The sequence below is a fragment of the Xenopus laevis genome, chromosome 9_10S (assembly GCF_017654675.1).
Source record: "Xenopus laevis strain J_2021 chromosome 9_10S, Xenopus_laevis_v10.1, whole genome shotgun sequence".
Lineage (NCBI taxonomy): Eukaryota > Metazoa > Chordata > Amphibia > Anura > Pipidae > Xenopus > Xenopus laevis.
The window spans coordinates 72,666,908-72,777,689 of record NC_054388.1 but is presented as its reverse complement, the minus strand read 5'-3'; the positions used below and the strand labels follow the sequence as shown (position 1 = coordinate 72,777,689).

Sequence of the window (110,782 nt, the reverse complement as noted above, 5' to 3'; positions counted from 1 at the left end):
ATCGCCTGACCAAATCTGGGCATTTGTGGACCACTATGTATTAGTAATATCTAGGAGTGTTGGCTCTCCCTGCCAAGTCTGTACTCTATCTGATGCTCCCTGGTCCTGGTTAGTGCATGTGCTGTTGATGAGCATGCAGTGTTAGACTGGGACACCAGGGACCCACCCAAAAACTTTAGACCAGGGTCCCACTCTCAGTACTATTATTCTTCCTCTCCTCACTCAACCTCTATTCTCCTAGTTTATTTTCTTTACATAGTATAATTAATTATTCCATCTATTTAGCTTCTTTGTTCTCATAGAAATGTTTAGCAGCATGAGGGTCCATTGACACCTCGGCCAACTGGGAGTTTTCCTGGTATCCCGGTGGGCCAGACCGACACTGTGAGTGTGCATACAGGCTGTTCAGACAGCTGCTGGCAGCGGGATAAGCATCGGGACTTGGTGCTCTGGTGCAAAAATTTATTTCTTTTTTAAAAAAAAGCTGATTTATGGATGTGGCTGCTGGCAGAGGAGCAAAAAAAATGTATTGCAGCCTGTTAAAGTTCAAGAGGGTATCTGGAGGAGGAAGGGGGTGAGCATTTTTTGAAATCTTGTCTTATGTGACTGAAGCTGAATGGTATGTGTGATGTGAGTGTCTGTGTTGTGGCTGGGGGGCTGCTGTATTGGGAATGTTTGGTAAGGATTTCCTGTGACAATGTGATTGGGGGGCGCTGATTGTGGCACTTGCCTATGGTGCCAAAATAGCTTGGCCCGGCTTCCACCCCTCAGAACTTTTATGCTGCATTTAGTCAGGGAAGAACTAAAGGATTGATACTCACTGTTACATTTTATTAACAGCATAATATTTAGACTTTAAGCCATATGAGGCAAGGACCTCCTTCCTCTTGTCTCTTAGGCTAATGCCACAGGATCTGTGGACTGATCTCAACTGGCAGAAAAAGCAAACACGAGCATTTCCGCACCGAAATATGCCACTTGTGCCTACACTTGGGCCGACGCAGACAAAAAAGAAAGGTAATGCCAGAGTTGAGGCTGAATCTTTGTCTGTGCTTTTCAGCAGGCCGATATAAGCCCCATGTGACATTAGCCTTAATCTTGTGTGATGCTATGTGTAGGCTGACAAACACCATATCAAGCAAAAAAATCCATTTCAAGGAATATTACAGCTTCTTTATGGAGTGAAATTTTTATCAATGTATGGGAATCACACGCTATAGGCAGAGTACCTGCATTAAATATTTATTATATTTCCACACACAACATGTTTCGGGCACCAAGGCCCTTTATCAAGTGTAACAAAATGTGTTAAAACCACAGCTTTATACTACCACACAAAAACACCGCCCACCAATTGAGTTGATTAACCCCTTAGATCCAAGGCCATTGTAGCGGAATTCACTCAAATCCTTTAAAAAGTTCTCTTAAGTGCATCAATCCATGTGTTAAACAGGTGTGTATAATCCAATAATCATGGTGTAGATGAGTGCTTCCTTTAAAATTCACTGAATAAGAAACAGTTTAAAAGAGTACACATAGTTACAAATGTATCAGTCATTATAACAAGTAGCAAAATCATTAAAACCAACAATGTATCCTTATGTAAACCAATAACAGGAACTGCTAAAAGCCTACCTGCAAAGAGAACCTTGGTACAACAGTAAAACATATTAACACCGAGTTCTTACCATTAACTGGTTGCTATGGGGAACCTTGCGTAGCAACCTATCATTCTAAAGTGAGAATTCTTCAATATCTGTAAAAAAACGACAGACATAGGTTGTAAATATAATTACAGAAAGGGAATAAGGCTCCAATGATCATTCATTCCCTTCTGGAGTATTGTATCCAACTTTCTTATCCAATAAGCTTCCCTTTGTGACAGAATTTGACGCATGTCCCCACCCCTTTTGGGCATGTTGATTTTCTCCAGTATCATCCACTTTAGTTGGCTTAAGTTATGTCTCTCATTAAAAAAATGTCTCAAAACTGTAGTGTCAGTAGCAGTTCCCACTTTAAAGTTCCTGATGTTGTTTCTATGCTCCTTTATCCGTTCTTTTGCTGCTTTAGTAGTCTGTCCAATATATGCCAAACCACATGGGCATTTTAGCATATATATCACGAATTTAGTTTCACAGGTAGCATAATCTTTCAATTTTAGTTGGTTCCCTTTAGTAGGGTGGCAGACTATGTTCCCTTTTATTATTGATGAGCAGCAAATACAGTTCAAACACGCAAATAGAGTAGAGGAGGCCTCGCATGTGAACTTAATAGTGGGATGTTGTTGATTAGCTTTATAAATCATGTCATTGAATTCCAATTCATTTCCACCCCCAAACAGAATACTCTGTTTATGGAAGGAGAATATAGAACCCGCATAATTAAATATTGGAGATATGTGGACGACATATTGGTGATATGGGGTGGAAATGAATTGGAATTTAATGACATGATTTATAAAGCTAATCAACAACATCCCACTATTAAGTTCACATGCGAGGCCTCCTCTACATCGATTAATTTTTTGGACATAAATATCAGTATTCAAAATAATCAGCTTGTAACCGCCATGTATTCCAAACCTACAGATCGGAACACCCTCCTCTGCCCAGATAGTTACCATAACCCTAACATAATTAGGGCGATACCTAAGGGCCAATACATAAGAGCCAAACGTATATCCTCAAATTTGGACACGTTCCAGTCTTCAGCAGAAACCCTTACCAATAGATTTGTAAACAGGGGTTACAAGAGGGAGAGTCTATTACCCATTCTTAAAGATGTTAAAGAGATGGATAGACAAGATCTGCTAAAATCTGAGAAAAGTAAAAGTAAAAATGATAGGATACCATTCGTTACAAAATTTGGGAAACAAAGTAAACCTATTGAAAGGATAGTAAGACAGTTTTGGACACACAAAATATGGACATTTGTTTAAAACCCCTCCTCTTTTTTGTTACACCAGGGGTCGTTCTTTAAGGGATATTTTGTGCCCCTCGGATAGTGCAAAAAATAAAGTGGATAATATGTTTCTAGGCCAACCTAAGAAAGGCACATTTGCGTGTTTGAACTGTATTTGCTGCTCATCAATAATAAAAGGGAACATAGTCTGCCACCCTACTAAAGGGAACCAACTAAAATTGAAAGATTATGCTACCTGTGAAACTAAATTCGTGATATATATGCTAAAATGCCCATGTGGTTTGGCATATATTGGACAGACTACTATAGCAGCAAAAGAACGGATAAAGGAGCATAGAAACAACATCAGGAACTTTAAAGTGGGAACTGCTACTGACACTACAGTTTTGAGACATTTTTTTAATGAGAGACATAACTTAAGCCAACTAAAGTGGATGATACTGGAGAAAATCAACATGCCCAAAAGGGGTGGGGACATGCGTCAAATTCTGTCACAAAGGGAAGCTTATTGGATAAGAAAGTTGGATACAATGCTCCCGAAGGGAATGAATGATCATTGGAGCCTTATTCCCTTTCTGTAATTATATTTACAACCTATGTCTGTCGTTTTTTTACAGATATTGAAGAATTCTCACTTTAGAATGATAGGTTGCTACGCAAGGTTCCCCATAGCAACCAGTTAATGGTAAGAACTCGGTGTTAATATGTTTTACTGTTGTACCAAGGTTCTCTTTGCAGGTAGGCTTTTAGCAGTTCCTGTTATTGGTTTACATAAGGATACATTGTTGGTTTTAATGATTTTGCTACTTGTTATAATGACTGATACATTTGTAACTATGTGTACTCTTTTAAACTGTTTCTTATTCAGTGAATTTTAAAGGAAGCACTCATCTACACCATGATTATTGGATTATACACACCTGTTTAACACATGGATTGATGCACTTAAGAGAACTTTTTAAAGGATTTGAGTGAATTCCGCTACAATGGCCTTGGATCTAAGGGGTTAATCAACTCAATTGGTGGGCGGTGTTTTTGTGTGGTAGTATAAAGCTGTGGTTTTAACACATTTTGTTACACTTGATAAAGGGCCTTGGTGCCCGAAACATGTTGTGTGTGGAAATATAATAAATATTTAATGCAGGTACTCTGCCTATAGCGTGTGATTCCCATACATTGATAAAAATTTGACTTATACGAGGAAGCCAGGGACGGAGCTTCCAGGGAAACACTACGTTTTTCTACAGTAAAAGAGCGACTAATGGATGCAAATTCTTTATGGAGTGGTATGGGGCAACGTATGGGCCTCCTCCGGGTGCATTCTGTACCATAAAAATGACATTTCCTCCCAATTACCCATACAGTATATTTTAGTAGAAATAGCCGTTGCTAAGAACTTGGTCAAATACAGAACATTGCTGCAAAAGTTGTGCTTTTACATCTTTCGAGCAAGGAGCTCTTTTTCAAGTGTTTGTATAGTATATTTTAGATGGTAATATGATTTATGGAATTTTCTGGAAGTTCACACCTGAAAAGAAGTAAGCCTAAATACATATCTTTATATAAAAGACTGCATGCTATTGTACATCGTTATAATTTTGCCTTATGTGAATAATTACTGACTTTTAAGTTGTCAGAGCTAACAATGGTTAGTGAGTTGCAATTTAGACAAAGTGGCCCTTTAAGAACCATTCCTGCTTCTGCATTACTTTTCATGTAGGCCACATTTTGAGCCAAATAGAGCAATAGTTATACTGTAGCTGCCAAGTTTTTTTTTTTTCTAAATGCTTTCCAGAGACTTTCTCTAAACTCATATTAGGAGAGATCCAACAAGGGAAATGCAAGACAAAAGCAAGTGGGAGGCTGAGCAGGACAAGCACAGAACTAGCATTGGGGAACTTACAGATAACAATGGCAACTATCATTCTCTATGTGTGTGTAACATGAAACACGTAAAAAACACAATAAATTACCTTATTTCTATTTAATAACCCGGTGGAAGATTGCCTTCATTTGAGTGCCTGCTTCAAAGAATTTTCAAACTATCATTCTCTGCTACACAAGCAGGATAACCAGTAATACCAGTGGCAAGCATCCCACGTGACCAAGGAAAAAAAACATTATTTGAATTTATTTATCTTGGTATTTATTTGAATTTATTTATCAGACCCAGTTGCAGCAGAGGATAGAAGAAAGCTGCAAAACAACTCCGTTATGTTACAGGTATGGGATTTATTATCTGTAATATTTGGGACCTGAAGTTTGCTGGATTAGAAATATTTCCATAATTTATATGACCATACTTAAAACCCTATTAAAAACATGGCACCAACATAGATTTATGAGATCTAGTAAAGTGTACTGTCTTATTATTACAGAGAAATCAAGGAAATCATTAAAAAGAACTGCTCCATGGAAAGGACCATTCTAGATAATGTGTTTCTCCCCATACCTGTACTTGCACAAGTTTAGAGAGTAGTAGTGATTTAAAATTTCCAGAATAGCTTGAGGGTTAAAAAAGAAAAGGAGTGACATCAACCTGTGATGGGAGCCAGATGGGAGCAAGGCTGGGAGGGGAGAAGAAAAGGGCAGGTTTGGAGTGTGAGAGGGAGGGAAGTTCCATGTCTGCTTCCCACTTTGGGTTGGGATTCTGGGGAGCTGGATTTCCCTCTTTCAGTCCTGATCTGCTACCTTCTATTCCAGCTGAGACCCCCTCATCAGAGCCTATAGGAAGCAAGAACACCCCTTCCGTAGAGCACCCAAAGTGTCCTGGGAGAAGACCATGACTGGCATGCATGTGTGAAGCTGATAAGTGACCTACTATCAATTCAGCTCAGGGGTATGAATGGGGGAACAGAAGGGATGGGCAGTATATTAATGCTAAATGGAAAGTAACGTTTTTTACTCGAGACTTAACTGCAGAAATTCCCTTGCACAATACACAGATATTGATTCACACATCATCATTAACCAAACCAGGTAAAAGTTTTTGCATTCTCGTGAACAGAAATGGTACTCATTAAAAAAGGCAGTTAAACAAAGAGAGTGAATACACAATGCAATAGGCAATGCAATAATGCAGAGTAATACATGACTGAAATGCAAGCTAAGCAGTGTATAATTAACACTAGCAGCCAGCACACTACACTTGGTAGAAAAAGGGGAGTAGCTTCATGTAGGGGATGTGCAGTATGTTCAGCTATAGAATGGGGCAAGACTGTGACATGCTATACTCTAAATGCAATTGATAATTATTATTATTATTACTAAAATGCATTATGATGATATAAGTTCTGAAATGGAAAATATTGATTCTGTATTACAATTCATTTGTCTGTGCAGCGAGATACAGTTTTTGTGTTGGACAGGCAGGATGCAGAGTATTCCATTGCTGTGTGCAGATATCACAAAAGTTCAGTATTTATCAGTGATTTAGGCATTTAGGTATTTCCCACAAGGACTAGTAAACAGGGGTTGAGAGTAATGTGAAAGTATGTAATAGCATTCAGGTATGGGATCTGGGCTTTTACAGATAAGGAGTCTTTCTGTAATTTAAGGCTACTAAAACATATGAACATTAAAATACTTTTACCATCAAGAAATAAGAATTGTTTGCTTCAATGGGACTCGACAGGAAATGGCATTCTAGTATTTCTGAGCTTTCTGGATAACCAATTTCCAAATAACAGATTCCATAGCTGTCCCATGGTATGCAGATATCGGTATAATGTAGAGTAATGTATTCATAAGGACAGTTACAGAATGAGAAGCAGAATTTATGGTGATGTGCAGAGCAATTTATTAATATATCACTGTACAGTCATTTGCTATATTCCAGTTTAGCAGAAGAAGAACGTCTTGACCAACATTATTGTATTCTAAATATAATGAGTGATACTGGAGTCTAACTAGCTCCATTGTGGTTTACAGTGAGATGCAGTGTAACATACTGGCATAAAGTTAGAAATGAAGAGTAACGTAATGACTATAGTGTTAATAAAATACAATGTATGTGATTTAGGGAAATCGAATAAGTTATATTAAATGCAGGGTAATACTGAATAAATGTACAGTTGTATCTACAGATGTTTTAAAGTATATTGCTATGAATTATATTATATATATATATATATATATATATATATATATATACAGTATATATATAACTACTACATCAAGGTCCGCACTCTCAGGACTTATAAAAATCATAATATTTATTATAAATGACTAACGTTTCACCAAAACGTTAGTCATTTATAATAAATATTATGATTTTTATAAGTCCTGAGAGTGCGGACCTTCATGTAGTAGTTATGGATAATTTATTGGCACTGCACCCAGGCAAATTCAAATAACTTTATCGAGAGTGCTGGCAACCCTTGGACTTATATGATATATACTATATACCCCTTTCTGCAGACTCCTAGTGCCTGTCTTCTGAATCTGTTGGGACCATGTCCCGTCTCCTTTTTAAGGCTACTAACTATCGGTGCTACCAAAGTGATCACCATCTCTCTCTCTTTTTCCTCTCTACACATTGAAATCATAAACCCTGTAGCAGTTACATGACCTAAAGTACATGACATTAAATTATTTAGCAGCCAAATGCTGTGTGAATAAGCTGGAATAATGGGATTTTTGTACTTACCGTTAAATCCATTTCTCTTGTACTACATTGGGGGACACAGGCACCATGGGGATAAGGATCCTGTTGCTGGAGGATGGACACTAAACAGTTAACGAAGCTCCTCCTCCGGCACTGGGCTTTATCCCCTGCCTACTTCCTGTAACCCTCAGTTTTCTGACCGAAGAAGGAAGGACCACCCGGAGAAGTCAACTTGCAAACAGAGGAGAAACCTCACCCCCTTTAAACTTGAACTAGAACTAGAATGATTAAACTGAAAGACAGGGAGGGAAGGCCTGTGTCCCCCAATGTAGTACAAGAGAAATGGATTTAACGGTAAGTACAAAAATCCCATTTTCTCTTGCCTAGATTGGGGGACACAGGCACCATGGGGACGTCCCAAAGCTACCCATGAGGGCGGGACCTATAATCCCCCGGGCTCAGGAAACAACAGCCTGAAGAACCCGTCTCCCAAAGCCTGCTTCTGCTGAAGCGAAGGAATGTATCTTATAGAATTTGGAGAAAGTGTGAATTGAGGACCACACTGCCGCCCTGCAAACCTGTTCAGCGGAAGCTTGGTGACGAACCGCCCAAGAAGTGCTGAGGGATCTGGTGGAGTGAGCCCGGATTCCTGCCGGCGGAGTTCTACTCTTCGCTGCATAGGCTCTGATGATGGCTGTCCTGATCCATCTTGAGATTGTAGCCTTAGAAGGGCGTAGGCCCTTGCGATGACCCTCAGGAATGACAAAGAGACTATCCACTCTCCTGATACTCTTAGTCGCGGAAATGTAAACTCTCAATGTGCGCACCAAATCAAGCGTGTGAAGCTTCTTCTCAATTGCCGACTTGGGATGTGGACAAAAGGACGGCACCACCATATCCTGATTAATATGAAAATCCGATACCACCTTGGGAAGGAACTCTGGAGTTGGTCGCAGCACCACCTTATCTTCATGAAATACAGTGAAGGGAGGTTTGCATGACAAGGCTGCTAGCTCCGACACCCGTCTGGCCGAGGTGATTGCTAACAGAAACACTGCCTTTAATGTTAAGGTATATAGAGGGATCTCCCGGAGAGGTTCAAATGGAGGATCTTGCATAGCAGACAGCACCAAATTGAGATCCCATGGAGAGACAGGATGACGATATGGAGGTGCCTGCCGAAGAGCGCCTTGAAGGAAGGTCTTAATGTTAGGTCGCAACGCCAACTGATGCTGAAACAAGATGGATAGTGCCGAAACCTGAACCTTCAGAGAACTAAGGGCCAGACCCTTATTCAAGCCTTCTTGCAGAAAACGCAAAATGTTTCCCTCATGCAGGACCTGTGGGTTCTCCGAGTTGTTCTCGCACCAAGTAATGAAGGTCTTCCACACCCTGTGATAGATGCGAGCAGACACCGGTTTCCTGGCCTTCATCAAGGTAGGTATGGCCTCCGTGGGAACCCCTGAGTTGGAAAGGATGAGGGCTTCAAGAGCCACGCCGTTAAATCCAGCCGTGGAGAATTCGGGTGGAACAGCGGTCCCTGTGACAACAGGTCTTCCCTGACTGGGAGGCGGAAGGGAGCCTCTGCTGCTAGAAGCATGAGTTCCGCGAACCAGGGTCTTCGGGGCCAAAAGGGAGCTACCAGGATTGCTTCTACTGCTTGTTCCTTTATCCTTCTGATGACCCTCGGAAGTAGGGCCAGGGGAGGAAACACGTACACCCTTCGAAATGGCCATGGAGCGACGAGCGCGTCCACTGCCATCGCGAACGGGTCCTTGCTTCTTGCCATGTATCGTGGCAGTTTGTTGTTGTAGCGAGAGGCCATCAGGTCCACTTCTGGCGCACCCCATCGTGCCACGATCTCCTGAAACACCTCTGGATGAAGGCTCCACTCTCCTTGGTCCACCGTCTCGCGACTGAGGAAATCCGCTGCCCAGTTCTCCACACCTGGAATGTGTACGGCCGATATCGCTGGTACATTGTCTTCTGCCCAAAGAAGAATCTGTCGAGCCTCTGCTAGGGCAGCCTGGCTTCTTGTGCCTCCTTGATGATTGATGTAGGCTACTGCCGTCATGTTGTCTGATTGTACTCGAATCGGCCGACCCCTCAGGCAGGCTGTCCAATGGGATAGGGAATGCCTTATGGCCCTGAGTTCTAAGATGTTGATGGGAAGGGAGCTTTCCTCTGCGCTCCATCTGCCCTGAACAGTGAGGTTGTCGAGGACCCCTCCCCAGCCCTGGAGACTGGCATCCGTCGTGACTACAGTCCACGAGTGGTTGGGGAAGAGTTTCCCGGACTGTAGCGTCAGGGGTCGAAGCCACCATGACATGGAATCTTGAACTGTGCCCGTCACTGGTATTCTGCGGTCCAGGTTCCCGTGGACCCTCTTCTGGTGCTGCAGTATTAGCCTCTGCAGCGGTCTGGTGTGAAGCTGAGCATAAGGCACTGCTGGAAAGGAGGCTACCATCGTTCCCAGGGCTCTCATGGCGATTCGTAACGGTATGGACGTGTTCTTCTGAATGGCTAAGAGCCGAGAGCGGAAGGAAATTATCTTGTCCGGGGGAAGGAAGGCCCTCCCCCGGGATGTATCCAGCGTTAGACCAAGGTATTCCGTCCGTTGTGAGGGTGTGAATACTGACTTCTGATGGTTGATGAGCCAACCCAGCTGGGATAGAGTTGTCATCACCCTCTGAAGGTGGATTGAGGTTTGGGACAGAGACGGGGTCTTGATGAGAAGATCGTCCAAATATGGAATGACTCCCACTCCCTGGAGTCTCAGCTCTGACAAGGCCGCCGCCATAACCTTTGTGAAGACTCGCGGAGCGGAGGAGAGTCCGAAGGGAAGAGCCACAAATTGCCAATGTTCTCCTGCGGCAAAGAACCGAAGGAATCTGTAATGGTTGGGATGAATTGGTATGTGGAGGTATGCATCCTTGATGTCGAGAACCGCCATGAAATCCCCTTTGTCTAGGGACAGAAGAACTGATTGCACCGACTCCATCTTGAAATGTTGTTTGCGGACGTATCTGTTCACCTTCTTGAGGTCCAATACAGGACGGTAAGAATGGTCTTTTTTGGGTACAATAAAGAGGTTGGAATAGAATCCTCGACCTCTGTCGCAGGGAGGAACGTGTTGTATGACCCCCGAGGTTGCAAGGTCGTGAACGACAGATCGATATGCAGAGCGCTTGGGTTCCCTTGGTGGCAGGCGGGACACAAAGAACCGTGGTGGGGGAATCTGAACAAAGTCTATGAGGTAACCCTGGGCTACAATCTTCTGCACCCAGGGATCCTGTACGTGCTGTTCCCACACCTCCCGAAAGTGTCTTAGGCGGCCGCCTAAGAGGATGCCCTCGGGGGTGGGCACCCCCTCATGCGGAGGAAGACTTGTCTTGAGAGGGCTTGTTGGCATGTCGAGTTGCAGACCAGCTGGAGCTCTGCTTGGACTGAAACCTGGGACGACCCGCCGACTGGTGTTTATCTGTCTGAGACCTCTGTCTCTGCCCCTGTCCCTGACGAAAGGGCCGGAGAAATGGCCTCCTCTTAAAAGTAGGACGCTTGGGTCGGTTCTGTGGAAGGAGGGTGCTCTTACCCCCAGTAGCCTGAGATATTATTTTATCAAGCTCTGCCCCGAAGAGTTGTTTTCCGCCGAAGGGGAGACTTACTAGCGATCTCTTTGACGTAATATCTGCCGACCAAGTCTTCAGCCATAGAAAGCGCCTAGCAGCAATGGACTGAGCCGAGGCTCTGGCAATCAGTTTAGCGGCATCTAGTGCTGCCTCACAGATGTAGGCATTTGCGTCAGCGATCTGGGACAGGATCTGATCAGTAGATGGGTCCTCCGAGCCAATGAGCTGAGCAACCTGCTCGACCCAGACCTCCATCGCTCGTGACACCCATGCAGTTGCGAAGATTGGTTGTAGAGCCGCACCTGCTGCTGAGAAGATGGCCTTGCAGAAACCTTCTAACCGTCGATCAATGGGGTCCTTAAAGGATGCTGCATCCGCCACAGGAATGGTTGTGGTCTTGGACAGCCGAGATACAGGAGGGTCTACAGAAGGAGGAGAGGACCAGAGGTCAATACACTCCTGTGGGAAAGGGTAAGACTGAGTGAAACGCCTGGAGAGTTGAACCTTACGATCTGGCGTCTTCCATTGTGCCTTAATGATCTCTTCCAGTTGTTCGTAGGCTGGAAAGACTGTAGTAGACTTCCTCTGTCTCTTGAAGATATTCCTGCTTGGTTCAGCAGCAGTTACAGAGTCCTCAATATTTAAAGTCTGAAGGACAGACTGGATAAGGTTCTCTACCTCTTTATGGGAACGAGGGGAATCCTGTTCTTGATCAGAATCGTCCCCTGAGAGAATCTGGCCCTCTTCCCCGGAAAAGTCTTCCTGCTCCTCTGGGGAGTCTGGAGGGGAAGGAAGCTGTCGCTTAGAAGTGGCCGCCTGGGCCTGCGCTCCTATCCTGGGTGGCTGTCCAGATAGGTGCTCGAGTACCTTGTCTAAGGTCTCCGGTATCCTGGCGAGGTTCTGAAGTCCTGCCAGCGATAAGGTTAGCGCTCGCACCAGCTCAGAATCCGAGCTACTCTGGCTAGCCGAAGCTGCCGCTGAGCCGGATGGTAGGGTGGCATGTGGTTGGGAAATGGCAGGGGTAGAACCCTCCTGGCAAGATACACACAAAGATTCAGCAGAAGCGCCTGAAAATTTGGCCTTACACCCAGTGCATGCAAAAAAGGAAACAGCCTGTTTGTGCCTAAGAGTGGATCTAGTGTCCACCTTGTCAGCCATGTCTAAGGCTAAGTTCCTGACTATTATGTCCCTAGAAGTAGGCAGGGAATAAGAGGCCTCCCTCAAGCAGTCGTGGCGTTATCTGCAATAGAGAAAAGGGACAGGATAAGCCTCTCACTAGCTAAGAGATTGAAGGGAGTCTTGTAAGAAAAAACTTACAGTTTGAGCGGCTGCAGGCTCTCACACAGAGACAGCAGGAAGGCTCCGATCGAGTGCGCGTGTAAAGGGCGCGCAAGATGGCCGCCGCTGATGTCGGCGGAAACAGGAAGAGGATGCCGCCTGTGTTGCCCACAAGAAAAATGGCGGACGCGCACCGCCTCCTGAGTACACGGCCCAAGACTAAGATGGCGGCCGCACGGGAAAAGCCGCATGGCGGCCGCGCCGCATGGCGGCCGCGCTTACACGGCCCATAACTAAATACCCGGTAAGACTAATTTAGATGGCGGCCGCGTCGCATGGCGGCCGCGTCGCATGGCGGCCGCGTCACTAGAGAGAGTGAGGAGGTAAGGGCGAGGTCACATTCATAACGGTATGGACGCGAAGGGTTGCGCCAAGAAGACCCTATCACTGCCGCAACTGGGAAGCTGCTTAGAGAAGGGAGAGAGAGAGAGGGGGGGGGGGGGAGGGGGAAGAGACAAGGCTACTTACCCCTCCACGCCAGCCGAATAGTGCCCAATGCTGGTGCCTTGACCCTGGACAGACCACTGGGGCGGCCTCCGTAGAGCGGGATCCAGCAGTCACAGGGCAATGAGGGGAGTCTCAGCCTGCAGACCTCCGTGGAGCGGGAAGGCTCTAAAGGGCACAAAATAATTAATCAACCTCAAAATTAGGATGATGTCGGCTGGGGGGGTTCTGGAAAAGGTAACACTGACCCCCATAGCTGGCATGGTACATGAATGCCTCTATACCACTTCTCCCTGCCAAAGTATCCGTCCTCCTTCTGAGGACACTAAAGAAAAACTGAGGGTTACAGGAAGTAGGCAGGGGATAAAGCCCAGTGCCGGAGGAGGAGCTTCGTTAACTGTTTAGTGTCCATCCTCCAGCAACAGGATCCTTATCCCCATGGTGCCTGTGTCCCCCAATCTAGGCAAGAGAAACAATAAATATTTATTTTAAAAAATGTGCAGTAATATAGAAATGTCAACCTATCCATAGTCAACTTTGGGAGGTATTTGGTAGTGATGAGCGAATCTGTCCCGTTTCTCTTAGATCTCGCAATGGTGAAAAATGGGCCTTTTTACGAGAGTCAATTTTTACTTGTGTAACAATTTTTATGGCTCCAAAAGCATTAAAGTAAATGGGCGTTTTTTCTTATGGTGACGTTTTTGTCCTAATGCATTAAAGTCAATGGGCGTTTTTTCTCATTTCAGACTTTTGTCATAATGCCTTAAAGTCAATGGGAGTTTTTCCTTAGGGTGACTTTTTTTGTTCAAAAGCATTAAAGTCCAATGGGCATTATATCTTATATATGTTTGTTTTTCGCAAATTTTTCCACAGCAATTTTTTGACGTAGTTTCGTGGAAAAAATTTGCACAAAGCGAAATGTGAAATTTCATTGCGAATCCATGACTGCCGAATAAATTCGCTCATCACTAGTATTTATTCATGCCTGTGTCACGCCCCGGCTGTTCTTTGTTGTGCAATAGAAAATGTCCTGTTCTATATAGATTATATATAGCTGTATGTGTTTGCATTTGTATGGATTGTTGTTCAGTACCTATAATGCTGACTACTTAAAGTGATACTGACACTAAAAAATGAATTTTAGCATATGAATGTACATATAGGGGCAGATTCACTAAGGGTCGAATTTCGAAGTTAAAAATACTTCGAAATTCGACCCTCGAATTGAAATCCTTCGACTTCGAATATCGAAGTCGAAGGATTTAGCGCTAAACGTTCGTTCGATCGATCGAAGGATTTTTCGTTCGATCGAACGATTAAATCCTTCGAATCGAACGATTCGAAGGATTTTAATCCAACGATCGAAGGAAAATCCTTCGATCAAAAAATGTTTAGCAAGCCTATGGGGACCTTCGCCATAGGCTAACATTGACTTCGGTAGGTTTTATCTGCCGAAGTAGGGGGTCGAAGTTTTTTTTAAAGGGAAAGTACTTCGACTATCGAATGGTCGAATAGTCGAACGATTTTTACTTCGAATCGTTCGATTTCGTTCGAATTCGAACGAATTTAACCAATTCGATGGTCGAAGTACCCAAAAAATACTTCGAAATTCGAATTTTTTTTCATTCGAATCCTTCGCTCGAAGTTAGTGAATCTGCCCCATAATGTTACCTATAGGTCATGTTGATCATTTTTTGCTGAGAGGTTTGTTTTTGTATATAATTGTTAGTTGAAGTTCCTAAGCCTGACTCTCTGACACTCTGACTTTGCCAACCTGACTGTCCCATCTCAGCCTGTTAGTTACAGTTTCTAATGCTAACGGACTCCTGCTGCACAAATATGGCAGCCCCCTCATACAGGAACATGGGGGATCAGACAGGTAATGTAAAAGCATCATGCAAATACTTTATGGCAAAGTTAGAAGTAGCTTGCAAAGCCAATATTATAATAGATGTAAAAAAAAGTTTAATTTCAGGTGTCAGTATCTCTTTAAATTAAATATTGTAGCTATTGGAAAATTCCGGCCAACTTTACCAAGGCTGAGTTAATGTATTTATTTATTTATACAATGTTGCCACAACTCATCTCATAAGAGCAAGGACCACCAAATCTAGGTCTAAGCCAGTTACTTAAAGATTGAGGATGTTCTTTTGCATGTGGCTTAGCATTTTCTTGCCCCAAAAGTGCCCAGAGCAGGGAAAACCCAGTGAGCCATAAATAACAGCACAATTTTTTACTGTGTAGATTTTAACCAGTAGTTGGCTGATTTATTTAGTCTTTATATTTGAGGGCTTGGTTATATTAATGATGAGGTCCTACTAAAAGTCTGCAAGGACTTTGATCAGACTAGGTTAATAAATTATTCCTTCAATGGCCACATCCTTGGGCCTCCAGTTGGCTCAGAATCTTTAGAGCATCCTCAGCAATCCTATAAATGGTTCTGTAAGAGCTGGAGAGCTGGCTATCCCTGACATGGAATTTACAGTCATGCTTTTACTAGCTCCCATAAGCCAAACAAGTGTCTGAGAGTGCAAACCCCTCTGGGCACAGTTTGTGAATTACTCATTTTACAAAGCTGAATGCACACCAGTGCTTAATTCCCTTTTTGCCTGGCCCAAAGCAAAGACCCTTGGATGCCAATTTACCTTGACAAAAGCAAATGAAGCAACCTCACTGACACATTTCAAAGAGAAATGGCAAAAAATTTAAAAATCAATAAACCATTAGGGAGTAAATATTCTAAATCTAAATATTCTAAATATTAAAAAGTCTTAAAAAAGGTGTTATTAATTTATAATATTTTATATATAGAGCTGATATAAAATATAAGCTATGTAATTAGAAAAGTTGGCCATACACAGGCTGATGGGGAACTCTCTCAAACCAGTTGGCCTACAGGCTAAACAGATGGACTTACAAGGTATGGCCTCCTTTTTATGGTTCTTATTGCTCATGCAGAGTATAAATGTTTGGAACATCAAGAACCGATTCTGAAACAACTAATATTTGCAGACCACTATATACATATACGTATCAACATGTTCTATATCATTCAAAGTGATGCTCTTGTTATATTTATGGACAGTCAGGCCCAGATTTGTGGAAAGACCACAAAGGCAGGATTTCAGAGGTGTCATGCTGTCCAGCTGCATTGCAATGGGTTTGGAAGCAGTGGGGACATGTGTGAGATTTGCTAGCTTTTTAAATCACCCACATGCCAATTCCCATGCCATACCTCCCAACTGTACCGTTTGTCACGATTTTGACAGCTCAACCTGCAGTCCCAGATTGTTACTGGAATGTCCCAACTTTCTCTTTGATCTCCTGCACTGAACAGTCAGAAAAAGATACAAAGTTTCTAACTTGATTGGCTTTTGGCAGAGAGCCCAGAATAGATACTTAGGTACTTTTGTAACAATTTACGATAAACAAAGAAACAATTGTAACAATTTAAGATAAGCAAAGAAACAATTGTTACAATTTACTTAAAAGTCCATTTGCCTTCATAAGTACAGCTGTAAACACATAAGAAAACAAAGAAATGTGTTTGGACTTTCATAACCTGCCAAATATTGTAAAATGGACATTGTAATTAGGGTGTGTGGCCACAAAATAGGCTGGTCAAAATAGGCTGGCTGGTTTAACTTTAAATACATGCATGGCGACAATGTTCCCTCTAAGGTCTGCACTTGTGCATGTGACAGAGTTTTGTATGAAAACGTAACATTTTGTATTTATTCTGACTTGAGCACACAGTTTTTAAAAGCTGCGTGTGCAATAATTTTTTGGCGCACATAGCAGAAATCAGAGGCTAAATTGCATGGAGATATAAATTCTCACAACATGGTGATAAAGTCTGCAGATTATGTAGACAAGGGCAGTTGTCAGTGAAGTAAGTAGGAGTGAGTGCACCCAGGGGAGAAGGAATAGTGCAGACAGGCAAGGGATGGCATGCAGCTTGGGGAGGAACTAGGGTACAATCAGGAAAGGTACAAATGAAGTTGTCAGAGGAATATGTGGTGCTGGAGAAATTAGCAGGGGGAGAGGAAGCAGGGAATGGTGCAGATGCCAGGCAGTTAGGGGTGAACTAAATAAGTATTAGTGAAACAAATGAAAAAAGAAGTCAGTACAGCTAGAAGAGGAAGACAGGGGTCTGCGCATCTGCAAAGATGATGGGGGTCTAAATAGGAAGGTGATAATTGCACCCTTAAACATATCACAAAATGAATGGTGTGAAATGTGGTTTGTGTTGGCTAGATGATAAAATACTTGTCTATCTGCATGACAGCAGAGCCTGTTGGGTATTTGGGAGTGCTGAGGAGTTTGCGTCTACAGTACTACTGTGCTAAATTTGATTAGTATACCTGAGCTGCTGCTGCACTGAAATAGCTGTCCAGATGTGGGATGGATCCAGCACGAGCAGCCAGGTCAAATCAGAGCAAATCTGTTTTACAGAAAGCACAGCAGCTGCACTTGGCATACAAATGCTGCAGTACTTGAGCCAGTACTTGAGCCAGTGTATAGCTGCTGCTTCTGCTGTTGGGTCATTTTGTCTGTCACTTTACTGGAAAGGCTGCCTGCTTGTGAGTTAAAGGGATACTGTCATCCCATAATAACTCCTGTACAGAAGCAGCAGTGCATTTAATAGTCATACTGAGAAGTTAAATGTTGTGGTTATGGATGCAATTGGATTGGCTTTCATTGTAAATTATGAAGTGAAAGAGGTCACACATTCATTGTAAGTGTGATAGAGCTGTTCAGTTGGGTCTTCTGTAGTTAAATGGCATACAACTTGATCTGCATTGTATGACCAAATTTAGGCCAGGGCTACATGGGGAAGTAAGCCATTTTTAAAATGTGTTTGGCAGCTTGGAGGCAATGATGTAATTTGACTGGCAGACTCGTACAATCCCTCCAGGACTCAAAAAAGCCAAAAGTTGATAAGGGACATATCACACTAACATATATGAGTGAAAGTTTCAGCTGACATTGTCCATAGGGGACATACCACACAATGTTTAGGACTATGCATTGGTAACTAAACCCAGTGAAAGAATGCACTTCTTTAGATAAAGCCTTAGGGTAAGTGGCCTAATATATTTCGGACACATTCTTGAGGTAGCCACACATGGGCAGACTGCAAGGTATCCAGGTGTCAGAGCTGTCAGGAAGCAAAAAGGAACTAGGGCTTCTCTCACTTTTATACACAATATCCTAACTCAAAATGTGCATCGGTAGATGATATTTACAATCCTGACAGACATAGTACCATCAGATAGATTATCTGTCAACACCTCAGCCCAGGTGGCCAGCGGCGTCCTTACAATATAGCAGACCTTCATGATCACGGGGGGGGGGGGGAGGTGGAACTGTGGGGTCTGCTGTATAGTAGTCCTCCCCCCTAGCCCCTCCCATAACTTAAACTTTGTCACCCATGGGGCATGATAGAGATAGCCCTCAGTAGACCCTGTGCACTCAGGGGCCCCCAGAAGACTTTTTTTGCTGGTGGTCTCCCACTTCTGAGGGCCATACATGCCAAAATGGTCAGGCAGTATAGTTGAGATCTGCTAAATTATTGCATCAAATCTAGACATGTATTGCCAGCTGGCAAAGGTGTTTGCCCTATTCCCCATGGATGCAAAGCCAGATGGTTCACTGATCCTAATTTGTGTGTTTGTTGGTCTACAAAGTGCATCACACTGCAAGGCTCATTTACAAACACAGTGCAAAATCCAGATACAAATTGTAATGTGTTCAAAATTGCCATTCAACGTTTTCTCCAGCATCATTGCAGGCTCCTGCTAAATTGTGTGTGCACCAATATGAATGCAAATTACTGGTCATTTTGGCAAACAACCTGCAATTTACTGCAAATGTTTTTCTTAGAAGGGATAGTGTCACGTTCACACTGATACACGCTAAGTAAATAATGGCTTTACTGTTCAATTCACTTGCCACAACAGTTCGGCTATAGGCACAAGGTGCTAAGGGAAACCTGGAATTACTGGCAGGTCAAACTCCCTTAATTACAGGTTTCCCTTGTATTCATGGGTGTAAATCATTAGCACCTCTTGAACACTAGAAAACAGTGGTGGGTAGCAAAGGGCTTAATGTTTATGTAGTAAGGCCTTTGTGAGTATGGACCATAGTCGCATCTCGATATGCTCTATGATTGGTTCCTTGACTATTTGCGCCTAATGGCACCAACCAATATGTGGACTGGGTCTGAAATGAGCTTGTATGGAACTAATAATGTTCATAGCTATGAAAATTAAGTATATATTGTAGCTGAGATATGTTTTGTAGGATTTGTCTAGGAGGCATCCTTAATATGAATGCCATTGTACTACCTTATGGAATTAATTCATGGAAACATACGTATTGCTTCCTGCAACTACATCAATAGAAGGAATAAATGCATTGGAAGTGCTTTTAGTTTGTGCTAGACTTTCTGTTCACTCAAGAGTAATGTAATAGCAGCTGAATGTGCCCTGAAGCACAGTCTTTAGGTTTGTCCTGATAGAGCATGACCCATACACACTCACAGGTCAGGGCAGGTGAGAGAGCTCCAGGGGACATGTATTTATTATAAGGTCACAGCCCAAGTAGTGGGAAATGGCAAACGAAGGAAGGTCAGATTGGCTAGACCTCCTACAATCCTGAATAGTAATTACAGGGCTGACTAAATGGAATTTTGTGGGATGAAGAAAATTAATATATTCTTTACCACATCTCTAAGCAAAACAAGCTGGAAACTCAGAGCTGTGGGCATGGTTAACAATTTATTGTACAGAGTTTCTCAGTCCATTAAAATCTCCATGTCTTTGTAAAAGTTATTCTGATCCCTAGATCTGTGTATACTGACTGCTGAGCACAATCTATTACTGAGTAATGACTTAAAACGCATATTGGTTGAGTTGAAGTAGGATTTTTCAGTTCTTGTTACTTGTAGAAGAATAGAGCAAGCAGCAGTTATCCAGATGTGCCCTTGTGGGTGTATTTGCAAGAGGGGCCACAGACTGTGATCTCTGTAACATGCCAAGGCTAGATTTGGAGATGTTTAAGGCTCAAAAATTGCAGGAAGGAGGGAGCTCCAGTCTGAAATATTTCTTGTGTATAAGGGCAGCACAGTTGTTGCACAATGTATCTCATGCACCCTTGATAGCTACACCACTAATAGTCTGATTTATCTGTGGTAGCTAGGCATTAGCATAAAATCCTATGACTGTAGCTGGGTTATAGTAGAAGTGCCTGGATTTCCTAAAGCAATATTTTACTGTGGCACTGAATCTGTTGAACTATAGCCTTCAGTATTCAACTCTGTCTTCTTTTCAAATATCAGCATTTCAAAAAGTATAAAAAAAAAGTCTCCAGTAAAGTTCTGTCTCTTTTGGATATGTTATATACTGTACAAAACATACTATGCTTGCTTATACTAAGGCTTATGACACTGAGGAGTGCACAGTGTACCATCAGTTTTAGACTTGCAGTACATGATACCCTTTCTGTTCCTATATCTGAGGGGTTAAATTATCTATGGTGCTTGATGCCTCTCCCCGTGTGGCTTTTGGATGCGCCAGCAGTTACGTCTAAACTGAGAGACGCAGAAGTAACTTTCCTTAAATGGATAGTTTTCAGGAACAGAAAAATACTGGCATTTCCCAGAAACCCCCACATCTCCAAATAGCATGCACTACTTTATATAAATTGTTGATGCGAACTGTTAGAACTTTTGGGCTGGAGTCAGGTCTGAATCTGCTCTGTTAAATAAATATATTTGTACTGTAATATATATATAATATATATACTGTATATATATAATATATATACTGTAATATATATATATATATATATATATATATATATATATATATATATATATATATATATATATATATATATATATATATATATATATATATATGAAAGAGCCACTAGTTACTCCAACAAATATATGAATCATAAAAATAATTTATGGGGGTTTTCATTAACTATGATTTTTTCAGGGAATCTTGTGGTAATGAACTTGAATTTCCATGCGCTGTTTCATATTATACATAGGTATGATGGACTATTACAATATGTGTTCCATTAGAGCACAGTTTCCATTGACTATAATTGAATCAGACAAATCAGCCAGTGTATAGTAAGTACCATTGATGTAAAGCAGAGCATCGCAAACTATGGGAACTGAAAGCAGCTGAGGGGAGGGTGGAACCAGCAGGCCAAACAGGGTGAGATTTGGAAGAATGCTTATTTGCTCTCCTGCATATTCTTTAGTCCAACCTGAGGTGAGCTTAGATGAACACTTATTTTGTCTCTTAGATTTCCATTTATTTATCTGTCATGCTGTTAAAGGAGAAGGAAATGTTAAAACAAAGTAAACTTTATCAGAAAGGTCTATATAAATACACCAGTAAACCCTCAAAGTAATGCTGCTCTGAGTCCTCTGTCAAAAGAAACACAGCATTTCTTTCCTTCTATTGTGTATACATGGGCTTCTGTATCAGACTTCCTGTCTTCAGCTTAAACCTCCAGGACTAGGGCTTGAGCATGCTCAGTTTGCTCCTCTCTAACTCTCCCCCTCTCTCCTCCAATCTGAGCCCAGAGCTATGAGTGAGCAGGGAGGCTCAGGCTGGAAGTCACACTAAGCTAATATGGCAGCTGCTATTCCTAAACAAACAGAGATAGTTTCTAGAGCTGTTTGCACAGGTATGGTAAAGCATTCTACAGAATAAATATAGTGTTATAACTTGCACTATTGTGGCTAATCTATTGGCAATGAACTGCGTTGGTAGCTTTCCTTCTCCTGTAATGGGTCGGGGGAGCCCTGACCAAATATTAGACCACAAAGGTTTTTTGAACAGTGCCAATAAATGACTTACTAATAATGGACAGAACACGTTTTAGAAGGGACACTGCATTGAGGTATCTTGAACCTAGTCATTGATATATTTGTTTTGGGCTTGGCCAGATGTCTCCTCTGGGAGGACCGCATCAGTAAATTGATGTCACACCATTAGGAACATCACACGGGCAGTGTATTATATTATTACCACATATTTATAAATGATTAACATATTCTGCAGCTCTGTCCCCCTAGCAGGGTGTATATATCAAACATACAGATTACAGCTAATAAAGAGGGCCCTGCCCTTTGCAGGTTACACTGTATATATAGAGATATACTAAGTGAAACTGTGAACTGTGGCAAACTCTGGTCACACCCCTTGATAAATATGACCTAAGCTTGATGTGTTGTTAGGGAAGATTAAGGGTCTGCAGCATTTTTGCAAGGTGCAGAGTGCAAAGAGATCCCCTTAATGTTGTTGCACTTCTGCCTGACCCCTCAGGTGTCACTTGTCTTTCAATTCTAGAGAAATTGTAGAACCAATTTAATCCACCAGAGGGCAGCATTCTACTAAATGTTTAAAATGTCCCTCCTTCAGCAGCAAAGCCAAGAAACTATTTAAAGCAAATGTTATGATTGATTAATTACAATTCCATTGATGGCATAACTGCAAGGTGTATCATATTAATTATAGCCCCATTGATGGCATAATTAAATGCCAGGTGTATCTTATATCATCAGAAACGATTGAGCAGTGGTGGTGCTGACTCCAGGGTAACTCAAAGTTTGATGTATCCTGTTACTGCCACTAAGCTGAATAACCTCTTCTCCACTTATGGATTATACTAAGCTCTTGTATCTACTTTCGTTGTATCAACTTATGCAATTTGAATTTTAACTTGCTTTGTCGCGTTGACTATGTGATTCATTCCCTGCATGTCTGACATCATGAAAGATGAAACTGTCAGATTGCAATTGCTTAACATAAGATTGTAATTGCTTTTTTATTCATACATCCTATACGAATTTGACATTTACTTTATGATATGATTCAACTATTTCTTTATTCTGACATTTGGACTATTTTTGATTACTATCTTTCTTGGTATTGTTTTGTTAGTCTTTGTTTTACAGCAAGTTACAATTTATGTTTTTCATGAATGTGATTGGTCCCTGTACAATCCTTTGATTGGGACTATTGATTGCCCCTCCCTCTTTGTTCTGATTGGTACTTGGCTTCTTAAATACTGGTATTGTACTGAACCTGTTTAAGCTTATGATTTAGGGGCAGATTTACTTAGGGTCGAATATCGAGGGTTAATTAACCCTCGATATTCGACTAGGAACTAAAATCGTTCGACTTCGAATATCGAAGTCGAACGATTTAGCGCTAATCCTACGATCGAACGATCGAAGGATTATTCGTTCGATCGAACGATTAAATCCTTTGAATCGAACGATTCGAAGGATTTTAATACAACGATCGAAGGACTATCCTTCGATCAAAAAAACGCTGGCAAGCCTATGGGGACCTTCCCCATAGGCTAACATTGACTTCGGTAGCTTTTAGCTGCCGAAGTAGGGGGTCGAAGTTTTTCTTAAAGAGACAGTACTTCGATTATCGAATGGTCGAATAGTCGAACGATTTTTAGTTCGAATCCTTCGATTCGAAGTCGAAGTAGTAGTCGAAGGTCGAAGTAGCCCATTCGATGGTCGAAGTAGCCAAAAAAACACTTCGAAATTCGAAGTTTTTTTAATTCGAATCCTTCACTCGAGCTTTGTAAATCTGCCCCTTAGTGTCAGATGGACACAAAACGCGTAAAGCTTGAAATGATGGTCTAAAGAAAAGTTTTTACTTTTTATAAAAAACACTGTTTGGTACAATCTGCATGTTGGTTCCAGAGTGTCCTATACCTTCTATTGTTCTATTTGGATTGACTCCAGGGTTTCCCTGCACCAGTAGGCACACCTGTGAGTGATTCATGAGAACAGACTGGGCACCTGAAGCAATTACTGTACAGGAGATCTGTCACTTGTCTTTCAATTTTAGAGAAACTGTAGAACCAATTTAACCCACTAGAGGGCATATATACTAAATTATACTAAATGTCTAAAATGTCAGCAGCAAAGCCGAGGCTATTTAAAGCAATTGTTATTATTGATTAATTACAGTCGCCTTGATGGCATAATTACCTGTATACCTGCTATACATCCAGTAACTGACTGTCAGTACCATAGATTTTGTATGTTAACAGTATTTTATATAATAAACCAATGTCAAAGAGCTGTGTCTGCTATTCTTGCAACATTCGTGTGCACAGCACAGCCCATTAACATCCTATTGCTGGAAAACTTATGTGTTATGAGGTGCAAGGTGTATCTTATATCATCAGAAACTAAGAGAATTTTGTTTCTGCATTTCTTTGCTGGATCTATGGCCAATGCCCATTGATTGTTATGTAAAGTGACCTGAGAAAAGTCTTAGCTTTTTCACCTAATACTTATTCTGGCAGAATATAGAGATAGAGCAGATTGGTGTGGCTATCTGGTACTCTTTTATCTATCATCTATCTATAATATATCATCATCTATCTATCTATCATTATCTATCATTATCTATCTATCTATCTATCTATCATCTATCCATCTATCTATCTGTCTGTCTGTCTGTCCGCCCGTCTGTCTGTCTGTCTATCCATCATTTTCATTGCTCTTATAATTATATTTACACAAGATTGGTTTGGTGCAGGTTTGCAGTGCTTATTAAAGGAACCCTACAGCTTGAAGATACTAGCAGGTCCCAGATCCTCTTGTATCAGTAGGCTCACAAACTTGTGATCTGCACTATTGCATCCAGCACATTAAACATGTATAAGAGCACTTTCAGATTTCCTCGAATTGGATGCAATAGTTTTCAACATTTACAGAGGGTGTAATTACTGTTGATTGGAGTGAAAAAAACGCATGTATACACTTCTACTAAGTAAGTACAGTCCACAGTGGTGGTTTTGACTCCAGGGTTTCCCTGCATCAGTAGTCACACTTGTGACTGGGCAGACACACTGGCACCTGAAGCAAGTACTTTACGTGTAAGAGTGCAACACTTGCATCCATTTTTTTTTTTGCAATTGTGCCCATAAATAACCCTTTGAGGCACTTGTTAGTGTACCACAATTCAGATTTTTAGCTTCAAAGAAACCTGGAACCATTGGCTGCAAAGTTGTAGCTGCTTCTGTCTCCCCCTGCAAGATAGTTATATGAGCAGCTGGCTGCTAGTGATTCAGTTTGCACAAGCCAAGTGCTTTGTGTGTCCCTGGCAACTATGCAGAGGAGATCTGGGCTAGATGGAAATCTGAGGTAGCAAAGCCCACTAGCCTAGAAGACCATTCCCAAATGTGACCATTTCTACCTGTCCTCTGTCTTCTGATGGATGTGGATGCTGAAAAGTTACATGAAGTAGCATAGTCCTGTTGGCAACCAATGGAAAAACCACCCCTGCAGCTATGTCCTATTTGCAACTGTCCATTAAGTGGAATGCATTGATGGACAATTTGGAATTGCTAATAGATATTCTAGTTTTAGAGATCTTAGTTTCAAACATGCTCTACAGTAAGCTGTCCTGAAACTTGCCCTTGTGTAGGATACTGTGGAACCCTGAATAGTGCTTCTTTATAAAAAGTAATGCAATTTGGAGCCATTTTAGAAGATTTTAGATTCCATGAACGTTATGAGGATTTGGCTAGGTTTATGGAGGAGAAGACAATAGGAAACAAATGTATTTTTAGTAGCTTTTCCAATGGCCTGTACTTATTGTATTTTAAATTGAATGGCATGCGGTAATGATGCTTTGAAAAATGGTGCCAGACTTGTAATGGAAAGAAGCAGCCTACATTTACAAGCATTAGAGCTCTATGTCTTCTCAAGTCGAATGCATCTCTTTTCAGGTCTTGGCTTTAAATTGTTGTTAGCATCTGTGAGGGAAATCTGTGGCCTGGGCCAAGAAGATATTTTGCACTTCTGAATGGAAAAGGATTGTTGTTATGCAGTAAGGTCAATATGAGATATGAGAGGCGACTTAGTGCAAGACATGCTAGCTCATCTTACTCTTGGTCTAATGGAGTGAAAGATCACATCAACACATACTGTACAAAGCAACCTTATTTTAATTTAATCATGCTGGTATTCAACTGCTCTGGTTGGCAAAATGGTACTTAATGCCAATTATGTTCATGGGGAAGAAAGATGAGTTAGGAAGTTAAATTTTTTCCCAAAGAAAGTGGCAACCCAAGAATCAGCTTGTATTTATTGTTGTAATTTAGTCTTGAATTCACTCTTCTCAACTCTACTGCTATTATGGGACCTAACCAGCAATAACCAGTGACAAAATGGGTCTTATTTATCAAAAGGCAAATAAAAATGAATTCAACTACTTAACAAACTGTGCAAATGGGGAACAGCTGAAGGTAAGACTTGCTTCATTGCACAGAAGTGGGAGTTTGCTTTGTGCCATAACTTGAATGTTGACCCTGTGGCCTTCAAATTGGTGAATTTACATTATGGGTCATTTAAAACCCACCCATGTGGGTGCTCAGCAGACTTACACCCAGTAATTTGTATGCAGTCACTGCTTTATATGTGTGTTCTGAAAGTGATGCAACCCATACAATACACTGGACATACTGTATGCAACTTTAAATGGGTGCAACTTGGAGCATGTCCGCAATTAAGCTGGAATCATGGCTATCATGGTTAAAAAACATGATGATTTGTGTCCAAAATATCACTTTGCACACTGCATTTCTGTTCAAAAATGAATGTCCCACGGGTGGTTCTTTAAGTTTTTGATTACTATTCCATAGTTTATATTAGAACATAGAACTAGGCTTTTGTTGAATACTTGGAGAACATTACAGTAGAACATTACAGTTTTTATGCTAAATATCTAAGAGATTATTTATTAATGGAAGGGCAAGGTAAAAAGTACAAAAATAGACAAAAACAGCTCAGTTTTCCAAACCTTGCACCTTTCCCTGTCATGAAAGTGTACTCATGATGAATATAGCAATACCTGGGTTCAGTATGAAAGTGCTGTAATCATTAAGGGTGGGCTGGAGGAGGCACGTCGATGCCCCCCCATCCCCTGACATGTGCTTCATTCAGACATGCAAGTTACATACAGATTTCAAATTCTGCAGGAGGTCCAGAATGCATCAATGCCCTAGATGCAATTTCAGGCCATGGCACAAGATTTCTTTTTTAGATACACCACAGGAGAAAATGCAGATCTGCTTCCTTTCACAGAGCACATTTGCACAGTGGTGGTGGAGCGGAAGGAAGCAGATCTGCAGTTTCTCCCCCTAAAGCTGGCCATACACGTATCGATAAAAGCTGCCAACATACCAGGGGCCCATGCTTGGATCAGCCCGATATATCGCCCGATATTGCCCACCTTAAGGTACGATACAGACCTATTCGGTCGAAAACTGACCTATTCGACCAAAAAAAACTGACCTATTCGACCAAAATAAACTTAATTTCGGTTGGTCTTTTTGAATTCAAATTTTGAAGTTTTTCAAATTCGAAATCCGACCCTTGATAAATCTGCCCACAGATGTGTGACAATATTGGTATATCCAATGGTTTTTTGTTGGTTCAGGTGTTCCAAGTGTTCTGAGGATTGCTAATACATCATTTTAATTTTGTTTTCTTGGGTGGACTTAAAAAGATTGTGCTGTTGGACATGGTGACCTCCAGTTTCCCATTGTTCCACAATGAACTCTGTACAATAAGCAATCTTTTGATATTGTATGCCGAAACTATATAAACAGCTAAGTCGGAACCTGCAAATCAAGTACAATGGTTACCTTCAACTGCTGATAAATAGTATTTGTTGTCTTCAGTGACTTAACAGCCCTGGGAAGTGGAAAGACCCCAAATTGCCTTCCCCAATCAAAATGCAATGTGGTTCTTGCTTGAAACATAATAGCCTATATTTCCAAAAGACAATTGTCTGACATGATTTGCCCCTTTTTTATGTCACCATGTTTAAAGTCATCACCCAGAGATGGAGCAGTTACACTAGTAGAGTATGACTTACTCACTCAGCTGGGGAGGCACAGTGTGTGTGAGCAGGGATTATTAAGCAAGCCTATGATTATTCTTAGACAAATGTCTGTAATGATTCACTAATCCCCCCAGCTTCCAAAAATGTAACTTTTATTGCAATATTTTAACAAGCCAAATCCAGCAGGAAAATTAACTCTGCGGGCCCTTAGGGAAAGGTTTATTTGTTCATAAGAACATCAGATCTGCTAACGATAATCAGCTTGTAGCAATATAACTGCCATGAAAGTATAATTTATGATGTTCCCCAGTAAACTAAGTTGGTAGGAGACACTGAAGGTTGTAATTTCCCATCAGCTAGAGTTGGAACCATAGCATCTTTCTGTACTGAATACATCAGACGGCCTGCCCACATAATTGGTTCAGAATTGTCTTTGGATGAAATTACATCCCATAGCGATTCTGTTTGAATCTTTACATGAATTTTATTGCAAATCTGTACTGTACTCATCCCTAATAATATCCCTTTAAATGAATATTAAGTGTAATATTTAAGTAAGGTATACTTATAACTTATACAATGTTCTACAGTGTATTTTTCTGCACAAATATATATTTATACATATATATATATATATATATATATATATATATATATATATATATATATATATATATATATATATATATATATAAAATCTTCTTTTTATATTTCTGTTCCAGGTATAATTAGACACTCATTCTCTATATAGTATTGATAAAGATTGTGTGATTTATGTGCGGCAATGATACTAATTACCACTGCACTTCATATCCCAATTATTCAAGACATCTTGGGGAGATTGATGTAAACATGCTGTTAATAAATCCTGCAGTGACAAACAAGGCTCAGGCTATGGTATTTATTTGTATCTGTGTGTCAGATTGTTTGTCGTTGCTTTTCTCCCAATGATTCTCCTGGCTCTTTTATAGCATACTGGGAATTAATGGCAGGGAACCCAGCTTCAGTCATCAAAGGCATGTGCGGTAAATTTCAGTATAATATAAACCTGCCATTGCCTTAAGTAAACAGTATGTTGCTGTGTGATAATCCACACACTTTTTCCAAGTGAATCTGGACATGACTAGAAAAGGATGTGTTTGGTTCAGATGAAACCCAAATGTTAACATTAATATCAGCCCAGTCTTTGTGTAAAGCTGAAGAGTTAACACTTCATTGAACCCACAGGTCCTAGTTACTTATGTGTAGGGAATGTACATATCTCCCAGGATGCTCTTTAAAGCTTGCCATAGACGAAGATCTGATTGTAGGAAACAAGGATTCATACGATTTTCGGACCGTGTGTGGAGAGTCTCGACATTTTCCGTCCGGCGGAGATCGGTCGATCGGACAGGTTAAAAGAGTTCTGTCGGCTGTCGATAATATCTCTGTGTGTATTCTGCATGGTTAGAGGGATGGAAGATTTAAATTATGAGGGTAGACTGTCAAGGTTGCGGTTGTTTTCTCTGGAAAAAAGGCGCTTGCGAGGGGACATGATTACACTTTACAAGTACATTAGAGGACATTATAGACAAATATCAGGGGACCTTTTTACCCATAAAGTGGATCACCGTACCAGAGGCCACCCCTTTAGACTAGAAGAAAAGAACTTGCATTTGAAGCAACGTAGGTGATTCTTCACAGTCAGGACAGTGAGGTTGTGGAATGCACTGCCGGGTGATGTTGTGATGGCTGATTCAGTTAATGCCTTTAAGAATGGCTTGGATGATTTTTTGGACAGACATAATATCAAAGGCTATCGTGATACTAAACTCTATAGTTAGTATAGATATGGGTATATAGAATTTATGTAAAAGTAGGGAGGGGTGTATGTATGGATGCTGGGTTTTCATTTGGAGGGGTTGAACTTGATGGACTTTGTCTTTTTTTTAACCCAATTTAACAATGTAACTATGTATTGCCGATCGTGTGATTTTCCGAGGGAGACTGTCACTAGCTTTGGTCGGATATAACTTTCGTACGATTGCTGTCAGGGCAGAACATCGGCTGATCTGTTCTTTTGTACATTATTTGATCTGAATAGTTAGTGGCAGGTCGGGAGTTGGGAAAGTCCGATCATACAATGTTTCGTACGATCGGATCTTTGCGTCTATGATCAGCTTAAGACACAGCATACGGGAAGAATACAAGAGGGTGGGTGTTGTGTTGGCTGTTACTGAAGAGTCAGACCCTGGGGGAAGGGAGCTCTCAGCCAAGTAAACCTGGAAGCCTGTGAGAGGCTGGCTGAGGGAGTTTTGGGGAAAAAACCCTGTGAAACAACCTTATATATATATATATATATATATATATATATATATATATATATATATATATAAATAACGAAAGAAAAAAGATGCACACCAGGGTTTGTGTACAAAAGATTAAAAATCCATATTTATTAGATTACATTAAAAAATTCGGCCAACGTTTCGGTCTGCTCCTAAGACCTTTATCAAGACCATATTTTTAGTACATCCACCATGTTTAAATAGCTAAAAACATGTGACTCACCCAATTGTGCACACCCCCGCAATCATGTGACCATAAAGAGTCCAACACCAGATAGGAAACAGGTATATGTGATTACTGCAAAGTATAAAAAACTTTTGTTACTTAAAAGTTAATACAAAGTAAAACAAAACATACAGACTGATCAATGTGGAAACTATTGTCAGAGCTTAATGGCAACTATGTAGCTTATAAATCATATTTAACGCTGATTTAGAAAGCATAGGAAAGAACAATATTCATTCAATCCTGTAGGGCAACAGTGTTTAGTTTGCGGATCCAAAAGGTTTCACGCTGCAATAGCAATCTAGATCTGTCTCCACCTCGCTTCAGGGGTGGGATATGATCGATGGCAATAAATCTAAATGTGGGCAATCAATGACCTTTTTCTAAAAAATGTTTCGCCACAGGTTTGGTAGTATGGCCATCCCTGAAGGCTGTACTGATGGCAGAGCGATGCCCGTCCATCCTTAGCCGCAATGTTTGGTCTGTTTTGCCTACGTAGGATAGCCCGCAGGGACACGTGATCAAATATATCACGTGAGTGGTGGTACATGAAATGTGATGTCTGATATTTAATCGTTTGCCAGTTTGGGGATGAAAAAATGATGTGCCCGGGCTCATATATCTACAGGATGTACAGTTTGGACATCTAAAACAACCGGGTTTCAGTGTACTCAACCAACCCCCTGGTTTTTTTGAATAGCACATTGTCGGATCACTCTTGACCAACAAGTCTCTTAGGTTTGTACCCCGTTTGTAAGACAACATTGGGGGTCCTGTTACCACTTGTCTTAAAGATTTATCAGCCTCAATGATTTTCCACTGATCACGTAAAAAATTACTGGCCACATCGGCACATGTGTTATAAGTGGTAGTAAAGGTAAGTCTAGGTTCCTTTTGTGGTGGCACACCTACATCCGCTATCCTTTGTCTGGCGGTGGAAAGGGCCTGGTGTAGCAACCTATCCGGATAACCACGCTCACTAAAGCGGAGCCACATCTCCCCAAGTTGACATTCAGCAATATGTTTATCAGAATTGTTTCTCAGTACCCTACAAAATTGAGAAATCGGAAGGGATTTTTTCATTGGGGGTGGATGACAACTCTCATAATGAAGGAGTGTATTTTTGTCCGTCGGTTTTCTGAAAAGAGTAAAATCCAATTTATTGTTATACAGTTTCAATTCAATATCCAAAAATTGAATTGTATTGGGGTGTATTGTATAAGTGAATCTTACCGGACTATCCAATGCATTAAGCTCATTAACCATCTCAATGAATTCATCATGGGACCCACGCCAGATGATTAACATATCATCGATGTAGCGTTTAAAGAGAAACATCTTTTTGGCAAATCAGGGGATTTTCTGAAACAAAATTTCCCTAAATGCCCAGTGCTATACACGCTACCCAAGGTACATAAGAGCTTATCCTCGCCCCCTGGCCGCCCGATAGTCTCTGGCCGCGATTCGCTAATACATCCAATAGGGATCTATTTGGATAGTTTATTACAACCGGTTGTCTGTGCTACCCCTACATACTTACGTGATACACCTCACCTTTTGGATTGTATTAAAAATGTATCTTTTACACAGGATGTGCCATACCTGTTGGCAACTATGGATGTGGTAAGCCTGTATACCATCATTCCCCATATGGCAGGTTTAGCTGCTATTGAACAAGCTCTTTCGGAGTCGACAGTATACATTGGTCCACCTATTCCTTTTGTATTAGAACTACTTGAATTGTCATTAACCCTAAATTATTTCCGATTCGAAAATAATTTTTATTTACAAACATCTGGGACAGCGATGGGGGCGGCCATGGCGCCTGCATATGCTAATTTGTTCATGCACCACTATGAGCAATGCCATATAGTTCCACGATTTGCCGAAAAGATGTTTCTCTTTAAACGCTACATCGATGATATGTTAATCATCTGGCGTGGGTCCCATGATGAATTCATTGAGATGGTTAATGAGCTTAATGCATTGGATAGTCCGGTAAGATTCACTTATACAATACACCCCAATACAATTCAATTTTTGGATATTGAATTGAAACTGTATAACAATAAATTGGATTTTACTCTTTTCAGAAAACCGACGGACAAAAATACACTCCTTCATTATGAGAGTTGTCATCCACCCCCAATGAAAAATCCCTTCCGATTTCTCAATTTTGTAGGGTACTGAGAAACAATTCTGATAAACATATTGCTGAATGTCAACTTGGGGAGATGTGGCTCCGCTTTAGTGAGCGTGGTTATCCGGATAGGTTGCTACACCAGGCCCTTTCCACCGCCAGACAAAGGATAGCGGATGTAGGTGTGCCACCACAAAAGGAACCTAGACTTACCTTTACTACCACTTATAACACATGTGCCGATGTGGCCAGTAATTTTTACGTGATCAGTGGAAAATCATTGAGGCTGATAAATCTTTAAGACAAGTGGTAACAGGACCCCCAATGTTGTCTTACAAACGGGGTACAAACCTAAGAGACTTGTTGGTCAAGAGTGATCCGACAATGTGCTATTCAAAAAAACCAGGGGGTTGGTTGAGTACACTGAAACCCGGTTGTTTTAGATGTCCAAACTGTACATCCTGTAGATATATGAGCCCGGGCACATCATTTTTTCATCCCCAAACTGGCAAACGATTAAATATCAGACATCACATTTCATGTACCACCACTCACGTGATATATTTGATCACGTGTCCCTGCGGGCTATCCTACGTAGGCAAAACAGACCAAACATTGCGGCTAAGGATGGACGGGCATCGCTCTGCCATCAGTACAGCCTTCAGGGATGGCCATACTACCAAACCTGTGGCGAAACATTTTTTAGAAAAAGGTCATAGATTGCCCACATTTAGATTTATTGCCATCGATCATATCCCACCCCTGAAGCGAGGTGGAGACAGATCTAGATTGCTATTGCAGCGTGAAACCTTTTGGATCCGCAAACTAAACACTGTTGCCCCTACAGGATTGAATGAATATTGTTCTTTCCTATGCTTTCTAAATCAGCGTTAAATATGATTTATAAGCTACATAGTTGCCATTAAGCTCTGACAATAGTTTCCACATTGATCAGTCTGTATGTTTTGTTTTACTTTGTATTAACTTTTAAGTAACAAAAGTTTTTTATACTTTGCAGTAATCACATATACCTGTTTCCTATCTGGTGTTGGACTCTTTATGGTCACATGATTGCGGGGGTGTGCACAATTGGGTGAGTCACATGTTTTTAGCTATTTAAACATGGTGGATGTACTAAAAATATGGTCTTGATAAAGGTCTTAGGAGCAGACCGAAACGTTGGCCGAATTTTTTAATGTAATCTAATAAATATGGATTTTTAATCTTTTGTACACAAACCCTGGTGTGCATCTTTTTTCTTTCGTTATTTGGATAATTTTGCCCTTGAAGATAGCACCCAGGTATCAACTCAGAAAGAATCATGCATTACGGTGTGCGTTAAGAACTTCTGGATTATATATATATATATATATATATATATATATATGTACAACATTGCCCAAATAGAGAATAAAACACTGATTCAATCTCTTATCATCTCCCGCCTTGATTACTGCAACCTACTCCTCGCAGGTATTCCAACAAGTCACCTTTCACAACTCCAAATCTGTTCTAAATGTGGCTGCTAGACTCATTCATCTATCTCACCGCTCAACATCAGCTGCTCCCATATGCATGTCCCTTCACTGGCTCCCAATCTCTTCTAGAATCAAATTCAAATTACTAACACTCATATTCAAGGCCCTTAATAATGAAGCCCCTCCCTATATTTTATCTCTGATATCCAAATACACTCTTTCATGCAACCTTTGCTCTGCTTCTTATCTTCGCCTCGCTTCTCATCTCATCACTTCTGCCCATTCTCGTCTACAAGACTTCTCTCGGGCTTCTGCTTTTCTCTGGAACTTTCTGCCACAAGCTGTCAGACTTTCTCCTTCTTTCCAAACTTTCAAGCGCTCCTTAAAGACCCACCTGTTTAAAAAAGCTTATTCAATGTACCTTAATTAATCAATCATTGCTGTATCAAAAATCATTAATTATTTCTAAAATCCTAATGTCTTCAATGGTACCCTAACCTTTAGTTTGTAAACTCTAATTTGTAGGGCCCTCTAATCCTATTGTAATCTGTAACCCTTGTTTGTTATCCACCATTGATTCCCTGTTTGTTATAACCAAGGTAAAGCACTGCGTATCTTGTCGGCGCTATATAAATAAATGATGATGATGATAGACTTATCATATATATATATATGATGATTGACTATATATATATATATATATATATATATATACAGTGTATATATATATGATGATTGACTATATATATATATATATATATATATATATATATATATATATATACAGTGTGTATATATATATATATATATATATATATATATATATATATATATATGTATGATAACTGCCCTAAGTGGGTCTAGAACCAGGCTGTTCTGGTTAATAACTATGGGGGGGTTGTGGATGCACACCTGAGGCCAATTTCAAAAAGTATAAAGCCCTGTCTAAGTAATTCAAGTAAATATGCAAGTGCATATAATTTTGAAACAGGGTTTTTTTGTTACAAAGTTATGATCATAATATTGATAAGCCACCATACCACGTCAAGGTAAAACCCCACATGGTGGTCCCTAACTTATTTATCTTTAGTCATAGTAAAAAAGGAATATTACCTCTCTGTAGTAACAATTCTTTATGTAAACATCTCCTGTGCTTTGGTTTCAAACTCTGTGCTAAATATTCTGGTTAATAGACAATAAAAACGTGAGTTGCTGTTACTTTTGTTAAGTACTGCTGCCATTTACTTATCTTATGTTGGTGAGGTTGAGGTGGCACATGGACAGATTTGTTCGATATAATGTTTTTGGATCTACAAGTTCAAAAAGCATTTAAAACAGATGGCATTCTTCCATGATGAACAGTGAATTTGTTTGCCAGTTTTAACATCTTTTGTTGGTTTGGCATCTATGAACAATGATGTGTGAGCGTACTATCACTGGCACAATAACCATAGAAAGAGTACATGGAAAACCATTTTAAAGAAAGCTAATAATGTTTTGTGTTCATATAGTGTAAAATGTGTAATACTCTGCTTTTGCCTGTATGGTCAGATGCTTAATAGTCTAATGTTAAATCATACCAGTGTTTGCCATGATCATATATATAATGACGTAGGGCAGCCTGTACTGCACCTTCAGTTATTGGCCACTGCGGCTATACCTGGGAGCATGTTGTACATCCATTGTGATTTACAGCTGGGCCAGGAAGAACTGGAAGTGCAGCTGCTAGATGTCATTTAGTGGGACAGCAAATATGGTTTTTGTAAAATATCCATGTTCTGTAAATATCCTTCTGTCTCTTCTTGTACACAAATCTGTTCCCACGCCTCTGTTCCACACACTGGGCCTGGGTGGTCTATTTAGAAAATGTAGGAGAGGTTTGCAAATATAGCTGACTTTGTTTTCAAGGGACAAATGATTTAAGTGACCAGAGAACTACAGTACTATAGAAACATCTGCTTTGTTAACACTGAGGCAAAAAAAACAAGAATATTACAATAAACACTGTGTAAATACATCTAAATTTGCCATTCAACTAAGATTACTAAAAACGCATGCAACATATTAAGCACATGTTTTTACAATAATAAATCTAAATATATATATACACACAGCTTGAATGGGAGGCTATTTAAGAACAAATTCGAACATTTAGTATTCGATCAAATAGTCCTGACCCGAAAATTTGAATCGAGTTTTTCCTCTGAAAAAACCTAGAATGTCAGGAAGGCAATTAACATATTCAAATGTTTCAACTCTGCTATTGACTTGTAAATGAACTCGACAGGTTTTAGGGGGCAAATATTCGAATTAGAACTTTTTCTTAGTCAAGATGTGATAAATTTCACATTTAAATTTACATTGGAATTGGGGGATTAAGTTTCAAATGTGTGAATTTTGACACCAAAAAACATTTGAAAATTCAAATTCGAATTTAGTATTCGACCCTTAATAAATCTGCCCCATGGTTTAGGCAGTGGTTGATGAAACTTTGCTTTAATGATTTAGAAACCTTGTTTAGGCTAATTATATGTCTCTGGGGGACATGTATAAAACAGAGAGGGAATGTATGACTCACTGGTGAAGTCATTGGATAGGAAAACTTTAGTTCAGACCCCTGCTACAACTTCATTGTCACATCTTTGTAATTTAATAAATAGGATATGTTTGACTAGTCCAGTAACCCATGACAACCAGTGAGATGTTTATTGTTATTACTATACAAGACTACACATGACAATCATAAGCTAACTGATAATTGGTTATTATATGGGGCAAACTGACCTTATAACAAAGCAATAATTTAATTTTATAGTGCCTTCAGCACAAAAAATAAACTGTAGTCTCAACTGTACTTAAATAGGTCTGTATATTGCAATATATAATTAGTAGTGGAAATGGCAGTGGAAAGGCTTGTTGGCAGTTAATGCTACTTGTTCCCATGTGATCCGTTATCTGGAAAGCTTAGAATTACGGGAACACTATCTCCCATAGATGCAACTTTATCCAAATAACCAAAATTTTCGAAAATTATTTCCTTTTTTCATTAAGAATAAAACAGTACCTTGTTCTTAAACCAAACTAAGATATATTTCATCCTTATTGGAAGCAGCCTATTGGGTTTATTTAATGTTTACATAATTTTCTAGTAGACTTCAACTAGGAAGATCCAAATAATGTAAAGATCCATTATCCAGAAAGCCCCAGGTCCCAAACATTTTGGATAACAGGTCCCATCTCACAAGAGGTTAAAATGCATGACTTTTCTGGCATCACAAATAGAACATGTGCCCAATGTTGAGAGTTGGGAGAGTGCAGATCACAGGGTGGCGGAAATAGAATGCAGCTGTGTAAGAACAGCAGCCGTCCTTTCCGCCCCTGGTGAAGAACTGGTCCCACCCACCGCTTAGACCAAGAGACACATGTGCAATGAATCAGCTGTGCCGGGGAACAGCTGGCCCATTTTAAGTTGTGCCCTACTTTGAATTTGACTTCCCTTTAGATCTGCTCATCTGCTCTGCATATGTCATAACCATCTTCTGCATTGAGCAACAGAGCAAAGGAGGAAAAATACAGGCAAAGTCCTGGATTTAATAAAGGTTAATAAAATAAAATGTGCAGTTTTATCATGCATGTTCATGGGAATCAGCTGATCTCTTCAGTTGACATTGCATGCATAGTCTGCTCATAAAGAACCTCCAACTGATGGGTTAATACATTTTAGATAATTAGTATACTGTATGTGTGTATGTTTCTTGCCTGTTGTTCTCTGCTACAATGAACTTCATAGTTCCTAAATGGAACAACACTGTTGCAAAAAGCTTTAAGCCACTTAAAAGGATCCTGTCATCAGAAAACATGTTTTTTTCAAAACGCATCTGTTAATAGTGCTGCTCCAGCAGACTTCTGCACTGAAGTCCATTTCTCAAAAGAGCAAACAAATTTTTTTATATTCAATTTTGAAATCTGACATGGGGCTAGACATTTTGTCAATTTCCCAGCTGCCCCTGGTCATGTGACTTGTGCCTCCACTTTAGGAGAGAAATGCTTTCTGGCAGGCTGCTGCTTTTCCTTCTCAAGGTAACTGAATGTGTCTCAGTGAGACATGGGTTTTTACTATTGAGTGTTTTTCTTAGATCTACCAGGCAGCTGTTATCTTGTGTTAGGGAGCTGTTATCTGGTTACCTTCCCATTGTTCTTTTGTTTGGCTGCTGGGGGGGGGAAGGGAGGGGGGTGATATCACTCCAACTTGCAGTACAGCAGTAAAGAGTGATTGAAGTTTATCAGAGCACAAGTCACATGACTTGGGGCAAGTGGGAAATTGACAATATGTCTAGCCCCATGTCAGATTTCAAAATTGAATATAAAAAAATCTGTTTGCTCTTTTGAGAAATGGATTGCAGTGCAGAATTCTACTGGAGCAACACTATTAACTGATTCATTTTGAAAAAAATTTTTATTTCCCATGACAGTATCCCTTTAAAGGAACGGTTCAGTGTAAAAATAAAAAATGGCTGTGAAAAATAAAATATTTTTTTCTAATATAGTTAGTTAGCCAAAAAATGTAATGTATAAAGACTGGAGAGACTGGATGTCTAACATAACAGAACAGAACACTATTGGTTCCTGCCTGGTAACCAATTAGTGGAAACCAAGAGAGCTGCAAAGCAGGAAGTAGTGTTCTGGCTATTATGTTACACATCCAGTCATTTCAGCCTTTATATATTACATTTTTGGCTAACTAACTATATTGGAAACTTTCTTTACACACACACAGGTATGGGGGTTGTTATTCAGAATGTTCGGGTTAACGGATCCCATACCTCTATATTCCAAGATAGCCTTCTAAGTTGGATTTACCAACCATAACACCAACAATCTGACATCACAGGTTTGTGGGAGGGTGATCAGTTAAAAATGGCAGATGATAGCATACTCCAGACACAGCTTCAGCATGTACAGCTCCTTAAAGGAGAACTAACCCCCTTAGTAAAAACAGCCCCCCTTAACTACCTTCCATCGCCCCTCACACCACCCCACACTGTATATCAGAGTTCTCCGGCGCCATCCTGGTCATTCACATTTTTTTCGGTCTCTTTGCCGTCACTAAGCTTGCTGGAGCACGCACAGTTGAAGTTGCTTCCTGACTTGGCCCAACTACGCATGCTCCCCCAGGTTTAGTGTTGTCAAAGAGACCAGAATAGAATGCGCTACTCTGCATTTTAGGCTCAGGTTTTTTTTAGGGGCACTTTTCTGTCTAATACACAGGGTGGGGAGGGAGGAAGGGGTTTAGTTCTCCTTTAAGTTGCCCATAGCTTGCCAAAAGTGTTACTATTATACAATGACAGCATAGGTATTGCCCTGTCCTAAGCACAATTCAACAGGAAACATTGGATTATGGTGTTTTAAGCATCATAATTAGGAGAATTCAGTTTCACTTGTCATTTGCTATTAAAATAACAGTAATGTACATAATTGTATTTTCCATACTCAGTAATGGAAGTTCTATAATTAGACATCTATATGGAAAAGATCTCTAATGGCCTCACAGACAGAAGTGTGAAGGGTTTGTGCTGTCTAGATATACACTGAGGTAATGTCACTTACTGGCACAGACACTGGTAGTAAGACGTGGATTAGAACACAAGATCAGATATACTTTTTTTTGTGGGGGTTTGTGCCTTTCTCCCTGCCCCACTTGAAAAAGCAACATTTCATGATCCATTAAATAGAACATTGGGGCCAACAGTTGAACTTTGCTTTTACATAAATACATTAAATGTTGATTATTTGCCTTTGTTTTTCAAATTATTGTAGAACTAGAGTTCCCAACATCTGCTTCTAGCTCAGTGACCTGCAAATAAGCATAATATATTTTAGTTATAGAAAAGTTACATTCCATTTTGGTTTTTGGGAAGAGGTCACACAGTCTAAATCAGTATAATTAACAGAAAGCTCTGTATTTTTGTTTAAACCACTAGTTGCTAATTGTCAAACTCTTGTTAATTAGTGGTTCAGCAGTATTTAATGCCTGTATCTGTGACTCAGCATCTGGTTGAGATTGTGTCCATGTGTACTCAAGAAAAGAAGAGAGGATAGAATACAAATGTGCATCAGGGAAACAATGGATGAACTAGAGCTCTCCAGGCACCATTATAAAAAAAAATCTCAGGGACTCAGGATGCATAACTGCTATTTAGAGAAGCTCCTTTTGACTGTGCTAAACTGTTTCTTTAAAACATAGTAACAAATTAATTGCTTTAAATATACAATTAATTAAAAAATGTCAGTCCCTTAGGACGCTGATCCCTTGTGCATATTTTCCTGGAAGTATACACATTCGTTTGGTTTCATTAAAACATGCAGCCCGGACAGCCCATTAGATAGATGGAGGAGGGCTTCCATCTCATTGGTTGATGTGGAAGACAAGGGGTGGATAAGAATGATGTCTGTGGGTTTTTGTTTTGTTTTTTGGCCAAACATATTGGGTTTTTTATTTACTGGGGGCAGTAGAAATGGTGAAATTCTAGAATTGATTTAAGCATATTTTTGCCATGTACAAGACTATGCATTTTGCCACCAAATGAGTGAAAAAGTTTGCTCATCCCTAGCAATACACCCCACAGTTTATATTGTTATTGCTATGTAATGACTTACATATTAGAACATGATAGAGGCTTGGGATCTATACTGTTGAATGCTTCAAACCGAAGGATAAGGGTTCTAGGAACAAGAAACAACACGCCTTAAAGCTACTAAAACATTTAAGCATTAAAAATAGGATTGTTTAACCACCAATATGGATTTATGCAGCTTAATTACCATAAAGAACAACTTATTGCCTTATTTTTATGGAAAAAAGGAAATTCTGTAATATTGTTGAATTGCTTATTTTAATAGGACTCTACTGGAAAATGGCAGTGCTGTATTTGGAGTTCTCTGATTAATGGGTTTCCAGATAATAGAGCCCATAACTGATATGAAAGACATAGACTGATATGAAAGGCACTACATTTGCTCAGGTACAGTGACCTATACCAACCAATACTGCATTTAAACAGCTGGCTAATTCCTGCTGATCGATTGGTATAGGTGACTTAACTAGTAGCAAATAATTTTGCACCTTTGTTACATTACCCTAATTTCTCCATAGGGCCAAGGTAGAAGTAACACATCAGAAGACAGGCCATAAGTATCAACCTTTCCTCCCCCAAGAACCCTTGTGTATTCCATCACATATACATATCATGCCATATTTACATCCTCTTCTGTCCTTCTCTAATGAAAAGTGGGTGCTAGATCAATGTTGGCTTTTGTTCTTTTGTAAGGACTAAACTGAACAATATAATGATTACTTGACATTATTCTCTCAGCTGTTTGATATTGCTGATCATTGTATGTAAATCTGTACTCTAATTTGCATTAATTAGAACTGGAGAAGGAAGTACTTGATAATTAATTTCAATATAATAGCTATGACATTCAGTATGCTTTTGTTCTCTCTGATGCATTTTGGAATATGTCCAATAAATATGGTTTCTTTTTCTCTGTCTTTTGTCTTAATGACAATACATTTTCTGACCCTAAATACAGGCTTACGAATATTAAAATTCTCAAGCCCTCCAAAATGTGTTCCTAATAATTTCCAGGTGCTGCATGCCTTTTTATAGCTGTGCATGAGTTTATACCAGGTGTAAGATATTAGCAAAATCCCTTAAGAAATACTGTAACTATGATAATGGCTAACAGAAATATTAAAATGGTGTTGCCTTTATCTGGTTGGTGTAGGTGGTTAATCTGTTGGGTAGGAGGTGGATCTGTTATTGTGTTCTTATTGCAAGGTTTCTTATAACATACGTAAAGGTGCTGCTAAATCAGATTTGACCATGACTGAGCCATTGTACTTTTTTTTTGTCTTCCCAAGGAATCTTGAAATTCTTAAATGGGAAGCAAACACACCTGGGGGGGTTAGATGGGCATGCCTTAATTGGCTTTAATAAACTACATGCTTGAAGCTTACCCAGAAATACACAAACATATACCCATTTATAAGTTTGGTTTCATTGCCACTGATTTTCCCATTAATATGGACAGGTCTCATTCATGGATCCATGCTTTTTGAGAGAAATGTTCTGTAGTCTTCATAGAGTTCCTTAGGGTAGAGCAGAAATGCAATTAAATCTCTTTTCATTTCAGTTCAAGCATCTGGTGCTAATTTACCATACTTGGCAAGATGAGGGAACGTGGTGTCCTGTTGGTGGTAGCTGTGTTCTGCCTCATGCTCTCAGGGATTCACCAGGTAGATGCACAGGATGGTAAGTGTCAAACCATAGCCAGAAGGTAGGGGGAGAAAAGTGGTAAAAGTTGTTAAATAATTGAAGTTCTCAACCAAATTATGTGATAGAAAAAAGAAAGAAACGTTCTTGTCTTGAAGGTACAGTTAGTCTTTCTTCTTTAGGAGCTGGCTGGTGCCATATGCATTATGGTGTTTGTTATTGTATCACTATGGGTTTTGATAACTTCTCAAAATTGCTAGTCAATTTTCCACATAGGCCGGTAGCAGCATCCCATGCCTGTCATTTGTACTTTTTCAGAGATCTGGAGTGTGCCATTCAATTTTTTTTCTCACAGCAGTGGGCAAAACCTTGTTCAAATATTTGTTTCCATTGCACCTTCCCTAGATAGTAGGACATCATCTAATATCAAGCTATGAGGATAGAACAAATATTAGCCTGACTTAATGAGTTTGTAATTCCATGATGCCTCTTCTGTCTATAAATGCCATGGACATTATATAATTCATAAGTTTAAAAAACTTTGGGTTTCAGTAAATAAGTTCAGGGCTTAAGGGTACACCTGCTTTGTGCACTCAGTTATGACTGTGTGTCTTGCAGCTTGCAGGCTTACACATGCAGTGCTTGGTAGCTGTATCAGATGCATGTTTCATGTGTATTCACTGTGTCTTAAGCTTGTTCTAGTGGTGTCACTTAGAAAGGTATAAATGTAGATTTTTCAAAACAGTGATGATTCAATTTCCTCAATCCAGTGACCACCCAGAAAATAATTGCTACAAACAATATACTGAGAAACTATTGGAACAATTTAGACTAGACTTGTATTTTTTGAGGCTCTTCATTTTATAGGGGAAATGTTCAACAGACTTTTGGGTTACTGAGCTTCATAGATGCAAATTGAGGTGTTAGATTAAGGCCACCGATTCCCTGAATTACTTGTATGGTAAATAGACTGGCACACATAATTCAAGACAGAAATGCCAATCAGTAGCTTTGTAGTGACAACTCACTGCATCTCACCAACATCTGTAGCCCATCAAGGTGCAGTTCCTGCATTGCATCTGCATTTATCTGTACTGCAAACAATTGACCCACCACCTAGTGCACCGTTTGTACTTAGCTGTTAATATGCTAGTCTACTTATTCTCTACCATAACATTTTAAGAGAGTTATGAGGTTGCAACATTCAGAAATACAAATATTTCTTTCTGGGGCTGGAGTTTGAGTGTTAAGCGTAAGAATACCTTTGACTTTCCACTTGTAATGGAGCCGAAGTCTAGCAACAAATACTGATTTGCCTGACAAAGCTTTGTTATATTACCAAAGGAATAATCAGTGTCATGAGTCTAACAAATGTTAGGGCAACACGATTAGGAAGAATCCCTTAAAAGCCTGTGGTTTAGCTTTGGTTTTCTGCAAAAATCACCTGGCATGATGGCCAAATTCCACTTGCAACTGGGTAATGCCATGCTTCTCTTTGCAATATAATATAAAAAAGAATTACAAAGCTTCCTATGTCCAACAGTTAAACCATTATAGGTCAGAAAATGTTTCTCTGAATATAGTGTCTGGAGTTTCTGCTTGAACACTGGGCCGGTCTTATGGATTGTAGGTCTCTGGTCATCACTGGCATTTTCTATATTTCATTAACATGATTCTGCATTGCTTGGTTGAATAGTCGATTTACCAAATCTGGGTGGCCAGCAAACAAAGTGACCACAATTACTTCTCTATTGTCCACTTTTTGTACCATTACAATAGAGACTTAAATGAATTAATAAGAAACTTAACATGAATTACTACAATGGTTTGCCAACAACATAACATAAAACCCAGATGGGGTTTATTTATGTAAAAGAGGATTATCAAATCTATATTACTTTAGATAACCAAAGAAATACAGAGTTCCCATATAAAACTATTGCTAACACAAAAATAATAACCTGTTTCCTTGATCAGGTCCACTGATGATCTGGTAAATCCTATCCTATCAGAATGCAGAACGCAGGTGTTAAATGTCACTGTAATGTAATGAGAATGCTTATGTAGTGGTTGCTGCAGATAATATCCAGGACAGAAGCATTTATTCCTGCTGCTAGCTACACACCAGTAAAAAAAAATTCCCTAATGGTAATGTGCTCAGTTTTAATAAATATCAGAATACACTTCTTACTCATTAAATGGTTGAGTATTCTGAAAGTAATGTTTTACCTACAGTGGCATCTAAAAGTTATAGAACCCCGCTTCCCCATTCCCAGAGCTTGGTAAAGATAATTTACTTTGTACATATACATTAAACTAAGCATTAGTCAAGATACCACCAGGTTCTCTATACCTGAGGGCCACAACGGGTGCTGAATATGTTTTCTTTTTGTTTTGCCACATCTCTCTGCTAAACATGTCCATTTCAGCAAAGTATGCATTGGAAAACATTGCCAATGCCAAGTGTATCAGTGTGTGCATAGCATTTGTGTAGCTGAACAGGAATTCGCAATGTCCATGGTAAAATCTGCAGCTTACATTGCATCATGTTTCTTTCTGAAGTTTTCAGAGAAACATGTCTCTACTGTGCAACTGCATGCAATCACAGCACATGAATTAAAACTTTCACCTTTGCATTTCTCTCTTTTCTATTTTCCTTTTTTTTTATTTTATCTATAAACTCTAAATCCACCACAAAACCTTACTCCTCCATCACTTAACACCAGATTCAGCTGACCTGGTTTTCCTTATTGATGGCTCAAACAATGTTGGACCCAGTGATTTTCCTTTTATTCGTGATTTCCTGGTGAATTATGTTCAAAGGCATATGGAGGTGGGGAGGAGTCGGATGCAAGTGGGAGTGGTACAGTATAGTGATGATGTCAAAATTGAATTTACCTTGGATGCGTATCCCACTAAAGGCCAACTTATAGAAGCTTTGAAGAATCTTCGCATTTTTGGTGGTGAAGAGGCGAATTTGGGGGCTGCCCTTGATTATGTTGTGGAGAATGTTTTCACAACAGCAGCAGGCAGCCGTAGAGAAGAAGGAGTTCCTCAGTCACTAATTATCATCACTGCTGGACCATCCAGTGATGACTTCAGAGAGGCTACAAATGCTTTGAAACTGAACAGCATAATCACCTTTGGAATTGGGGTGGAAAGGGCTGACATTGCTGAATTACAACAAATTGCAAGCAATGAATCCTTTGTGTTTTCAACTTCCCGAATACAGGCTTTGAATACCTTAGAGAGGGTCATTTTTCCCTATATTAATGGGGTAGCACAAAGGACTATTGTCTTACAGTCCCCAACAACTATTACAGAAGGTAGGTAGGAAGATGCTTGTTGGCATATTGTACCAAATTTTTTAGATACGCTAACCATAAAATAAGCATTCAACTATTGGGACTTATGCAGTTGTCATCAGTTTGGCTATGTTTGATGATACACCAATCAATATATTTTAAACACCAATTATGTTCTCTCTAAATGTCTCCTTAGCTTGGTTTGTAAAAGCCCATTTTAGACATTTTGGATTTTTTTTTTGTGAGATTAGCCTTTGACATCACCACAACTCAATACTCAGGAAAAAAATTGAGAATAAAACACAATCATTTTAACATAAAATCCTACCTCCAACAATCACAGTGAAGCATGTTCTGGATCCTTTTTACTCCAGCCCGTGGACAGAGTGGGGTGGGGATAAATAGGTCCAAACCTATAAATAAATAGGACCTATAAAAAATGAGTTCCTCCAACCCTCTTCCCTAGTCAAACAAAAATCATCATGTTACTTCTGAGAAGGGCCACAAAAACAAAAGCCTTAACAGGTTATGCGCAATAATTAGTTAAACTTAGTTTTTGTTTTCTTTATATTGCTATGAATCTTTTACAACAGAAGGTAAATGGGTTTGTAATTATTGTATATTTTATTATAGCTATTAATATAAAACCATATAAAACCACTAGGGAGTTTGGAAACATATAATTAGTATTAATGTTTGGGGTATACATTTTTTATGGGTTTTATTAATAATAATATTGCTGATCGTTGATTGGATGATTTAATAAAATTTATTTTCTTCTTTAGTTGACAACAAAAGAGACATAGTATTTCTGGTTGATGGGTCCTCTGATCTGGGAAGCGCCAGTTTTAATGCTATCCGTGATTTCATCACAAAAGTAGTCAACAGGCTGGAGATTGGTCCTACGTCCATGCAAGTAGCTCTGGCACAGTATGGTCAAGATGTGAAGCCTGAATTCTACCTGAATACTTACACCACCAAAAAAGATATAATTGCACAGGTGAAGAAATTGAAGTTTTTGAACAGCACACCCCTGAACACAGGTGCAGCCTTAAAATATGTGCAGAGATATTTCTTTGCAAGCTCTACAGGTAGCCGTGTTTTAGACGGTATCCCCCAGTTACTTGTCCTTATTTCTGGTGGGCCGTCAAAAGATGATGTTCGCCAAGTCTCGCTGGAATTAAAACGAGGTAGAATTCTGACCTTCACATTAGGAGCCAAGAGAGCTGTACCATCAGAGCTCCAAGGAATTGCCTTTGATCCAACTTTAGCTTTCCACACTAATGAATTTAAGCCACTTCTTCTGCAAGGTGTTCTTCCTCTGTTGCTGACTCCTCTGAAAACTCTCACAGCAACTGTTGTAGAGGCTCCTGCTCCAGGTAAAACATTAAATACAAAGTTGTAGGAATGTATTAGGTTACAGTAGATAATGTTTTTATCTAATGTATGAAATACATGGATCTATGTCTACTCTTATCAAATGAAATCTTACTGAGAAACTGGTAAAGGTAATATGACTGTTGTGGTGTTCTAGAGTAGGAAGTTTCTTGAGAGAGGCTGATTGAATTATCCTTCTATGAAGTAACATGCACGCCACATTGCCTGTGGAAAAAAAACAACATGCTCCCCCAAAGAAATACAAAATATAAAACCAATGATAAAATTTGGAAGATAGATAAGATATGGAAGTATATCTAAAATGAACAGTTATATTTTAGATGGCAGGGCCTTCTAGCTACAAAGGAGTTACAGAGCACAAGACTTTTGGTGCACAATTCCTTCATCAAATTATGTAATATATATTATCCTGTCTTATCCAGAAAGATTTGGACCTAGAGATTCCCATGCATTACACTAACCAGAAGATATGAATATTGGATATTAAATCTTTTCTGGATATTAGTTCAAAACAACTCATAAGATTTAGAATTGTTTAGTTCTGGTGTATATTGTATATAATAAACCAAACAGGCACAGCTTGCACTTATATTTCAGTAAGATACATACTGTATTAGTTAGGAAAGACCACGGGAAAACAAACCTGAAACATGCAGCATTGTAACTTTTCTACCTCTAAGTATTTCTCTTTCCTCTTAACTTTTCTCAACTTTTCTCATGATTCAATTTGTTGAGAGATTTTACAAGTTTTTATTGAGTAAAGACTGAATTTGCAAATTTACAGTAAGCTTGTAAAAAAAAAACCCTGTTCCTGTGAGGAACAACAAAGCAATGAAAGGTCACTGAGGTGCATACATGATCTAAATAACAATATCCTCTGCACCAACCACCTCTAAGTTTCTTGGTCCTAGATTGGTGTCCCCAAAGAGACACGAAACTTTTATACATAATGTAAAAAAAAAGACTTTTTGTACTATTTAAAAAAAATGGGCTCCGGGATTCTAGTGACTGACTGATTTTGGTGTTCCGGAGTGGTGCCTGCCCGTTATTCAAGTTTTCGATGGAAGTTTTGTAGCAGGAGTGCCACTGAGATCTCTTGCTAAACTGAAACTTCCCTTTAGTGGTGGTGAATAGTCCAATTCTGGAGAAATACTTGGCATTAGAGAGGGTTCTCTCATTAAGCTTCACTCTCTTTCATTCTACCTCATTTCATTTCACTTCTCTGCTGCTACTGTACGATTTATATTTCTGTAATACTTCCATCTGCAAAAATAATTATATCATAGTAATGAATGTTATAACTAACAGCACATGCCCCTTACTTTAGCAACTCCCCTGAAATATCATTATTTACATATCATCTTGGGTCACCAAGAGCCCATATTAACACTGTGTATGAAAATGGAACAGTACTGTATATAAATAGTTTATATTTAGGGGCCGATTCATCAAGGGTCGAATATCGAGGGTTAATTAACCCTCGATATTCGTCTAGGAATTGAAATCCTTCGACTTCGAATATCGAAGTCGAAGGATTTAGCGCAAATACTGCGATCGTACGATCGAAGGATTATTCCTTCGATCGAACGATTAAATCCTTCGAATCCAACGGTTCGAAGGATTTAAATCCAACGATCGAAGGAATATCCTTCGATCAAAAAAACTTAGGAAAGCCTATGGGGACCTTCCCCATAGGCTAACATTGACTTCGGTAGCTTTTAGCTGCCGAACTAGGGGGTCGATTTTTTTTTAAAGAGACAGTACTTCGACTATCGAATGGTCGAATAGTCGAACGATTTTTACTTCGAATCCTTCGATAGTCGTAGTCGAAGGTCGAAGTAGCCCATTCGATGGTCGAAGTAGCCCAAAAAAACTTCGAAATTCGAAGCTTTTTACCTTCGAATCCTTCACTCGAAGTTAATGAATCGGCCCCTTAATGTGTTCTCTAAATTTTCAAGAAATAATCATTTAAGCAGCAGGTGTGCCCACAAGTAGGTCATGTGCCAGCTACCAGTACATCTCATCAATCAAACATAATTCTAGTAGACCACCATTCTGGGTACCACCCATAATTAATTTTTTATGTAAGTATAATGGTTAATCTTGCAGCCCTCCTAATGCTCCAGTTTATATTAAGTTTGGACTGCAAGTCATATAAAAATGTAGTGTTATTCTAATGCAAATATGGCACTATTTTATTGAGGCCAACCTATCTAATCACGAGGGCCAGATCCATTAAAAAAAGCAAACATTGAAAGGATACTTCTGGATAATGGTGACCCATTGATTGTGTATAGAGATTATAGCTGATGGAAGGAACTACCACTAATTATGTTTATCTTTCCTTATTTTCTTTTTACCTTTTCATATATTAAGAGTTATGTGTCTACTTTGTGTAAACACATGCAATCAGCTATCTAGCCTTGTTTTATTTGCTGTGATGTCATGTTCATTGTTTTCTATATTCCCCACTTAACCTCAATTAGTTAATCCAAGAGATATCGTCTTCCTATTGGATGGGTCAGTCAACGTTGGAAGTGCTAATTTTCCACTTGTGAGGGATTTTCTCATCAATGTAATTAACAATCTTGGTGTGAGCATGGAAGGCATTCGAGTTGGCTTAGCCCAGTTTAGTGACACCCCCAGAACTGAATTCAACCTAAATTCCTTTACTTCCAAACCTGAACTTCTAAACCGTATGGCACAATTAAGGCTCCAGGGGGGCAATGCCCTTAACATTGGCTCAGCCATCCAACATGTACTTCAAAATCATTTCACAAGTAGTGCGGGCAGCAGAATCGAAGAGAATATTCCACAGCTGTTGGTGATTCTAGCGGCTGGAAAGTCCACAGACAACATTCAGTCAGCTGCAATCCAGCTCATCAATTCTGGGGTTCTGACATTTTGTATCGGGGTCGGGGGTGCTGACAAGGAAGAGTTGCAGAGAATTGCATTCAATCAACAACTTGTTTTTGAGATGGATGATTTCAGCTCCTTGTCTCAATTAAGTCAAGAAATTCTAACACCTTTAACCACCTATTTTAGAGGGCCAGTTACAGAAGTGACTGTTACTACAGGTAAATCCTTTAACATGTCATAGACACGTGCTTTTGTCTGCTAGGTTTAACCCTTTATTTTCAAACATTAATTAATAAACCAAAACCAAAAAAGTAAGGGTTTATTTATTAGTATGTAAATATTAATAAATGTAAAGGAATAGCTTATTGATTGTGCAAGACATAGCATTACTTTAAAATTGTATTTATGTATTTGGATGGAGCAGTCAACGTGCAGAAGTGTTCTCCATTGAGCACTACAGCAATGTTCTTGTAATAGTGGCAATGGTAATCTCTCTGATGATGATTCTCTTATAGAGAATAAATCATCTATGACAATTATAAGGTTTTACCACTATACATACAGTATATATCATATATACTTATAAAGAACATTGCTATCATAAATAATAATTTCCATCCACCAACAAGGGCAACTCCAGCAGTCTCTGACCTTATAGTATCTGATCTAAACTTACACAGATTGAATAACTTTACATTCCCAGGAACATGTCACTGAGCAGTGGCTAAGCAAATGATTCTTTGGATGAAGTGGTCATGTTAAGCAGCTTATGAGCATTGAACATGGTAAGAAGGACATTTCAGTAAGCTCCTGCATTATGAGTAGTATGATTAAGCCAGTGACAGAGCTGAAACATAGACCAAAAGGGTGCAGCAGTAGGCTGTAATATAAATATTCTTCCAGATGGATGGAAGGAGCGCAATCCATGCACAAATACTAATAAAAAGGCAGGGCATACTACTGGCAGTAATAACCAGAAATAAGGTTGCGGAGCTGTCAAGCTACTGTGGTGTCAGACTGTCACCCAACCATTTTTCGAGTTGGTAAAAATTTGGTGAGTTTTAGACATTTTATTTTTTTTATTAAATAACCCCCCAATCAAATTTGGAGTGTATTCGAATTTAATAGAGTTTTAAAAAACATGAATTTGAAATTTGACCTTCAATAAATGTGCCTCTTAGAAATTCATAGAATTGAAACACAAATCAAGTTTGGATAATACACAATTCGAATTTGAGAGTCTTGACAATAAAAAAAACATTTTGAAAATTCGAATCGGAATTTTTAATTCGACCCTTAATACATCTGCCCCTAAATGTGGGTAGGTTTCTGAGTAGGATTCAGAGGACACACAACCTACCTGTTTTCTTTAAAACACAAAACTGTGTAGACCTTAGTGCCAAAAGGCATTTTGGGGCTTATAGAAATGAGTTGTACTGTAACTGTATGGTGCAGTTACAAATGACCTTTCAGTTTCCTTTGTATATGATTTAACATGGATATTCAGCAATGTAGATAGAAGTACAAAGGTTATAATCTACTAAAACGCAATTGTTAAATTTTTTTATTTCTTTAGTATTCATCAAATCTGCAGTTTGGTCATTTCTGTATGGGTCTGAATTGTAAATGATATCCTTATAAACAGCTTACTACTACGTCATTATAAAAATGCCCTTTATAACTTCTGCTGATCTCTTCTAGAACTCCCTCCCCTTGCACATTGCTTTTCATTTCTCTAAAAGCATAACATAAGCAGTTATTATTTTGTAAAAAAGCATTGAAAAATCATACCCTATGCAACATTTGTACCAGCCATTTTTCTTCAGCAAAGCTCTTGATGTGTTAAACTGTAGATTATAATGAATAACTAAAATGTATAAAGATTAAAAATGTTCTATATGGTCCTTGGTGACTTAAAAATATCTTTATAAATGAAAGTACATTATTATATACTGTATATATATATATATATATATATATATATATATATATATATATATATATATATATATATATATATATATATATATATATATTTATATATATTATATATATATATATATAATATATATTTATATATATAAAATACAGTATAAAAAGTGGGTCAAGCTGTATTGTGGACAAGAACATGGTGCTATGCCCTGTTATTTTCACTTTGCATAATTTCCTATTTAAGTAAAAGAGTAAGTATGTATTTACTGTGTGACCAGAGAACCCTACTAATACATTGCTCTGTTATCTGTAAATAGTTGACGAAAGTGCCAAGCAAGATGTCGTGTTCTTGATCGATGGCTCCGATGATGCTAGATCCATTTTTCCATTAGTCCAGTCATTCCTACAGAGGGTGGTGGAAAGACTTGATGTGGGTCAGGATCGGATACGTATAGCAGTTGTGCAGTACAGTGATACCGCCAGACCTGCATTTCTTCTTAATGCTCATTCAGATCGCCAGGCTGTACTTAATGCCATCCGAAATTTATCGCCCATTGGAGGACCTTTATTAAACACAGGGTCTGCTTTAGACTATGCAACCAGAAGTGTATTCAGCCGATCATCCGGTAGTCGGGCAGAAGAGGGAGTCCCTCAATTCTTGATCCTGCTTACAGCTGGCAAATCTAGAGATGATGTCAGGAAACCTGCTGCAACACTAAAGTCCAGAGGTGTTGTCCCATTCTGCATTGGAACACGGAAAGCTGAACGGTCTGAGCTACGAGCAATATCTTTAACACCTGATTTTGTCATTGTTGTTCCTGATCCCTCTGAACTGGAAAATGTACAGCAAACCATCTCCCAAAGAGTCAGCAAGATGACCAAAGAATCAGTATCTACTCTCATCCAAACAACGTCAGCTGGTGAGGGCTAGCATCATTGTAAACATATTTGGTACCTCTGACCCTGACTTGCACATTTTAATAGCTTATAAATGTGTTTCATGTGTCATTCTCTTTTAAACCATTTCTGAATTATCATCAGGCCATGTCTAATTCTAAATATACAGTAATTCCTCATACATAGCCATATCTTCTAAAGAGCTTAGAAATATTAAAAAAGGAGCATTAAAAACTTAAATGAGATACACAAATTAAGGAAAGTCTTAATGAGAAGTATTGATTTATATTATTATTCAGTTTACTAATCTTTTCCTTGGATGTTCCAAGATTTAAGAGCCAGGCAAAATAGTAGATATGAGGGTTCATTTACAATTGTACATTCAAGTCTGAGTACTCTAAAATAGACACCATTATGGAAGAAAATGAATTGTGATTTACATGTTAAATTGCACTTTGAACACTACACTTTTGCAATGACCTCTAATATGTTTATCTTAAATACATACAATGTAGATAAGTCAGACATACAAACACCAAGCTTTCTGTAAAAGTTCAACTGGCCTTGAGGAACAAAATTGTCTTCCTTTCAATTGCATATATTGCAGTTTGCCTGTTGTTTCTTTGCTAGATGTGCTTGTTCATAAATTCAATTAGCCATAAGGTAGTTTGCTATCTGCCACACTAAAACAACATTCTAATTTATCTTCCTCTTGTGTTGAAGGTGCCAGGAAAGATATTGTGTTCTTGATTGATGGATCAGACAACGTGACACCTAACTTCAGAGCTCTCCAGACATTCCTGCAGAGGGTGGTAGAAAGTCTTGATGTGGGTCAAGACAAGATTCGAATAGCAGTTGTTCAGTACAGTGAATCTCCCAGGCAAGCTTTCCTTCTTAACACCCATCAAGACAGCCAAGGTGTGCTTAATGCCATCCAAAGACTTACTCCAATTGGTGGAACTTCCTTAAATACTGGTAATGCCTTAGACTATGTTACCAGAAATGTCTTCACCAGAACAGCTGGTAGCAGAGCAGCAGAAGGTGTTCCACAGTTCCTAATCCTTCTAACAACAGGCAAGTCCCAAGATGATGTCAGGAGTCCAGCTACATCACTTAAGAGCAGCGGTGTCATTCCATTCGCTATTGGAACAAACCGAGCAGATAAAACGGAACTTCAAACTATCTCATTCATGCCTGATTTTGTTGCGTATGTTCCTGAAATCTCTCAGGTAGAGACTGCATATGAAACAGTCTCAGACCGAGTAGGTCAGCTGTCAAGGGAAGAAATCACCACTCTGACACTGTCTGTTCCAACTGGTAAGATCATAAAACCTGTAAGATTACCCAATCTGCATGAATATTACGTATTTGAGAATCTTTGGGATCTGTTATCCGGAAAGCTCCAAATTACAAAAAGGCTGTCTCCCTTAGACTCCATTGTAATGAAATAATCCAGATTTTTAAAATTGAATTCCTTTTTCTCTGTAATAAAAAAAAACAGTAACTTGTACTTGATCTCAACTAAGATATAATTAATCCTTATTGAAAGCAGAACCAGCCTGTTGGGTTTATTTAATGTTTACATGATTTTCTAGTAAATTTAAGGTATCCGAACAACCCCAGGTGTCTAGCATTTTGGATTAGCCCAGGTCCCAGACCTGTATTGCTTTTACAAACTTCCTTTATACTTGTAAATGTATATCAAGAACGTTTGAAGCTCATGTATACACAGATATGTGCTGTATGTGAACGTAGCTAAACGATGAGTGGTCAAGACTTAGTGCACTAGAGCAAAAACACAAGTGACCAAACCAAATAATTCCATCAAGGAAAATATTCTTATTAAACTTGGATTAAGATCAGTTCAATAGTATATTTTCAGGAAAAATCATGAGAGTCATAATCAATGAAGTGCTAGCAGCCACTAGCCATTCTTTGTGACGGGAATGATGTAGTTTAACAGAAAGTAATGCAAAAGCATACCTCTTTTTTGGTGCTGTTTAGGCAAATTAGGTTTTCCCTAAAACAGGTAGGGTTTTGGGAAGATCAGAGGTTTGTCTAAACATAACAGAACTTGGTCAGGACAGATCAGAGGAGGGGCCTAAGGCCCTAAGGCTTTGTCTGTCACTACCTTCAGGAGGAGGACAGTGGAAGACAAAAAACTAGCATTTTTCAGCTGAAGTCCATCTATGAGTATTCTATTTGATTCAGTTGCATGCTTGTTATTCACTAGAATAACAATCAATAAAGAGAGGTAACAGACAGAGAATTATGTTTGCAAACAAAACATGTATGTGCGGGTTGAACCAAAACCCATGGTGACACACAGGTTAACTGGTTAACTATATTTATCCTATGAAATTAAATCTGGCTACAGTTTGCCATGGGACATTTCTAGTTCTCTGTTCAATTATATAGGTTTTTATAGAGCATATTGATAAAAGTGAAATTGGATCTTTTAACATTACTAAAATTATGAAAGTATAGGTACTCTGCTTAACAGAAATGTGAGAGAAGGCATTGTGTACCTAGTACCAAGTGTTTTTTTCTTTAGTTACCATCAGGGCCACGGCCACCATCAGTAATCATGGGACCATACTAATAAATTAGATGGCCCGTACCTGCAGTACACAATCAGTGTGATAGTCTAATAGGCTGATATGTTTGCTGTGAGAGCAATGGAGAGATGCTCACCTTTTATGGGACTGTATCATTTAAAGGAACCTTACATTTAACTGACATCTGTTTTTCTACCCTTGGTGCAGCTCCTGAGGGCAAGAAGGACATCTTAATCATGTTTGACACTACTAACATTGCTGGCAGATTCTCCCTTGTGCGTGAGTTCCTCACTGGACTTTTTGAAGGCTTAAATATCGGTTTGGATGCCACTCGTGTTTCTGTGGCTCAGATGGGGGGTGACAGCGTGAAAGTTGAATTCAAGTTTGACTCATACCCCACCAAGCAGGAAGTGCTAAATGCTGTGAAAAGGATGAGAGTAAGACAGAGTAGGACCCTTGACATTGGCTCAGCTCTGGACTATGCTCGTGAGAATCTCTTTACAGCAGAGTCTGGAAGTCGCATCAGGGAAGGTGTCCCACAGTACCTGGTTCTTCTGAGTGCTGGAAAATCCTCAACCAGCATGAATGAACCTGCAGCCAGACTAAGACAAGCAGGCATTGCAACATTTGCCATCAAGACATCTGAAGCTGATGCTGATGAACCGGGAAAATTAATTTTTGATTTCACTACCTCTGTACAATCCCTTTCAGATCTGTCCGCGATCCAGTCTCAGTTTGTCAATACCCTGAAGACTGTTAAAGTGGAGACGACCGTAGTAACCTGTGAGTCAAGGCTCAAGACAAATTTGAATATAGAAATGTTTTAATTATAGCAGGTCTTTAAATATTTTTCATTTTCTCAGGCTTCAGTTTTATGGGCTACTTGAAGCTGGCTTCATTGCATTCTGTAGGAAGAATCGCACACAAGGGCTCATTTACCATTGCAAGTGCAGTGAGCAAAGTGCAATATTGGGTATAAGATGCCACATATTTTTGACCATAATGCAGCATTTCCTCCATAATTCCTGTGCAATTGCGGATGCGAAATGGACACAATTGATGATAATATTTAATGTCAGGATGTCATAATCTCCAGTGCTCAACATCAAAGCATTGTCATTATTATCTATACAGACTGGGAAGCCAAAACTTGAAGGGAGCTGCTTTAGATGCAAGTACCTTATTGCAAAGCACTGATTTTCACAACAACTGTGGCTATGTTGCGTATGCACAAATGTGGTTGCATTTTGTAAATGTGTCAGTATTATTTACAAATAGAAACAGGGTCACTACTAACTCCCCCTTACTCAAGATAGCAGGGGAGACAAAAAGGTAATCCCAGCATGGTTTTTATCATCATGGGAATTTTGTCTCTTCTAGTGAAAAAGTGCAATTGGGGGTGGCATCAGCTAAGCCGCCTCATTTCGACCCAAAATGCCAAAATACTTCTTTATAGAAGCACAAGTACAAAATGCAAACTGGTGCAGATTGATTTTATTCAACATACTCCTTTGTAGCTTGCAGCCAGCACCCCTTCAGCTTGCTCTTATAAATGATGCACAATTGCATCAATGACACAAAGAACCAGCAGTAATTCCACAGTTCCCTTTGCAGAGTTGTGATCCAAATGTTTATGAAAATTAAATGACACATTTAAATGAACATAAATGCAGGGGGAACATGTAGTGCAACCACAGTGGTGGGTAAGCTGCTAATTTGAACTGATATTTGTGCATTGCATGCCAGTTGCAGTAGATGCATAGTAGTTGGTGTCTGTATTTATGCTGAAACTATGTGGAGGGGAGATGCATTTTGGAAAGAAAACATACTTATTTCCATTTGAATTTTGATCTTTGCACATTGTACTGAGTTTGTTAATGAGCTCTATGGCCCCCAGGTAATAGAAAATAGTATTTTGGTCCCAAGGAAACAGTGAAACCCATCTGATCCCAACAACACTGAATTTAGTTCAACAGAAGTAGCCTGTTTTATCTAACACGCCTATTACCACACCAGTTAATTCTATAAATAATGGGTTTCTTTAATGAGACAAATATAAAAGTAGAAAATAGCAAAATGTAAAATACATAATTTTCCTGTTGAACAGATAGGAAAGAGGCAGTGGGGTGATTGGAAGTATTTTGAAGTTGCATATTTAGGAGAAAATAAATGCGATGATCTAAGGCTTGTGCTAGAGGTAAATGTAATTTTTGGTCTGAAGGTGGTGGGCAGACAATTATTTGCACTCCCCAGTGGTCTTAGATGAAACTCCTAATATACTGTGAGCAATAGTTTTTCATCCTCCTTGCTGAATATGCACACCTTATCATGGTTTTTCTTGGCCCTAATGCTGGCTGCTTTCGGTGCTTTGATAGTAAGTAATGGGATTAACATATTAACACATTAATCTGCACGGAAGCTAGAACACAGAAAGGGTGTGCATCAGCAACATTGATTAAATAGTATCAGCAATGATAGGAGTTGTTTGAAGTGATTACTTATGTATGCTCATGCCCCAGACCTACAGTTTGAGGTGGAGGTATCCAACCAAAGGAGAAAAACGGCAGGCACTCACAGATCCCACAAACAGGCTTATGAAAGAACTGAGAACTTTATTTAGGCCACAAAAATAAATAATTACATAGCATGCCGCCCCCAAAAATCTTGCCATCTTAAGGTGGCCATACACGGGCTGATAAAAGCTGCCAACAGACCGAGTCGGCAGCTTATTTACCCGTGTATGGGGGCCCCCAACGGGCTTCCTCGATCGAGATCTGGCCGAAAGAAAGGATTTTAGCCCCATCCGATCGTGGCCGCATCTGTTAGTTGATGCAGTCCCACGATCCGACCGCCCATTCCCGTTCGCTAGGATCCGATCGTTGGGCCCTAGGGCCCACGCTCGGATCAGCCCGATATTGCCCACCTCAAGGTGGGCATATCGGAGTGAGATCCGCTCGTTTGGCAACATCGACATGTATGGCCACCTTTAGGCCTGAGCATTTGTGGCCTTGCATTATGAATTACTGCTTAATAAAGAATTGCAACAAAGGGTGAAAGGTGGGAGATGTATACTGGCAATCTAACTATCTATCTCAAAAAAGCCAAACATGGAGTAGCTGGCCCTGTTTGCACTGCTTTACTCAAGAAATACAGGTATGGAATGTGTCTCCCATAGACTCAATAATCATAATAATCCAAATTTTTTAAAATTATTTCCTTTTTCCCTGTAATTATAAAACAATAACTTGCACTTGATCCAAACTAACATATAATTAATCCTTATTAAAGGCAAAACAACAAGCAAACAGTAGATTTAAGGTATTATGGGAAGTAAATTATGGAATCATTCGTTATCCAGAAAACTCCAGGTCCCAAGCATTGTTGATAGCAGGTCCCATACCTGTAACAAAAACCACAGGAGTTTTGTGATTAGAACAATAAACAAAAAATATGTTCAGCACAAGCCCTATTCAATGAACTCAAGTTGAACAAAGGGGTGTACTCCCCCTTTAATATGAACTGACGTCCTTTGGTGGCTGGAGGTAAAACTCACCCTGAGACCAATGGACATACTTAATGGAAACTTTACAAAAGTTTTAGGAACAGTGGACATTTTTAACATGAGTTTTCAAAAGAGACAAATTTTTAGTTTTACATTTGGCTAAAAAAAATGACACAACAGCTTTATAACAATGATGGATTTTTTATAGTAGTGTATATGCTGGCATTATATTGGGTATGTAAATTAGATATATTTTCTGTTTTTTTAAATAATTATTTAGATGATGAAGACAGAAGGAAGGATATTGTTTTCTTGATTGATGGTTCTGATGATGCCAGAAGCCGCTTCCTAGCTCTTCAGTCCTTCATTCAGAGGGTGGTCCAGAATCTGGATGTAGGCCAGGACAAGATACGTATAGCAGTAGCTCAGTACAGTGATTCCACTAGACCAAGCTTCCAACTTAATACCCACCGAGACCAACAAGGAGTATTAGATGCCATCCAACGCTTAACTCCTATTGGAGGCCCTACACTGAACACTGGGGCTGCTTTAGACTATGTCACCAGAAATTTATTTACAAAGTCATCTGGCAGTCGGGCAGATGAGGGCGTTCCACAGTTCCTGATTTTACTGACCACTGGTAAATCAAGAGATGATGTCCGTAGACCAGCCACAGCACTCAAAGGCCAAGGGGTTATTCCATTTGCTATTGGAACCAACAGAGCAGATACCACTGAGCTAGAAACCATCTCTTTTGTTCCTGAGTTTTCCTTTTCTGTTACTGATGCATCCCAGCTGACAAATGTATATGAGTCTTTCACAAACAGAGTGTCTCAGCTTAACAAGGGAGAGGTGGATATTTTGGTCCAGCGTGGTCCATCAGTTACATCAGTTACTACCACAGGTCAGTTTTAAAGTATACACAGAATAAGGTATGGTTCTAATTATGAATGCATATTGGTTTTTATATTCATTGGAATTATCTTGTAGGTGCCAAGAGAGATGTGGTGTTTCTTGTTGATGGGTCAAGGTCAGCTGTGCCTGAGTTCAATAATGTTAAAGAACTTATCGGAAAAATTGTAGAAAGGCTTGATGTCAGTCCTGACAACACACGAGTGTCAGTTGTACAGTATAGTGGTGACTCTAAGGTTGAATTCTTGCTTAATGCTCACTCCACTAAGGATGAAGTTCTTGCTGCAGTAAGGAGGGTAAAACCTAAGGGTGGAAATGTTATCAACACTGGAGGTGCCCTTGAGTATGTTTCCAAAAATATATTCACAAGGCCAGCTGGAAGCAGAATTGAGGAGCAAGTCCCACAAATTCTTATTATAACTTCATCCGGGCCTTCTGCTGATGATGTCGGAGAGGGTGCAAGGCAAGTGAAAGAATCTGCTGTGGTTCCTTTATTGATTGGAAAAAACATAGATGAAGAAGAAAGCAATAAGATTGTTGTGGCTCGGAATTTTTTTACACCAGTCACCAGCTTCCGCGAGTTACCAGCTTTGGAGCAAAACCTTGTCAACTCTTTTACCACCCTGACTACAGAAACAATAACAAGGCTTTATGAAAGTGGCAAAGGAGCAGGTAATAAGGTTCAAATGCAACATATGCAACAAATAATATATAAATGTCATATATAAGTCAAATATAAGTATAGTATCACATTTCTTACACTAATTTCTAGCTTTGAAATGCTGTTTCCATGCAGTCCACTTTATGCAACCAATTTATTTTTACTGTAAATGATTTCCTTACTCTCTTTAGTACTACAGTAAAACAGTACCTTGTAATTGAGGGTAACTTAACCGCATCAATCCATGCTGGACTCACTTATGTTTTTTTTAATGTTAAAATATTTTAACAGATCTAAATTACTTTAGATACTTTTGTTTCCTGTTGACTCTCAGTTTATAAAACAAATGTGTTTAGTGCACCCAGCAGCAATCATATAAAGAACTGATAGTTTTCTCTATCCTCACTGGAAGATCCTACTGCATTATGTTGCAGATTAAAGCTTTTATTAAAGATTTACGTCCTATTTAATACATGTTTTGTGCATCTGGCACATTTTTATTTAGTAGCAATATATTCTGTAGCACAGGTCTACAATTTTCCTATTATGTATAGTGGTTATATATATATATATATATATATATATATATATATATATATATATATATATATATATATATATATAAAACAATCAAGCTGGAGCACTCACATAACAAAAATGGCAACTGCCTGCGTGCTGGTTATATAATGATACAAACAGAAACCAAAAAAACACACTCACAGGACTTGGTTTGTGCAAACAAAGTTTTTTTATTCCGACGTTTCGGCTCTTACAATCGAGCCTTCTTCAGGAAGTAAACACAGTGCATTGTACAACCCAAAGATTTAAACCCCATTTTGGCACCAAAAACTACAAAGTGTGACGTCAGTGTCCTGTATACGTGAACGAGTGACCAGGTGTATACATTCAAATAATATGCCATACTCCCCCTGCGCCTATGTAGCAAGTGTTATGCATTTTCCCAATAAATATTCAGTGAGATATTATATATATAGTGCCAAACGTACAGTCACGGCTGTGTGACAATCAGTGCTGGTAGCGTGAGTATGTGAGTATGTGACAGGTACAAGTTGTTAAAACACTTACCCTGAGGTCTGACTTGCAGCTGTAGGATCATGATCGCCATTATATCGCCCTTCTTTACGGTGACGTTCCCCCATAGATCGCCAACAAGAAAGGGTTTGCCCGCAATCAATGGGGGAACATCACCCCAATTAGTGCGATGGTCTAATAGGCTGATATGTTTGCTGTGAGAGCAATGGAGAGATGCTCACCTGTTATGGGACTGTATAATTTAAAGGAACCTTACATTTAACTGACATCTGTTTCTCTATCCTTGTCTACCCTTGGTGCAGCTCCTGAGGGCAAGAAGGACATCTTAATCATGTTTGACACTACTAACATTGCTGGCAGATTCTCCCTTGTGCGTGACTTCCTCACTGGACTTTTTGAAGGCTTAAATATCGGTTTGGATGCCACTCGTGTTTCTTTGGCTCAGATGGGGGGTGACAGCGTGAAAGTTGAATTCAAGTTTGACTCATACCCCACCAAGCAGGAAGTGCTAAATGCTGTGAAAAGAATGAGAGAAAGACAGAGTCGGACCCTTGACATTGGCTCAGCTCTGGACTATGCTCGTGAAAATCTCTTTACAGCAGAGTCTGGAAGTCGCATCAGGGAAGGTGTCCCACAGTACCTGGTTCTTCTGAGTGCTGGAAAATCCTCAACCAGCATGAATGAACCTGCAGCCAGACTAAGACAAGCAGGCGTTGCAACATTTGCCATCAAGACATCTGAAGCTGATGCTGATGAACCGGGAAAATTAATTTTTGATTTCACTACCTCTGTACAATCCCTTTCAGATCTGTCCGCGATCCAGTCTCAGTTTGTCAATACCCTGAAGACTGTTAAAGTGGAGACGACCGTAGTAACCTGTGAGTCAAGGTTTAACACAAATTTGAATATAGAAATGTATTAATTATAGCAGGTCTTTAAATATTTTTCATTTTCTCAGGCTTCAGTTATATGGACTACTTGAAGCTGGCTTTATTGCATTCTGCAGGAAAAATCGCACAAGGGCTCATTTACCATTGCAAGTGCAGTGAGCAAAGTGCAATATTGGGTATAAGATGCCACATTTTTACCCATAATGCAGAATTTCCTCCATAATTCCTGTGCAATTGCGGATGCGAAATGGACACAATTGATTATAATCTTTAATGTCAGGATGTCATAATCTCCAGTGCTCAACATCAGATACAAAGCATTGTCATTATTATCTTTACAGACTGGGAAGCCAAAACTTGTAGGGAGCTTCTTTAGATGCAAGTACCTTATTGCAAAGCACTGATTTTCACAACAACTGTGGCTATGTTGCGCATGCACAAATGTGGTTGCATTTTGTAAATGTGTCAGTATTATTTACAAATAGAAACAGGGTCACTACTAACTCCCCCTTACTCAAGTTAGCAGGGGAGACAAAAAGGCAATCCCAGCATGATTTTTAAATGGGAAATTTAAATGCCAAAATACTTCTTTATAGAAGCACAAGTACTAAATGCAAACTGGTGAATATTGATTTTATTCAACATACTCCTTTGTAGCTTGCAGCCAGCACCCCTTCAGCTTGCTCTTATAAATGATGCACAATTGCATCAATGACACAAAGAACCAGCAGTAATTCCACAGTTCCCTTTGCAGAGTTGTGATCCAAATGTTTATGAAAATTAAATGACACATTTAAATGAACATAAATGCAGGGGGAACATGTAGTGCAACCACAGTGGTGGGTAAGCTGCTTACCAAGAACGATGCTAATTTGAACCAATATTTGTGCATTGCATGCCAGTTGCAGTAGATGCATAGTAGTTGGTGTCTGTATTTATGCTGAAATTATGTGAAGGGGAGATGCATTTTGGAAAGAAAACATACCTATTTTCATTTGAATTTTGATCTTTGCACATTGCACTGAGTTTGTTAATGAGTTCTATGGCCTCCAGGTAATCGAATATAGTATTTTGGTCCCAAGGAAACAGTAAAACCCATCTAATCCCAACAATACTGAATTTAGTTCAACAAAAGTAGCCTGTTTTATCTCACGCCTATTACCACACCAGTTAATTCTATATATAATGGGTTTCTTTAATGAGACAAATATAAAAGTAGAAATAGCAAAAGGTAAAATATGTAATTTTCCTTTTGAACAGATAGGAAAGTGGCAGTGGGGTGATTGCAAGTATTTTGAAGTTGCATATTTAGGAGAAAATAAATGCGATGATCTAAGGCTTGTGCTAGAGGTCAATGTAATTTTTGGTCTGAAGGTGGTGGGCAGATAATTATTTGTACTCCCCATTGGTCTTAGATGAAACTCCTAATATACTTTGAGTATTTCCCTCCTCCTTGCTGAATATGCACACCTGGTTTTTCTAGGCCCTAATGCTGGCTGCTTTTGGTGCTTTGATAGTAAATTATGGGATTTACATATTAACACATTAATCTGCATGGAAGCTAGGACACAGAAAGGGTGTGCATCAGCAACATTGATTAAATAGTATCAGCCCTTTTCAATGAACTCAAGTTGAACAAAGGGGTGTACTTTCCCTTTAATATGCACTGACGTCCTTTAGTGGCTGGAGGTATAACTCACACTGAGACCAATGGACATATTTAATGGAAACTTTACAAAAGTTTTAGGAACAGTGGACATTTTTAACATGAGTTTTCAAACGAGACAGTTTCTACCAAATTTTTAGTTTTACATTTGGCTAAAAAAATGACACAACAGCTTTATAACAATGTTGGATTTTATATAGTATATGCTGGCATTAAATTGGGTATGTAAATGAGATATATTTTCTGTTTTTTTAAACAATTATTTAGATGATGAAAACAGAAGGAAGGATATTGTTTTCTTGATTGATGGTTCTGATGATGCCGGAAGCCGCTTCCTAGCTCTTCAGTCCTTCATTCAGAGGGTGGTCCAGAATCTGGATGTAGGCCAGGACAAGATACGTATAGCAGTAGCTCAGTACAGTGATTCCACTAGACCAAGCTTCCAACTTAATACCCACCGAGACCAACAAGGAGTATTAGATGCCATCCAACGCTTAACTCCTATTGGAGGCCCTACACTGAACACTGGGGCTGCTTTAGACTATGTCACCAGAAATTTATTTACAAAGTCATCTGGCAGTCGGGCAGATGAGGGCGTTCCACAGTTCCTGATTTTACTGACCACTGGTAAATCAAGAGATGATGTCCGTAGACCAGCCACAGCACTCAAAGGCCAAGGGGTTATTCCATTTGCTATTGGAACCAACAGAGCAGATACCACTGAGCTAGAAACCATCTCTTTTGTTCCTGAGTTTTCCTTTTCTGTTACTGATGCATCCCAGCTGACAAATGTATATGAGTCTTTCACAAACAGAGTGTCTCAGCTTAACAAGGGAGAGGTGGATATTTTGGTCCAGCGTGGTCCATCAGTTACATCAGTTACTACCACAGGTCAGTTTTAAAGTATACACAGAATAAGGTATGGTTCTAATTATGAATGCATATTGGTTTTTATATTCATTGGAATTATCTTGTAGGTGCCAAGAGAGATGTGGTGTTTCTTGTTGATGGGTCAAGGTCAGCTGTGCCTGAGTTCAATAATGTTAAAGAACTTATCGGAAAAATTGTAGAAAGGCTTGATGTCAGTCCTGACAACACACGAGTGTCAGTTGTACAGTATAGTGGTGACTCTAAGGTTGAATTCTTGCTTAATGCTCACTCCACTAAGGATGAAGTTCTTGCTGCAGTAAGGAGGATAAAACCTAAGGGTGGAAATGTTATCAACACTGGAGGTGCCCTTGAGTATGTTTCCAAAAATATATTCACAAGGCCAGCTGGAAGCAGAATTGAGGAGCAAGTCCCACAAATTCTTATTATAACTTCATCCGGGCCTTCTGCTGATGATGTCGGAGAGGGTGCAAGGCAAGTGAAAGAATCTGCTGTGGTTCCTTTATTGATTGGAAAAAACATAGATGAAGAAGAAAGCAATAAGATTGTTGTGGCTCGGAATTTTTTTACACCAGTCACCAGCTTCCGCGAGTTACCAGCTTTGGAGCAAAACCTTGTCAACTCTTTTACCACCCTGACTACAGAAACAATAACAAGGCTTTATGAAAGTGGCAAAGGAGCAGGTAATAAGGTTCAAATGCAACATATGCAACAAATAATATATAAATGTCATATATAAGTCAAATATAAGTATAGTATCACATTTCTTACACTAATTTCTAGCTTTGAAATGCTGTTTCCATGCAGTCCACTTTATGCAACCAATTTATTTTTACTGTAAATGATTTCCTTACTCTCTTTAGTACTACAGTAAAACAGTACCTTGTAATTGAGGGTAACTTAACCGCATCAATCCATGCTGGACTCAATTAGGTTTTTTTAATGTTAAAACATTTTAACAGACTTAATGGGGGGAGGGTGATCTAAATTACTTTTAGATACTTTTGTTTCCTGTTGACTCTCAGTTTAGAAAAAAACTTGTGTTAAGTGCACCCACAGCAATCATATAAAGAACTGATAGTTTTCTCTATCCTCACTGGAAGATCCTACTGCATTATGTTGCAGGTTTAAGCTTTTATTGAAGATTTACATCCTATTTAATACATGTTTTGTGCATCTGGCACATTTTTATTTAGTAGCAATATATTCTGTAGCACAGGTCTACAGTTTTCCTATTATGTATAGTGGTTATATATATATATATAAAATAGAGTACAGGTATGGGACCTGTTATCCAGAATGCTCGGGACCTGGGGTTTTCCGGATAATGGATCTTTCCTTAATTTGGGTCTTCATGCCTTAAGTCTACTAGAAATTAATTTAAACATTAACTAAACCCAATAGGCTGGTTTTGCTTCCAATAAGGATTAATTATATCTTAGTTGGGATCAAGTACAAGCTACTGTTTTATTATTACAGAGAAAAAGGAAATCATTTTTAAAAATTTTGATGATTTGGATAAAATGGAGTCTATGGGAGACAGCCATTCCGTAATTCAGAGCTTTCTGGATATCGGGTTTCCGGATAAGGGATAATATACCTGTACATCTAAACAATGTAAATGGAAATCAGTGCAGTGCCTATTTACTAATGCAGCACATCTGGCTTTGTGTGTGTATAACATCAGTTTAGTGATGCAGAACATTTGGCTTTATGAGTAACCAACGCCATTTTTTGAACCAATGTTGTTAAGTGTGTGCCATGCATGTGGATCGCTGATTTATAATATAATTATATATATATTATATAATAATTTACTTTAATAAGTTGATTCTTGCCACAAATAATAAAATAAGAAGGCACACATTGTGTTAAAAGAAAACTGGGGAGCACAGATCAGATATAAGAAAAGGATAACATTTACTTTTCTTTTGATTTTGAGACTAATTTATTCACATGGGTTCTGAAATGCACCAGTGCAGATTGCTGCTTTCAGTTTCTAATTTGAGTGATGAAAGCCAACTCTTAAATTACAACTACAACTACACTTAACCTGTTACTTTCAAAGTGTGGGAGTAAAACAAGGTACACGGAAAGAACTTATTTAAAGACAGGAAGAGCATAGTCCTTGCAGACAGGCCCTTTTCTAAGTTAAACTATGAGAAAATGGTAAATTAATATCTAGCCCCTTTTATGTAATTGCAGACTTTAAAAAAATTGCAGCATCATTCATCATCATTTCTCCCCATTTTGGTTGGCAAAATTAGTTTAGCCACTTCGGTGTCCATAGTCACTCAGTTTCTAGTCTCATAAGAAATTCTGTCTTTCTGCAGTTGTGGTCAGTGAAAACTTGCGTTAGTCATGTTCTGTTCTTCCTTAGGCTCTTATGTTGTTTCTTCTCAAGCATTTTCCTCTTCTTTTAAGAAGCAGATGAAGATAGGAAAGATGTGATCTTCCTTATTGATGGATCATCAAAAACAGGTCAAGATGGCATAGCTCACATTCGGGACTTTATACTAGAGGTTGTTCAGAACTTCCAGATTGGACCAAATAAAGTGAGGGTGGGGCTGGTGCAATTTAGTAATGAACCTGTATCAGAATTCTTTCTCAAGACCAACTTGCAAAAAAAAGCACTGGTTAATAACATTCGACGCCTGAGACTCAAAGGAGGTGGCCCACTGAACATTGGAAAAGCAGTGGAGTTTGTAGCGAAGAATCACTTTGTGAAGTCTGCTGGAAGCAGGATAGAAGAAGGAGTGCCCCAGTATCTTGTGATACTAACAGGTGGAAAGTCAGAGGATGATGTGTCGGGATCTGCCAGACTACTTCAGAATGCTAAGGTACAATCTGTGGCTGTGGCAAGTGGTACCACAGATCGTAAAGAAATTGAAAACATTGTCAGTGACCCACGACTTATCTTTAACATCAAAGAATTTAGAGAACTTCCAACAATTGAAAGGAAGATATATGGATCTTTTGAAGGCCAAATAGTAGTTTCTCCAACACCAACAATAACCACAATAAGTAAGTATTTTAATATTGCTCTGGCACTCACAATTAAAGTTATACTGTGTCAATTATTTTATAAATAATTAACAAATGCACACACATATATATATATATATATATATATATATATATATATATATATATATATATATATATATACAGTATATATATATATATATAAGAGATATTTTCTGAGGGGAACAAAGAGCAGCGCTTGGCACATTGCTCTTGACCTCAATGTAGGCATGTAGCCCTTTCCTACTCAATGTATATCTATTATCTATTAGACTTAATAACATTGTTTCTTATTTTATGAATAATACAGAAGACAGTACTGAAGATCATTAGTTTGAGGACTTTTTTTGAGATTAGTTCAATCAATACATCTAAATAAGAATAATTCTTACAGTCATTCTATTAGTCTTTAACCAATACTTTGCTTTGTTTCAGATGGCAGGAAAGAAGCAGACATTGTCTTCCTTGTAGATGGATCCATTAATTTAGGAAGAGATAACTTTAAGGAGGTCTTGGGGTTTGTTTCTGGTATAGTGGATGCTGTGTTTGATGAACAAGATGCAATCCAGATTGCTCTGGCACAGTACAACTCTGATGTCACAGATGAGTTTTTCTTGAAGGATTTCACTAACAGAGACGAGATCATGGACGCTGTTACCAAAGCTGAGTATAAAGGAGGGCGTGTAGCAAGTCTAGGTGCTGCTATCCGTCATTTGCAGAATAAGCATTTTGTAAAAGAAGCAGGCAGCAGAATTGGCACTGGAGTCCCTCAGATTGCTTTCATTGTCACGGGAGGAAAATCAGTAGATGATGGCCAGACTGCAGCCCTTGCTTTGTCCAGTAAAGGTGTCAAGGTATTTGCCATTGGTGTGGGAGCCATTGATGGTGATGAGATTGCCAAGATTGCAAGTGATGCACCAAGCGCTTTCAGAGTCCCTAATGTTCAAGAACTGTCGGAACTGAATGAGCAAATCCTCATTACTCTTGACACTGCTCTGACTAAGCAAATGACTTTATGTCCAAGTGTCACAGGCATCACAAAAGGTAGGCAAAAATTAGGTGAATGCAGATTCTTCTATTTAGAAAAAATGAAAAACCAATAATGAATTAAACAGACAATTTGATTAAATAGCTCTTACGACACATACATTAAGAACAAGGCTATTTTTCAAGTGGACAGTTTTAATTTTTTTACTGTTACAGCCTCAACTGTATTGAGTATGGGCAGTGGGGGTGGAATGACATTCCTTCTGAAGAGGGATTCACCGAAAGAGTATTTGGTTTGGGATTTGGCCAAATCCATGCCTTTTTCAAGTGCATGCCCAACCGAATACAACTTTTGGTCACCCACTGAAGAAAATCACAACATTTTTTAAGATATAAGTTTCCATCTTGTTAAGGCCTAAAACTTATTTTTTTTTGTGATTAATTATAATAATGGGCTTTTCATTAAAATTAACCTCACTTTGTTGATAAATTGTGATATTTTAATGTGTTATGAGCAATGTTTAACTTAACCATGTCATTATGAAGTGAAGGATAATTGTTTTACCTAAATATATTGCTTCAGGGTGCCCTGTAGTAAGAAGGGATATGCAGGTAACCAAGTCATGATGTTCACACTGGACCCTTTTAATTAGTGAACACCATCAATAATATGTCTAGAAATATTGAAAACGTATGAACAATATGTGGTTTTATAGACCTCACAATGTATTGATTCCTATAGTAGCTATAGAAAAAAATCAGGGCCGTTAGCTTTTGAGGTCCTTAGTGCTCTTGCACTGGTGTTCCAAGTAAATGACTTCTGCTATGTCTAAAAAATGTGTGCATATTTCTGTATATATTTACTAATTAAAAACAGAAAATTAATAATAAATATGTTTTCTATAGATTGCAAACTGGAGGTGATTTTAGGATTTGATGTATCTAATGCGGGTCCTGGGCAAGATGTCTTCTTGGTTCAGAGAGCACTGGAATCCAAAATGAAAGGAATTCTGTCACGCATCTCCAACATGCGTAACATCAGTTGCACTGGGGGACAGAAGCCCTCTGTAAAAGTTTCTGTCCTTTCACAGGGAAGTAGGGGGGCAGTTGAAGCTTTTGACTTTGCTGAATATCGTGATGAGCTTCTCAACAAGATAATTGCCATGGGAAACCGTGGACCATATGTTCTGACAAGTAAAACTCTCCAGTCATATATGACAAAATTCAAGACGGCAGGGGAAGACAACACTATAAAGGTAGGAACACTATCATTTCATTACCCCCCCCCCCACAAAAAAACTCTGAAGTGTTTGGTGTCATCTATCCATGATATCAGTGCCTGCAGAATATTCTGTAAATATGAAAAATAATAAAGACTATTTCCGTAGTTTCTTTAATTCAGAATACCCCAGTTTCTAGTGTCCAAGTGTCCCTAGGTTCTTTCATTCAAGGCACTTGTAGCAGCTCAATATCTAATAACTGCTGTATATGTACTAGTACCATAAAATGCATGAAGTAACAGCTTCTCGTTGCCTTTCCAGGTAGTAATTCACATGACAGATGGTGCTGATGCAGGGATGGCTGAACTTCAGGCAGCATCAACAGCTCTCAGGAATTCTGGTATGTGCCTACTAGGATAATAGAGTATACGCCACACTCCAGTATACTCCATGAAATCCATAGAGCTAAATGGGAATCAATGTTTGTGATTTGTCGCTGCTCCCTGAGCTACGTAAAAATGCAGATGACAAAGAGGTAGTGAGCTGGTTCTACTTGTCTAAAATTCTTTCAGTTTAGGCCAATAACAGTGCAAGTCTCAAGTGAGTAGGGCCCATAGCTGGGTGAACTTGGTTATAATTGCTGCTTAGTTATAATTATTGTAGTGTATGTAGAAATGGCCAGAATATTCCACAGCGTTGTACAAACTGTTGCAGGCAATAAATGGATAGCTACGGGATTAACATAAGTGACATAAGTATTTTACATGAGATGACTGTAAAAATGAGCTGCAATATATAGTGAATAAAGTACCCCCTTTTGTAAAATATAAGGATATTATAAGTTACCGAGGAGTTTCATGACCATATAAAAACACGAGGCCGAAGGCCGAGTGTTTTTATACAGGTCAGGAAACTCCGAGGTAACTTCTAATATCCTCATATTTTGCAACTGGGGGTACTTTATTTATTATAATACACAAGTTTCGGTGAGTCATGTGACAGAAATGACATCAGAACTCACCGTTTATAACTGATGACATCAGAACTCACCGTTTATTAGGATATAATTTACAGGATATTCATGGCTTTTGTGTATTATATACAGATCACCAGTGCCAACATAATGTTTTCTTAGTTATATTTGCAGGACTACATCTTCATGTGTACCTATAGCTGGTGCTTTTCACAGTTTAATTGTATTGCCATCATCCTGTGAGTCTGACACCACAGATCACCTCCTTGATACTGATATATCTTGTGATAGGGCAGGTTAAAGGGAAAATTCCACATTTAATAACCCAGAACAAGTCAAGATAAACCTCTCAGAACACATTACAGGATTAATATAATACAGAGTATAAATACAATGCCAATTTCAATACAATGCCAACTTCATTTGTAATACCTTTATCCTGCCGGCAGCTTCTGATGAAGTGGCGGTTAGCCACGAAACGCGTCAAGATTGGAGGTGTTGCTGATATAACTGGGTTTTTAATGGCTATTAAATAAAATTTCTACATTTTATTATTTTATAATATTATTATTATTTTTTTCATTTGTTCTCTGGAAATTGCAATAGGTCCTGCAGATATTTGTATCTTAAGGCAGGAAGGAGACAAACCAGCAAATAATAAATAGCTTCCCCAGGGAATCAATTCTGATATTCTTGTAGAAACATTGCAGCTAGTTGTTTATGAAAGTCATCTTATGAATGTTTGGCTCTTTTTATTCTTCCTGACATGTTACTTTATTTATAGGAGTCAATGCTCTACTCTTTGTGGGGCTTGAAAATGTTGCCAAATTTGACCAATTGAGGCATTTGGAGTTTGGCCGTGGATTTACTTATGACATTCCCTTGACATTGAGCCAAGAAACTCTTGATTTTGAGATTGTTGAAGAATTGGTAAGATAATATCCCAGTTCCAAAAAAACAGTGTCCCTTTTATGGTTTGCTTCTATACAGTACTTGAAATACCCTTCAGTGTATATATATATATATATATATATATATATATATATATATATATATATATATATATATATATATATAATGGCTCAAAAGAAGCTAGCACACACAGGACTTATGGAGAAAAAAAGGTTTTTATTTTAACAGAAAAAAACTAACGTTTCAGCTAGGTCCCTAGCCTTTATCAAAGGGACCTAGCCGAAACGTTAGTTTTTTTCTCTTAAAATAAAAACCTTTTTTTCTCCATAAGTCCTGTGTGTGCTAGCTTCTTTTGAGCCATTGGAAATACTAATACATAGCTCTGCACCCAGGCACCTTATACCAGTATACGTGCTGTGCAACCATTATTACGTTACGTTATTCCTTCAACGTTTAGGTTCCTCACTCAAGCCGTCTTCAGGAAGTGGGGCTTGAGTGAGGAGCCGAAACGTTGAAGGAATAAATTGAATATGTTTTTTTTGCACTAATAAGTCCTGTGTAGCGCGTTTTCATGGTTTAATATTTGTGTGTTATATATATAAAGTAACATAGTACAGTACGCAACAGGAATACTTGTGAAATAATCAAGATTTATTGAAAAAAAAAACGACATTTCAAAACCATCTGAGAAAGAGCACAGTCGGTGTTCGAAACGTCTGATTTTTTTCAATAAATCTTGATTTTTTTTCACAATTATTCCCGTTGAGTGCGGTACTATGTTACTTTATTTACCTTATTTTCCAGCACCCAGGCAAGTTGCTAAACAAGTTTTATATATATATATATATACATATATATATACAGGTGTGGGATACGTTATCCAGAAACCCGTTATACAGAAACCCGTTATACATAATGCTCTGAATTACGGAAAGGTCTCCCATAGACCACATTTTATTCATATAATCCAAAGTTTTGAAAATGATTCCCTTTTTCTTTGTAATACTTAAACAGTACCATGTAGTTGAATAATGTATGAAGATCCAAATTATAGAAAGACCCACTATCTGGAAAACCCCAGGTCCCAAGCATTCTGAATAACAGACACATACCTGTATATATATATGAGATCCATATATATATAACATATGGGTCTCTAGAGACATAATAGGGTTAGATATTGTGTATCTCCATGCACCCTGTGGTTACAAGTGGGTGTTTGAAGATCAGACACTCTTCCTCTGGACAATTTTCTTTACTTGCGATGGCTACCTATGTGTTGAGTTTTGCACAAACCAACAAATCTGGACTGATCTGTTGCCTACTGGGAAATGTGGCTACACGCATTCAGTCAATCATATTGTGGTTGCCTTGGGCTGGTACAGAAACACAAAACATAATGTACAACATTTCTAGCCTACTTCTTTAGTTAAGCTTTACTTTTCCTTTAATCCAATGCCTACTAAAGTCTAGTCACATTCCACCATTGCTGATTTTCAGATTATTATTGTTTTCCTTTCAAATTGCACAGCACTGTTATTCTCAAATATTTAGGGGGCTATTTACTTAAGTCTTTTTTTTTGGTTGGCGCTTTAAAGAAGAAAACACCATTTTTTTCATGGAAAAAAAATCTCAAATTTTTTAAGGTTTATTATACCTCAAGGCTGCTAAAAGTCAGAATAAAAAGTCAAATAGAATGCAGATGCAGATGTGCATTTTACAATTGGAAGATATCTGTGCTGGGTTTCAAAATTGTGGTTTTCGGGTGATGAACTGAAAAAGTCTCAGTTTTTAGGTGTCAAATCCAAAAAATCATACAATTTGAAATTCTTCACAATTTTATTGAGAGTTAATAGAGTATTTTCCCGCACCAAATATTTCGAATTGTTTTTTTGACAAATAAGGTAAAATTGTCGATGGGAGTTTGGTCAAAGTTGTTTTACTAAAATAATGAGAAAACTTCAGATTTTAGTAAATTACCCCATGGTGTTTGGAGCAATATACATATATAAACAATAATCTTTCTTTCAGGATAAAATTACAGAGAAGGGTTGCTGTGGGGTACCTTGCAAGTGTACTGGCGAAAAAGGAGATGTGGGACAGCCTGGAGATATTGGACCAAAGGTAATTCAGTGTAATTTGAGACATTAATCCAAAAAGCTCTACTTGAAGAGACATACATTCTTGGGTTTCTTGAATTAAGTGATACAAAAGATATGGCTTTATATAGCAATATTGCTCAGGAGTTGAGAGGAATGCTAGATTCTGGGCACTAAAGTTATATATTTTAAGAGTGTTGCAATAAGTTGGTGGAATTGGGAGTTGCTAGAAAGAACAAGTATAGGCTTTTATGCAAGGTAGTGTAACGCCACTCTGGGCTATCCAGACCACAAGGAGTTAATGTGTCCAGCTATTGGTATGAGCATGGGTTACATTGGACTCACACGTCAGGATCAGGGCCTTCGCTAAGTGGAAGCTGTCCCTTTAAGGTGTAGTGCAGGTGTAGATGCCAGGAGGTTCTTTTGATGAAATAACAGATGGATTTATTGTACAATTGGCCACAGGTTTACTCACCTATGAGGTAGGTGTAACATGTCAGAGAGGAGGGTAGATAGAGGAGGATGATACAGCAATCACAGATGTCACTCCCATAAGTCAAATAGTCAAGCGTACATCAATTCCCTCAGGCATTACACATTTAAGTGGTCCGGATCGCATCCAGTGGAGTGGTTAGGGAGAAGAAGTCTAGCCTAACACCCTATGCTGTGGTCCCTTCACTAAAGGCATACAAGGAAGCCTTGTGGGATGCTACTCACTGCTATTAGCCTTGATGGAGCACACAACTGCTCTTTCTATATAAGCTGTCTATCTTACCCTCCTAGAGAGTCTATCAAAGAGTATAACCTGTGCTTGCTAACCTCATTCACGGGATTTCCTGGTTCCCGACTTAATCTCTAAAGGTACAGGTCCCTTTAGGGCGTTGGCTTTACTGGGCCTTGGTGTTCCCAGGCTCATTGAGCACAACCAGTAAGATAAGACACCAGTAGCCAAAAAGAAAGAAGCCACTCCTTTCCAACACAATATATGTGTGGCAGGAAGTAGTCATTACACCCTTTGGCCAATAACTGATAGTGAAATACTTAAACTAGATACATGGACTTTTGCCTAGTAACTAAGGAATAAGGAAGGGTAGGGATTTAAAGCTATAGGAGCATAGCAGATCCTATAGGTCCCTACAGTAGAGTTTAAAGAAAAGCTTAAATGTGGGGCACTCTGCTATGGTCTTTGAGGATGACACAAAGTAAGTAAACTCTGAGTGGAATATGGGAACAAGAGTGCTTTGCAGGCTAGCAGTATTATTTGATATTTTATTTTGTAACCTGTGGAGAGCTGCAGTTTGAGTAGAGTGGGAAAAGAAGGGTTGTATCTAGTAAGGCTAAAGTGAGTGTGACTAACATAAGAATTGATTATCAATTATAGTGATAACAATAGAGTTGAAGGCCAGAAAAAGTGGTTGCTGTAGATAACAGGTAACTTTATAAGGGGAAAACATGTGGCATTTGCAGGGAGTGAATGTTGCAATGTTTTACAGTATCATGGAGAAATCTACACCTGTCCCAAAAAAAAGGCATGTGTAGCAGGTGCAGTATGCCTATTTTTTACTGCAATAACAATGTGCTCTCCAATTACCTACAGGGGGCATCAGGACTAAAAGGACACAGAGGTTACCCAGGGGATGAAGGAGGACCAGTAAGTAAAGAGGATTTCTAATATCATATTTTCCTGCTTCTAATAAAGTACAGTTAATCTTAATGTTTTACCACCCTTTTTCTTTCCACATGCAAATATTTACATTTCTTTGTAGATTTACTTTCATTTACTTCAAAACACTGACAAAAACTGCATCAGCATTTGATGTAAAGAATTGTTTTATTCTCATAGGGAGAACGTGGTCTTCCTGGTGTCAATGGAACTCAGGGTTTCCAAGGATGTCCAGGTCGAAGGGGACCCAAGGTAAATTACTATTATTATGCATTTAACGGGTAAAATGTAAACATGGGAAGGTTAATAAATAAAAAGAATCATAATTAAATAATTAGCAAATAATTAAAATAACTATTATCTTTATAAGGCAAGGGCAATTGAAGATTTAGGTTTAAAAGTTTTGTAGACCTATGGCAGAATTATATCATTATCATTATCTTCAAAATAACACTGTGTATCACTTTCTCTGTTAGGGCTATCGTGGATTCTCAGGAGAAAAGGTAAGTTACCAAACTGCTTTACATAATAAAGCATTGATTATTTGGAGTGTCTCTCATAAATATGTATTCATACATATGCTAAGATACCTTACTAGGGGCCTTTTCTGGGTCTCCTCTTCTGTCTGGCATGTTTTTGTTTTTGAGATACATAATAAGACACAAAGTTTTCATATGACTCTGTAATGCTACTGTATGTCAAGTATCATTATAGTACATCTACCCATAGTCTGCATTCTAGCTCTTGTTCAATATTTGCCATTCTCTCGTTATAGTATGTTATATCATATATTGTGTTCCGTGTATCAGCAATAAGCTATCTCTATAGTATCTAGGTCCTAGAACCTCCCCTGAATTCTGTAAAGGTGATGTTGTACACTTTATTTTTTCTGACCAGTGCAAATCGCCTATCACCTTATAATGAACTCTTGCCATACTAATGAAAAAATCCAGTTACTTATCAGCCTATTGCCTTTATACATACTACATATATTTAACATACAAGTCTACATAGGGTGGAGTTACATAGGGTTACAAATAGGGTAAATATTTTTCCTTTAATCATGCTTTTTTGATGGTTTTTAGATTTTTTTTTACCTAACCCTCTGTTTGAAACCAAATTATACAGAACCTTTGACATAATACTTATTGAGAATAATAAAAGTGTATCTATTATTTCTTCCACAGGGTGAAATAGGAGAGATTGGCCTGGATGGTATTGATGGGGAAGATGTAAGTTCCACTCAAACCTACTGTCAAATCCACACATACCTACTTAAATGTTTGATAATGGTGAAGCCGTATTTCTTATATACTCATTGTTGCATGTCTTTCCTTAAATCCATTTAGCAGCATAAAGTAACTATTCCACTTTTCCTATTAGTATCCACCTTATCAATAATCATTCCCAAAGCTGGACTTTTTCCAAGCAGATTAGTAATGAGTGACAGATAAGTGGCTTTTTAAAGTTCGCACACATACTTCTTTTCTGCATTCCTATAACCAATTAAATAGAGTTAGATATATTTAGTAAATCAAATGGGATTTAATTATACTGGACAAGCCGAAGCTTTTCATTTGCCAAAACATTGTCAAGGCTAGTCTTTCAAAAAGTAACAGTACTCTAAATACATTAGAAAGGTTTCCAAAATGTTTCAAGAATGAAAGGCATCATCTCAAATTCTTCTACTGCTATGCTAATTATAGTTTTGTATTCATTGAACCTTGCTCTTCTGTCCTATTTTATTTGTTTATGAGATATCTTCTATGGAAAAATTCAGAATTATATTTTCCTTTCATAGGGAAAATCAGGTCTTCCTGGAACTTCTGGAGAGAGAGGCAGCCAAGGAGGGCGGGTGAGTTCCTGTATTGCCAGTTCTATGATTAGTAAATACTATTTAGAAAATGTTTATTCTCATAGTCTACAAATCATCTGCCAAGTTTAGTTAAGAAGATTGAACAATAGAATAGAAACAAAAAAATAGTTCATGAATGTCTCCTGCCTAGACAAACTCATCAGGGTACCAATTCCTTACATAAGAAGGCAACTGTCATTCAGAAGCATGTGAAGAGTCACTTGTTGGTTAGGGTAAATTAGATTTATTGGTATGAACTGTTAAATGTTAATTCTACCCATTTTAAAAAATGTAAATTGCAAAATGAAAAATTTTTTTTTACTGTATACCCTCTGTCTATTACTTGGTGCAAGGACTACATTATAGCTGTGTATTGAATCGTGTAGTGCTTTGTTCAGTCTAACATTTACTCTCACCTAACAGGGCGAGAAAGGGCAGAAAGGGCTGAGAGGAGAGATTGGAGACTCTGGACAGCGAGGGGATCCTGTAAGTATCTTGTTCTTAAATGTTCTGATGGCCTGCTTTAATTTAGTTGTATAAATGAAAAGATAATCTTTACACCCTAAAAAAGGGAATCATTGATACATAATTCATATAATTATTTAGGAATTTTTTTATGAACATTTATGGTTGTTGGAGCTGGAAATTTTGAAGAATATGTAAAAAAGAAAAAGAGTTGCTGCAATCCAGGCAACTGTTTCGTTATAGGAAGTGTGAAGAGAAAGAGTGTCAGAGTTTAAAATGATCCTGCCAGACAGATGATCCCATTAAGGGAACAGAGTGCCCCATTCCAAGGTGAAATATAGTTCTGCCATGCAGCTTGATTCTATTAAATTGAAGTTATCCTTGAAGAGATACTGACACCAGAAATTAAACCATTTTTACATCTATCATAGTATTGGCTTTGTTTGCTACTTATAATTTTGCCGTAAAGTATTTGCTCAAAGCTTTTACATTACCCATCTGACTCCCTGTGGTGGCCTATGAGGGGGCTGCCATATTTGTGCATCAGAAATCCATTAGCATTAGAAACTTTAACTGACAGGCTGTGATGGGACAGTCAGGTTTGCAAAACAGTCAGGTTTAGGAACATCAACTAAAAATTATTTACAAAAACAAACCTGTCAGCAGAAAATGATCAACATGACCTATAGGTAACTTTTACTGTTCATTCATATTTTAAAAAGTAGTTTTTTAGCGTCAGTATCACAAAAACACAAGGCTGATGCTGCCCATTATACAATTCCTTAGACTTCCTGGAAAGGACAGAAAGCATAAATCTCAGGCAGAACAAATAAACACTTCAGGTAGTAACTGGTGATTAGATTGAACATTTTCAAGGCATAGAACAGCCAAAGGGATTGCTTTAAGGTCAATAGTTTTAGGAAAATTTAAAATATTTAGGGAGTTGTTGCAAGAACAATTCAGTACATCAAAGTCAAATATAAAATATAGAATATGACTATGAAGATTTTCATTCATCCAGGTCATGGTATATCTAGTATAGGTAAATCTAAAAACAACTGGACTTGCTGAGTAATCAATGAAGACGTTTCACTACTCATCTGAGCAGCTTCTTCAGTTCAACTGACTGGTGTGGGAAGTTCTCGGCATAAACTGTTCCAGTAATCCAATCACAATGGCACATTGTAACTCTTCAAAGAGGTGACATCTGAAAATTCACAGAGGTTCACAAAATTCACAACCAAAGCAGCCTACCCTCAGAAAAATGTATAAGAATATATATTTAAAGTTTATTGTTGTCATTTAACTAGTATTTCCTATGTGATGCATCTCTGGGTTCTAAACAAGCAACAAAATATGCTGGCCGTTATGCAAATTGCTAAACATACTTGCTTTCACCACAAATATCTAATCCTGCACCAGGCTATGATGCCAGTTATATATGTACACAAAAACTTGCGACTTAACCTGTAACTATAAGCCCATAAGTAATATGAATTGATTAAGTAATCAAAAAGTGTTATTAAAAAGGCACTTTTTTCAAAGTAATTTTTTGAATACTTCGACCATCGAAAAGGATACTACGACTTCGAAGTAAAATAGTTCGAATATTTGACCATTCGATAATCAAAGCACTGTCTCTTTAAAAAAACTTCGACTTCAATACTTCGCCAAATTAAACCTGCTGAAGTGCTATGTTAGCCTATGGGGACCTTCTAGAGCATTTTTCTATGTTTTTGGAAGTCGAAGTAAAATCGTTAGAGGAAATCAAGGATTTCAGCGATTGCTCGAACACACGATTTTACTTCAACCACAGGATACCCAAATTCGATGAAAAAAACTTTGACTTCGATATTTGAAGTCAAAGTATTTTTGAATTCGATAGTCGAATTTCGAAGTATTTTAAACTTTGAAATTCTACCCTTGATAAATCTGCCCCTTAGAGTATATTATCTATCCAGGAGAAAAGGTAACATAAAATAGTGTATTGGCTTTTTTTTACAACAAATAAACGAAAATAAATAATATAGGAATGGTTAAAGGGAAATTAAGATGTTTTTTGTTGTTATTGGAAATTATCAACCATGTCTGCTTTTTTTTAGGGCAATCCTGGAACTGACACAACACAGAGAGGGCCAAAAGGAGCCAAAGGGGAGACTGGATCTGTGGTAATGTGTTGCTAATGAACAGTTTATTTTCAAGGATCTCTTTAGAGCACCATTTGTGGGCCATTTTATATAAAGCAATTGCTATTGCCATATTGCTGTACATGTTATCCCACTTTATTACCATCCACTGTTGGTGCTCTTCTCACTGCATACAGAGCTCCGGGCAGTTGCCTCTATGTATCCCCCCTTAAGCGCACTCTACATTTTTCAATGCAAAAGCAGCAGAGTATTATATTAAGTTGTACCACACACCCCTAGATGCAATAGTACAGTAATGGTTTTCTAGGTTTTTTTGAAAACATTCATATTTCTTGAATATAAGTTGGCTATATCAATTCAATACCCAGGTCTGCAATTAAAACCTTCTCTTAAAGAACCAGTTTGATGGATGATACTACAGTTAATGAGATCAAAAATTATGATTATTATTTTGTTTTTCATTAACAGGGAGAGCCTGGAGGTGATGGTTCGGCAGGAACTCCAGGAGGGCCAGGCAAAGCTGTGAGTGTCACAACAGTTTCCAGTGAATGCAGAGCTGTTTCTTTTGTGCTCATTGTAAAGGAAGTTATGAATATGGTACAAGATATCTTGTTTTATTATGGCCAGACAGTGAGTCAGGTAACACAGGTGCAAGGTGTAGTCAACTGTGGCAGACCCAAATGTAGGCAGTTTTTTCAGACGTTCCTACATATGTACCAGATTACTGTTTTATATCACTGGTATTTGATTCATTTCAGTTTAACTAGGTATTCTTTTTACCTAGTAAAATCTGCTGTACATCTGTATGCAAAGCTGGATGATTATGTATATAGATTTGATTTGATGCATTTTCTGTTCTTCACAGGGTCCAGCAGGTAGAAGAGGTCCTCCAGGCCTCGAGGTAATGTGCAACCATTCTTTATGTGGTGGGTGACACTGTTTCCTACCATTTTCCTCTTTTCCTCAGTTTTACAATCATTATTGGTTAATAAATTAGTAAACTTGCTCATTTCAGGTGTGTCAGTTTTTTGTATTATGTTATTGCACTTTATTGCTCTTCTTTCTCAGGGTGAAAGAGGAAAAGATGGAACTCGAGGTGGGGCAGGGGAACAAGGTGTAAGGGGACCTCAAGTAAGTGAATGTTAGACTATTTCACAAGCTGTCCATCTTTTGACTTCCAGTAAATCTAAAGTCATCTGTTTCTTGAGCACAGGGTCCACCAGGACCACAAGGAACTCCAGGCACTAGAGGAGAGCAAGGACTTCCAGGACCAAGAGTAAGCCTGAAACCATCAAATCATATTTAGACTGGTATTATCAATTAAAGTAAAAAAAAAAAAAAAGTCCAGGAACTGGGGGGTTACAAATTTTTACTTTAAAAGTCTAATGTAGACTGGTACAGGTAAGGGACCTGTTATCTAGAATGCTTTCCGGATAACGGATCTTTCCATAATTTGGATCTTCATACTTTAGGTCTTCTAGAAAATAATTTAAACATGAAATAACCCCAATTGGATTGTTTTGTTTGTGCATTTGTGCACAATTTGCTCCATCCATGGAAGAGAGGGCCCAAGAGTGGAACATAGGTGTGCAAGTGCCTGTTCCCTATTCATAAAGTCCAAAAAAGCAGCAACTTTGGGCACTGTGTTCTGCTCTCCATGGACTCAACAAACTAAGAGACCTGTATTTAAAGTGTAGGACTCTGTTCTGGCTGGAGGCACCTAACCTTGTGCCGGATTCACCCACATGATGGTGACAGAAGTGAGAGTAGATGTAAACATATAGGGAGATATGTAATAAAAGGCACTAAGTTTGCCCAGGAGCAGTAACCCAAAGCAACCATTCAGCAGGTAGCATTTACTGGTCACCTGTTTAAAAGCAAACATCTTATTGGTTACTATGGATTACTGCTACTGGGCAAACTTAGTGCCTTTATTACATATGGGGATAAGTGTTTATTGCTTCAATGGGTGCAATTATGAGCCCAATATCAAGCTTAGTATTTCTTTCTGCCTATAGTATGGAGCACTTACATGTTATATGTCCCTAATTTATACTTTAGAAATTATATGTGTGTAATATAAGGATACAATGAAGCATTTGCAGGCAATTTTTTATTCAAACTGCACCATTTTTCATGTTACTAGGGGCCAGGTGGCACTCCTGGAACAATTGGTGATAGAGGCAGACCTGGACAGCTCGGATTTAAGGTATGTATCACGTACTGTATTCTGTTGTTAATGGTTCCCAGCTGGCCCAAGTCTCTAATTCTTTATTAGACATTATTGTTTTTAATATAGTATGTGTAGACTATCATATATCATATAATTGGCCCAACACTGAAAATAATTAGACAAGTCATTATCTTGTTTGAACCACTAAAAGTCAGCTCCTGATTGGTGATATTTAACTTCTAAATAATTCTTATCTAATGTTCATACAAGGTAAGCCGTGTAAAGCCCCCCACTGTTTATGGGGTTGTCTCTATGTATCTGTATCAGTGCTTGCAATCAGTCATTATTTCATGGCTTTCTCTCACCCCATTTTTGCTTCCTGTCCCCTCCATAAGTCTCTTTATATTGCACTAACTTATTTGTGTAAATGTGTTTATACTGTATATATGCATAACGTATATGTTTACAATGAAGTTTACATATAAAGTGATTCTGTTACAATTTCCTGAAATGCAGATATTGCATAAAATAGAGGGCTTCGGAACTATATTTGATCTATTTCTTTTATTTCTATTTGTGTTATAGCACTGCCAAAATAATTTGGAATGAAATTGTTAGCAAAAAACAGAAAAAAACAATAGCACAGCTCTGATTCCTCAACCATTGATGTTACACTAAACATGTTCCATATGTATGTCAGAGCTGCTTTAAAATACATCCTTAGAGATAATTATGTTTGAGTGCAGATAATAAATGTATTTCTATTAACTGATATTTTTCTCTTTCTTAGGGTGAACCTGGAGATCCTGGAGTCAAGGGAGCTATTGGACCTCCTGGACCACGTGGGCCAACAGTGAGTATTTATCTCCTTTATTGACAACAAAACTTCAGCGAGACCTACATTAATAAACTGATCATGAAGGGACAAAAACAGAATATAGACATTATTTTATGTGAACAACCAGTGTTGCTAAAGGCCAAGGACTTTAGAAACAATGGTTGTTTCAAATAAATTGGTGGCATGTTTAAAAGAAATGTACTGTTAAGAAGACATTGTCACTGAGATCCTTTTTTTTTTACTTCATGTTGATGAAACAATGTAAATATAATTGTGTTTCTAGGGAGAAGATGGACGGGATGGATCTGGAAAACAGGGACTCAAAGGCAGAAGAGTAAGGGACTATTTATTGATTTTGTCTTATGTTCAAAGGTTATAACTATTTACAATTCAATCTAAGGATCTGCACTCTTAGGGGCATATTTATCAAAATTTTCTGGTCGAGTTTTTAAAGGAGGAAAACTCTAATTTGTAAAGGGAAAAAAACTTTAATTTTTCTTGATTTATCCAGGTTTAGGAATTTGGTCAAACTTTTTTTTTAATACAGTGAGAAAAAGTCGAATTTTAGTAAATGCCCCCCTTCATTTTGGTTATTATTTAAGGGGTAAGGGCAGCTGAAAAACAGAAACTACTACTGCATTGGCTGAGGGACTACAACAACCAGGACATCGCCAACATCTAGAACATACTTCCCTTTAGTTTCCCTTTCATCTAATAAGCCAGAAACTGAATAAAATATTTATTTTTAAACAAGTCTCTATGCTTGATACTGTCATCATGTTATGTTTTAATGGACTAATATTTCCTTTTATTCTCATGCTCATATAGGGAGAGACTGGATTCCCAGGATACCCTGGACTAAAGGTTGGAAACCTTTTTACATATACAGACAGATAGACAGAGGACAGTTATGTATATTTAACATAATTCTTAACCCCTACCCCATTCAGGCACCCTACACGGTAGAACATAGACTATACTGCCATTAAAGAAAATACAATTTATTCAGTAGCCCTCGTTCATAAGGTACCTTTCCATGACTCCCAACAAAAGTTTCTTCATACCATAATGTTCAGCCTTTATTGAGGCGTCTTCCTCATGGCCTCTACTGAAGCCTCTTGTCCCAAGATCTCCAAAATCTGACCCTCCATGGAATCAATCTGAAAGAGTAAGAATATTGCTGCTTCTTGCTTTTTATACAAGGATTATTCATTACAACCCTGGGCATAAGTTACATTTTATAAAGTAGAGGAAATTGACTCTTTCGTCCCCTAAAAAATAATGCTAAAAGAAGTATATAACTACATAGTTGAAATGCTGGGTGTCACTACAGAGCAAAACAGAGCATCATTATTTTATTAAGCCATACAAATCAATATCTTATCAATGTTCAGTATCATATATTGTTACAATCGAGTGCACGCCTTAATTCTTCAAAGGGAATAAACTTTGACCCCACTTTTACTCCTCTGTGGAACTATGGGCTGATTAATCCTTACATGTCTCATGCTGTAGTAGTCCCACAAAAACTTTGTTTACAGGATCCCATCCATGTTTGAAACTCTTCTTTGGGTTTACAACTGCCCATGTTCTACATATGCTCCCATCTTCCTCATGAGACTAGGACAGCCATCCCCCATCTAATGTATATATCAGGGGTCATATGATTCTGTCAATAACAAGCATCTCTAGCCCTCTCCCATAAAATAGGAACTATTTGATAGGCAACACTAGTTTTCCAGGTAACCACATCTCTTTTGCCTCATAAAGGGGTGCATAGTTAGTTATAATATCATATTGAAAATACAAAATGGCAGATAAAGATATGTAGAAGAAGAGTGCTGCTGCTACTGATTTGCTTTATTGCATTCGTTTTTAAATCATCATTTTAGTCCTGTGTCAGCTGGACCATTGTACCATTGTGATCATTTGTAAATTCTGGTAAATTATATTAATCAAAACATTTTTATATTTTATCAACAGGGAGATTTTGGAGAGAAGGGATCCAATGGAGGGCCTGGACCTAAGGGAAATAGAGGTGTTAGGGTAAGTCTGTCTGATGTATAATAAAAAAGATTTGGGAGGAGAGAGAAAGACATAAACACACTTGTGCTTCATCAACAAAATTTGCAATTATTTACTATTTTGTTCTGTGCTTTAGCCCCTCCACATTTTGCAATAATACCATTTAGAATATTGCCTCATATTCTAGCCTCTACTTTGGGTTTGAAAATATGCAATTTCTCAGTTTTTATTCTCTTTTAGCCTCACTGACGAGGCCAGATCCAATAAAGTGAGGAAAAGTTATCTAACAATTTACAAGCGAAACAGATGCAGGTTAAGTTGGCCGGGAGCCCTAGGTAAGCTGAGGCCAGCTCTGTGCCCCCCACCTCATGCCCATGTGTGTGAGGATTGCCCGTGCTCAACGCTGCAGAACTGCCCTCCACGCATGCTCGTATGAGCGAGCACACTCACATGACCTAGCGTCGCAGAGGATTTCTCCGAATTCAGTTCCAGTTTTCTCCCATAGGTTCAATTCAGTGAGTAAAGGGTGTATAATGTAAAAACTCCTGGACGAGATTCAATTTAAGATGCAATTCAGTTCAGAAAAACATATCTCACTGTTTATCATGTGAAAACTGTATTGAAGTCTATAGGGAAAAACTGGAACTGAATTTGTAGAAAAGTTTTTTTCTCCTCGAATTGAATCTCGTCTATGAGTTTTCACATAGTAAACCATGAGATACCTAAGCGATGATCTGCTTTAATAGATGATCTATGTTCGAAAATTTGGCCTCAAATTGATTATCTGGTCTCTCCTACATAAAGCAGATTAAATGTGCACCTGAGTGCAGAAACATAATAATCAGTGTCATGCATGCAGTTCCCTTCATTCACATTTAGCCATCTTACTGCTTCAATCTTTTTTCTCTCTTTATACACATACCCAAAATACACTGGTAACCTTTTTTTGTGACATATTAGACCTTGACCCCTATATGTTGGTCCATTGGCAAAATTTTGTGCGAAATATCTGTTGTTATTAGTGTCAGATACACTGCTGGGATTAGTTATGTAAATGTTATGGAGCATTTGTGAAGATCTTTTGATGAATGAAAGGTTTCCAGTATAACATATGTTGGTCTATAAATTATTGTGCTTATTCCCAAACACATGATTATTGCCCTCCTCATATTTCAACAATGCTATTACGACCCTTTCTGATTAGCTCACTTGTCCTAAGCATACTGTGTGCAGTACATGTGTTCTGATGATCAATCACATGTCTTTGGTACTTATATTAGGGTGTGCCCGGACCCAAAGGTACAGATGGAACCAAAGGAGACCCAGGATACCAAGGGCCAAATGTAAGTGATTAAGTTAACATACTGAGTAACGTACTGAGTAGCTAAAAATACTATATATACTTTTCTTCTTCATATTTATAATTTATGTTGGAAAATCTTGGGTGAGAACCATAAATATTACCCCAGGGAGTGGTTCTCCATGGCTCCTTTAATATTTTGAAATTAGCCCTTCAATAGAAAATAGTAATTAAAAAGGTGAATAACTAATTTGTGCTCATCTGTAGAAAAAATGTCTGTGTGTGTGTTACAAAAGAAATTCTTAGGAAAAAAAGGTGTTTAATGATTGAAACTATTTTATTTGTTTTTAGGGGTTGAAGGGAGCAATCGGAAAACCAAGAGAGGTACATTTAACAGTGACCAGTATATTTTTTCTTTATATTTTCCAGTAGTTCTTTCACTGTATGCTTTTCTGTGTTTCAGGCATGTGAACTGGTGAAGTATGTCAAAGATAAATGCCGTAAGTATTGCACACTGTATTATGTATGCATAATCAGGCAATGTCAGACCGAACTAGGAACCAGAACATATCTGATGAGATTTTTTTTCTTAACCAGGATAACACTTAACACTCAAATTTGATTTTGGAATGATTTATGAATAACTCCTTGTGTAAATGGGTGTGTATATGACTTGTGCTCTGAATTATGGAAGGAAGCACAATGATATTTAAATTAATTTTTGTGCTTCTAGTAATTTGACTTTAATAAGTCTATTAAAATGCTACAGCTACAGGTCAGGTCCACACTATACGATTACAATTAGAAAATCAATGAATACACTTTTTGCAATATGTTGGAAAATGTGTACATTATTATTACCTTATACAGCTATACAGCTATGTTTAATAATTTGACTTTTTTTTATTTTCTTTTTTTTCTCCTCTACAGCTTGCTGCTATGGTACGTACCAATTCTGCTTCTAGACAATAAACTGCTCCATTTAAGTGATATGAAAGTAGTGCAGTTTCATTTTTCCTCTTATTATTTCTCCCAAAGGCATGGCTCTTAGTTTGTGAAATGGAAATGTAGGCATGTGAAAATACAGAAAACATGCAGAACATATCAGACCCACAGATAAGTTAAATGTTTCTGCTTCCCACAGGTCCCAAGGAATGCCCTTTGTATCCCACTGATCTTGTATTTGTTGTTGACACCTCATCGGATGTTAATCGTAATGTTTTCGGCAATATGAAGACTGCACTGCAAAATACTATTAGCCAGCTGGTCATTACAGACAGTAATTGCCCCAGAGGAGCCAGAGTAGCCCTTCTCACCTACAATAGTGACGTCACCACTGAAATTCGGTTTTCTGATGGGCTGCGCAAACCTGCCCTACTGCAAGAAATAAAAAACATCCAGTTCAAACAAACAACCAAGCAACGCAACCTAGAAGCAGCCATGTCATTCGTTGCACGAAACACATTTAAGAGGTCACGTGGAGGATTCCTAATTAGAAAGGTGGCCGTGTTTTTCAGCGGTGGGGCAACCAAAGCTTCCCCGCAACTTAATGAAGCCGTCTTAAAACTCTATGATGCTGGAGTGTCCTCTGTCTTCCTCACCAACAGGGAGGACAGGGCACTGACAAATGCTCTTAAAGTAAGTATTATAACTGCATTTCACATACTGTATATTGGACCAGATGGGATAAGAGTTCTAGAGAAGTGCAGTCATTTTAATGTCCTAACTCACTTTTAGGTTGTTGCCAAGGTTAGTGGTATTTATCATGATGTTGGTAATTAGAAGCAGATTTTATTCTATATTCCCTTGCTCTGATTCCTTGGAGGTGGGGTAATTTTATAGATAAAGGTTTCTGGCAATGTCACTTCTTATACATTCTGAATGAAAACATGAACAACGGAACATTTACTGTAAGTCCTAATATTTGGCCTATTCGAGAACTGTTTAAATTGACATATATATATATTTGGGGATGCACTGAATACAGGATTTGGTTTGGGATTTGGCCAAGATTTGGCCTTCTTCATCAGGATTTAGGTGAATCCAAGTGCCTGGCCAAACTGAATCTGAATTAAAAAAAATCATGTGACTTTTTGTCACACAAACAAGGAAGTAAACATTTCTCCCCTGATTTGCATATTCAAATTAGGGTTTAGATTCAGTTTGGGATTGTTATTCAGGATTCGTCCAAATCCTAAAATAGTGGATTTGGTGCATCCCTAATATATATTTTAGTCAATATTGCCGTTTCACCTTTTTTACCTTGAGTCACTGTGGTTCATTTCAACACCTCTCCAATTTGCACTCGGACAGTAACCAATAGCCACCAATCAGAGAATCGTGTTTTTTAGCCAGATGCAGGTAGAAAAATGAAAACAAATACTGTATTGGTTGCCATGGATTGCTGCTATGGGGCATTTTTGCTAAGAGCTGATCCAGTATATGACCCCTCTTGCTTTGAAAATCTGACTAGAACAAATATCGGGTACTAACTATAACATTAACTCATTAGTGGTTTTCTTCTACAAATGTTTAGTTTGACTATTGAAGGGAGGTACATAGGGAGGGAATGAGGGTGTTGCTTTTGTGCCTTTCCTCTTAAAGAGCTCTGTCTTATAAAATGAAAGCTGTGCCCCGTGATTTATTATGTGGCATATTTCTATTTCATTTTTTCACTCTTCAGGTAAACAACACAGTCGTTGGACAGGCCATGGTGCTTGGTGCTGCTCAAGTTAACGCTACTGTAAAATCCCTTCTTAACTGCCACATCTGCCTAGGTTAGTAGAGTATATTATAGATAGAATGTAAGATATTTCAGTTCTAAGAGCTCAGTAGATTAAGTGCAAGAGGGCTGATTTACCAAATTTGTCCAAACAATGATGCTGTTCTTCATATTTCTGACCCACACAGCTGGAACTAGTTATTATACCTAAAGCTATGGTTAGAATTAATAATAATTATATATTTGATTTTTATATATCTTTGCCTCAATATACAACTATTTGGGGACCGTAACACCAAATATTGCATCTATAATGTTGCTAGCAATTCAGACTGCATTATCATTACCAATTTGATCATTCTTCTTAATATGAATTATCTGAATGACACACAATTTATAGGGCAGGAGAGAGAATGCCTATGTGAATCCTCTCTCCCACCCATCATGAACACAGTGTTTTCAGCCAGGTAGTGCTGTATTCATCAGGGAAACACAAGTCCTTTCCCTCTATTTTGGAGCTGCACGTTTGGGCTCTCTTCCATGGACAGGTTGCAAAGTGCAAAAAACATGTTGGCTTGTCCCTGTTTTCTTTTTCATTTTGCATCCTGCTCCATGTGCAATGACCCCTGATTTTTGTTGCTTATCGTTTAACATCATATTTAGCCCCATCAAAATACAATTATTATAAAACTGTTTTTCACAGATGTGTGTGACCCTCAGAGTACATGTCCTGGAAGTTCTGCCGGTAGTGCTTTTAGAGGCCGACGTTCAGCCACCACTGACTTAGACATTGACTTGGCTTTCCTGCTGGACAGTTCAGAATCCACCACACCGGAGCAGTTTGCAGAAATAAAAAGATTTGTTTCCCATGTGGTTGGCCATTTGGAGCTCAGTACAGATCCCAAATCATCTTACCACCATGCAAGAATATCTGTACTGCAGCATGCCCCTTATGAGCACCTGACCAATGCAAGCATTTCCCCTGCTCGGATAGATGTTGGCCTTACTGATTACAACTCAAAGGAGTTGCTTCAGGACTTTATATTGAACAAAATGACCCAGTTGTATGGCACAAGGTCACTTACCAATGCCATCAAGTATGTTCAGCAATATGTGCTTGAAAGTGCACCCAACCCTCGTTCCATAAGGACCATCTTTCTCATTCTCACTGGAGAAGTGAAGAGACATGAATTGAAGCAACTCCGTGAAACAGTTGTTGAGGCTAAGTGCAAGGGTTTCTTCATTGTCATTCTAAGTTTGGGGAAGAAAGTAAATGTTGGACAGCTGAACTCTTTATCAAGTGAACCTCATGATGTCTTCTCCAAAAAGGCAGATAAACCATCTGAATTGCATGAGGATACCCTTTTGAGGTTTGGGCTGCAGCTACCAGGATTCCTTAGCAGTAAGTATTATTTTTCTAACTTTCTTCTGATATATTATTAAATGTGTGAATCATTGTATATCCTTCAAGTTATCAGGATTCATACCCTCCTAGATTATTTTCTCCTTTTTCTAATTATGTTATCTGTGCATACTGTATATGAAGCAATCATCCTGTTTTCCCACTTATTAAAGGGGACCTGTCACCCAGACATAAAAAGCTGTATAATAAAAGTCCATTTCAAATTAAACATGAAATGCAAATTCTTTTTTTTATTAAAGCATTCATATTGTCTGCCCCTCCTCTATGCCTTAGGCATAGAAGCGGGGCAGGCAATTACTTAATTCAGCACTTACTAGATGTCACTTTGCTCCCCACATTCCCACACTCTCTTTACCATTTAATTGTGTAATCAGTGCATAGGGATGGACATCAGGTCCCCCATTCTGGTGCACAAACAAGATTTTGAGATGATGCAAGGCTTGCCTTAATAACAGTATCCACAAAATGGCTCCTGCCTGCTTGCTATAATTTAGAATTGCCAGAACGAAGGAAAGAAACAAGATTCAAATAATTTATATAGTGTAATTAAAGTTCATTTTGGTTGACTAACCTTATAAAATAGGATTTGGAATATTTTGGTAACAGGTCCCCTTTAAGAATTAAATGTTTTAAAATACAGAAAATGTAATTAAAAATAAGAATTAAGCACCACCCGGGTTGCGTGCGGGTACGGGTCGAGCTCTTCTCCTCCTCTCCCCGCCCGCGACCTAGTAATGTCGGCTTCTGGCGCCAGAATTTATAGACTTTAGCCTGCCCTGCCCGTCCCTTTTGTGACATCACTGTGGGGGCGGGCGGGTCTATAAATAAAGTGGAGCAGCGGGCCCAGGTCAGATGCGGGTAGGGATGGGGCGGGTTAGGGTCGGGTGCGGGTCGAGAAATTCTCGACCCACACATCACTAATATAAAACAATGAAGGCAATTATCTCAACAATACCAAGTACCCAGTTTCTTAGACCTTTTTGCTTTTTGTACTGTGCTTCTTCCAGGTGAGAATGCTTTCCATCTGTCTCCTGAAATCCAAAGGCAGTGTGACTGGTTCCAGAATGACCATCCAGTCATAACTATAGAGAATGAGAGGCACAATGAACGGTGAGTGAGAGTATAATGGGCAATGTATACAACATATGACTATAACATAAACGTTAACTGGTATATCTATTTTTTACGAATCAGACAGAGTCTCCCTATCTTTCATCAGCTAGTTAGTCATACTGTTAAGAAGAATACCCTAACTAATTTGTCTTTTGTCATACACAGTAGCTGTGTTTATAACAAATGTAAAAAAAATATTTCAAATACAATTTTGTATGTGATAAAAGGATCTAGGTTGGCCCAGGTACAGTAAGCTATAGCAACCAATCAGCAGGTAGCATTTTCTGGCAACCTGTTTTAAAAGTAAAGTGTTAGTTGGTATGGACTACAGTACCTTTGCAAACTTAGTGCCTTTTCTTTCATATACAGTAGAACAAAGTGACAAAATATATTTACTACAAAGCTCCTGCATTTTCGAATTTGCTCCCACTCCTGCCCATTTTGTGATGGGGCAGGAGCGGGTCCATAAATAGAAGGGGAATGGCGGGACGGGCCAAGTGCAGGTTGGAAGGGGACGGGTTAGGGTCGGGTGTGTGTTGAGAATCTCTCAACCCGCACACCACTAACAGGCATGTTAATTGGCTTCTGATAATACAAATGACCTTAGATTGTAAGCCCCATTGGTCAGTGAATGATGAACGATCTCTGTAAAGTACTGTGTAAATATGTGCTATACAAATAAAGGATGATAATGATTATACATCCGTGTACTTGGTTCTGAGTCACCAGTAGTCAGCAGAATAAATCCTGTACATATAAATGTAAATATAAAAGTGCATGTCAGATATGGGGAGTTAAATTATCTGTGTGCTTTTGGTTCCGGCATGCTTTTTCTTTTTAGCACTTTGAATTTGATGATATTTTTCCTTATTCTGAACAGGCTAGCACACAACCATCTTAGCAAAAGACAGAACCATAGTTTTTCCCTTTTATTTCTCCCTGCAGTACGAACACCACTATAAAACCAGATGAAATGCTTTCTAGTCAACACCCTAAGATTGGGACAATTCTGGCAAGCACAAAAACACCAACAGGTAAGTACCCCCACAAAGTATCTACAGGTACCCTTGTTTGTGTGGTAGGTTCTTTTTTGTACATTTTTACTTTTAAGTCAAAAGCTAAATTTAATTATATTGACCAAGAATATAAAAATAAATACACCAGCATTTGAAACATAGGTGTCCCCCTTCCTACCTCCTTCCCAACCATAAGTTGTATGCCAATCAGACATGCAAGCAGGGAGCATAGGGATTGCTGCCTTGTGTGTACCAGCAATGCAAAGTGCACTTCGTGCTGGAATTCACACCCTTTGCGTCTCTAGCACTTGTATCAGTGGCATTTGTAAATGACTCTTAGGGCTTAACCTAATGATTTTGTCTATTGATGCTTGCAGTGAAATTTTATTCAGACTTTTGAGCCACAAATTGAAACCTTGTTTGCGGCCACAGCAAAACAGGGAATAGTTTAATTTAGAAAAGTGAGTATAATCTCTAAAGCTAAAAACCAAGATAGGTTAGAGCAATGCGGGGAATAGTTTGGGGGTTCGGAGAAGATTGCATGTGTTCAAAACTCAATAAGCCCCATTTACAAATGCAGTGCTGCGTGCTAAGGGAAAATATTGGATGCACAATTTTTTTTACAAACAATTTGGCATCTTCCCTCAGAATTGCAGAATAATTGCAGGTGCAAGTTGTGAGACCATATGGATATTTTTGGGCCACCGGACTTTATGATAAAATTCATTTTTTTCTACCTGTAAAGGTATCAGGCAATGCTTTATTTAAACCATAACCACCATTACAACCACAATTCCCTAGTTATTCACTGTAAATATTGTGCTCTTTTAAGAACCTGCCACTTCACTGCAAGATGTAGAAATGCCAACTGCTGAGCTGAAGGTGTCTGATGTGACAGTAAACAGTGCAACCTTGAACTGGACAAGTCCTATTTCTCAGGAATCTCCCCTTTATGAACCAACTCTCTCAGCACTGGAAGGCCAAGTTGTGACTCTCAAGCAGAATGTTTCTGAAGTAGATAAAATAACTGCAGGACTGGATAATGAAGTGAGATACCAGACAACTGTTACAGAGCATAACAGACATCTTGAGCAGAGTGCCCATCAAGAAACATTCACCACTGCAAGTAAGTCTCACGTACTGTACTGCGCTTATACTGAGCTTTATATTGTAATTATGGCTTTTCAGATTAACACCTTGCTATGTATTTGCATAAAATAATTACCCAGCTTTATAAATACACATGTTTAACATGGACTGTGTAGACTTTAGAACATATAAGTCTATTTCATCTGATAAAAAAACATTATTCTTTCACTGCATCTTTAGGTAAGGCCCAACTCAAGCCAATAGTATCGGCCAGTGCAAAAGTAGTTGTGAGCTCAGAAACAGCCAATGTCCCAGAAACAGCAGGTGAGTTCTGGAGAAAAGTGGTTGGGGGGGAGAGCTGGATTTAATGTGTATTATGTCAAGGGTGCCCTCAATGTGGGCATGATTAGTAGAAATGGTAGTTATCTTTTGATGGGAATCTGAGAAGCAGTGTCTAGAAGTCTGCTGGTCCTTTTGTCGTATCCAGTTGTGGGATCCCTGGAGCTTTTACCAGATCCAGGGTAATGGTAACTCCAAGGTACCCCAGTGTCAGTTGTGCACGACTAATCAAAACAGACAGAATGGACACATTGGGAAACATGAAAACTCAGGAAAGTATTTGGATACAAGTACCTTAATGAATTGTGTCAATATGCACTGCTAATTCATATGGTTTGGGAACACAGTTATGTATCTCAAAACACTAAAGGGGAAATGTAAAAAAAGTTACATATTTTAGCTTTTATTGCATTGCAAATCTTAATTGCGCATTACGAACCTTTAACACTTGCTTGAAGGTGGGGTAAACTTTCGGAGAAAACGTAACAACTTTTTCATTAAGAAGTATTATTACATACTCTGCATCACAAACTATAACATTCTCAATCACTATCCTACTGTTGTGTGAGGGGCAAAGTGTTGGCAAAGGCAAAACTATCCTTTTTACAAACATTTATTTGCATTGTGAATGATATTACATTCCCCCATAACAACCTTAAAGGAACAGTAACATAATTTTTTTGTATAAAAAAATTTGTTTGCCCTTAACGAAAAAAAACAACACCAGCACACATTTAACTTTACATTTGCAAAGACTTTATTAAGAAATATCTTACTGATACTCTGCATGCGCTCCTCTTCTGAAAAGGCGCTCAGTTTCTCCTCCCTGGCTATCTCCTTTAGAAGGCAGGGAGGAGAAATCAAGCGCCGCCAGATGCAAGAAGACTTCGGCAACTCGCCCGAAGATTCCAATAATGAAAGCAAATAACTCACATAGGGAACACAGACCTTATGTGAGTTATTTGCTTTCATGTTTTAGTTAAGATCCACACACAAAACTGAGTACTTGTTGTACATTAGTTCTTTAATGGTAATGTGTAAGATAAAGATCAAATCAGCAACATAATATTAAGTCATTCCCCAAGAAGAAGCCAGATATACAACCTATGCCAACATTTGGAGCCTCCTCCGCCCATTCATTTTGTAACACTCTGCACACTCTTTGAAATCCCACTTTGACAGATCCATGTGAACTAGAAGTGGACATGGGGCACCAGTGCAAAGAGTATGAGGTTAAGTGGTTCTTTGACAAGACAAACAAGATTTGTACCAAATTTTGGTATGGTGGGTGCAGTGGCAATATCAATAGATTTGACACAGAAGCTGAATGCATCAGCAAGTGTCAGCAAATATGTAAGTATCAGTCACAAAGAGGATTTGTCTATGTTGCTTCATGATAAATAACAAATATACACACAAGCTATTTTATTTAAACATAAAAAGTACAATATTAGCTTTCCTATTCTGGGGGGGGGGCAGCATGAGATGATAAAGCATGAAAGAGAAAACTGGAAGGTCAAAGCAATACAGTCACCAGCAGTGCGTCTTTAATGGTGCAGATACATGATTGTGGTGCAGGTGCAAAACAATCCACAATATGTATTACGTTGCTTCCTAATTTGTTCTGGAAACTGCCTAATGTAGGTTTAAAAGATCAAGTTGAAACAGTTGTTCCCAATGACTGAGCACAGCTCTTTTCAGATAACTTGAATCCACATGTTTTAACGCTTTTAAATTCTTGTTGTAATGCAGGATATGAAACTGAAGAATACATTAAATCACAATGCAGACTCTTGCATATCTCGATCTGTGCCACAATCATAATAATTGCCCTCTGTATGACCACTATCAGAATGGGTGTACTGCTTATTTCTGCCTTGAAATTACTGGGGGATGTTTATGATACCAAAGCTCTATATCTGATATAGGACTTTCTGTCCGCAGTATATAGAATTAGCACAATCCACAGGCGCTGATTATGGTTCCAAAGGTGGAAGAAATCTTAGGTCGGGGTACACTTCTTTAACCCCACAGCCAAGGTCCCCCCCCCACACCTTATACAGCTCTTTTGCTTTTTTAGTTCAATGACCCAAATGCTCCCCATGATTTAATTGGAATTATCCTTTATTTGCTGTAATTTCTATAGCAATAGCATCAAATTCAGTTTTTACCAATATCTTAAATTCCTGCAATTATTTGTCACTGATATTAGAAACACCCCCATATTTTCAATGCATCACATTTGTTTTCATCCCTTTCATCCCAAAAGTTGTCCCTTTTGTTGTTCATCTCTCTGTCATATTTGCTTCCTTAACATTTTCATTGCATTACATATATTGATTATTTTATATCAGTCATTTAATGTTCTTACTTGTTGGTTTTATTACTAGTGGTTGAGAAAGCTCTGCCGACACCAGTACTGGAAGTAAAGAAACTATCAGGTAAATACAGTATATACATGTAAATGCAAATAATACCCACATTATTGCATATCAATACTATATAATATAAAAGGAGCAAAATGCCATCAGGTTTTTCACAAATATTGGGTAGTACAAGGGAATACTGCACCTGAAATTATAAACATTACACACTGACAGATAACCCCTCCTTTGTGTCATAAATACACTAACTGCTATGGTCTCTCCACACTTTAACTTGTGACTACAAGTATAGGATCTCTTATCTGGAAATTCAATAACCAGAGTCCGTTTACGCAAATAAGTAGGCAAGATATGGCTTTACAAGTCCCAGTCATTTTCAACAATGGATTTCATTCCTGTACAATCACAAGCCATAAGCCAATAAACCAATAAAAACTTTAACTCTATTTAATACATAAGTCCAACAGAACAATAATTTATATATTTCTCTGCATTTTTGACATGCATTCTTTTTACTATTATCATTATTATTGATTTTATTAAAAGCAGGCTCCTTAGCTCAGTGCAGAAGAGGGAGATACAAAAGAAAAACTTTATCCTAGGGGACATCAATGTGTTTTTAAAAATCTGTATTTGGTGTTTGTTGTCAATAAAATAATATTCTGTGCAGAGAAGAACTGGAAGATAGAACAAAATATATCATATTTTGGGTGCATGAGCATGATTGCACCAATGGGTTTACTTGTAGCCCCCAAGATTGTTCTTTAGCCTCAAACTGGGTTCTCTACCCTACAAATATGTTCTTTTTTTCACAGGAATGTATTTCTAGGTCATGGAAAGTATATGTGCAAGCACACGTGAATTTGCAGCTTGTTTTCATTAATGTTTCATTAAAATGATTCATAGATCTGCTTTTAGTTTGGTCCATGTTAGTCCTATGCAAACTTAATAAGAATATTAATAAGAATATTAAAACAAAGCGCATGCGAGTATAGAGGCTTTGGGGCTTCTATCCACAGTGCAAGAATTCATAGGGTTAAAACACAGTAAAGGATATATAGGATATATATAGTTACCTGCCCCAAATCTACATGAGTGCCATTGCCCTTAATCTTGTACAGATTAAGTCAGGCTACTTCTATCATATAAGAAAAACAAATAAGCATTCACCGCAACTTAAACTTTACTGGCCTTCAGGCTGCGTCTCCTCATGCACTGATTTGGTACACCATATAGGGGTAGTACCACAGTTTTGGTAAACGCTAGTGTCAGTAGTAAGATACATTTTATGTGACCACTATATGTTTCTATAGTTTAATGACTCACATATGGTGTTATTAAACTTTAAGCATTGGCGCATACTTAATGAAAAAACATTGCCTGATTTCTTTGCAGAAAGGCTTTCTCATGACCATATTCATGGGTCATCAACAGGGCAGCCATCAGGGGGGGACAAGGGGGAGAGTTGTAGGGGGCCCGAGGGTAAGGGGGGCCCCGGCCACGCCACACTTACTTGATTAGCCGGACCCCCCATCTTTCTGAGAGGTGCAGACTTGTGGAAGGCATGGACGTTTAAGGGGCCCTGGCCACCAATTTTCTTATAATGTGGGGGGGGCCCTGGCCACCAATTTTTTTTTTTTTCTTATGTGGAGTCCTAGCCACCAATATTTTTTATGGGGGGGCCCTGGCCACAAATGTTTTTTTTATGGGGGGCCCTGACCACCAATATCTTTTTATTTTTTATTAACATGTGGGAACCCTAGCCACCAATTGTTTTTTTATTGTGTGGTGGGGAAGGCGGACCTGTAGGTGGGGCTTGCGGTGGGCGCAGCCCAGGAAATTTTGTCGTATGGGGCCCTGCGATTTCTGATGGCGGTCCTGGACTCATCAATATACCCACAATCCTAGTTTCAATAACTAAACATGCCTTTTCTCTTTGTTAGGACCCCAAGTGTGTAACCTGCATAAAGAAGAGGGAACCTGTAGAGATTTTGTCTTGAAATGGTATTATGACACAGAAACCAAGAGTTGCACCCGGTTCTGGTATGGTGGCTGTGGAGGAAATGAGAATCGGTTCAGCACACAGAACGAATGTGAAAAGACCTGTACACCAGGTAAAAATCCATCAGTTACTACTATACTTAGACACAGAATATTCATATATTTACATTCATTGAACTACATTAGTAATGGGCAAATCTGTGCCGAAATTCGCGAAACTGTGAAAACTTTGCTAAACGCAAAGTCAATGGGCGTCAAAATAATGTTGATGTGCGTCAATTTTGACAAGAGGCCATGAAGAAAATAACTTCTGTGTCAATTACACATATGCAAAGGTGATCTGCTGCTGTAAGTCTCACAAATAGCAATAAGTAGCCCACCAAGACATAGGGAACTCTTCATGTAACAGATACATTACAAAGTGCTACTATACATTAAAATACAGCACAATAATGACCATTTACACAGTCATTTCACGTAGTCTTTATGTGATCTTTTCTTTCTTTTGTCTTCATAAAACTAAGTATTTGAATTTGATTTCTTCTGCAGTCCCTCTGAACTCCAGCATGGTTTCTGCTATTGGTACATAAGAAGACTGGCTACTTACCTCTCTATGGGAGATAGCCCAGAATGCACTGTCCTTTTTTCACATTCAGCCCTTGCCAGCCTGTCCTTGACCACGGGGTGGAAGATGCTAAAATGGTTTATCAATATGGTGCTAATTTGTCTGCGGACTTGGTGAATACTGTGGTTTGTGCCCTCAACTCTTTCATGGCTGAAAAGATACACGTACCAGTTCCCCCAGCCCTGTGGAGTGATACTCTACCAGTCTCTACAGCTCTTAAAGGGTTACCTAGCAATTTGATTTCCCTCTGTCATAAAACAGTAGCTAGCACAAGATGATATATATATTTTAGGGCACCCCAGCTAAGCTACTATAAAAATACCCACTGCTATTTTACACCCGCATTTGCCTCATCCTAGGATATAACAATTTTTGGTTGGACACTTTATATAAAACACAATGCCTTTGTCCAATTAATAAAGAGTTGAATGGGCATTTCATGAATGTTTAGCTTTCCCTCCCATAGCCCTATGTGCCTGCATTTTTTATACGCTGGTTGTTTCTAGTTCTGCAAGTCCATCGAAAAGTGAAGGCTTTATGCCTGGCACATATAACCTAACAGCACTGAGCAGGTTTACATGGCAATGAAAGTGTTAAGAGCTTTAGGATTTACCACTTCTTATGTGGAAGAATATTTTTCTACAACCGCAAGGTGATCAACCCATGTGAAATGATGCAACTTTTCTGCAGTTTTTGTTTTTTTACTTTGATGGATATTTTTTTTTTAAACTTGGAGTGGGGGGGTACTTGTTTTAAAGAAACATTGAGATGAACGTGAATGAATAAAGGCTGATGAGGTGCCCAGTTCTCTGTGTCTTCCTTATGGATGAAATATGGATGGATCTTATTATAGGTCTATTCTTCAGATTTAGGTAATGACTGTGTACCTCCTAAAAAAAGCATTCACTGTAGACAGCAAATGGTGTAATACAATTTAGAACAAGAGAATCAGAAGAGGAAACTTAACTTAAATATGCTCAGAGGTCTTAAGGGCATGAGACACAGCTTACTGTCTACCAGATGTCATCAATGCACAAGGTCCATGGGACAATGTGGTGTCAGGGCACCAATGTTCAGAGGCCATTGCCATTTGGGTTTTTCCATTGAGTACATGATATTTACTGGGCTTTGAACAATAGGTGAACTACATGCAAATGAGTACTGAAGTGCAACATCCCACTAGGGAAGGCTTATCCATCTGAAAGCAAAATATTGTATGATGCTCCAGCTTTAATTTCATTAGTGATTAATTACTGGTGGCTATCCACACTCTGTATGAACAGAAACAATCCAAGTCACTATATTTGTCTGGCAGCTTCCCCTGGCCCTTGAGTATTAAAGATTGATTAGGCACATACTCTACTCAAGACAAGATTGCCATTCTACTCTAAGCAACTAATGTCACCCAACTCCCTTACAGAAATCTTTCATCTTCATAATAAATGGAACAGTCTTGTTGTATTTCACATTTTGTGCCACTAATTGTTTAAACTCATCTTTATACCCCACAATGAATTTTGTAATCACTGTCATACATCATAAACTCATCCAATGGCATGCTTGTACCTTCCGTCTCACTTACTGTAGAGCAATGCAGGACTGCTGTGCTCATATGTTTCTATTTCGCACACTTTAAGTCCAAGCATACCATGGTGCTAGCAAAAAAAGAGGTGAGATTTTAATGTTTTATCCAGCTTCATCACAGTAATGACTGCTTTCATTATTTTTATCAGTTGTAAGTAAACTTTTGTAAGTAACCTTTTGATATACCTGACATGTCATTAATATGCTTTAACATTCCAGTGATCTCATGACTTATTGTTACATTTGGCATGGACCAAGTCCAAATGCAATAATTCCATGCAGATGCATTCCTATTACTGTATTGTTTCCACCCACGTGATACAGTTCAGCTGGGAGTGCCACATGGCATAGCAGCAACCAGTCCTTTCCTTAAATAAATGCACCAGTCTGGGGGTTTTCCTATGAGTGCCGCTCCACCATTTTGTGTTGTTGTGTTCCAGGAGATTTCTGTTCCAACTGGGCACACACAAAAATTAGCAAAAAAAAATTGTATTGTGGATGTGCCTGCCCAGGGGGGCTCAGGGGATGCCTGGGACACAAGAACAATATTGCAATGCGGCACTTGCAGAAGAAGTACCATGGGCTGGAGCACTGGCCCAGGGTAAGAAATAAGTTACTAGAAACACTGGGTCCAGTTCTCCCTTTTGTTCTCCCTTAAACAGAACAAAAGAAAGAGAATGCACTACTGTAGGCACACGTAGGGTTAATATTGTGAGCTGTACATAAAAAGTCAAATCAAGTCTGCTTTTATGAATTAAACCTGTACTGGGTAATTTATATTTTACATTTTATTTAAAAAAAAAAACATTTCTGAAACATAAAAGTGAGCAGGAAATAATGAAGCTATAAGGTGAGCAGTGAAAAGTGCAGAAGCCAACATTAACAGAGGAGTACAAGGCCTGGAAGGAGCTGAGTCATTTGGAATGTAGTGAGCAGCCAGCAGTTATTTCAAGAGCACACAGTTCAGAACAATTTTGAATATCACTGTGCACAATTGATATAAAGCAGAAGAATGTGTTTAGGGATGAATGATTTTACTGCCTTGGAGAGCTTTGAAATGGAGAAAGGTTCTACTTGCAAGATTGAATTCATTTTCAACTTGTGGCATGATGTGTTAAATGGTCCCACTGTGGGGTTGTATCTGATTTATTTACCACATGTCCCCTGAGTCATTTTGCCCAAGAGGTGGGGGCAATGGTCTTTTCCCATTACCATTCCCATGAGTCCTACAAGTGGAATAAAGAAACTCACAACCATTTCCATGAGTCATAATGTCTAAGGATGACTTGCCTGTAAATCCTTTGCACAGCTAAAAAGTAAAATAAATGCTTAAGGGGTTTTGTACTGTGTGCTATCATGCTAATACTGTAATTGCTCTATTAATTAATGATGCCCTAATGGGTAATTAAAACGCTAAATTACCACAAAGGGCCCTGCATGTAACACCTGCCTCTATGAACAGAACCCTAAGTTCTAGGGCCCCTGTGACTTTTGCAACCCTTACCGTGCAAGGTTAGATGTTGCTAATCCAATGCCTTTTCCTGTATCCCTCTGGAACATTTCCATTGTGTGCTACTGAGTTGCAGAATTGTTGCAAATGTTGAGAAACGTTGGCTAAAAAAGGCTTTTAGGTAAAAGCAATGTTTTGTACCAATTTAAAAACTGTGCCCCCTTTGTGAACGATGTCCAGAGTTTTCATGTGGAACAGTGGTGTGCACAATGACGACAGATGCTGTACTATTCAAGAGACTTGTCAAACTAGTATTCTTCATGTGCACATTGACAAGTTTAACCAGGAAACACTGATGTCTATATATTGCAGATGCTGTGGCTGCACTTATAATAGTGACCACAATGTGGCTTGAACATGAATGTGGGGTAGCTATCAAAACAATGCCACATCCAGGTACTAACAGAGGATTATGGGAAAATTCTCTTCTTGATGTAAAAATTATAATTATTGAATGGAGAAATATTTATTAAAAATGGCAGACAATGGATTTTGATTTCAGTTCATAGAGAGGATACACATACATTAGGGGAAGGTATTTATGAGGAATTAGTTGTTCTGGCATAGATTCTTTCTGTTATAAAGAACAAAAGAACAGTGAGTACAAGCAGATAGTTAGGGAGAAAAGCCAGTGGACGCTTAAAAGAAAAAGCATAAAAACATTAAAAAGTTGTGTGGGAGAATAAATGAGAGGAGCTGCAAGGGTTGATTCCATCTCATGGAAAAATCTTCCACAATCAGCTCATTAAAAGACTAAAGCAGGAAACTTGCGTTCCCGCAACAGCTTAATAAAAAGTGTAGGAATTTCTTAGGTTTTTTCAGGCATCTATAAATAAATGAGTAACTTCTTCACTAATGTCATCTGTTTTCCATTTTATAATAAGGGGGTTCCCAGCGCTATCCAAATGTGCACAGAAAAGCCAGTAAACAAGGATTACACGATTGCAAGGTTTGAAGCACAAAACATGGTGTAAGAAAACTCTTGTGCCCCTTCTACAAAGGGTCCTTGATAAAGTCTATTTTTTAAAGGGGAGGAAAAAATACGATAGGTTAAGTTACAGACCACTTTTGTTCAGAAATAGCCCTATAAGTTGCCTTCTGGGCTGCAAGACTATATTAGCCACTAGTTTTAGAAAGGGCATATAAAGGCATAGGAGGATTATGTAAGGATAGCTTAGACATCACACCAGAATGAGATTGGCGTCTAAGGCAAGACCTTTTTATTATTACCCTGGACTGTGGTTTTATTTATTTAAGAAAATATTTGGGTATCTAGAAACCTGCTTTTGCAAAATGTTCTTCTAAAGCTATGGGTATTAATATTAAGTTAATGCCCTCTACTCTACAGGGAAGGCTTTCTATAAAACCTTGCTGCATTGTTGGGATTTGGTTCCATTTACTGCTAGAGCTGTCTTGCTAAGCTTTTAAAGGAGAACCAACCCCTAATAATGAATATGGCTAAAAATTACATATTTTATTTACTGAACTTATTGCACCAGCTGTAAATTTAAGATTCTCAATAGCAGCAATGATACAGGACTTTAAACTTGAAACAGGGGGTCACCATCTTGGAAAGTGTCTGCGACACTCACATGCTCAATGGGCTCTGAGCAGCTGTTTGAAATCTAAGCTTAGGGGTTGTTGCAAAATATCAAGCAGAAAATGAGGTTGGTCTGTAATACAAGCTGATGCTACAGACCTGATTATTAAATTATGATGCTAGTTGCACTGGTTTCTGTGCTGCCATGTAAAAATTGTCTGTATTTATTACTAATCAGCCTTCTTATTACATTCTATGAGTACTTTATATTGTGAGGGGGGTCCCTAAGATAAGTAAGTGGCAGCACAGAGCATGTGCAGTGAAGAAGATGGGGAGCTACTGTGGCATCTTTGGAGACACAGATCTTTATTGCCAAAGGGTTGTGGTTGCCTTGGGCTGGTACAAAAACCCAAAACATCATGTACAGGTATGGTATCTGGAAACCCGATATCCAGAAAGCTCCGAATTACGGAAAGGCCATCTCCCATAGACTCCATTATAATCAAATAATCCAAGTTTTAAAAAATTATTTCCTTTTTCTCTGTAATAATAAAACAGTAGCTTGTACTTGATCCAAACAAAGATATAATTAATCCTTATTGGAGGTAAAACATTCCTATTGGGTTTATTCATGTTTACATGATTTTCTAGTAGACTTAAGGTATGATGATCCAAATTATGGAAAGACCCGTTATCTGGGAAACCCCAGGTCCCGAGCATTCTGGATGAAAGGTCCCATACCTGTACAACATTTCTAGCTACTTCTTTAGTTAAGCTTTAGTTCTCTTTTAACATATAGTTCTTGTACAATTTGGAATTTAGTTTTAAGTGTTCCTCATGAGGTCATACAATTGGTATACTCTACACAGTTAAGCAATTTTAGTCAAAATTACTGTCCTACATATTTTTACACCTATTACTTATTGTATGCTAACAGACAATCAAAGGGGTCCTTGCACCAAAGAAAGCCAGAAAATCAATTTCCTATTGCTATCATTATGACTTACCACTAGCTGTCATGGTAAACCACGGTGTTGAAAACTCCCTCTCTACCTGTCATTGCAAGTGTTTCCAAATTGTGCCCTCCTGTCACCACCAGCTTTTAGCCTCAGGCTGAGCAATTGTGAAGTGATGACAGGTGGTAAAAAGTGTTTTAACTGTTGCTGTTTGCTGAGACCACCACAGTGGTAAAATTGGCAGGTGTTCCAAAGGCTCAGCAATAAAGGGATAATATTTTTTTTATACAAGGCGAGTAAAACAAGGGTTTAAACATAAGCTTTTTAAGCATACAGTCTAAAGCCTATAAAAGAAGATCACTATTAAAGGAAAACCAAGTCCTAAAAGAATATGGATATATACTGTATGTTGTATACAAATTATACTGTAACAGTCTAAGGGTTTAACAGCCCTGTAACAGTAAAAATCCATGCCTTCAAAATTATATGTATCACACGTAACTTCCATCTTGTTAGTTCTTTTAATTGTCAGTGGCAATGTGAATTCTCTGTGTATTGGGCAGCAACTGAGAAGTTAAGATTGGTTGTTGTCCAAATAACCAAAAACTAGCAGAAAGTTAGTTACATTTATCACAGAAGCTGATGCTATAGGGCTGAATATCGATTTTTAATGCAGAATGCACTAGTATCTATGCTGCTAGGCAATGTGAATCTGAATTTGTAATATGGTTTTCAATGTGAATTTCATACTGTAATATATATATATATATATATATACACAAAAGCCATGAACATCTTGTAAATTATATCCTTATAAACGGTGAGTTCTGATGTCATCAGTTATAAACTGTGAGTTCTGATGTCATTTCACATGACTCACTGAAACTTGTGTATAATAATAAATAAAGTACCCCCAGTTGCAAAATATGAGGATATTAGAAGTCACCTCGGAGTTCCATGACCTGTATAAAAGGTCATGAAACTCCTCGTTAATTTATAATATCCTTATATTTTAAAAGAGGGGGTACTTTATTCACTATATATATATATATATATATATATATATATATATATATATATATATATATATATATATATATATACATACACCTAGCTCCAAGGTGCACAACGTTGACAGTGTTACTGCCAGGTGCCAGCATAAATAGCATATACGAAAAGACTTTATCGGAATCAACGTTTCGATCCCCCACAGGGATCTTCTAAAATAAAAATGGGAGTTAAAGGGAAAAAATGTGAAAGGGCAATATTTACTTATATATTCTAGTTTGGTAATATTCTTTAATACACCACTTAATATGAGACTGAGAATGTATGGGAAAACATTCTAATAGATAATTATTAAACTAAGCAGAGCGCAGGTCTGTATGGTAACTGAAAGTAGCTGCCCAAACTATAAAACAATGTATAGGTAGAGAGGGGAAATACACAGACCCTGTAAACTGATAGCTGCTGGTCATAAAATTAGCAAGGAAACTGATTACAGGGGAGAAGTGAATGTGGCAGTTTAAAGCAGCAGTGTCAGCATGTTGGGTCATACACAGAAGATATAAACACAATACCAGGATTAAGACAGGTGGAGATTGGATGCAGATTGGGTCATACACAGGAGAGCAACACAAGTAACCTATGAAGTGCTAGGAACAGAGTCATAATACAGGCTGTGTCATATGCACAACATCTCTAATCTCTAAGTCAGACAAGACCCAGGATCTAACTGGATTTAAAGGGGGTGGTTCACTTTCAAGTTAACTTTTAGTATGTTATAGAATGGCCAATACTAAGCAACTTTTCAATTGGTTTTCATCATTTATTTATTTTTATAGTTTTTGAAGTATTTGCCTTCTTCTTCTCATTCTTTCCAGCTTTCAAATGGGGGTCAATGTCCCCTTCTAAAAACCAGTGCTCTGTAAGGCTACACATGTATAGTTTTGCTACTTTTAACTACTCATCTTTCTATTCAGGCTTCTCTTATTCATACTCCAGTCTCTTATTCAAATTAATGCATGGTTGCTAGGGTGATTTGGACCCTAGCAACCAGACTGCCTAAACTGCAAACTGGAGAGCTGCTGAATATAAAGCTATAAAACGCAAAAACCCACAAATGATAAAAAATTAAAACCAAATTGCAAATGGTCTCAGATTATCACTCTCTACATCATACTAAAAGCTAATTTAAAGGTGAACAACCCCTTTAAGGTACTTCTTTTCTTACTTGCTCTAAATTTCAGGAATACCCTAACCACTGGCTTCCAATAAAAGATTTTAGTGGGGTAATTCCCAGTCAAAATATTGTGCTTATTTTAATGCACGTGGACTTTCACAAAGTAGACAGGGTTCTGGGAGAAGTGTATTGTACCCTGCACTGGCTTCCGTTACCTTTCAGAATCAAATTCAAATTAATGACACTGACTTTCAAAGCACTTCATAACTCTGCCCCACCCTACATCTCTAAACTCATCTCTATATACTCACCCACTCGCTTACTACGCTCCTCTACTGACCTGCTACTCAACTCTTCTCTCATTACCTCCTCACATGCTCGCATTCAAGACTTTGCAAGGGCTGCACCCCTCCTCTGGAACGCTCTCCCACGGTCTGTCCGACTTTCTCCCAACCTTTCTACTTTCAAGAAATCTCTGAAAACGCACTTCTTTCGAGAAGCCTACCCTCACTCTGCTTAACTACCAAACGCAATACCACATTTCTCACCCACTTAATTCGATCTTGCCCACTCCCACACCTTGTGTATTACTCCCTTCCCTTTAGACTGTATGCCTATGCATAGGGCCTTCCTCACCTTTTTGTACCTGTATTGATTGTGATGTTTGTTACTCCATATATTCTATGTATGTAATTCATGTGATGTAGTTGTACAATCACATTTACTTTACAGTGCTACGCAATATGTTGGCGCTATATAAATACATGTTAATAAAATAATAATACCCTACATCACGTGCAGTAGAGTTACAAGTCTAGCATCAGTCAAATAGTCAGATTTGATTTTGTTTAGCTCAGATTTCTCTCTATTTAAATGGCTATATGTGATGCTACAGAGATCAATAAAACTGAAATCTGTGTGTTGATCTGCAGACAAGTTACAGATGGATAAATTCATAAATATCTAAGATGACTTCACTATTTTATTATTATATTTTTTTAAAAATATAAAATCAGAATTTTTAGTGGAAAAAAATTATATCAATATTTATTATACCCCAAGGATGGAAAAATTCTGAATCTGAAAATCTGGCAACTCAGACCTACTGAGTTTGTATATGAGTCAATGGTAGAGGTCGCTATCCTATTGGAAGTGGTCTGCACTGGAATTAGCCTGAAAATCCAATTATTTCACATTTTTCAGACAAAAATCCAAAAAATTCTTGCTTTTTGGGGAAAAAACTCATACGATTCAGATTTTTGCTAAATTTTTCATGTTTGTCCCCAATCGGATTAAATCGTGATTTTTTAATAATAAATTGTGGATTCTAGTTTGGTCTGACTTTTTTCATTAAAATAATCAGAAAAAATTGGACTTTGATAAATAAGGCCCTTAGTGATTAATTCCTGACCCTTGTTTTTATAAAGAGTATAAATGTTAAGGTATACAATTATGCTTAATTGTTCCTTTTGACTTGATCTCTATGCCTTCTCATAGTCCATTCCCATGACTATATTAAAATAAGAAAACTTCAGAGCAGACATGTAGCTAACTCTGCCTTACTCCTATGTTGAACTTCCTTAATGGCCCATTCACAATGAAGTCCTGTTAAAGATCAGTGGTCTTCATGTAGCTCTCCAGAGATTCCTCAAAGACTATAAAATGACTTCACAGTCTAATATATGATAACATTATTTTAGTGGTATATTTCCCTCCTAAATTTCTAAGAGTCCTGTGATATAGTCTCACGGAACTGACCTCCACAGCTCTATTATTTCACCCACTACCAAGTGCAAAGCAGAAAGACATATTGTAATGATAAGACAGATGGAGAGGAGCTTTGTTAAAATACAAACAAAACTGATCATTATTCAGAGAAACTGCCTTTATAACTGGTAATTATGTTGCTCTTTGTCACCATATAATTTAATCCCTAGTTCAAACACAATTATGCTCTCTAATCTCCTCTGAGTCTTTATTACAACGATAAATAAAAGACAAATGTTTACCATGAGAGCCAAAGCACAACATGCTTCACCTGTTAAAAATTACACAGGACCAGTCAAGCAAGTAACAGATTTTTGTTTTACACTATACCCTTAAATGACAAGAACCGCTAACAAATAAAGGGGGATTTTGTGATTTTGTTGTAATCCTGCAACTCCAAAGATGAATTCTTAGTTAAATACTTTAAAAGGCTTTACACTGCTATGTCTTGCAATATGAAAGGCGTTTCTGCTCCTTGTAGCTCTTCTCTCCCTAACCAGTATGGTTTGCATCATTGTTTTCCAAGAACTGCCCACTCAGATGCCATGTTCCAATATATTGCACAACAAGGTCTGCACAGGCTCTTTGCAAGTTTGGATATAGTTTTTGAATCATTGTGCTCTATCTGTGCCATTAGACCAGCAGTTCTCAATATATAGGTGGCCACAGGGATATTAAGGCATGCTTTGCATGTCACTGCCCATGATTCCTGGAGTGAGAGTTAAAGCTTTTTTGTTTTAAGGCAGTGCTATGTTTGCAGCACAAGATGTGAATACTTTACACTGCATACCGAGGGTATCAAAATGCTTATTATTTAATATTATTTCCTTTAGTGCCTTCAGCTCACCGAATAAATAAAAGGCTCCTCTTTAAAATGTTTTAAATATGTTTTCACTGAATGTGCATTCATTCTTCATGCTGGGCCAATAGAGCCCAAAACATTTTGCTGTATTCTGCTTCCTTATAGAGTCTAACTTATACACTACATACATGATGATCGATTGTTAAATCACATCAAATGTTATGTTTATGTATTATGCAATAGGGCCAATGGAAATGTAAGAGGTCTGAAGAGTCCCTGACAATATTCCTTAGATTTTCTGGCCTGGGAGTATCAAATTATTTATTATTCATTTTTGTTATGAATGGTATTAAATGGTATCATACATGTCTGTTACATATTGGATGAGTTCCTCTACCGCTTTGCCCCAAGAAAATAGTCAGCATGAAGCTGGATTTTTCAGTGCTGAGGTTCATCAGAAAAATACAGAATGAATGACACATTAAAGCCATGTGCTGTGGAGCAAATCATTATGTTTATTGGCAGCTTCTGGATGCTGATCTTTTTTTTTGTACTAAACTAGATAATAACTTTATGACTAATAGTTAGCAGGACAATAAGTTACTCCAGAACATCATTGACCAACAGTTAATGTTTTTTAAAGACCTCCTACAAAACCATTGGTGGCTCAGGTACAACTGCTGTGCTCATTATGAGAATGACCTGATCATGTCCCTTCTATATGATCAAATTTCTCAACCCCTGCAGGTTCCACTGGGGGCTCACTATGACTATTGTGTTAAATGTGAGGAAGAACCAAAATCCAGCACTGTAGAAGGCCATAATTATTTGCCCCCATCTCTCACAAATCTTGAATCCGAGGCAAAAGTGTGGCTGACAAATAAGTGTGTAAGGCTCCATATTGGCATCTGATCCATAACAGCTATAAAAGGGGAAATGGGAAATAGGTATGGCTTATGCAGACTGGGGAGGAGTTCTTTTGAATTGCTTAATATTTTTTTTAAGGATCACTATATTTTAATTTTGCTTTTAGAGATTTTATAAGCTCAATGTATACTTTGTTTGATTTCCCCATAAGCTTCTATGACAGTATAACTGTCTGCCTGAGACTACAGCCCAGATGCCGCCCCCCCCCCCCACTCTGCACTTAAAAATCAGTGTTAGAGCGGGTGAAAGGGGAGTAGCTTTGCCAGTGCAATGAGTGCAATAGTGCTCTCTGCACTAGA

The 110,782-nt window shown here is 38.5% G+C and overlaps 1 protein-coding gene across 7 annotated transcripts; it reads left to right on the top strand.

Annotated features, from left to right (window-relative positions):
• The first annotated feature begins 5,534 nt into the window (after nt 1-5,534).
• On the top strand, nt 5,535-100,019 carry LOC108702278 (collagen alpha-3(VI) chain). Of its 7 annotated transcripts, none has more exons than XM_041578645.1 (50): nt 5,535-5,761; nt 42,222-42,340; nt 45,028-45,627; nt 46,392-46,985; nt 49,491-50,081; nt 52,113-52,715; nt 53,416-54,009; nt 55,458-56,033; nt 59,033-59,656; nt 59,743-60,336; nt 61,681-62,256; nt 64,202-64,825; nt 64,912-65,505; nt 67,250-67,846; nt 68,282-68,890; nt 69,740-70,089; nt 70,375-70,453; nt 71,811-71,956; nt 73,970-74,062; nt 75,635-75,688; nt 75,881-75,952; nt 76,177-76,203; nt 76,888-76,932; nt 77,502-77,555; nt 77,979-78,041; nt 80,123-80,188; nt 80,636-80,689; nt 81,033-81,068; nt 81,236-81,298; nt 81,381-81,443; nt 82,314-82,376; nt 83,131-83,193; nt 83,462-83,512; nt 84,007-84,042; nt 85,162-85,224; nt 86,484-86,546; nt 86,855-86,887; nt 86,967-87,003; nt 87,434-87,445; nt 87,648-88,141; nt 89,187-89,280; nt 89,929-90,627; nt 91,656-91,758; nt 92,707-92,795; nt 93,610-93,903; nt 94,107-94,190; nt 95,388-95,558; nt 96,596-96,646; nt 98,533-98,703; nt 99,140-100,019. In XM_041578645.1, the coding sequence occupies exons 2-50, from the start codon at nt 42,259-42,261 to the stop codon at nt 99,178-99,180; spliced, it is 11,835 nt and encodes a 3,944-aa protein (XP_041434579.1). In that variant the 5' UTR covers nt 5,535-5,761; nt 42,222-42,258; the 3' UTR covers nt 99,181-100,019. The 7 variants fall into 7 exon arrangements, with proteins under 7 accessions (XP_041434579.1, XP_041434577.1, XP_041434583.1 ...); XM_041578643.1 differs by having other exon boundaries at nt 67,247-67,846; XM_041578644.1 differs by lacking the exon at nt 5,535-5,761 and adding an exon at nt 5,768-5,901 and having other exon boundaries at nt 67,247-67,846.
• Nucleotides 100,020-110,782: the final 10,763 nt, after the last annotated feature.

What these genes read in the sequence shown, in the direction of transcription:
- LOC108702278 (XM_041578643.1), top strand. Translation starts at nt 42,259, where the DNA reads ATGAGGGAACGTGGTGTCCTGTTGGTGGTAGCTGTGTTCTGCCTCATG. An exon ending in AACAGCTCTCAGGAATTCTG is followed by an intron (nt 70,454 to 71,810) that starts GTATGTGCCTAC and finishes CTTTATTTATAG; the next exon opens with GAGTCAATGCTCTACTCTTT. An exon ending in AAGGGGAGACTGGATCTGTG is followed by an intron (nt 80,189 to 80,635) that starts GTAATGTGTTGC and finishes TTTCATTAACAG; the next exon opens with GGAGAGCCTGGAGGTGATGG.